The sequence below is a fragment of the Centroberyx gerrardi genome, chromosome 21, assembly GCF_048128805.1.
Source record: "Centroberyx gerrardi isolate f3 chromosome 21, fCenGer3.hap1.cur.20231027, whole genome shotgun sequence".
In the NCBI taxonomy this organism is placed as follows: Eukaryota; Metazoa; Chordata; class Actinopteri; order Beryciformes; family Berycidae; genus Centroberyx; species Centroberyx gerrardi.
The window spans coordinates 10,658,482-10,776,020 of record NC_136017.1 but is presented as its reverse complement, the minus strand read 5'-3'; the positions used below and the strand labels follow the sequence as shown (position 1 = coordinate 10,776,020).

Below are 117,539 nucleotides of genomic sequence, written 5' to 3'. Positions count from 1 at the left end.
CTACATGAGGGTTTAAAGGAATAGTTCACCCAAAAATGAAAATTCTGTCATCATCTACTCACCCTCATGCCAGTTGAAACACAGGTGAAGTTTGTCCATATAACACACAGGGAGGTTGCCAGCACAACTCCATAGCAGCCTTCTCCAAAACAACTGAAGTCAGTGGGGACCAGTTCTTCAGAGTTCCAAAAAGACCTATATTTACATATTTAGTGCAAATCTTAACTACAGCTGATTGATTTGCAACAAATAATGGTGTGTAGGTATTTCTATTCACAGTGTGATTGTTTGGCTGTTTTTGTTTTTGAACTCTAAAGAACTGGTCCCCATTGACTTCAGTTGTTTTGGAGAAGGCTGCTACGAAGTTGTGCTGGCAACCTCCCTGTGTGTTATATGGACTAACAAATTTCACATGTGTTTCATTTGGCATGAGGGTGAGTAGATGATGACAGAATTTTCATTTTTGGGTGAACTATTCCTTTAACTAAACCTTTCAACACCTATTGTGCTTAATGTCGTTACAATTTTCATCAATCAGCCTGCATCTATTCTGTATTGCTACTGCATGATTTTTTTAAACAAATACTTTTTGTGGTGGAACAAGTAGAATAGAGAGAGAGAGAGAGTAGAAGCAGTGCAGCAAATATGCAAAACTTTATGTAATATGTAAAAGGTTAACTTTGTAGTATAGCCTGAATACTGTAGTCATCCACTATTTCCAAATTTGATCAGTGTAAGGTGACTGTTTGCAGGGCGGGTAAAGTAAAGGCCTATGTATCCTCATATTTGTCCTTTGATGACAAGGAGATACTTTTTTTTAATGGTGTTTCCTACTTCATAAATGGGCTCTCAGTGCCATCTATTGGTGGGTCGTTGGACCTGCAAGTATAGTGTTCTTGAGTTTCATAGTTTTAAGACTAAAACAAGATTTAAAAACTTGGATCTCTGGGGCTTTTGAACATGACAAAAAGAGTTGTTTCCATTTGATAATATACTGTCTCAGCCTAAACTGACCTGAGTCTTGATAACAGCAGGTAGTTAAGGTGTCAGGTGTAGTTGGCCTTGTCAAGTGTTTTATATGATCCTGCAGCAAAACTCAGCAAGACCAGACTGTCCTAAAATACAGAGATTATGCTGCGTTGTTTACATCACATAATACAATGTTCATAGCTGCCAACTTTATTTACCATGAGTCTCCCATATTGTTGAGTTCAATCTGTTGGAGCCATTTTATTTAATGAGCATATTTTTGGCTGTAGTTGACTGGCTGAGACTGATACCAGCCAATGACGTAGCGTACGTGCGGTAATTGAACCAGGTGTGCGACGAAGGAAAGAGACGCCGCAGAGAAACAGTTTTTCAACCGCACGCTCCTAAGTTTGTTGATTATCTTTTATTACCGTTTGTTGTTTTGATACTTTGAACTCGTGTGAATACTTTTCTTTAACCTACGTTAAGCTACTTTGATTTGAACTTGACGTAAGGCCGCCATAGACATACATATTTACATAACATATTCAAACATTCATTCACCTCATCTGTACAACGAGACCTACAAGCAAATTCATCTCACGGTAAGAAGATAACCTGAATGTGCGTGTTGGAAGTCTCGTATGGCGTCTGACTGGCTTCATTTGAAAAGGAACATAGAAAGCCAGAACACAATCTAAACAGCATTTCCAAAAGGCTTCAATTGGACAAACTAGTCCAAATGAAAAGTCTGCCTCTTTTTTTTTTAACAACCCTGTGTTGACAAATATAAACTGTTCTTGCATCTAAGAATATTAAATATTCCAATTTAGCTGTACTTCACAGACATTTTCAGGTCTTGCAGCTAGATGGCAATGTTTACTCAAACTATATATTTATTCCAGCTATATATGTGGCTGCCCTGCTAGTTTATATGCCATGATACTACGGGTTGTAAGGACAGCTCTCCTTTTTTTCTTTTTTTTGAAAAGGGTGTATCAGACCATGTACTTTATAGTCAGTTTTTCAGTGAGCAGAATGAAGCTTGTCTTTAAATAGAAACTCGATCATAATGTTAAGACTGGACCCAGTCCTGGAGTTGATCTCACCAACAGAAAGCCCTCAGAGGAGTGAAGCCTCCTGGATCTGCTGATGTTATTAGATGAAGCAATTACAGTGGCTGAGAACTCTGTAGAGACTTTTGTTCTGTCGAAACAAATTCTTAAAATCTGGATAAAAGCTTATAAAAAACATCAAAAGTCCTCACTTACATCCATTCAATAAATCTCAATCATATCTCAGGATGTAGGATGGACTCCATCTGAATATTGAATCATAGAAAATGTGGTTGACCAGTAGATTTCACTAGAATACATTCCACAATCATTAGTTTGCTTCAGTATAAAAGTTGCAGAGTTGCAGATGACAATTTGAGTGTCATACACTGTATTTTCACTCAGCCTTGACAAGGACTTCTTTTATTTCCAGTCGAGTTCACAACTGTGGTGAGAGAAGGCCTGTCAGCCAAACCTGCGTTTCTCCAGTTCATGTTGGTTTACAATTGTGAACTGATGGTAAAATTTTAACTAAATGAAACACTTTTCTGCACTCTTTTCTTAGACATTTTTCTGTAGGCTAGTTGCTTTTTTCAAGGTAATTTTACAGGCTATTATTTTCACTATTTTCAGACGGAGGTGCCAGTGGCTGATGGGACATCTTGGCAAAGCGGCCTACTCACTGTAAATTATCAACTATGATATAACACTGCTGATTCATTCTTCCCACTGGCCTGAACTGACCTCTCTATGGCCAGGAATACAACTACTGCAGTGTTTCAGATCAAAGGACAGCCTTCTGTCCTTCACATATTCATCAGTATTTCACTAAAACATCTAAATGTTTTCCCCCCTGTGTAATATTAGCAGAGACCTGGTGTGCACTTTGAGCCCTCACACTGATGGCAGACCAACACAATTACAGTTCCCGGTCTGGATCAAAACTGAAGTCCAGATAATGACCTCTATTCATTTGGTTTCAGCCCGTTTGGCTCTGTGCTGTAAACTAGGCTCCATCTCTGTTGTCCAGCCTTGGCTCACTTCCACGTGCCTTTATTTGTGAACCTCGGCTATTCACGTGTCAGCATGTTTTCAGTTATGTGGCCAGCCAGGAAGGTAGGCGTGGAAGAAAACAAACAGTAACGTAGATGCAGCAGATGCTGCCTTCAAGTGCTCCTCGTAAGCGTACTCCCGAGTTTAGTATGTGTGGGACAAATACGACTTGTGGGTGAATTTAAGTGCATTTGGTCAGAAATAGCAGCTAAATGGACCCTACGACCGTGTAGCTGTTTTGGTGGCTGTTTTATTTTATAAATCAAGTGTCATGCAGTGTCAGAATAAATGGGAGAAAATGCGCCTCAGGTAGGTTTTTAATTGAATTGTAAACCCAAATTATTATGTAGGTGTACCCCCCGTCCCATTACGCCCCCTAAACACTCCACCTTCGTTTTGAGTGACAGTATTGTCTCTGAAGGGCCACTCACAGGAGGAACCGAGGCCAGATTGTGAAGGACTTGCAGCACCGGCTCTGGGACGCCCTTCCCTCTGTCATCGCTTCCTGTTGACATGGCACGTTTTCAGTTTTATTGGAGATAAGTAGACCCATAGACCATAAAAAGAAGACTCGTGCATGCGTTGCATCAGTGGTGCATTACACAGATTCAGCAACGCGTTTTCTCAATATTGTCAGTGTGTGTTTCAGAGCATGATGGGCATGCATGGGTAGGTCATGCACGCTCGTATCCTAGCTCCGACATTTCCGACAGCGTAGCTGAAGGCAGCGTAACCGCTCTTGTACGACTGTCTCAGTGTGTCGGTCTGTACAGAAAGTTCCCGCTGCGTCTGTATCGTAGCTAGTCACATGTGAGGCTGAAGTCCATCTCTCTGGACCGGTGCCGCTTCACCATGGAGCCGAAACACAGAGACGGCAGGCATAATCCGCTGACAACAGCCAAACTTCTGTCAAGGGTCTTTCTGTGGTAAGTGAATACCTGGAGGTACAGTAGGGGCACGGAGGGGTTGAATGAGCGGCGAGGTAATTGGCGGCGGGTACAAAATGATCCAGACAGTGATGTTCTGGTGTAATGGCTCTAATGTAAAGATATGAACTTTCCTGCATTAAATGGGTCTGCAGTGCATCACCTAAATGCCAATACTCTGGTTCCAACCCAGAAGAATCAAGTTCATCCTAACTTTTCTAGGAAATATAGCAGGAAAGATGTATTCGAGTTGGAAAGTCGCCTCATAGTTAAAGGGGCATTTCAGCCTACTATAGCTACCTGAACTCTGTTTTGTCTTTTGGTGCAGTTGATTCTGTTTTGATTACAATTCCTTAAAAAAAAAAAAAAAAAGCCACATTAGGTATTCCAATTAGGCTACATAAAACAGCTTAGTAAACTGCATCATATTTTCCTATAGGCTTGCCATATTGTTTTTAGGTGGGATCCACAGAAATACTGAGCTTTTCACATCTTCCACCACCCACTGCAACTCCAATGCAGGTCGGTTTAGCCTACTTAATTATTCACAAGCATTACAAAGAATGTAAACAAACTTTGGTTGGCTGCTGTTTTGAAACTCGCGCACACACAACAAAACGAACGAGGCTTCTCGTGTCAGGGTTTTAAATCAATATGCGTGCTGGTTTATTATTAAGCAGAGTTAAATAATATAGACTCAAAAGGAATTCCTCCTAGTATAAAATCAAAACGGACATTCTAAAAGGCTTAATGTGAACCGACTTAACGAGGCAAAACAAATATTTAACGTTGATGAACTTTTTAATTTTTTCCCCCAGGTATACAGCAACATAAGAACTAGCAATGGTGGAAATAAATTTTTTTTTTATGAATTAATATAGTGAAAAAAACTGCCAAAAAGGGGGCTTAACGTGGCTTAACATCTTTAATTCAGGCATCAGGGGGATACAAAGAGATACTGTGGTGAAAATTTCGAGTTAAAGGTAAATCAATAACATGGTCAAAAAAATATGACAAGATCCCCAGTTGAAAATGAATGAACTTAATGTGGCTTAATGTGGTTTATTTACCTAAAACTGATGAAGATAAATCTGAAATAAATAAGGGGGACTTATCCTAATTATTCACTACCATCAAAAGGAAAACGCTGGGTATATACCAGAATACTAGTAATTAAATAATAATGTGGTAAATTGCCAGAAAACCATTAAATATGACAGCTTAATGTGGCTTAATGACCGAAAAGTAAGGTGTAATGAAATAAAATTTATTCCAAGTGTTCTTGATCATAAGATCTTGCAATGAGACGAAGAACAAGTTTAGAAACTAACAATAAATATTTTTAATGAATCATCAAAGTCCAAATTTAGGCAAAGGCAAGGGCTTAGTGTGGCTTAATGACCTAAAGTCGAAATAGAAAAATTCACCTTTCATTTGTGCATCAGGGGGATACGCCTGTTTTGACCACATGAATACATCTTTGAACCTCAGCCAGCTTTTGCAGGTGGGCATGTCTCGTGCTGGGGGGGGGGGGGGGGGGCTACTTTTATTAAGTGATTATTATAATTTGATTACATAAAACTGGGACTAAGCATGGTTATAAGTACATGTCAAACAAAACAAAGGCAAATACTAAACCCAGTTATGCTTCACTTAACCTTTATATCTCACTCTTTACATCAAGCTCTCTTGTCCTCCTCTTCTTCATCACTCTGTTCTTCTCCTTTTGGGTTCAGGGTCATCTCCTGAATTCCTTCGGTGATTTGTTTGTCATCGTGAATAGAGGTGTCCTCCTCCTGTTTGTCTCGCTGCTCCCTCATCTTCTTTGAGGGAGCAGGGTTTTTCTTAATCACTGAAGTGGTAACGACGTCAACCCTTTGTTTGTAACCAACTGTTACATGCTGCCGGTGATATCTTCAGACAGTACGTTTTAGGCATTTTTACTCTCACTGCAACTTACAGTTAGTGCAAATCCACCCTAAAACACTAACTCTGTGGGGGGGGGAAAACAGCTATTGGCGATGTATGTTGCATTTCTGGGCTCATTTTGTTGCTTGGTGGAGTATTTTTCTTATTGCCATGCGTAACTGGCCAAACATAGAAGAAGTGACGTCGCATCGAGATATTTTCAGCGCAGCTACAATGGAGTTTAATAACAGAAAAAGTGTCAACCATCTAAAACATCAACAGTAGGCCTATAAATGTCAGGTCCAACGTTCAACAATCATACAGGGAGAAATCCATTGTAGAAGAGGCAGAGAGACCAATTTCTTCAAGGGTTAGGATGGGTAGGAAGGGTATTTATAATGAAGAATTTCCCCTAGACCTAGGCTAAATCGGATGTCAGCTGATAGGGCGTCCATAGACCATCTCAGTGTCACACTCTATTATTAGGTGCCTGAGAGGAGCCCCTCTATAAGAGCCAGGCTCTGTGTGTGCATTGGTGTGTTATGCTTTTTGCAATGTGAAGTCCTTAGGGGAGTTACGGTATGCAGTGTTTAAACAAGTTGAACTGTAGTCTATCAGTTCAATCAGGTCTATTGAACTGATAGACTACAGTAGGCTTGTCCTTCCCTCTTGGCTGAGGCTGTGGTTCTGGTTCAGCATTGAATTCTGGGAGGCAATGCATTGACAAAACCTAAACAATGATACAAGTGTGGCCTTGGGCGTGTGTGTGCTTCTCAATATTGTGCCTCACTTCAAATTTGATGCGTTTTTGTCCCCTGGAAAATGCGTTCCTCTGGGATTTTACTTTTTCCCTCTTTTTTTACATCAGTGCTCGGCCTTTGTTGTTGGCTGTCAGTCACAAGCACAGTGCAGTTTGTTGTGGTCTAACTAGTTCTGCCAGTTCAACAGTCAGCCCGAGCAGTTTATAAGATAAGACAATGTTTAGTTTTGTGCATCTTCACTATCAACTTAATTTGTGTGTCAAATATTTATGTGTATCAACCATGAGGCAGACAGTTGAAATAATGCTGTGTGCAAAATTTGGTGGAGATTGAGGTATTTTTGCACAAGCCTATGGGCCTAACACACTTTGTGTCCTATGCCAAACATTTATGTGAAGTATTTAAAATAGAATATGATGCCACTTGCTGTTTGATTGGATCAATTTTGTGGGAGAAATGGCAACAAGTTTTTTTGTGTAAAATTCCAAAACTATCAAGGCAGAATGAAACCAGTAAACCAATGGATTCATGTTGAGTGAAGGAATCTGAGGGGGAAACATGATTGTACGCTGTATGGTTCAGCAGTTATTGGATAAAATGTAAAGTTGCTTGTTATAGTACCACCATCTGGCTGGTAAGTGTCATTTTTTGGCTGAGTAGTGAGAGAGTTTTGAAACCTATCACCCGAATTTGACTTGCTGTCTCTGAGCTCCAGATCGATTTAAGGCAGAAAAAGGAGGGTGAAAACAACAAAAACAGTAGGCTTCCAGCACCTGCATTGCTTGTTCCCATAATAACAAGAAAGTTGATAGCAAGAGTGTAAGCGAGGGTTTTTCCAGGTGGTGTTTGTCCCACAGGATCAAGAGTTGATAGCCAGGAGTGACACTACAGGCGTTATCAGCTCTTATAACCACCATGCTGCTGATGTAAGTCTTATCTGACTGACACAAATCCTCCCTTCTTTCCCACTGCTTTATTCACCGTCCACGCCAGCTGGTTGACGCCCTTACTGCGCATCGGACACAGACGGCGGCTGGAGGAAGATGACATGTACAGAGTTCTTCCGGAGGATCGCTCCGAGAGGCTGGGAGAGGAGCTGCAGAGGTACGTCCAGCCCCCGGACCAACATCTCCTGCACCTCCAGCCCTGTGCTGCGTTAGGTCGCCTCCATCAGTCTAATATCACATCTGTTATTGTACAAATTGACTTTAAGCAGGTAACGACAAGCACACATGCATCTCTCTGTTGAGCAGAAACTGAGGCGTGTTCACCAAGCCACAAAGCTAGTTTTCAAATACTTAATTCACTACTGAACTGCTTGTAAACACCATAACTTGGCTTCAGGTTGAAATAACATCACAGCAGGCCCTTGAGTTATATGGGGTGAATGGCAATTCACTGTCAATCCAGGTATAATAAAATGTATGGAGGTCATTAAAAGAGACATCCATTGGTAATACTAACACCTCATTCTTTCTTATTACAAAGGAACATTACTAAAGGAGTTAAAGTTTAAAAGCTAGTTTGAATCCAGTATGAGTATGCAGTTGCATGTTCTTGCAGGTTTTGGGACCATGAGGTTAGAAAGGCTGCCAAGGATCTTCGGAAGCCAAAGCTCACCAAAGCTCTCTTGCGGTGCTATGGGAAATCCTACGCAGTGCTGGGAGTGTTCATATTTTTGGTGGTAGGTGGCAGCTATTTTAAATTTCCTTTTTGATTTTGTCAGAATTATTCATAGTGTTGACATGGAAAATAGTAGGTTGGTTTAACAAAAATGTATTGATCAGTGTCCCCACCAAAAATGATTTGGTGACGTTCTGGAAATTGCTGGGCACTTTGAAGAGTTTATTGTGCTTAAGATTGATCCAAATTTCAAGTCGCATAATTTCAATCATATACATGTCGCATACATGATGTAAAGTGATTTAAAGTGCGTGGATTACACCGTTCACTGTCCAGATACTGTAATTTCTTTGCCCGATTCCAGTGCCTTTACTCAGTGTTTCTGGAACTGCTCATATTTGTTATTAAGTCATAACAGTATTTCAGGGAGAACTCATTCATTTTACAGGACATCAACAAAAAAAAAAAAATCACAAACTTTTTGAATTTCATGCTGCTGCAGTATCTCAAGGCGTGCTCTCTGTCACTGTCTTTATCATAAAGGAGGCGATTAAAGTGATCCAGCCACTTCTATTGGGGAAACTAATCCAGTACTTTGAGAATTACGACCCGGAGGACATGAGGAGTCTTTACGGGGCCTATGGTTACGCCGCTGGGATTTCTCTCTCCACGCTCGGGCTGACTGTCCTCCAACATCTCTACTACTACTACGTCCAGAGGACAGGCATGAAGATCAGGGTGGCCATGTGCCACATGATCTACAGGAAGGTCAGTGAAGACACAAAACCAGCTGACATCTCAGAGTGAAGAGTTTTGGGCTGGGAAAATGCTCACCTGAAATGGATTTGTGTCAGACGCACATGCAAGCTCCTCTTCGCTCCTCTTCGCTCCTCTTCGCTCCTCTTCGCTCCTCTGTGGGTTGGGAAAGTTCTACAACCACTGGGTCTATGAAACCCTTTCAAAGCCCACTGGATAAACTGAAAAATGCCTGGTCATCAAGCTGAGAACAAGGCTGTTTTCCTTAGTTCTTCAAAAGTTGACATTTTGGAGATGCGAGGTTGTCACCCACCAATAGTGTTATGTTTCTCAGACTTATGTTGGAGGGGAAACGCAGCTAGTAGATGTAGATAAAGTAGAGGAGAGTTAAAGAAGGATTTTTAAGACTAAATAATTGAGACAACTCAGTATGAGAAAGTGTTCCTAATAGTTTGTACACTTGCTTTTAGTGAATATGAACACTAAGATAACTGATCAGTTTGCAAATCTGACATTCAAACCAATGAATTTCTACTGGTATTTTGTATTCTGGTAGACTATATGGTGCACAATAATGCACGTCAATCATTCCACAAACTAGACAGTTCTACTAAGATTCACCAGACTATTTTATTGAAATTTCTCTCGTCAGGCGCTTGGTCTTAGCAGTGAAGCCATGGGAAGAACGACCACCGGGCAAATTGTGAACCTCCTTTCAAATGATGTTAACCGCTTCGATGAGGTAAAGTCACTCACACATGCTCAGACAACACAAAACTGGAAGACCACAAAAAACTGACACAGTTCAGTAAAAAATGCATTAGTGCTTGAATCGTTGAACCGCTTTAACTTGCCAAGAGGAAATAGGTGCATAAGGAATTTGACCCCGTTAACAGCTGGTGACGCATTACGATACAGGTTTGACACACTTGGAGGACCTCACAGTGCAGACACGATGTACTGTCTGACAGTAGACTGAACACACTGTGAGCACACTACTGCTATACATTCAAAGCTCAAGAGTGGCAGCATTTGCATAGTTGGTAGCAGACTTGGCATCGTCACAGAGACACAAAGTACAAACCTGTTGATATATAACAAAAGATGCTTCAATTCTATGGTGTGTAAATACATCTAGGTTGATAGATAGCCGATCTAAGTGAAGGCCAAGGGTAAAGTAAGGATTTATTTTGTTGAACCCTGTGATCTTGTGCGCCATCCTGATCTGGAAATGAACAGAATAAGCCAGAGGAGCGTTGCTTGTGTAACACAACCTGCCTTATAGTGCTGATGATGCAGATGTCTCAGGACTAGAAACACATGTGGCTGGAATTATAGATGTACAGCACACAACACTTACCGTAGGACTTTTTTTAGAGATTGAAAATGGCACCCGAAGCTGCTGGTGCTCATATTATATGATATTGCTTCCCAAGGCCCTGATTCTCAGAGGTCCATGACATGATCAACACAGGCCGGATTAGTTTTGATTTTTAAATGTTGTCTCAAGCCTCCATTGTATTTAAATGAGACTGGCCAAATACCCACAATACCATTGAAAGAGTGGTATCAGGGCCAAAATTAACATTCGCCAAATGCCAAATAACCTTACCTTTTTGAGAATGCCTTGGTTATGCAGATTTTGGTCTTTCCTGTACTCAAACCTTGAAACTAGGCTTCAAAATGGTCTTTTGTGCCATTATTGATTGAATACAAGTTTCAACCTGCATGACCTTCAACACAAGGCATGATCCGTTTTGTTCAGCTTTGTCATCAAATTGGTCATTGAAAGAAGTCTTTGGTGTACATGCTGTGAAATATCAAAGACGTTAAAAAATAAACCGGAGGGAAAATGAAATGGAGAGCGGATAAAACTGGTCCAGTATTGTTTTTTGTGCATGTCTGAGCTCATGATTAACCAATGTCTCTGCAGGTTACAATCAATCTGCACTACCTGTGGGTGGGACCTCTGCAGGCTGCTGTGATTATTTTCTTCCTCTGGTACGAGATCGGCCCCTCCTGTCTGGCTGGTGTGACCGTCATCGTCCTCATGCTGCCTCTGCAGACCTGGTTTGGGAAGCTGTTTGGGATCTTCAGGTGAGGGACGAGGAAACTGAAGAAGTCAGAGATTGTCTCTGGTTCTCTGTGAGGCCAACCATGCACTCTCACTGCTGGAGGGGTTTTAGATAAAAGCAACCACCAGAGCATGTAATTGTCTCAGGGCCGTTTTCCCTCATTAGGTGACAGATTTGATTTACAGTCAGCATGTGATCCAGGGAACTGATAAGTCCAGCAGGTGCTGAAAGTAATTACTTAAAGTCACATTATCTTTTTAGTTGAATTCCACTTTAACTTAGAATCAGATGGAGAAAAACACTTGCTGTAGAAAGTTCCAGTGTAGAAACATGGCTTGTATGTTAGAGGAAGATTAGAGGAAAGTGTGTCTGGGATGTTGGGGTGGGGGAGGGGTCATGGAGGGGGGCATGTGGTGTTTTCACCCAGCTACCTAGATATTTCCATGTTCTTTCCAACAAATCTTCTGCCTCTCACTTTGCCTCTCCATCCACTGGTCTTGCTTAGCTTGTGAAACTGCTTTAGCACATCTTGTTTTAGCTGTTTTAGCTCCACTGCTATTTTCATGTTGTTGCTTTATACCATGAAGGTTTGCTTGTGCCTTGACCAAAACCTTCGTAACCCTGTTGCACTTGCCATACAGTATCCCTGTGTCTTAAGTCCCAGTTGTCCACATGTCATACTTCTGTGTCTGTAGACTCTGTTAACATCAACTCCAGTCTTACTTTTGTGCATTTAAATTCCTATTTTAAGGTAGATCGCTAATAATTAAAAGTTATTAATAACCTTTGTGATGGGCACCATATACACTGTCAGTCAATCATCAATCCAAACTGTAGACACCACAAATTTAGCTTGCCTGGTAACATTGAACTCATTATGAACTCAAAACCTCTTGTCCCATCCGGTCTTAACCCCTGAATCTGCTCTTTGTCTGTTAATCAAAATTTGCTGTCAAAATTAACACTGGTCTGTTCGAGGCTTCAGAGTTTCAATACGCTCATTTACTGTTTAGTCTTGGAATGACTTACTCTTGTTTTGGTATGCAAAAAATGTTCATCTTAACTAGTCATTTAGATGTATATTCTCTCAAAAATATTTCTTTTTCTTTAAACAAGTGAAACATTCTGCCAATCGGTGAGATTTTTCAGGAATATTGATAACCAAGGCTCTCTGACCAACAAATTGAAACAAAGCATCTTGAAATGAGGAAGAATAAATCACATCACTCCGCTAGTTTACAAAATTAATTCAAAATGACAAAGAAATTCAAGAAAATGCTTGAAAGAAGCTGATATGCATTGGAAATTAATGAAATTATCTCATCCCATTGTCAGATTTTAAGTAGTTGAGTAATTAGTTTGTAGTTGGGAGTCCGAGTGACAATAAAATGATCTGTGAACAGCAGTTAAATGAGCTTCATTGTTCCTTTTTCTTATAGGAGTAAAACAGCCGTCCTTACTGACAGCAGAATCCGCACCATGAACGAAGTTGTGTCTGGCATCAGGATCATCAAGATGTACGCCTGGGAGAAACTGTTCTCAGCTCTGGTTACTGAAGTCAGAAGGTGATGATGTAAACAGTGTCTTCTGTCATTATTTAGGCAGGGATGAAGCAGAGATTGTTATGAGGAACAGAAGTGAAGTGGTGTTAAGCTTTTAGGGCATTGTCATTCTTAGTGAGGAATTTAGATAATAAAACTAGATATATAGAATAATTAGAGCAGAGATCCAACAGAAACATCTAATGAAGAGGTAATAGATCAGGATGAATAATAACACTTCTCTGTTATTTGCTTTTTTGGTCATTCCTGAAATTAAGAGACCTATTTCCTAATTTCTATCTTCTTTTTTCTACATTATTCATTTTTTATTTACTACTTCTTTTAAAATTTTGTGTTTATGTTGAATGTGGAACCACCAAGTCAAATTCTTTGTATGTTCAAACTTACTTGGTCAATAAAACCAATACAGTTGCTCATCATAAGACTAACAGCAAAAAAAAAATCTTGCCAAATTGAAGGGAAATGTCTCCTATTGCAGAGCGAAAACCTAAAATTCAATGTTGGTGGAACTCCAAGCTCTTTATTCCCTGTGTCGTGTCTCCTGCTCCCAGGGAAGAGATCAGTCAGATCATGAAGAGCTCCTACCTGCGAGGCCTCAACATGGCCTCCTTCTTCGCCAGCAGCAAGATCATCGTCTTCGTCACCTTTACCGTCTACGCTCTGTTGGGCAACGCCATCTCTGCCAGTCGAGTGTTTGTCACGGTGTCGCTCTACGGAACAATTAAGCTCACCGTCACCCTCTTCTTCCCGCTGGCCGTCGAGAAACTGTCGGAGACGGTAGTAAGCGTCCGCAGGATTAAGGTAATTCTGTTTTGTGCTATAAAGTACGACATCTGCTCCTGAATTCACATATCAGCTTGCAGGAGAGGAAATGTTAATTTTAATGACCCGTTTCAAACGTGTTTCATCTTAGCTGAAATAGCAAATAACCAGCCCAGATATAATTTATGACACAGACTTGCTGAAGCATTTCTTCTTGTTGTGAAACAGTTGTTCCACTCCCGTTACGTAATCAAACGAGACCATCCCCCTGCATATTTTTTTAGGAATTTAGAGCACACAGAAGTTAATAATTTCTTTTCATAACCCTCTGGGTGAAACATACAGAGGTTTTCAGATCAGTGTCTGGCTCAGGGAGAGGGACCTTTGACAGGGATTGGCACATTGGCTGCAATGGTGCACAAAGTCACAGGGTGCACAACCTTATAATGTATGGCTTCTGCTGCCGCTGTAATTCTTGATGTCCCCAGGAAATCCTTCTATAATGAATTATTATTATTGTTGTTGAAGTCTAGAGCCGCTGGTTCATCAGCCACAGATCACGCATTGCTAGGGTGCAGAGGAACCCCAAAATCTCTGCAGTGCCATTCATCTTTTTTAGCCAGCGCAAGCACAGACGAGCAGGGAGGGAAAACTGTGAGTTATGAAGGAAAACTAAAAGCCAGGTGGAGTTGGCAGTAGCCATATTAGTGAGGGAAAGTCAGATCTGTGCCTGAACTTTTAAATAACTGCTACTAGCACAGCAGAGATAAGCTTTCCAATAATTTTGGGAGAAATGTCATTCTTGACAGTGATCATGTTTTTTCTCCCATTTCTACTGTACAGTATGGCTTTTGGTTATCAGGTTCACTGTGTAGAGTCATGTAAGCAGTTCAGTCTGTATTAACTCCCTCTCAGAATTTCCTTCTGCTGGACGAGATTGACAGACGAAACTTCGGACTGCCCCAGAAGGAGAAGAAGGAAAACTCCATTGAAGTCCATAATCTGACCTGCTACTGGGATAAGGTGATTATCCAGAAATATAGTATATACTGATGTTTATTTTTTATTTTTTTTAAATACCACACATATGTCCATATATGTATGTTCAAATATATTCCCAAAATATACTTGAGTGTTTGACTTCGGCCATTTTTAAATATTTTTGACACATGCACATATAAATATATCAATTCGAAGCTTGTCTTCAAAAAGTCCAACTGCAAACTCAGTGTCACCTTTTAGCACACACACCTGAAAGTACTCTACCCAAGTGAAATATTTAAGTTCTAACATGTGAAATCTGCTTTGAATGGAAAATTGCTACACGTTTTTGTATCTCTAAATCTTGTATGTGCTGTGCTTCCCCTCAGAGTCTGGACGCTCCGTCTCTGCAGAACATCTCTCTCACTGTGAAGTCGCATCAACTCCTGGCTGTAATCGGACCAGTGGGGGCTGGAAAGGTCAGAGAGCTTGTGTAAACTAGCTTAGCTGTCGGCTTATAGGTGAATGGTTATGACAGCAAAGCAAGAGGCCACCAACTCCACATCCTGCTATATAAGTACATAGTTTATAAAAAGTCTAAACGCTAACAAAGGAAAAAGTGTTGGACCAGCTCACATGTCCCTTACATCCATGTTCCCCTAGTCGTCCCTGCTGAGCTCCATCCTGGGAGAGCTGCCTCATGACAAGGGGGTGCTGAAGGTCAAAGGTCAGCTGACCTACGCCTCCCAGCAGCCCTGGGTTTTCCCTGGAACCATCCGCAGCAACATCCTGTTTGGCAAAGAGCTGAACCCCCAGAAGTACGAGAAGGTGCTCAGGGCCTGTGCCCTCAAGAGGGTGAGAGGCAACACAACCAATAGACACTAGGGCTAAAGACAGGACAGTTTCTTCCATAGTCCATAACCCCCAAGGCTGAAATTTGCCAATGGGAGCAGATTTGACTGGGAGTCTATGAGCTGCATAAAGATGGAGGCTTCCACGTCTTTTTCATATTTGTGCGACAGTCGAAACCATAGCCACAGAGATTTCTAATATAGTAATTAAAAACACATTAAAAAAAATACAACTGGCATATTAATATATATGTTTCATATAAATATAATTACACACTATGTTATATAATTACAGATGTAAATGCACACTGCATTGTGGGATGACCAGCAGGACAGAGTGACATCAATCCAGGATTATGATATTATTACATTTGATACCTATACATGTGTTCTCTTGGAGCATACGACATGGACACCCGATGGCAAATAATATCACAGATGACAGTGTTAACAAACATTTTTGAGACTAGAAGTGGTTGAAATTATTGTGAAGTCAGCAAGCCTCCACTGTCTATGTGCAGGACATGGAGCTGCTCCCAGACGGAGACCTGACGCTGATCGGGGACAGAGGAGCCACACTCAGCGGGGGGCAGAAAGCTCGTGTCAACCTGGCCAGGTAAGAAGTACTAGAGATAAGCAGTTTAACAACCACAAAGGGCTTTTGCTTTACAGTGATTTCACAACAGCTAACAAGCATTGTTAGGCCTAAATGCAAATGATGCACAACATGATGTCTGTGTGTGTGTGTGTGTGTTGTCAGAGCTGTGTACCAGGACGCCGACATCTACCTCCTGGACGACCCTTTAAGTGCCGTGGATGCTGAGGTTGGGAGACACCTCTTTGAACAGTGAGTGACTAAAGGTTACAGAACGAGCCTCAGGCGGCCTGCAAGGAAACTCAAAACTCGTGTGCCTCGAAAACAGAAACTCAACTGAATATATTTAAGCCCAAGGGAGTTTTCATAGAGGGGAAATGTGCAGCAGTGTTTTAAGTAGATTTTCTGCATAGCTTAAGAAAAGAGAGGAGAGGAAATTATAATCGGAAAGTAAATAAAAGAGTTGAACCATTCATTTTTAATTTCCGTCTGTGTGTTTGTACCCAGGTGTATCTGCGGCCTGCTGAAGAACAAGCCTCGCATCCTGGTCACCCACCAGCTGCAGTACCTGAAGGCAGCCGACCAGATTCTGGTCCTGAAGGAGGTTGGTGCCCCTACAGAGTGACACATTCCACATATGCAAATCATTTTTACCTTGTATCACGCTCTGCATTCTGCCTTTTGGAACCCTTGGTGTTCATTTTTTTTTAATTTTACAAATGCTTTAAACTGGAATAAGAGTTAGTGGTATGTACGTCTTTGGTTTTCCATGTTATTGCTATTTTAAAGTGATGAGGAAACAGCAAGACACGCAATGCCGGCAAGATTGAGATATTTATTGTAAACGATATAAACTAAATAAAACAAAAGATGCATGTGGCAGGGAAGTCAGTGGAATCAGTAATGTAGGTGAGAGCATGTGTGAAGGGTATGGTGATGTAAGTGTAAAAGCAAAAGAACAGGCCAAAGGGGGGGCCAGAGTGAGGCCAGAGTATTATAAGAGGTTTATAAGCCCTTGGGAAGCACCGGGCCCAGGTGTTCCCAATATAGCCAATGCAGGGGCCGTCACATTATACACACCAACACACACGTTGTTATATAAAGGTGCTGCATGTAGCATTTTTACATGTCAATATATCATCCTCAAACTAACTGATACCTTGGTTTAATTAATGTAAATGAATGAGGCCATGGTTGAGATGATTGGTAGCCTTTATCTTGTGTCAGTAGTGTTGTTAGTGCTTGTGTTTCTCAAAGTTAAGACCACATTTCCCATAAACCCTGTTGCTTCCTGTCGCAAAGAGGATGTTACTACTTGCCCCCCCCCCCCCCCCCCTGGTGTTTTTACTTTCACTTTACTGAAGAGCATAAACATGTTTGAAGTGATTTTTCCATCGGCCTTTCCACCATTTGTTCCTCCATGTGTCACTGCAACAAACTCTGAACGCTTTAGTTCTGTTTGTGCTGGAAGAACAGCGCCCTCTTCCTGTTTTGTGAATCCATCACAGCGACACACAATGCAATGCAGAGCATGCAGTGTAGAGTCCGGTAGAGGCTGCCAGTCTTCTTGGTGAAGGTGTTGTTTATTAAAAGTATTTATACTAATGTCTCATGTGGTACTGATTTCTTCATAAATGCTACACATAGCACCTTTTAAAAAGGAGAGAAGGCAGTTCACACTTATCCCCTCTATCCTTTTTCTTCTGTCTGTGTGTGTGTGTTAGGGCCACATCATGTCGCAGGGCAGCCACAGCGAGCTGCGGCGCTCTGGCCTCGACTTTGTGTCCCTGCTGAAGAGCGACGAGGAGCAGGAGCGACGGCCTCCGGCGGGCGAGCCGGACGAGCTGTCACTGCAGAGCCAGACGACGAGCCGCTCCTGCAGCTCAGTCCATTCTCACTGCAGCTTCCTGCCGCCGGAGAACAGCGGGGCCGACCAGCCTCCTGTGAGTAGACAATTATATTTACAGTACATGCATTTTGTTGATTAGTTTATTATGTTTAAATGGTTTCCTACACATTTTCCATTTTAGAATTCTTTAAGTTTTCATACGTTTTGACATTGCAGATTTATCACCTATCGTTTCACGTCTTTGACTATATGGAGTGACGTTGTGGCAAATAAAAAGTTGAGCAAACTGACCTCTAGTCAAGGCAAACAACCACCACTATAAACAAAATTCAGTCATATTTTCAGAATAGTATTAAGTTATGCTTTCCCCCCACATAAAGAGCCTATCCTCATATAACTCACTTAATCCGTTTGATGCTACTTACTCTGATTAATATTATTAATCTTACTAAACTGAGTTTTGATGAATTTACCCTGCACTACATCCCTGAATATAGGTTCATACTATTTCTAATATTCAGTAAAGAATTGAGTAAACAGTCTCTTTCTGGTAATTTACAGCATAGTGATGAATTTCCAGACTTTGTCCAAACTTTGTCAGGATCTTTATGTTTTTCCATACTTATAAAGACCAAAGTACTTTTCTATTCTTTCTATTCTAAGTAGTTTAAACCTTATTCAATCATATACCACAGTTTAAATTTTCACCATCATGTATTTCTTAATTTGAATAGGCCTCTATGTCTAGTTTCATTCAATACAGAGCTGATAACTTAAATTGTATGACTGTTTCCTTTTGAGTCCATGAAGTTTTCATTTTCATGATACTGATCTGTAATTACCTTTCCCTGCAGGAGGAAACTGTTCACGCCGTGGCAGAGGAGACTCGCTTTGAAGGAAATATTAGCAGTCACATTTATCTCAAGTACTTCACTGCAGGCTGTAACCTGCTGGTCTTACTGGTCATAATCCTTCTCAGTGTTGCAGCTGAGGTGAGCAATCGCCTACCAGCCCTTTTGTATTATACTGTAGTAATGACTTGATTATAAGGATGTGGAAGATGATATTACTTCAACAAGAAAAAATATAAAAGTGCAATTTTTGTCTCCTGTTTTCTATTTCTGATGTAAAGCAACAGAAATGTCCACAAAACATTTATTGAACTCTCTTTCCATTCAAAGGCTGCATATATTCTGCAGGACTGGTGGCTGGTATACTGGTGAGCATTTCATCTATGTTTTAATGTAAATGTTACTGTTTTTCTAAATTAAATGTTTGTCTTTTACTGTGTACTTGATCTGATATGTATTTATCTTGTTAATTGACAGGGCGAGAGAGCAGCTTTTCAACAGCACTGTTAATCATGTTGGCATTAAAAGTAATACTACTCACTCACATGAAGAGTTGAATCTCTCTTTTAACCTTGGCATATATGCAGGTAAGCCTTACATTTCAGCATGTTTTTCAGCACAAATATTACATTTTTATTTGCATTGAGCAACAACTTTATTGTTGTTGACACTGATATCTCTAAAATCTGTCATCCGTGTTTAGCTCCTTATCTCCCTATACATAACTGTTAACTACAACACGTCCTTCTATAAAACATATATGTGAGGTTATGATTACAAGGACTCTTGCTGACTGTTGGATTTGTGTTTTCAGGTTTGACAGCAGCGGCTGTGATCTTTGGCTATGCCAGGAGTTTAGTGATGTTTGCTGGCCTGGTGAGATCAGCTCAGACGCTGCACAACAGCATGTTCAGCGCCGTCCTCCGCACCCCAGTGCGCTTCTTTGACATCAACCCAATTGGTGAGCCATCAACAGAGTGGGAGTTTGGAAACTGTGTTCAGGTCCAGTGCTCCTGTCTCCAGCATTTACTTCCCGCTTTGTATGTCCCACAGCTCGTGCTTTAGGTCTTTACTTGTATTCATTCTGAGCTTCGGCTCTGGGCCGACTCGGCCCTGCGGGTAAAAACTGTCTAGTATCTGTCTGACTGGCTTTGCTCTTTCCTTTGGTGCAGGTCGAATTCTGAACAGATTCTCCAAAGACATCGGCCAACTGGACTCCTCGTTACCCATGACCTTTGTGGACTTCTATCAAGTGAGAGATTATTCTAATTAGATTAAGACTATATTTAGATAAGATTGCATTGATTTTTCTCACCTTTCTCATTATTCCTCAGTGTGTGATGATGATATTTTCTTTTCAGTTGATGTTGCAGAACATCGGTGTGGTAGCTGTGGCGGCGTCAGTCATCCCTCTCATCCTCGTCCCGGTCATCCCACTGCTCTTAATCTTCATGTACCTGCGGCGTTTCTACCTGCAGACGTCACGAGACGTCAAGCGCCTCGAGTCTACAAGTACGTTTACGGATTCTTGCCAACATTGAGTGGTGTGTGTGTGTAAATATAGAAGGCAAGGTGGAACTGAACAGATGAATGATACTGATAAATGACTGTGGCTATTAAAGATGGAGGCTTTTCGAGGCGTTTCACCCTCCTGTGTCCTCTCTCCTGTGTCCTCTCTCCTGCATCCTCTCTCCTGTGTCCTCTCTCCTGCGTCCTCTCTCCTGCGTCCTCTCTCCTGTGTCCTCTCTCCTGTGTCCTCTCTCCTGTGTCCTCTCTCCTGCGTCCTCTCTCCTGCGTCCTCTCTCCTGCGTCCTCTCTCCTGCGTCCTCTCTCCTGCGTCCTCTCTCCTGCGTCCTCTCTCCTGCGTCCTCTCTCCTGCGTCCTCTCTCCTGCGTCCTCTCTCCTGCGTCCTCTCTCCTGCGTCCTCTCTCCTGCGTCCTCTCTCCTGCAGCTCGGAGTCCAGTCTTCTCCCACCTGTCTTCGTCTCTTCAGGGCCTGTGGACGATCCGAGCCTTCAGAGCAGAGGAACGCTTCCAGAAAACCTTCGACGCCCATCAGGACCTGCACTCAGGTTCTCCTTTGCTGTACTGTTTTTACGGTTACCTTCCAAAAAGTTAGACTGAAACTGACTGAAAAATGTAATTATTCAAAAGGTTGTTTAAACTTCTCAAATACTGTAAGTGTAGAGCGGATGTCTAGTTTTTTTTACATATTCTCTTGTAGTCTTCTATGGCCACTAGTTTGGGAGTCAGTGCCTTGTTCAAGGGCATGTTGATGGTAGTTGTTGAGGGAGGGGAAAGCATTTATTTTTCTCTTTCCTCACCCAGGTTTTCCCCACTCTATTGAGTAAGCTTATTGTTGCATTGATGTCTTCTCCTTCTCTTGCTCTCTCATGCTCCTTTTTTCTCCTGTCTCAGAGGCTTGGTTTTTGTTCCTGGTGACTTCTCGCTGGTTTGCACTCTGCCTGGACAGCATCTGCTCCGTATTTATCGCCTCCACAACATTCGGCTGCCTGTTGCTCAGAGATGGTGAGGAAGGATACATAGATCATAGATCTTACCTAACTCAGACGGCACTTTCAGCTCTGTGTGCATACAGAAAGGCCTTTTATCCATTCTACAAGCCTTACATGTTTGCCTTTTCATGCGCACCCTAACCAACCCCGACCAACAAAACATCCTACAGTTGCTTCACAGTGTGTATGTGTGTGTGTAGGGCTGGAGGCTGGAGAGGTGGGCCTGGTACTGACCTATGCTGTGACACTGATAGGAAACTTCCAGTGGACTGTCAGGCAAAGTGCCGAGGTGGAGAACATGGTAAGCACCGACTGATCAACCGCACCGCTCAACTAAACTGGTTGCTCCACTTGAAAGTAACAACAACCTCAAAGGGTTATGAAGGCCTTTATTGGCAATGTATATGTGATTAATTATTTGTTTAATAATTTTTTTTTTTCATTAAGTGTTCGCCTTAACTATTGTGACATGGCATTGGGTGCTCATGCTCAGTCTTAAAGGACAATTCCAGCATGATTGGAGTTTTTGCTCATTTCCTGCATTCCCTTACTATTTTTAATGTTTTTTTATTTGCTTTTATCACATTATGAGATATTTGCCAAATATTTTCAAATAAGCACTGTCTAAATGGTAAAAGTAAAGGTACTCCCAGTGAAGAAGAGGGCGGCAATTTTTAAGACATAATCGTGTAAAACCAAGCTTTAACTTCAGTTTGATATTACAGACTACAGCCTCTAGTTCACAGTGATGGATTACCTTTAACAACCAAACTAGACGTCTCAGGAGTTGTTTTCTATGCCCTTTGGAACTTAATGGGAGTGAATGAGACTGAATGAGAGCAAAACTGATTTAAAAATATCTTGAATCGTGGCACATGCATGTAAAAACTGTCACAATTAACATTGAAGGGATGGAAAATGTAAAAAATAAAATGAAATCACGCTCAAAACTATAACTCCTTTAACTATAAATCAGATAGATGACTGAACAGCAGCCAACAGAACAGAGTTTACTCTGCGGTAGAGAGACAGTGTACAGATCTGGATTAACGCTTCATGATGCCTCGTAAACGCCCTCCTGCTTCTGATTTAGTTAAAGAACTACACTGTGAATGGTGGCAATCTGACAGATGACAGAAAGCATCTTGGTGTTCTTTTGTGGAGAGCCAAGTGGTGTGGAGAGAGAGAGCGATGACAGGAACGGGAAACGGTAGAGTGTATCATTCATGATACAATCCACTCTCATTCTGTGGCTCAAACCACACAGTATTGCTTGCACCGGCACCCATGCTGTTCTGTTTATCACAGAGGCTAGTGACGGGCTCTTAACAGTAGGAGGAGAGCGCCACCTGCTGCCTGCCAGTCCCACCTCCACCTGTCAGAATGGCAGTTTTGCACGCCTCATATGGGAGCTGCCTCATCTGTTCCAGCTCAGGACAGACATTTCATCACAGTGAGACGTAACCTGTGTGTTTTTGGAACATGCAGCCTGCGACTTGTCAGTGTTGAGTGTAAGAGCCGGCTCTGTGTGCACGTTCATTCGTTTGATCGTTCCTTTGTTTGTGTAGCGCTTTGGACTCCGCACTGCTTAGGGGAATTATGGTATTTTCATTCTGAAAATACCATTTTGTCATTTTGAAATGTCAGGAGGGCTCTCTAAAGACGCTACCTGGGGCGATTTCCTTATTAATTTTGAGTGTGTTTGCATGGTACACATGGTTTGACGTGTCAAGGTGCCAGCAGAATAGTCAAACAGTCAAAGTTAATCACTAGAGGTAGATGAGCTGTGGTAGATGGAACAGTTCCATAATGAAAGTTTTTTTATCAGTTTGTTAAATGTCACATCCTGTCTCTTCAGATGACGTCAGTGGAGAGAGTGGTGGAGTACACGGAGTTGGAGAGTGAAGCACCCTGGGAAACCCAGAAGCGTCCTCCTCCTGAATGGCCCAGCCAAGGCCTGGTGACCTTTGACCGGGTCAACTTCTCCTACAGCGCTGATGGGCCGCCGGTCTTGAAAGACATCAACGCCTCCTTCCGACCCAGCGAGAAGGTGCGACATGTTGGTTTGGAGAGAAACAAGATCTGTTATTTGAATGAACAATGCTGGATCACCTGTAATCCATACTGAGTTGACGGGACATAACCAGACGGTTTCTCTGTGTTTCTCTGTGTTTGTCAGGTCGGCATTGTGGGCAGGACGGGTGCTGGGAAAAGCTCCCTGGTCTCTGCTCTCTTCCGCCTGGCAGAGCCGCAGGGAAAGATCTACATCGACGGTGTTTTGACCTCAGAGATCGGCCTCCATGACCTGCGCCAGAAGATGTCCATCATTCCTCAGGTACTGATGAGGTGATCTCCAATCATGACACATTACTGACCACAGAAGATCAATGGTGCTTTGGTTTCTAGAAATGTTGTTCTGAAGATTTTTGAAATGTATGGAGATAGGCCTCAAATGCAAAGTTTTTTAATTATTGGAAATGTCATATAAATTAAGAGGGCAATTGTCTGCTTCCTGTTGCCCATTTCAACATTCTGTTTCTTCAGTACCTACATGATAAGTGAATTAGCAGTTTATTCCAGAGAGCAATAAACAATGATATCAATCTTCTCACTCAGCAACTAACACTAGCTATTTTATCATTGCTAGATTATTATTGTTATTTTTTTTTTATATTGTGACTATGTATAATTAGCAGGCTGTTAATCATGGTCATTGGCCCATAATGTGAATTGCCTTGCATACTATTGCACTTTTAATGAGTAATTACACATCTTATCTATTTAAAATGAACAACCAGATATCTAGTGCACAGATACACAGAGAGGCGGGGCTAAAAAGGAGAAATGTGCAAGCTGGCTACAGTCTTGTAGATTTCCATCCAAACCACATATTTGTCATGATGTTTGACTTGTCAGCTTTTACATGTTTGGCAGTTACCACACAAAGTCTCAAAGAATTAATAACTACAGACTACTAGCACCACTATCCAGTTAGCTGGAAGCTGGAAGTAAACAGATGTCTATTACAAGGAAGTTGTTCTGCTGCAGCTCTGGTTAACAGTTGGTCTATTACAGATGATTCTTGTTATTTTCTTGTCATGGCTGTGACAAACTACATACATATTGGACAGTTTCCCATCATAAATGGGGTCAGTTCACTTTCAACTCACTTTCAGTTCAACCAGTCAAGATGTAAAGTGAAAAATCTGTTCATTGGTTAAGGTGATAACATTCATTTTTACTTATTTCATTCAAGATGGGAAGTATGAAGTTTTTCCACTGTTTTTAAAGGAAATCCAGCTTGTGAATTAGCTGAACTCAGTCTGTTGACCCCAACCTGACCTCTCCCCCTCTGTTCCCAGGACCCGGTGCTGTTTACCGGCACCATGAGGAAGAACCTGGACCCTTTCAACCAACACACTGATGAAAACCTGTGGAACGCTCTGCAAGAGGCCAGTAACTAGCCCACATCCATACAGCACACACACACACACTCACCAGGGCTTGTAGATGAATATTATAAGAGTCTCTTGTTCCCCCGGTGCAGGTGCAGCTGAAGTCTGTGGTGGAGGAGCTGCCTGGTAAGATGGAGACGGTTCTGGCCGAGTCGGGCTCCAACTTCAGCGTGGGCCAGAGGCAGCTGGTGTGTCTGGCCAGAGCCATCCTGAGGAAGAACCGCATCCTCATCATCGATGAGGCCACGGCCAACGTGGACCCCAGGTACTGCAGAGACAAACCAGCCATATGCCTCTTCCTGGCTGCAGTTGTGATTGTGCCAGCAAGAGGGGAATTAGTCCTGGAGTCCAACATCTGTCTGTGGCACAGTTGAAGGATGTAATCCAGTAGTTTGTTTTTTTTATCAACTCGCATTTATTTCTAGTGGGAGATTACTGTTTTTTCTGTATTTTTCCTGCTTCAGTTTTATTCCTGAATACATCTCAGACAACCTTTTGTATTTGTGTGTTCTGTCCAATGTTGCGGCTCAATCTAGGACAGATGAGCTGATCCAGAAAACCATACGAGACAAGTTCAGAGAATGCACTGTGCTGACCATCGCTCACCGCCTCAACACCATCATAGACAGCGACCGTATCCTGGTGAGTCCTCTCCTCAGTCTCCTAGATGAAACAGACCCACAGCCTTATGGACATGTGACACACAGCCATGCTTGAGGCACACGACACACGTAACAGCTTCTCAAAAAGAAACGCTAACGCCGGTCACGAGGCGAACAATTCACCTCTGTGCACACATGATTTCTCACTTCTTATAGAAAATAAACAGAGTTGGCAATTAAAGTGATTGTGGCTCTTTATCCTGCGTTCAGGTGCTGGACAGCGGGACCATCCAGGAGTTGGACCGTCCCTACACGCTGCTCCAAAACAAAGAGAGCGCCCTCTTCAAGATGGCGCAGCAGACGGGCCAGGCCGAGGCAGCAGCCCTCCTACGGTCAGCCACACAGGTGAGCCGTTACCCGCTCCAGCCTTTGATTTTTGCATAAGCTTAACATGACAAGCAGCCAATAGTAAAGAGTGCAAAGGGTCAAAGCAACGAGTTTGACAAAAGAGATTCTGGATCCCGCCCCCTATCAGTCTAACATGAAAATGAATAGGGGTGTATTGACTATTTTTTTATTATGTATTTCTTTATTTGTTGGATAAAGAAGTGGATTCTGATGGGTTTTGAAACTACAATGGAGAAATAAACAAAATAAAATGCTAGCCATACTTAGCTTAGCATTCCAGCATTTTGTGGCTTTGTGAAACGAGGAACGCAACTTCCACACCATGGTTATCAAAATGTTTTTTTAAAAAGTGAGTGACACGTTAAATTGTGTAACAAACTTCGTCGTATGTCATTTCTTCTTATATTATTTCCCCCTTTTTAAGAAAAGAATGATTGGCAAATGGGATTTAAAAAATGAAAATTTCTATAACAAAATGGATCCACATATAGTCCGAAAGCCCTGAAATGACGACAACACTTGAGGACTATAGATATAACACATACTCCTCTGTCCTTAACATGTTCATATATAAAAGAGAAGTGCTAGGCCAGAGGTTAAGGAGTAATTGTTCTACTGTTATTTGGAATTGCTGTGTGTTATGTATTTGTACTGAAAAACCTTTCAGGCTGAACTGAGCAGATGATTGTTGACATTTTGACAGGCATACACAGGAAACCCAGCAGTCTGAACGCGTCAAACCACCTCGGGCCGGCGGAGTGGGTTTGTCAAAGGGCTGTTTGCTTGTCATTTAGACTGCTGTGGATCCACATGTAAGTAATATACAGTATTGCCTTAAAATACCCCCTGCATCGCCTTCTTGAAGGACTGGGAACACCTTCCATCATGTTTGGAAGGGAGCGATCTGTCCAGTGTTTGTTTGAATGACAGCACAGGCAGACAGTTGAAGCATTTCACAACATCTTTCCACTGGTCAGTGAAACTCAGGTTCAAGAGGAACGTGTGTATACTTTGTGTGCGGAGTCAGGCTAACAGACTAAAACCTATGTTTAGAACTGAGTCTTGTTAGCCTGTCAATGTGCAATACAAGCTTAGATGAAAGCAAGATTGTGAGAGAAAGACAGTCAGTCGCAATCCAGAACTTGTTGCAGACAGCTCAGAAGCTTTGTGGATCTGCACTGCTGAATAGATGCGTATTGATTTATGCTTACATGGGATCAGCAGTCAGCCCAAACTAGAATAATGAAATTAGTTTGTTAAGCCTGATGTGAAGCAGAGAGAGTCAAAACACTGATCATTTTAATGTGAAAGGTTTACCTCAATACAGGCTTCTTACACACAGAATTACAAAATTAACTTAAACCTCTGACAGCCGACAAGTGAATTCATCACTGGAAGCATCATTTCAGGGAGAGGGAGAAGTGGATGTTGCAAGGTAGAAAAAGTTTGTACTCAAAAATCAATAAGTCTTGGCATATTGATATTAGGAGAGGGGTCAAAACGTCCATGACAGCCATATGTTATCACAGATTAATACCACTGTAGATCAATAAAAAGAAATAGAAGACACAGCCCAAATTGCTGTATCGGTTTCTATAAAGCGAACACTGCTCATAGGGATTATTGATTATTAAGTCATACACTTGCAGTGCATCAATAGATTTGAATGGAATTATTTTCATTTCAGTCCTGAAGCTGCACAGGTGCTGAACTCTCTTGGGGGAGTGGGATTTATCCCATTCAAACAAAATCTTGCTCATGAATTCAAAGAAATCATATGTGAAAATGTGAAAATGTGAAATCACTTTATGGTGCTGGTGTGAATCACCGATCAATACCAAAGATATACCTGAGGAATACAGATGCACACAGTTGCATTGATTGATTTCAGCTGTGAAACGTAGCCTCTGCTGGTACCAGTCACTACTGTACTCATTTCAAAACAATACCTTTTTAAAGTTCTGTGAATCTGATACTTATCGATTTTATCTAACTATAAATATTCTGAGTTTTATCTGTGAAAATTAATGCACGCAAAATATGCTGCTTTTTCTTTTAATGTAATACCTCTAATACCTGTGTCAATAAGCATCATTTGTTTGTTGTTTCTGTCCAGTGTCCTCACTTTTCCCTGATAAAGTTTTATCTCATTTTTCACTGACTGATTTCTGTTATTTTGTGTATTATGTGGTCCTTAAATGTTGAATTTGACACTGCAAATTGTGGTGGCTACATTTAGTGATGAGACAAATAACATCACGCCTGGACTGTGACGTTCAGGTCACCTTCTCCCCGCTGAATCCCTTCTACCTAGCTCTTATGTTATTTATTTTCTTGCCATGTCTCTTATGTGATCATTTTATGGTCACAGGAATACTGTTATGGCTCCTACCTTTGCACTCAGTACCACTGGTTGCTTGTAATTTTAGTGGTCTAGGAATTGAAGCTTATTTTACTGTTGCACTCACTCTAAGTCACTTAAGAGTGTTGCCTGAATGTAAATTTAATGTCAGTCCTCTCAGAAACTCACCATTGGTCGTTGTAGAGAGGGGGGAGTGAAACTTTTTGGCTAAATACTCTGAATACCTACTTATTTAGGACACTTGCATCTGGTTTGGCTATTCTCTTATTTCGCCTAGATAAACTACATGCAATTACTTCCCCTTTTTAACCTTGCATTTCTCTGTATAAGTACATATATATCCAAGCCAAATAACATCACTGAAGAGAGATTTTAACTGTAGATGTTTATAAACTTGACAGAACAAAAATCTACACATTTTCCGTTGCAACAGCAGGAAAATAACATGGCATTTTTGATGCACAGTATACAGGAATCTTTTTTTATTACAGATTTCAGTGGTGCATGTTTCAGTTAAAGTGAAAAATAAAGACAGTATTGAAACGTCTGAACATTGCAACACTAAAAACAGCAAGTATCAAAAGGATTGAACACTAGTGAATAGGGATGGGCATTTCAAGCAAAAATGCTATTCGATTTGAACCCCCCCGCACGGACGGTGCGAACTAGGCTGGCCTTATTGACGCTAGCTAGCCAGGCTAACTAGCAAGCTAGGCGGACGTTACCATAGAGCTAGCTAGCTAAGCCAGCTACCTAGTCCGGCTAAATAGCTATGGCTTGATTAGCCCCGAACCGGTCGAATCGTTGAAACGAGAGAAGGACCGGTTCGGGGCTAATCAAGCCATAGCTATTTACTACTAGCAAGCTATATAGGCGGACGTTAGCATAGAGATAGCTAGCTAAACCAGCTACCTAGTCCGATTAGCCCCGATAGGTGCCGGTAAAAACAAGGGAAAATATACTTACTTATACAAGACGATAGTCGCATAAACTATTCGATTTTGTATAATTTAATGACTATTCGAAAATCATGACCCATCCCTACTAGTGAAACAGAAATGCATGTCATTCAAGTAAACCCACCTATGGAGTAGCTGTGTTCAGATTGCCACCTGTTTTCCCTCCCTTTAAACTCTCTTGGCGTCCCAAAGATCGTCCTTTAGTGAGATCACTGAAAGGCTTTTGGACAGTTTGATTGCAGCCAATTATTGGCAGTGAGAGTAAGGCGGAGTAAGTGTGTCGAGGCAAAAAAAAAGTAGTTCAAGCAGCAAAATCTCCCTTTTATACTGCTCCTAAAGGCTTGGAACAGACACAACTCAAGGCTGACTTTTGCACAGAGGATGGGCAGATTTCAAGGCAATCAAAACACAAGACAAAACAGAATTTTTGAGTTTGCAAAACCCTGTATTGCTATGTAGTTATATTTGGTAATAGTTTCTAACATGCAAAATGCCTCACTGAAAAACAAAGACTTTGTTCTGTACTCAACAAAGCAGAACAATCTGGTGTGTTTAAAACCAACATGAAGGCAACATCATGTTTTTCCAAAATAAACTTAAGGATAGTCAAACAGTAATTGTGGATAAAGATACAGTAAAGCACAAACAACACATATTGATTAAATTAACAGATTGTACAATTGGTGCAAAACTTGAAATAAGGCACTAGCATTACATAGTCTTACTTTCAATCAAAGATCAGGTGACAGCTGCATTTAGTATTCTATAGGTTGTGCTGGCCATTTAAAAATAAAAAGATACATGTCTAGACAATTCGGTCAAGGCATTTAACAATCAACTGTCAGCTCTCTGGTAATATTTCTATACTGTGCAACAACTTGCTATAAAAGGCTGCCTGCGTGATAAATATTAAGTATAGAAAATAAATAGAAATCTAGGTGAACACTTAGTTCTCACTACAGTGCTTTCCAAACTCTCTTAGCTCGGAGGAAATGACAACAGTGTCATGTGCGTACAAAATTTGGCCGAGCCACAGGGCCACGTCGGAGGCCAGATCCTGTCCTCAGTCTCCTGGCCGGGCGGAGTGGATGAAGGATTTCTATCAAGGCACTGCCTCTCTGTGCATTCGCCACAGGGGCTGGAGGGGCGCGGCACGAGCCCAGGCACTTACTGGAGCCTTTGTGGGAGAGCGGTCAGTCGGAGCATCCCCCGAGGTTACAGAGCCGTCTCGAAGATAACCAGGCTGCCCTCTGCGTGTCCGTTGGCCACGTTGGGACGACTTCTGCTCTCGTAAGCCTGAAAACAAGATGGAATCATTTGTCAGATCGCATTTGCTGGAGCTCAAAAGCATTTCACAGCCATCTGCGCAGGGGTGTGACCTGAGAGAGCTTCATCCCTGTCAACTCTCCACACAGGTAAGGACTTGTTTAATTGCATGGGGGATAGTTTACCCTAAAAACACATAATTAGTGGGCTAGCTGTAGCCACACACACACACACCATAGCAACCACCTAGAACTATGTCTTATCCGGTACTGTACAGCTAGCCCACGCAGTTTCTCCAGGAAATTCTAGTGTTCAAATGTTTTTGAGTCTGAGTTTTTACCCGTTTGGCTGCTTCCAGTAGAGCTGCTGCCTCCTGCTTGCCTGTCTGCTGCACCATCTTGTAAAAGATGCCATCTGGATCTTGAAGCAGAGTGTAAGGCTCATCATAGGCATGGATTTGCCCTGCATCTAGAACCTGGAAACAAAATCATAGAAACCGTATTCAGCGATAACCATCTGACTGTGAGACCGGACTTTGTGCACCACTTTATTGGCTAACAAATCAAAATGGCCATATTGTTTTCAAATCAAAACTTTGTTCCCTCCACATAGTGCACATTTCTTAATTGTCCCGCACCAAAGGGGGGACTATGGATCGGTCTCCGTTCGTTCGTTTGTTTGTTAGTCACACTGTAACGTTGACTTTGTGCCGCTAGGGGGCGGCATTGACAATGAATGGGACTGACCCAAGGGTGGAACTACATCACTGGTGGGGGACAACATGTTTACTATTTGCTTGTTTCCAATAATTCACAACTTCTAGGCTAAGCTGCTGACCTCACACAACAAAAACCAAGAGGTCAACCTGTTTAGGCCTCTCCATGATTTTAGTCACAGAGGAGATAGCGCCGTCTACTGACCACTAGAGATAACTTCCTGAGATATAAGTAAATGAATGGAAGTCTACGAACATTGTCCCCCAAAAAGGTCCTTCTTACAGACAAACCTAAATATAGAAGCTATCCACCTAACTGCTGCAACATGGTATGCATGCTGGTGATATCCTATGCTGCACACATATTATCAAACATCCATGTCTGACACATAAAAATATCTAAGCCAATATTAACCAAATGGTTATAAAGAGCTGATTTGCAAGGCTATGTTGTTGACTCACAAGATGTGAACAATTAAGGACTGGAATCACAGAATTTGGCAATGTGAAGGCTGTGCAGTCTAACTCGACCCGCTCTACCTTGCAAGTTGTAGCTTTCATTCTCCTTGTCTTGAGCTGCTCAGTGTCTGTGGCTTAACCCATATGGACTTTGAATACTGCCCTTACCAACTTAGCTGAGCAAAAATGTGTTAATAAAAGCTTACTAATCTTTCAGGGAACTGGATTTCAGTTGCAAAAGTAGGTCAACACTCCTCTAGCTTCAGCTTTCTCATTATGGAGTGGGGCTATCACAACAGTTTACCATGTTTTACTAAGTAGTAAAATGTCGTTGAAGATGGTACGATCCTTTGCAGTGACATACATGAATGTACAAGACAAACACTGGTGCGCACGCAGAGATCTATTAAAAGCAAAAGTGCAAACTTAATTTGCGCTCAAAGGAATTCAATAACTGGGCTCTCTGAGATCTGTCAGGAGGAGAGGACTCACCAGGATGCGGTCGCTGTCTACGATGGTGTTGAGGCGGTGAGCGATGGTCAGCACAGTGCATTCTCTGAACTTGTCTCGTATGGTTTTCTGGATCAGCTCATCTGTCCTGCAGGAGCCAGAGACATGGAAGAACACATTCAGGAAATGCATATTTGCAATCTTGTTCTTTGACCGTCCTAGTTTTACAGGCATAAGGTGGTTAAGTATAAGTGCATGCATAGGTCACTGTTTTATGTATGGAGTGTATGATTATGTTTTTTGTCTGCCAAGAAAACTGCCCTATGGGGATAAAAAAAAAAAAAAGGTTACAGAATTGAAGGCAGACTACTATAGTATTTCATTGCTCTCTGCCTCTACCCTAACTGCCACTGAGGTGGACCAAGTGGCTGGCGAGTGTGTAGGTGTGTGTGTGCAGTCTGTCTCTGCAGTACCTGGGGTCCACGTTGGCCGTGGCCTCATCGATGATGAGGATGCGGTTCTTCCTCAGGATGGCTCTGGCCAGACACACCAGCTGCCTCTGGCCCACGCTGAAGTTGGAGCCCGACTCGGCCAGAACCGTCTCCATCTTACCAGGCAGGTCCTCCACCACAGACTTCAGCTGCACCTGCACCGGGGGAAGAAAGACACATAACATTAATCTAGAAGCCCTGGTGAGTGTGATGTGTGCACTGTGCTTCTAACCAGCCTCACAGAGAGCGTCCACTTTGTAATGTGTGTGTGCTGTATGGATGTGGGCTAGTTACTGGCCTCTTGCAGAGCGTTCCACAAGTTTTCATCAGTGTGTTGGTTGAAAGGGTCCAAGTTCTTCCTCATGGTGCCGGTAAACAGCACCGGGTCCTGGGAACAGAGGGGGAGAGGTCAGTGGGAAACTACTCAAGAAGACCAACTGTTTACCAAAGGTGGATATTTAAACCAATTACTCTGCCGATTAATAGTCTAGTCTAAAAAGAACAAAGATTTCAAAGTGACAGCTTTTTTTTATGCGTATGCTAAAACACTCAGTCCCAGTAGAATCCTGGTGATGGCAGATGGCTTATATTTTTCCCCCAGTAAATTTAAGAATATGTAAATTGGCAATTTTCATTCATACTGATGAACCAGCACTTAATGCTAATGCAAATAATAAATGCTGAACTAGCATTTGTGAGGTGTAGAAATGCAATATTTTGACTTGTGGGTGCATCTATACACAAAGAAATAGAAAATCAATACAGCCTATTATACCTACTCACTATAAACTCACTGTAGTACCATAGACATGCCAAGCCCCTATAGCACTAAAGGAATCTCAGTGGTTTTTCGCTTGGATGTTTTTAGGCCTTTACCTTTATTTCTCTGGGTTAGCCTAGTTTGTTAACTGTCTTGTTAGCTCTGTGCCTATAAATGTATAGTAACCTTAGTAGGGCTGCAGCTATCGATTATTTTAGTAATCGAGTATTCTACCAATTATTCCATCGATTAATCGAGTAATCGGATAAGAAATACTTTTGCTTTATTAAAGAGCAATAGTAAATATACAAAAGAGAAAAGCTGTCCGCACGAAGCTGTCCATACGACACTGTGATTTACTGAAAACGAGGTGAAATAATTATTATTATTGATATTTATTACTAGGCCTAAATATCATACAAGTTCATAAGACTGGCTAATGTACATTTATTTACTATGTTGAAGGGTTGCCCTACACCTGCTGACCCTACTCACTGCAATCAAACTAAACTGAATATACCTGCTGTATTGGACTGGTGCATTTTAGGCTCCAATTGCTACTTACACCACCTGATATTTTGCTTTCTGGGGTATTTTATGCATCACTGTGAGGGGAGTAGGTGTGTGTGTGTGTGTGTGTGTGTGACTATCATAATAATAACATGAATGAAGCTCAGGCTTTCACAAATTGACTGCAGCATTTTATTTTCTGTGGTTATTTTCTTGAGCAAAACTTAGCTAACTTAGGGACATCATAACTAGCCACCATATTGATTTACGTTCTTAACTAGCCATTACATATAGCCATAATTAACGTGCATTCTTTACTAGCCTTCATCTCATCCCGTTTTAATATTAAGTGCTGACTCCGCCCACCCGGGCCAGTTTCGGCGTACGCCGGTAGTAATTACAAGTGCACCCTATCCTACAGTCCCTGCTCTCAGCGGAGGGAGGGAGCTACACTGTGTGGGAAGCGCTGTGACCGTCAGACCTCTCTGGATTAGACAAGCAAGTAGAGAAAACCGGCATCAGCCGAACCAATTTATTGCCAAATGCTTTGGGATTCAACACATTAACATTGCTTCCCATGGTCAGAAAAAGTCGGCAGATTTGTCGCTAGTCGCTTTTGAGAAATAAAGTCGCCAGGGGGGTCTGAAAAGTCGCTAAGTCTAGCGACAAAGTCGCCAAGTTGGCAACACTGGATCCGAAACTTTGGACACTTTCTGTCGTTTTCTCTGGCCTGTCTCTTCTCTTCGCCCCTCGCTATTTTCTCTCTCTTTCTCCAGCGCGTTGTGCAACAGTAATAATCATCCGTGCGAAACACTGAGTGTGTATATAGTTATATGGATTAAACGAAGCTTCGATGCAAAGAATTTGCATCGATGATTTTTAGTAATCGAGTTACTCGAGTTTCTCGAGGAATCGTTTCAGCCCTAAACCTTAGGAGTTCAGTTTCCTGATTGAAGCCACAGACTGAAGAATAAATGTGACTTGACCTCCACGCCTTCTCAAAGCTCCAAGTTGGTCGCAGCTTATCACAAATTACGTGCTTGTATTAATGAACAGTCTGTGCTGTTCTTTGTAGCCTGAAACGACAAAGGATCTTACTCCAACTCATAATCTCTTGTAAAGGATTAATTGTTTTGAAAGTACCCAGCGTGATATTCTGAGGGTGTGGGTGTTTATTTAGCTTCAGGACTAAGCAACAACACCACAGGACAAAACCCATTTGTGTGGAAAAGATCAAACTAACAATTTCTTTGGAGTCTACATATTCAGTCGTCCCCCCCCCCCCGCTGAGCATCGCCAGCCTGCAGATCGCTGATACAAGCTTTGGTTCTACTGGCTTGATGCTGCAGGAGAGTTGATCGTGTTCACAAATACTGAATTAACTGTCCTGGGTTGTCCTGGTGAATTAAAAAACTGATCGGTATTCCACTTAAAACATACAGCATTTGTAGAAGCCAAGGAACCACTGATCTTGTGCGATCAGTTATAATGTACACTGTAGGTCAGGTTATCAGTACCTGAGGAATGATGGACATCTTCTGGCGCAGGTCATGGAGGCCGATCTCTGAGGTCAAAACACCATCAATGTAGATCTTTCCCTGTGGCTCTGCCAGGCGGAAGAGAGCAGAGACCAGGGAGCTTTTCCCAGCACCCGTCCTGCCCACAATGCCGACCTGACAAACACAGAGAAACACACTGATTTGACTGTAAAAAGTCACAGTTTCTCTATTTTTGACATATTGTCAAATAAGAGAACTTGTCTCTCTGCAAACCAAGATGTCGGACCTTCTCTTTGGGTCGGAACATGGCTTTCATGTTGTGCAGGACCAGCGGCCCATCAGCGCTGTAGGAGAAGTTGACCCGGTCAAAGGTCACCAGGCCTTGGCTGGGCCATTCAGGAGGAGGACGCTTCTGGGTTTGCCAGGGTGCTTCACTCTCCAACTCTGTGTACTCCACCACTCTCTCCACTGACGTCATCTGAAGACAGAAGAAAATACAGCATGTCTTCTTTTATAGAGGCTTACCCAGCCACCTATGATCACAATCTTCATACTAGTATAGCTTCACATCCAAGCAAGTAACCAGGAAAATCATGACCAACATTTATCGTTGCAGTTTTCTGAAAGAAGACAGTGCCTTTGGCTGCACATTCCAGTTTAAAAAAAAGACTAACAATGCCAGACATGAATTTAAAACAAATATGAGAATAAAGGATATAAAAACAAATAAGTTTTGGGAAAACTTAAAAAAAGTTTTTTTTTTTTTTTTTTTTAGAAATTGTGATTTAAAAAGCTGTATTTCCCAGCCTAAACTCTTCAGGCAGAGCGTTCCAAAGGCTAGGGGCCTGGATGACAAAAATCTGAGATGATATGAATATCTTACCATGTTCTCCACCTCTGCACTCTGCCTAACGCCCCACTGGAACATGCCCATCAGTGTGATGGAGTAGGACAGAGCCAGGCCCACGGCTCCAGCATCCAGCTCTAACAGGACCAACAAGAAGCATTTAAGTGCTATTTTACTGTGGTAGACAACATTCACTTGCCCAATTCGACAAGAATTCACCAGCACTCCACTTCCAACATCCACTGCCCTTGGATTAGATTTTTTCCCCACTTCTCAATAGAGCAAATTATTATCCACAAGCAAAGAAATGTTCTATGGCACGCACATATAGTTCTTTGGTGGCAGGAGACATTAGTGCTTACAGTTATTGTTTAGGATCAAAACTTTGGTTGCTCTTGATGATTTCATATGACTGAACAAAGCCAATGTTTTAACTGGAAAAAAAGCATACAAAAAGTGTCCTTACGGTCTCTGAGCAGCAGGCAGCCAAATGCGGTGATGGTAACAAAGATGGAGCACATGCCATCGAGGCGGACAGCGAACCAGCGAGAGGTGGTCAGGAACAGGAACCAGGCCTCTGCAGGGGGGACAGGGGGAAACACGTCACCAAAACTAGTACCACAGCTCACACAGGCTTCATATCAACTATCTGGAAGAAGCTTCATCTTTCTTTCCCCTAGGTGTTTTCTAAATTCCTATATTTCTTAAGTCCAACCTAAATAATGGACTGAAAAGTGCTGCGACGGAAACTGAGCAGAACCTGAGTGCAGGTCCTGATGGGCGTCAAAGGTTTTCTGGAAGCGTTCCTCTGCTCTGAAGGCTCGGATTGTCCACAGGCCCTGAAGAGATGAAGACAGGTGGGAGAAGACTGGACTCCGAGCTGCAGGAGAGAGGACACAGGAGAGAGGACACAGGAGAGGACACAGGAGGGTGAAACACGTTGAAAAGCCTCCCATATTTTTAATGGCCATATAGTCTTTTATCATTCATCTCAATAGTTTTATATTGCCTTCCTAATTTACAGAGGCTTTTATCTTGCGGCTTTAAAAAAAAAAAAGATCCCCACATGCATACGAAAGCATGCACACACTCACTAGTGGACTCCAGGCGTTTGATGTCTCTGGAGGTCTGCAGGAAGTAGCGACGGAGGAAGAGGAAGACGAGGAGGAGGGGGAGCACGGGGATGAGGATCCAGGGGATCACCGACGTCGCCACAGCGATCACCCCAAGAATCTGCAGGAACACCTGCTCAGGGAAAAAAAAAAAATTATTAATAAGGGATTTCAGTTGACTGTGTTTCTAAATGTGCATCTTGGCTGTCTCAACAGAACTGAACAGACAGGGTTAATTTTTGTGCTGTTTTTGCCTGAGAACTGATCATTTTGCCACGTCTGATTGATTTTGTGTTCAGATAACATCAGCTTGTTAGCTAGAAAAAAAAAGGTATTGGTCTGAATGTGAGACTCTCATTGACTCACAGCCAAAACACAAGCAGTCTAGTCTGCCAAACGGTGTTTTCAGTTAAGACAGAAGTAATTGGAAGTGAGAACTGCCAATACATAACCACAGAGACTGCATCGGAAACAGCAGTGACGGTATCGGGCTGAGATCATTTGTGTTACTATTTCTAACATATATAGTAGTAGTAATATAGGCAGATTTTCAGATTTAATCGAAATATATTTGAGAAAATCGGGAGAAATGAGCCCCTGGGGCATGAAAATCGTGAGTGTCCTGGGGAAATCAGGAGGATTGGCAAGTTTGCTCCAAAGAGGTCAGGGGGTTTTTCTGTGTAGAACAGGGGTGGCCAGGGAAATGTAAAAGTAAGCGCAAATATGAAGACGAACACAGGATGTTTTTAGAAGAGTGGGAGAGTTTATATTTTTTTGTTGAACGTAATGGCATGCCATTCTGCCTGATATGCCAGACGTCATTAGCACATTTCAAGGCTTCAAATCTACAGCGCCATTTCAGCTCACTCCATGCTAACATCGATTCAGGAATCATTCAGGAATTCCCGAAAGGTACTGAACTTCGCAAGCACAAATTAAACACCTTGAAAAGTCAGGCAGAAAAACAGACTCAGTTGTTCCGAAAATTTGCCAAGCATTCGGAGACAGTAACGCTTGCATCATATGAAGTGGCGTGGAACATTGCCCGTGCTAAAAAGCCATACAATGAAGGCGAGTTTGTAAAAAAATGCCTCAGTGATGTTGTTGAAATCTTGTCTCCAGAAAATGACAAACTGAAACGAATGGTATCAGACGTCCAACTGTCACGCCACACTGTTGAACACAGAATATTGGACATAAACAATGCCATTGAATCACAATTACATTCTGATCTTCAAAAATGCGAGTATTTCAGGGTCGCATTGGATGAGTCTTGTGATATACAAGACAAGCCTCAGTTGGCAATATTTGCACGGTCTGTTTCAGAAGATTGTGTAATAAAAGAATAACTCCTTGATATCGTACCATTAAAGGACAGAGCCCATGGCATCGATGTGAAAGAAACAACGACAGATGTGTTTGTGAAAGCAAATCTGCCATTACCAAAACTAACGGCAATAGCCACGGATGGAGCGCCATCTATGGTCGGATCTGTGAACGGGCTTGTGGGGCTCTGTAAAGCTGACAACACATTTCCTGAGTTTTGGACTTTCCACTGCATCATTCATCGGGAGCAATTGGTGTCTAAAAAGCTGAATTTAGACCATGTCATGAAGCCCGTGATGGAAATCGACAATTATATTCGCACACATGCTCTTAACCACAGACAATTCAAGAATCTCATTGCTGAACTCGACCAAGGGCTTCCCGGAGACCTGCCGCTCCACTGTACTGTGAGGTGGCTTTCTAAAGGTAAAGTGCTTTCTCGCTTCTTTGATCTTTTGGACGCTGTGAAACTGTTCATGGAAGAGAAGCACAAGGAATATCCTGAGCTCTCGGACCCCCAGTGGATTTTGGATTTGGCCTTTTTGGTAGACATGCTGTGTCATCTGGACAGACTGAACCTGGATCTACAGGGGAAGTTAAAAATGCTGCCAGACCTGGTGCAAAGTGTATTCGCGTTTGTCAACAAACTCAAGCTGTTTAAGACACACAAAAAAAAAGGGGAGAATTAGCGCATTTTCCCTCTCTACTAAAAGCAAGCGGACAAGCAACCGCCCTGAAAATGGAAACAGCCCGATATGCAACACTGCTTGAAAACCTTCAGGAAAGTTTTGCGGCCCGATTCCATGATTTACAGCTGAAAAGGCCACAGATTACTTTCCTCATTGACCCTTTTACTGCGGAGACGGACTGTTTAAAAGCCCCGCTAGTCACAGACGAAGCAACGTCTCAGATGGAGATGATTGAACTTTCTGAGGATGACAGACTGAAATCTGTTCTGAGGGAAGGGACCCTTGAGTTCTGGAAAACTGTGCCAATGGAAAAATATCCCAATGTCAAACGGGCTGCGCTCAAGCTACTCTCAATGTTTGGGTCAACGTACGTTTGTGAGTCTGTGTTTTCTACCCTGAAACACGTGAAATCAAAGCATCGATCTGTTCTTACTGACACACGTGAAAGAATTGCTTCGAGTGGCCACAACTGAATACAAGCCAGATTTAAAGAGGATTGTTGAAGGCAAGGAATGCCAGAAGTCCCACTGAGTCAAAAGCAGCAACATGCATGGTAAGAGAAAAACTTTTGGCACATGAAAATATTCTGTTATTGGAAGGTATTGTAAATTGTTAGATTTTCATTCTGTGTGTGTGTGTGTGTTTGTGAGGGTAGGTGTGCTTGTGTGTGTGTGTGGGTAAGATAAAAGATGTTCTGTCTTTGCAAGGTATTGTAAATTGTTAGATTTTCATTCTGTGTGTGTGTGAGAGAGGGAGTGCGTTTGTGTGCCTGTGTATATACATGATGTGGCTCTTTGCAGTACCACAGCAATTTTTTGGCTCTTAGTCTCTGACTGGTTGGCCACCCCTGGTGTAGAAGCTCTTATTAGCTGCCATCCTAGCAGTGTGAGATCGGTCCCTCACCTGAATGAAGTCCACAAAGGTCCATGGCATGTTGGAGTCCAGCTGGCCGATGTCCTTCGAAAACCTGTTTAAAACTCTTCCTGGAGCACAACAGGAGAGAGAAACGGGGGTCAAGTTCTGAAAGATGTTCCACTTTATCTTAGATTGTGTGATTATTTCAAAGAATATGATTTAAAAAAAAAAAAAAAACATTAAAATTAAACCTATGGAACTGATAACTTGGGCAGTGCTAAAAAAATATATATATATTTCTTTCTGTGTAACAGAAAATTGGAGAATCTTCTGATTTCAGCATCAAAATTGTTTTTTCCCTCAAAAATCACAGCTTTCTTGGCACTGTAGACATACTGTAGTCACTGTTCACATGTAAACAAATGATTCTTTGATAAAGCCCATGACTGGAGCATTCATACTACTTTCACGAGTTCTCAGAAGTTGACAATTCCAACATTACTTCGCTGTGTTTACTTGTTTACAGCTACTGTCTTTGATAACGTCAAGCATTCATGCCTTTCAGCAATACTTACAGCGCAACGTCCAGAAAGCAACACAAGAGAAACAAAGATAACAGGAGAAGTAGAACTGCAGTTTCTGATTCAGTTTAAGTATTCAATAATTAACGATTGAATCAACGATTGAAATTGATGGAACATTCTTTTTTCCACTTACACATGTATAATTCTTCTTAATAGAATGACTCTCATAACAGAGGAGATCAATAATTTGATTAGGCTACTGCTTGCAAGTAAACAGAGTAAACATGATTTTTTTTTAGTAGCGTACCAAGAAACACCAAAGTCACTCACAACATGCTGTTGGAGCTTGTGCTTTAACTTTTTCTTACCGATTGGGTTGATGTCAAAGAAGCGTACAGGTGTGCGGAGTATGGAGTTGAACATGCGGTTGTGGAGAGACTGTGCACATTTCACCAGAATGTTGAACAGCAGAAAGTTCCTAACAAAGCCAAAAATGATGGTGGCTGCAGTCAAACCTGTAAAAACAACAACCAGCAGAATATTCTCCTATACGCTATTGAAATCACAGATATACAGTTGGCATGTTAACAGTTGCAGAGTAGATAATGTCACCGTCTATTTTCAGATTACCTGCATAAATGCCCAGGTAGAAATCTATGTCCAGCACTTTGGTGATGTTGTGGCCATCATTGATGATGGTGCTGTTCACACTCAGCTTATCTTGCTCTCCAGCCCTGATGATGATGATCAATATGTTAGTGTAAAAAAAAGTAGTTATCAATGCAAAAGTGGTGATCTGTGAACAAAGTAATAATACAGGAGATTAAAGTGAATCTGTAAAATTTAATTTAATTCTTACCAGTAAGCCAGCCACCAGTCCTGAAGAACGTATGCTGACTACATACAAAGAAACAGGCATGTAAGTGTATGCAATCCCTTCATGCGTAACATTGCATTTCTTTAAACTTCATAAACGTCAATAAAATATTTGCAGTTCTTGTAATCCCATTTTACAGTGATTACAAAATGACAAATACAATTCCATGAAGGGTGTGTGGGCTGAGAGTCCTGGCTCAAGTCCAGGCACATTTCTGTCTCCTCTGTCATTCCCCCCCCAACTTTTACTCAAGCCCTGAGGGTCGGTGGAGCAAGATAATATCAAGTTTCCATATTCTGAGGTTTCCTCCTGCTGCTTTTCCATAGGAAGTCATATCAGCTGAAACTCATCCTGCTGACAGAGGAATGAACAGGGCTCCGTGTGCCGGATGGCGCTTCCTCACCCAAAGCTCATTCCTAACTTCTTTATTGCACAAGAGCTGTTGCAATTGAATTATGTAACAGGCAGCTGCACATTGTGAGTGGCCAAGAACCAATTCTACAGCTTTGAATAAGGTCTAACACCATCTATCACAATACTGCACCATAATGCACATATTGCTTAATTCTGCCATAGCCTGGGACAATTTTTGATTCTGGAGGGGGCGACCATTATTTCGTTCAATTTACAGCATAACTGTACACCGATGATGCAACTGACAACTGCTCTAAATTAATGTGCTCACAACATCTGAGCATTCAGTTTCAGCCACATACTACTATTGAATCAATGGCTTGAACAAATGGGGTTTCAGGTTGCTAAAAATGTCCAGGTCAGCAGTGTTTAGCAATTATTCCAGTGAAAGTGGTAGTTTTAAAAATGACACTGTTCATCTCTGATGAAACACTCTCACCTCAGCGCTGTCCATGCAAATTGTTTAACACAGGGGCTCCATAACTTTTTCATGCCCATGACCCACAGGTAGACTCTCATTAAAACACAGACGTCCAACTGATTAGATTCGGTCCCAAAGATTTTTGCATTTACTCATGGTTTAATAATGAATTGCATACCTGTATACTGTAGGTGGGGAGAGGACAGTGAAACTTGTAATCAAAAAAACCATCCTTATACATTCTGCTAAAATGCAGCAGGTGAAATAATAGTGAAATTAAACTATTCCTCATTCTGCTGGGGACCCTTGAAACCCCCTCAAGGACCCGATAAGGCCCCCAGACCCCACTTTGGGAGCGACTGGTTAAACCAACACCTTATCCCTTTACTTAACCTTGTGCTATACTGTGCATTACCCATAAGAACAAGCACTTATTGGGACTGTCAGTGATGGTGAGTGGGGAAACGGTGCTGTGCCGTAAGCTTACCTGAGCCAGCAGGTTGACCAATATCACAAATAGCAGCATCATAACGCTGGCTCCAGCTCTCAGGTATTTGACGTACAGGCGCGGCCCGATGGTCCCCTCCGCTCGACTCTCTTCCACTACCGTCTGCACCGGCTCTGCCTGGATGGAGCAGACCAGGGTGAGTTAAGGTCAGGCACTGTGATCACTGTGCACAGCTTTCATTTATCACAAAAAACACTTAAAAGCCTCTTTTAGAAAGGAGAATACTGGTTTCATTTAGAGTTATTTAGATAGTTACAGCCCATTCATTACTGTTTATGTCTAGTTTTTCCTCCAATCATTTTGCAATGCATGCTGTTTGTAATAAGATAACAATTAACAAATAAAATGTACTCGTTTTCCATCATTAGAAAATACAAACTTCATGGTGTCAAACCTAGCCTGTGACAACAAAGTTTGTAAGGCAACATGTTTGGAGGGATTATTTCCTGGCAGAGACTTCCATTTCTTCCTGTGGGTGTCAGGTGACTGAGTAGTAGAGTAGCAGTAAGCAGTAATGTAATTTAATAACAAAGGATGTCAGCGATTGGTGAAACGTTTTGTCCACATGAAAACACTCAACTTGGGTACAACGAAATAACGATACAACAGAGAAACTTTTACAAAAACAATTTAAGGCCCAATTTGAATGGTAGGACACGGCTTCTTCTGAAGGAGGAAAACGAGCGCTGATATCTCCAACTACACTGACTGTACAGACAAACCAGGAAGAATGGAGACGACATGGCAAGCTAGACGATTGGCACAAACTTAAAAAAAACCCACTGGAATTATTAAAAAATTATCATAATATAGCATATTAGCATGCCATCAGTGTGATATTTCTCCAATAAGGTTGTTCCAAGACACTTTTACATAGTACCACTAGTGTTCATTACAGACTGGTAAGCACTGCCCACTTCTGGAGAAATGGAGGCAGCACAGTTTAATTCTAAACAAAGACCCTGCTAGTCAAAATGCATCTCAGCTGCAACAGGTCTCGGCTCTACAAGTATCTGTGACTCACTTCTGATATAGACCTGCAGTCTGAGGGGCAGAGGCAAAGACAGAGAGGGAGAGGACAGATGCTGTACACACCGGTAGCTGGTCGCCTCCGTCTTTGACCGAGTGCACAGAGGAAGTGTGGGAAAGCACAGAGTTCTCTGACAGAGTTCGGGTCCGAGCGGAGATGTCGTGAGGCGCCTGCTGCTCCTCCTCCTCCTGCAGCAGGGAGGTGAAGTCCACTCCAGAGCGCTGCAGCTCAGTATAGGTCCCGCGTGCCACCATGTGACCCTGACACACACACACACACATACACTTAAGATACCCTGCACATCTGCGTTTGTGTTTACATACCACTACTAACACCTAAACACTATCTGACCATGTATGCACGAGATTTTGAGATGTGTTTATGGTTTAGGAATATATATGAAACGTATACACGTTAACAGCAACTGCTGATATTGCTATCAAAATACATTGTGTTATAAAGTAAAACAACTATGTGCCAGACACATCCTTTTTAAGAGTGTACATACTGGACATACAGTAAGGTAAAAGGTAGCGTATGGAGGGGATGTTTCACTCTGTAGGGGCACCAACCTCCTTCAGCACCAGAATCTGGTCGGCTGCCTTCAGGTACTGCAGCTGGTGGGTGACCAGGATGCGAGGCTTGTTCTTCAGCAGGCCGCAGATACACCTGACACAAAGACATGCGATCAGGTCAAATTTCAGCACCAACACAAACCTAATTAAAAGAGATTACACAGTACATCTCCGTGCCAGAGCAGCCAATCCCTTGTATGTTTACATTAAATATTTACATTAAAATGTGCAGTGTATAAAGACAGAAACTAAATCCTAAATACCAAACCCAAAGCTTGTGCAAACAAGTTTTACTAAATCTATGTGTGCCTTCCCATTCCTTATCACTATTATTGCATAGAGATCTGGGAGTGTATTATGTAAGAGGAAGATTAGGACCCTGTTTCCATTGTCTGCCTGACAGTAGCAGCGCCACTCCTCTTCCTGTCTGACTTCTAGCCTTCCCAACATGGCTATAATTAAGTACAATAACACTTCATTTCCCTGTGACTTTTTCTTGATCTTGCTAGGTAAATGCCTTATTGAGGGTCTGGACTTGACCCGTCTGGTCTTGACATACTTGACACAGTTTATTTTCCCAGTGTTCTTACTGATATTTAATTTTGTTGCAGAGCAAATCTACTTACAAGCTGGCGCTGTTTGTTGTCTGGAAACAACTGATTGAAAATTCTATTACAACAATAATAAGATGAATTCATATATATATGAGGGAGACCAACAATAAGTTAAAATGGGAGGAGAAAGGTCACGTTATGAAACAATCCAGACACATTCCCAGTCCGCTTTTACAAGGCTTTTCTACTGCTTTGATCTGATGCCGAACACTTTCCGCTCCAGCTTTGAAGCAGACTTCCACTGGGTGGTGAGCAGAACACTCCAGTATTTTCCGGTTTGGTGGGTGAAATAAATCCCCCAACGTTGTGGTTTAGGAGTGTGTGAGACGGGAGACAAACCTGGTGCTCTCATATCTACATGCATTGTGTACACAAAAACATACATGCACAAGTTTGTGGCCTCCCATCTTAAAATGTGTCTCGGTCTGTATTTGTATAGTCCTTTGTTTCTCTGTAAAGCCCCTTGTGACTCACTAATTTTGATTGAAGTGCTTTATCAATCATTTTCACTTGACTGGCTTGATTTATGATCGCTCAGTGGGACAACAGTTAGGTAAATACAAGTTGGGATGGCGCCCAAGCAGGTGCTGTACTTTGAACACACAATCAAGAACTACAGAGGGAGACTGATCGAGTCATTGGAGTTCAAGTACAGGATCAAGCTTGGCAAACTGGATGGGCCACATATTGTGAAGAACAGTGTTTTTGCTGAAAAGGTCACCCAACTGTCTCATAAAAACACATGAACAAAAGCTTTAATTGAGTGCGAGTTGTTCTACAGTATTGAATATCTCTATGGCAGTGCCTGAGGCTCGTTCTGTAACCTTTAGTCACTCACTGTTCAAAGAGGTGTCTCCCAACCTCAGCATCCACGGCACTTAAAGGGTCGTCTAGGAGGTAGATATCGGCGTCCTGGTACACAGCTCTGATAACACACACACACACATTTTTTTCAGTGTCTACCAACAGTACTTAGACACTAATCAATGTGGAAGTTCTTAGCCAGAGTATATCTTACCAGACCAGTTATTCTTAAGTGTGTGTTTTGATAAGTAAGTTCTAGATGGGTGGGGTTAGCCATTTTCAACAATATAGTGTGTGGCATTGAGTCAAAACAAACCTAACAGCATCTGAAATGTCCCGAAGCAGTAAACCCCACCCATGTGTTACTGTGGATTAAAACAAATACAGGTCTAATTCTGACTGTTGTCTTACCTGGCCAGGTTGACACGAGCTTTCTGCCCCCCGCTGAGTGTGGCTCCTCTGTCCCCGATCAGCGTCAGGTCTCCGTCTGGGAGCAGCTCCATGTCCTACACACAGACAACTGAGTATAAATACTGTACAACTCACAACAAGAACCAACACAAGAGAGATCACAGTGAACATGCAAGACTGATAAAAGGTACACAAATCTTCCTAGTCAAATCTTCAGTCTTTACTCACTGCATTATACAGCTGCCCCAACAATCATGCACATGTTAATATTGGATAATGTACAGACACTGCTGCACTGCCCCAAAAGGAATTGTTTAGAAAATGTACTGTATTAAATGTATTGAATATGTAGTGTTCCCTTTTCAGTAGTCTGACGGTCAAAGAAATAGTCTGGCAGCCAGCAATTTGAGTGACACAAGTTTTGGACATGTCTGCATAATTCCTGCAAATTTCTGCAGTACCAACAGAAAAGAGAAGATAAAGATGTATTATATGACTTCAAAATAGGCTACCACTGTACAGAGCAACACCAGGTTCAGAATAATAAAGACATAGATGTGTGAACAAGTCTAAGGTGAGAATGTCTAGCAGAGGTGGAGAGTCAGACTGTCAGGTGTGATCGTCTTCCACCAAGAGAAGAAACGGCGGTGTGAATCCAACATGCCTGATCTAATTAGCTTTACAGTTTTTGCTAATAAGGAAGCATTCTGAAAATGTTCTATCACACTGAGTCAGCACATTTTGAACTCAAAGCTGCTAGTCATGTGACTGTCATCATCATGTGATTGCATTAAAAATGTGTACCTGGGTTATGGTGCAGAAATAAAAAAAAATGATTCAGGCAATAAAACTTGCTGAATCCAAATACAAGGATAAGTGTGTGTTGTATAACCTGTGTTGTAAACTCTGTGTGGAAGTCCAGCCAGTTTGAACTCCTCCACTCCTACGCCAATGACTACACCTTCAGTGACCCCTCGGTCAAGCTGCTCAAGTTCACAGACAACACCACCTTAAATGGGGCCCAATTAAAAGACAATGACAAGTCCAACTGAGAGGTGTGTCCAGATTGGTGGACTGCCATCAGGCTCACACTGCCAAATTACAAGTAAACCAGGGATTGTAAACAAAAGTCACTTGGAAGTAGCTTGTTCATTGGACAGAAGTTTTGGGAATCTGTCATCACGCCAGGTTAGAGATACTGCAGCGATTCTAGTCCCTATAACTTTAGCTAAGATGGACTTGTCTGCGCTCTTTGTCATAATTTACCTTCTCTAGTGTTAAGAACACATTAAGAAATGGCTCAATATGAGCATCAGTTGATGCTGCAGTTTGCCCTCAGTTCATTTGGTTATGCTAGTAACTGCTGGCTTTCCGATGTCAACATCCGTCTCCTTATGTTCACAAAATCACACATTTTGGGGTCGTTTCCTGTTGGTTCGATGAAGTTCTCACTTCTAACAAACCACACCGAGACACGGTGTTTCGTATTTTTAGAAGTGCGGTTATTTGGTGCCACCCCAGTTGGAATGGCATTGTTCTCACCTGCCCAAAGGAACCAAACTAAAGGAGTAAACATTCCAGAGTTCAAGGAAGCCGCTCCAAACATGCTTGGTGTGAATGCGCCCTTAGTGTGCCAACAACCTTGACTTGCAAGAACCCACAGATCCATTTCCTTTTGATAACCAAAGCCGCTACTGTGAACACAGCAAAGTAGATTAAACTCCTGGGGACCATCATCAACGTACCACCATTACTCAGACCAGCAATTCTGGTCCATTTCTACAAATCCATCACTTAAAGCATCTTCAGATTAGCCATCACAGTCTGGTATGACTCTGCCTCCTCCCACTTCAAGACAAGACTGCAGAGTGTCATTTGTGCGGCTGAGGTGGCAGCCTGCTGCCTGCTGCCCTCCATTAAAGATCCACAACGCCAGAGCAAGGAAACGGCAAAGAAGTGAAACCACCTAGTTTACTTATTGCTTATTAAAAACAGTTCTGGTGCATCAGTACCCCCCCAGCATGGTCTTACCATGCACATACACACTGCATACAAACCGTACTCACAAACACACACACACCACCCTGGACTGACAGACTCAATGATCCCGTTTTAATCTACACATCACATAAATGTCATTTATTCAGGCTATCTAGTAATCTAGTTGTACTTTCTACATCTGTGACTTTACAGCACTGGCAGATCCTTGCTACTTTACACCTTCAATACCACACAGCATTCTCCAGTTGGTTCGGTTCTGCTCAACCGCCTCATGATTAGGACCCTCTGGGACACCAGAATGCACTACTGGACACTCACTACCCTCCTCACTACTGTCACCAACTATGCCATTGGTGTTATACTGAAACAGTTCTTCAGCTTTGAATTTGCAATGCGTTAATGTTCAGACTCTTTTCATAAAGTACATCTTGTCTGCACATCTTAAGTCATGTTGATTTTTTTCCTACACCTAGCGTGTCAATCCTGTATTGTGTAACCATACTGTAATGTGTCAGCACCAATTGCCCGTGTCAAATTCCTTGTACACCAGTTGTACTTGTTGTACCCGTTATACTGCGAATAAAAGCAAATTCATTCTGATATGTCTCTCACCCTCTTGAGGGCACAGGCCCTGAGCACCTTCTCGTACTTCTGGGGGTTCAGCTCTTTGCCAAACAGGATGTTGCTGCGGATGGTTCCAGGGAAAACCCAGGGCTGCTGGGAGGCGTAGGTCAGCTGACCTTTGACCTTCAGCACCCCCTTGTCGTGAGGCAGCTCTCCCAGGACGGAGCTCAGCAAGGAGGACTGGTGGGACATGTAGACAAAGATAAAGATCTCACAAAAATGTTGACGTTCAATACTTTTCTCCTTTGTAAATATTCACACATCAGCCACTTAACCAGTGTCAGTCTCAATAATTCTCCTTCTTGTCTTCTGACAACGAACCAACAGGCCGGAAGACAAGACAAGTTACAAAGTGAGTGACCTCTGACCTTTCCAGCCCCCACTGGTCCGATTACAGCCACGAGTTGATGCGACTTCACAGTGAGAGAGATGTTCTGCAGAGACGGAGCGTCCAGACTCTGCAGGGGGCGTAAAAGAAATATTGAAGGCATATGATACACACATAATCCACAAATAATGCACCTATAGCCACACAGATTGAAAATTAACCCTGTATACTGCAGCAAGATGCAAGAAACAAGCAATAAAGTGAAGTTTATTTCACTGTGACAATAAACATGGTGTGTTCTGTTTAGTAGCGACATTCACCCTTTTTACAACGTTAACATGCAAAATTCAGTTAAAGTTCAGTGTAATAGTTTTGCATGATGCCACTATTCACATGCTGGGTTTGCCATGTATGGAAACCCATACTTTTGGGAGTCGTTTTTTTGCATACACACACACACACACACACACACACACACACACACACACACACACCACTGAAGAAGTTTACTGTCAGAAATGTCAGAACACCATGGTTAGACAAGGAGCTGAAGGAGTATATGGTGGAACGTGATCAAGCAAAATTAATAGCAAACATATCTGGTTATAAATCAGATTGGCAAATATATTGTAAATTAAGGAATTTTGTTACGAAGTTAAATAAGAAGAAAAAGAAACTGTATTATGAAAATAGGATTAATGATATTAAAAACGATAGTAAAAAATTATGGAATACACTGAATGATCTAATGGGCAAGAACACCAAACCCACTCCATCTTTCTTAGAGACGGAAGGAAATTTCCTCACCAAACCAGCAGATATCGCTAACCACTTTAATAATTATTTCATAGGTAAAGTAGATCATTTAAGGAATAACATGCCAAAAATAGATAATGAAATATCTTATTTATTAATAAAAAATCAAATCATGAAAAGTAAAAATTTTAATTTTAAATTTGACAGAGTAAGTATAAGTAAGGTAGAAAACATGCTAATAACTTGTAAAAATAAACCACCAGGTGTTGACGGCCTTGACGGGAAACTTCTTAAACTGGTTGCTGATTTAATTGCCCCTGCTATTTGTCATATTATTAACCAGAGTTTCATTGAAAGTTTATGTCCACAAGAATGGAAAACTGCCAAAATAATAGCACTGCCTAAAAACGGGAAATTACCATTCTCTGGATCAAATAGTCGTCCTATAAGTTTATTGCCTGTTTTAAGTAAAATGATGGAAAGAATAGTGTGTGAACAAATTAAATGCTATTTTTCTATTAATAATTTAACCACTGATTTTCAACATGCATACAGAGAAGGGCATTCAACAGCTACTGCTCTGACTCAAATGACTGATGATTGGCTGACAGAAATTGAAGAGAAGAAAATAGTGGGTGCTGTACTACTTGATTTTACAGCAGCATTTGATATTATTGATCATGAATTATTACTGAAAAAAATAGAATGTTATGGCTTTTCTCAGTCTGCATTATTATGGATGGAGAGTTATTTAACTAACAGGACACAAATCGTTTTTTGTAATGGGAGCTATTCAGATGTTAAAACTGTAAGGTGTGGAGTGCCCCAAGGAAGCTGTCTTGGGCCATTGCTGTACACCATTTTCACAAATGACTTACCACTTGTTTTACATAAGGCCAAAATTTCGATGTATGCGGATGATTCAACTATATATATGTCGGCATTCATAGCCAATGAGTTAAATATGGTTTTAAATTTAGAGTTGCGATCAGTGGTTGAATGGGTAAGGAAAAACAAATTGGTCCTAAATGTTTCTAAGACAAATAGCATTGTATTTGGTTGAAACCACGCTCTTAGTAGAAAACTAGATTTAAATCTTTGCATAAATGATGTGTCTATTGACCAAGTCCAGGAGACCAAGCTCCTGGGAATTATCTTAGATAGTAAAGTAGTAGTAGTATGGTCTAATGCAACAATGGATAAGATAAAGTAAAGTAGTAGTAGTATGGTCTAATGCAACAATGGATAAGATAAAGAAATTACAAATGGTACAAAACAGCAGCGCGTATAACGCTCCGTTGTGAATACAGAACGAATGTTGTTGCAATGCATAATTGTCTAGCTTGGTTATTTGTTAATAACAGATTACTCTATTCATTACTTGTATTTATCAGAAATATCTCTGTTACAAAAACTCTGTTTATTTTGTATAAGAATTTATCTCTCAGTTTAGATAGACATGACTATCAGACATGCTATAGGAGGAAATTTTACATTACCAAAAGCAAGGACAAAGGCAATCAAACGAACGGTCATGTACCGAGCTATGCATGAATGGAATTTACTCCCTAGACATATCACACAAGAAAACAGTAAAATTCGATTTAAAATTTTACTAAAACAGCATCTTTTGACTAGAGACGTTGAAAAGATGTAGAAACTAGTTTGGCTAAGTTTGAATAAAATACAAATATGAGTTTGATTGTGTTGATGTGTCTTGTGGCCGTGGAGGGTCTGAGGTTGTGGACCGGGAAACTGGAGTGAAACGGACTAATTTAATGTATTTTGATTATTGTATTGAATACTAGTGTGAAATGGACCGTATTATGATTTGAAATGTGTTGGGGACACTGGAGTGAAACAGACTATTTCATATATTCTGATTGTCAGGAGCTTGTCTTGTCTGTGTGTCTTAGTCTTTGTCCTGTCTATTTTGTAATGCTATGTGTTATGATGTAAGTGTAATGGTTGCATTGTCACCATGTAAAGTCTGTTTTGTGGACCCCAGGAAGAATAACTGCTGCAATGCTGTAGCTAATGGGGATCTTAATAAACTAAACTAAACTAAACTAAACACGACATCTTAGTAGATTCATCTGGCTTTCATGAAGACATTTTTAGATTCGTGCCATGTGTGTATTACGGCTAACGTGCTAGCAGTGCTACCAGTCTCAATGCTTGTTTTAACATTACAAGTTATTAACCGTTTTACAGTCCGCTGACAACAAAGACTGCAAAATATGTAAAAGTCAATATTGAAAACATCAAAGTAAGCTAACAAAAACAGAAAACAGATGTTTGGAGTGGGTTCACCGATGATCAAAAATTGTGCACGAGAGATGAGTGTGTACCCAGCCAGTATCTGACCTTGTCCCAGTAGCAGATCAGGTCTTGGATTTCCACAGAGGCCTCCATCCTCTCCTCCTGCGGCAGTACAGCACTGTTTTTCGTGATCTCATCCAGCAGCAAGAACTCCTGGGTTGTAAAGATGGAAAGAATAGAATAGAATAGAATAGAATAGAATAAGTACTGGGTTCAAAGGGTTATTATCCAAAAACATATGTATATAACCACCAACCACTTACCTTGTCACTAATCGGCATATCATTACGTAACTTATAGTGACATCATAAGATAAATCATCATCATCAATATAATAATGAGTCACATTCAAAATCCTCTCAACAACATTATGCAACAGGCACACAATATAAATCTAGCTACTTTTTAAATGAGTCATATGCTGACTGCACTGGTAGGGCGAGTGATCAGGCTGAGCGGTAACTTCACACCGTCATCCACACACAACTGCCAGGTCGGCAGGTCTAAAATTAAACTTGGAACAGCTTGTAAAGACATCACCTGCACTTTAGGAAAGTGACGTGCTACTAATGTAAAATTATTGCACAACCTTATGAGACAAAGACAAGGGGGGAAAAATATGGGAAGGTGGTGCCTTGGCAGAGCCATGCCATTCCTATCATTTCAACATGAAGCCATGTGAGCGCGGCAGCCATGGAAACTTGTTGAATGAACTGAGCAGAGCTTAGTGACTTGTACTCTGATCTCAGTGAGAGATCAGAGTACAGCCGAGCACGGAAGTCTTTCTTTTTTTCCTTTTAATGACCCTTTCATCCCCCTTATTGTCTTTACCATTTGATTGCATAGATAGATATGCATTTCAAACATGCGCATGTCCATAAGTGTCTAAAAAATATATACTGTTTATAACAAAAGTAATTTCTCAGACGCTGGTCTAATTAAAAGCTCTGAGCGCAGACATGCTTGTCTCAGGGGGCTAAGGCCACAGTCCTTGGTGCAGTAAAAAACAAAACACAACAACATCCACTTAAAGCATAAAGGTCAAGTGAGCAAGTTGTAGTGCTACAAAAGTGCACACACTAAAATGGAAACAAAGAGGCATAATCAATGCTCTCTTACTTAAATTGTCACTTGTAGAGTAATACGTGGATTTAGCTCTCCAATGTGATCACAGACACAGAAAGGATGTTTTCTGTTACCTCTACCTTTCACAAATGAGGAAACATGAGAAATGGAATTTGATGTTTAGAAACATGCAGGTTATATATCAATGTGTGTACACGTGTGTGTACACGTCTGTATACTCAAAAGGTTTTCTGTGACTATGTTTACACAAAGCCAAATAATTAATTAAGTTAGAATGACCAAACTAATCATAGTCCGATTGAAAATTCAACCCTGTTTAAAGAGCTGGGGAAAGCCTTTGACTAAAAACTAATAAATTGGTTGCCTTGAATCAGATAAAGGTTTTAATATGAAGCCCTGACGCATGCTTTTCATCCACACTCCAGGCGACAAGCTGCCTGAGTTTGGTAAAATCAGATGAGTGCTTGGTTATGAGTAAATATTTGGTTTACACGATGGAGGTTAGGTACTTGAAGCACTGCACGATTTAGACCTCATTAGTCGTCCTGTTGGATGCAACATTTGCCCTGTTTGCAGTCAGATGTCAGATGCTTCTGTGCAAAGGTAGTGACCGCAGACGAATTTATAGCGGTTTGCAGTGTTGAAGATATTGCTAAACTTTGTTTGATTGAAAAAGAATACTCTTCGTTTTTCCCTTGATTGCTTTTCCCTTTGGTTGATTTCCCTTGATCACACTGGTGACCTTTATTTTGGACTTCTAAGCCTTGTCTTTTCTCTCATGATGACTGTATCACCACCCTGCGTGTATAAAAAGACCTTGCTAAAGACAGTACAGGGAGAGAAACTATTCTCCTCTCCTGTGTGCACACATAACTGTAACAGGATCAGCAACAGCTTATGTGTTGTAATTTGCATTCCACTGTGATTTTTCACTTTGAATAAATGACTATAATTATAAGTGTCTTGTTGATTCAATTCCACAACAGCAGACTTGCAATACAAGAAAAAGATGAACAGAGCACTGTGCACAACATTTGCCCATGTGTCCATGTGCACGCTTGCGGATGTAAACAGTTAACACAATTTTTTTTCGGGTTAGGCAGATAATCCTATTAAGAGGCTGCATGCAAACGTAATCACTATCAGTCTCAAGCCAATGCTAGTGAATTTGAAAGCCTTGATAACATACATAAAATGTAGGAAACTCAGAGTTGGTCTTGTTTGATCGGATTCTCTGAGTAAATATTTGTCTCCATTTAGCAGATCATGTAAATCATGAATGTGTGTCAACAGCTAATTGTGTGAACATACAGTATGCAATTACACTCCTGATGACAGCAGTTTGAGACTTACAAAACAAAACCTCTGACAGTGACACCTCCGCCTTCGAAGCTTAAAAAACAAGGTACAAGTTAATGCTGGAAACTTCTGTGTTGAATTTTCCGAGTCACGAGCCGCCTCCGTACCTTAATCCTGCGGACGCTGACACGGCACTCGAACAGCTTCTCGATGGCGGCGGGGAAGAAGAGGGTGACGGTCAGTCGCACGGCGGTGTACAGCGACACCGTCACAAACACACGGCTGGCCGTCAGAGTGTTTCCCAGGAGCACGTAGAGGGTGAAGGTGATGAAGACGATGATCTTGCTGGCTGAGAAGAAGGAGGCCATGTTGAGGCCCCGCAGGTAGGAGCTCTTCATGATCATGGAGATCTCCTTCCTAATGAGACACAGAGCGCCAAAAGTTACATGCAGGCTCCAGAGATTAGGATTTATATTTCTCTTAAGTACTTTTATATCTCTTGCTTTCCAGCAGTGTATAACTGTATATTAACTGTATATCTCATGGCCCATTTCATCCTTAAACTTTTTAATCACTCTGAAGAACCTTGAATGATACGAAATGCGCTATATAAAAGACAGATGGTTTGATTAATTGAATGGCTGATATGACGCTATACAAAGAACCGCAGAAAAGCTCCAGACATTTCCATGTGTTCCACCACTAAACGTTTTGAGACATTATAATCTTGAACAAGCACTGTTCCACTCATGTTGGCTGTGTTTTTGCACCCATCTTATCCCACATGCCATTCCATCCTTAACCTGCCACATCTTCTCCACCAGAATTGCGTCTTTGCACAAGCTGCTTTGCCACTCTTATATCCTATTCAATTTTACCACAGTGAAGGCAGGGGAAATTTCCATGTGTGTATTTTGGCTTTTCTTTCTTTTCTTTTGTCAACTCTATCTTAGATAAAGCTCGAGGAAACACTTAAGGATTTTTGGTTTTGGGTTCTTATACTCCCTGTCTGTTTCCAGAGCAATGTATCGCTGTCAGACATTTGTGCCTCTGGATGACACCAAGCATGACAATAATATTGACAAAGTGTTAGGGGCTAAAACAAACACACAATGGTATTGAAAGTTTACCTAAGCCTGCACCTGTCTACTCATGAGCCTCTGCCTGCCCCTGTGTTTTCCATAGCTGTTGTAATGTCACAAACTACACTTTCTTCTACAGAAATCATATTGTAGGCCATACTGCACAAACGGACACAGCTATAGACTGCTGAATATATACATGTAGAGCGATATGTACAGCATACATCATACATGGTATGTCTTACATGGCCCCTTTGCACTGCATATAAGGTCCTGATGTCGACGTACCATGTGTATCAGTATGTACTATCAAAGTTGTCAATATGTCTCTGCACCAGTTTTACATTTGTGCTCAGTGATTTAAATGATTGTGGTTCTGATATTAATTCAGTAAATGAAACCAAAAAACAACCACAATCTTCTTCAGCAAGCCGTGTTTTGGTTGTGGTCATGTGTAGTGTTGTACCTCATAGTGCACTGTACGTGAGTAAGTAGTGATACCCAGTTGACACCTGGCCTGATGCGCCAAGTTTGACACCAACCATGAAGTGTGCAACTTGAACTGAAGACTAAAAGGTGTTCAACTGAACAGATCATGAATTTCTAAACAGAGAAGTAAGGATTTTCTCACTATGATTTCAGGATTTGCGTGTCGGGATAGCAGGATACTGATCCGACTCTACCAATTTTACTTTAGCACAGGTAACTAAGAATGGCTTGATTTTTGCGCTTGGTCATAGGCACAGCACCATAGATTACACTGGTGTTTAACATATTGCCACTTTCATAAGTGTGCATGCCTGGAGGCGTGGCCACAATTGCCAAACCATCACTAGAGACACCAGGCTTGTTTGAAGAAATAAAGGGAGTTACGTCTTTTTCCTTACTTTTGAGATGCTTTGCATGTGTATATGCACCGGATTGAGCTTTATATGAGAGGCATGGAGGTGAAATTGGTACCAATATTCTTGTCGCCAATGGGCAAAATAATGTATGCAATTTGTTGGAGGCTTTTATCTAAAGTGCCTTTATATGTGTTGTGTATATATTTTTAGCATGGGTAGGAATAAAACTCCTAGCACTTGCAGTTGTAGTACCATGCTCTACCCACTGAGCCACACAGGACCTAGCATGATCAAACAGCTTATTTTTCAGGGAACTTCGGTTGCCATACTTCATGCAGTAAAAGTAGGTTTTTGGAGCAGGCAGGAATTCAATGCCTTGCTCCAGGACAATCAAACCTGTGGCCACCAATGTTGATGTGTATGAGTGGCTGAGTGGATCACAAAGTTAATTCCCCACCCTGGTCTTTGGTTAGGACAGTCATCAGGAAGGGTAGTGGTGAGAAAGCTCTGATTCACAGTGATCATGCAGTGTTGTGAATTTGAGTCTTACCCTCCACCTTTGTTGCATGTCAACCACATCGTTGTCTCTCTTTTCTACACAGTTTAATATAGACGAAGTGGTGTAAAATCATGCAAATACTCAGGCATACATCATGGAACTCTTTAAATTCATATTCTTAATGAGGCATATTCTTGAAAGGCACCAAAATAAAAAAAGAACACTACTTGATTGAAATGGTACAAATTGGATTTGTGTAAACAGTGAAAAACAAGTGTATCATAACTACTTACAGCTCACAGCAACATGATGAGGAATATGAAAACACAGGAAACGAGCAGGAAACACTTACAATGACCCCAATACCTCTTTAATCACTTATTCGCCCTTGGGAAAACTACTCATACCATGAAGAAAATAGTTGACAATAGAAAGCCTTTGAATGTTTTTACCTTCTGACCTCAGAGACCAAAGCTGCGAATGGTTTCTCCCAGGCGTACATCTTGATGATCCTAATCCCAGACACCACTTCGTTCATTGTGCGAATTCTGCTGTCAGTGAGAACAGCCGTCTTACTCCTGCAAAGGAAGGGGGAAAATTAAGGTTGACTTACTAAAAGAGGCATCATTTACCATATAACAATCTTGTCAGAACTTCAAATGTGAATGAGATGTTAATTATAAGCACTTCAGTTATTCCATTACCACATGTGCTCTTGGAAGGGAATTGCGATACGAAAAAAGTCAGAATTATGACCACCAATGGTATATGTGCCATAAAAAAATCCAAGTCCAGGCACTTGTATGGATTTGAATAATAAAAAGCCTTTATTAGATAGGATAGAACATTAACAACTAGAACATTTGCAACGAAGGTCCTATTTTTATATCCACAAGGCCTAGTGATACACTGAAATCACACACATGGAGCTATAGAAAGTAACGTATCTGCAGGGTGGATATAAGTTTGTTTGTTGTTGTTTTTTATTTAAAGGCAGGCCTGGCCCGCAGTTCTTGCTTTCTCCTTAGAGGCCATATAATAAGCTTCAGATTGTTTTACAACCACATAACTTGACCCTTCTCCTGTGGTTTCTGCACTAGCAGCACCAAGTTCCTTGAGGTTACAAAAACACTAAAGGCTGAAGTTCAGAAATGGACAAATAAAGGAATAAAGGAAAATCTCTTTATGACTTCTCTATTGAGCAAGTTTGAGCTTTGCATGACACGACACTTCTGAAGGTCTGCGTTTGTGCCTTCAGATAGAGAAACATTCGGCCTTGAGACTGATTCATTTACAATCATCTCCCTGCTTGTTTCAAAAATCTAGACAGCATCTCTCTCTTTTTGCCATCATGTTTTGTGTATGTGTGATTGTGTGTGTGTGTGTGTGTGTATATATGATACCTGAACTTGGAAAAGAGCCTTCCGAACATGGTTTGCGTAGGCATCAGGAATATGAGCACCACCATGCCTGCCAAGCACGACGGCCCGATCTCCACCCACAGCAGCCCCACGACCGCCGCCGCCTGGAGAGGCCCCACCCACAGGAAGTGCAGGAAGATAGTCACCTGACCAAGACAAGACAACACGGCATGAATGAGCAGTGATGAGATCAATAACACAAGAAAAAACACAAGCAAAAGCAGGACAAAACCAGCTGTCAATGCTGAACTTCTGGAAATGGAAAAATCACATCCCAGTGAGTGACACAGTGAGTTTGAAAAGTAAACACAGCTCTAGGTAGGGAACACTCTGGAGGGGAACTTCAGTATAAACAGGACATAAACAACATAGAAGTGTTTATTAAGCAGATCCAAGTTTGTCAGGAGAGCAAAAAAAAAACCCAATACATATGCAGACGGGTACACTGACTTCTTACTCAAGTCTCAAACAAAACATCCAGTACACCTACTTGACCGGATGGGTAGAAAGTCTTTAATCCAAACCAGCAAGGGAATGTGACTATGACTCATGACCTTTATAAAATGGTGTATTTAACAGCCCATTGCCAGGAAATAAGATGCCTTCAAGAACTGTGGAGTTTTCGCCGCAGGCTCTGACCCACTGATTAAAACGAAACTGAATACTTGAAGCAGACAGCTGGGCTTGGTGCCAGCTGAGCACGGAGCATAATCAAGCCTAAACCTCAAGCTGGGACAGATCTGTTTGTGTTTCTCAAGTGACTTACAGTTGGGACAGAGCTGATATCAGACGCGGCCTTCACACCACCTCACAGTGAGATATGAATAAGTCATCTCACACGCGTAAAACCACCATGTCTTGTGACCCTTTCACACATTTTGGATGTACCCAACTCCAACTGGCAATCAATATTCAGCAAAGATTTTACGCATCATTTAATTTTCTGCTTTCCTTTTATTTACTTTTTATAATTGTTTTTTTAGCTTTTTTATTTACCATGTTTTGTTAAGTTGTAGATCTTGTATGCGTGTCAAGTTCCCTGAACTTTTGATTGAGCATTACTAAAAAAGAAGCAGTAGAGGTGAGGCTCTGTTGTTGGAGGGAAATATATCAAAAACTTGATATACAGTATTTGAAGCTTTTTTGTATTATCTGAAATGCAAATAAAAAGACCTTGAAAAAAAAGCATTCCTGTGTTTCTTTCTCTTCTGAATGCCTGAAATGTTGCTTTTTGCCCGGGCCAGCTGAGCTTCACATACCTCATCAAATTTGTTAACGTCGTTGGACAGGAGATTGACAATCTGGCCTGTGGTGGTTTTTCCCATCGCTTTACTGCTGAGACAGAGGGCCTAGAGGAAGACAGGAATCATTATCAGCAAAGCAACATCAATCAGAAACATCTATACTTCAAAAAGTAACAAGGTACTTACTGTCAAAGAATCATGGAAAGCAACCTTGACATTTACCTGATAATGCTTTAGATGACTATTCTTTTCTCAAATATCAGAACCACCGTCCATTTGACCACTGCTCAAATCTGAAGAACCTCTCATTCAGCTCCCCAGTGGGAATGCAAAGTAAGTAGTTGTGGTTGACTTGAAATTTAAAACATTTGTGTATCGCTGACTTAGGAAGGGTGTTGTGGATGGAATACAAAGGTAGGAACCAGGGAGTTTTTTTCAGGACTCTTTTTTTGAACGTACACATTTAAAGTCCTGTTCATTTTGATTTGTTCAAATGAGATACTATCATTCCCTCACTTTCGTCCTGCTACTGTGTCAAATCAAATTTATTCATACACAGCTCTTAAAGGAATACACCAAGAATTTGGGAGATTGCATGGAGCAGCAGACTGAATGATCTACCAGGGACACAAGGATGATTTTTCACTGCCTGTATTCACACATTAACCTAGTAAGTTGACCGGGTCAATCCCCAAAAACTCCAGGTTTCACCACAAAGTGCTTTACGGAGCGCAAAAGATATCAAACAGATAAAGACTACAGAGATAAAAAAGAAAGAACCTGCTGTTCTACTAACCTTCCTGTAGATCATGTGGCACATGGCCACTCTGATCTTCATGCCTGTTCTCTGGACGTAGAAGAAGTAGAGGTGATGCATCACCGCCAGGAAGAAGGTGGAGAAAGACATCCCAGCTGCGTAACCAAGGGCCTTATACAGACTCGTCATGTCCTCTGGGTCGTAATTCTCAAAGTACCGAATCAGCGCCCCCAGGAACACTGGCTGGATCACCTTGATGACCTCCTGATATCGACGAGGAGAAGACGTAATGAATAAATAATATGATGTAAAATGTAGTACTTTTTTAGATAGTCCTTGGTTGAAAAGATGATACTGCAAACAGGCCAGATCCTCTACATTTCTATTTTAATGATCAACTTCAGGCAATGATTTCCCCCCCCATTCTCTTAAGACCTCTTATCCTTCTCTTCTTATCCTTATGAATTTACAGCTGACCCACTGAACTCGTCTGGTCACTCCTGAGAGACGTTTTATTAAAACCAACCATGGCCCCACCGACTGCAAGTCTTATTCAGTTGTGAGAAAATATGGTAAAATATATTTTAAGTGCAGTCAGCTTAATCTTTCGGATTTTACATGGCATACAGCCATAGGCCCGGATCTACTAACATGTCGCAATTCCCGGATAAATCACGTCCACTGCCAATTTCTATAAATCCCTCCCTTTATTTTGCGCCCCAGCCTTGGAACACCCACAAATGCATATGCAATTAGACCAAACCGCAAAAAACGGCGCACACAGATCAACACATGATTTCAGGCACAAATACCCTGTGCGCCGTCTTAGTAGATCAGAAAACAAGGTTTTAGCACCCGCAATGCAATTTGCAGTGGCGCAAACCTTTAGTAGATCCGGGCCATAATATCCTTGCTATTAATAGAACATTAAACGGTAGTTTTGGTGACACGGACAAGGGTTACATAATATTGAAGAACAATAAATCATTGCAATTTTTATTACTGAATAGTGTGTTATCGCAATACACAGATTTTTTATAGATGGTTTATTTTTCAGTGCGTATAAAACTGACATGCCAATTCCAACAATTTGGTCAGTGTCAGTAAAATGAAAAATCTTCTCCCAACATGTAAAATCATTTGTGGGCCAGAGATAAACAGTATATCTGAAACACTTTTCATTCTAAAAAAAAAAAAACACTGCACAGAAATTGCAGTGGTCAATACTGCAATTTTGAATTTTGTAATTAATTCTACAGCCTTAACACAGACCTCGACGAGAGTAAAGACACCCAGCACTGCATACGGCTTCCAGTAGCACTTCATGATGACTTTGGCGAGTCTAGGTGGCCTCAGCTCTTTGGTAGCCTTCTGAACCTCATACTCCCAGTGTCTGTCAAAGAGAAAGATGCCATGTTACTTTTCTGCACACTCACTTGTGTGCTTTTTTGTCTTGAAAGACAGAATAATTGTGGAATTTGTCATGTAGATTTAAAAAAATATAATAAATGTCTCCCATTAACTTAATAACAGTGATAATAAGACCTTTAGTATGCAACAGGTAGCTTAAGCCAAGCCATCAGATTGGTCAAAGACACATTCCAACCTGTGCTGATTACTCCCATAAAGCACTGCTACTCATCCCTTATTGGTTGCTATGGCAACTCTTTGTGGTAACCAGGGAGCTAGTTAGTCATCTTTCTTGTGTTCTCCTGCTTTTTTTTTTTTGTCTTCCTAAAAACTAGAAAATGTCTTCCTTCCGGTTTTGTTTTGGGTTTTTTTTTTGGCTTAGAAAAGTTTTAAAGAGCTGAACAGTCTGGTTTCCACTACAGATGGACTTCCTATGGAGAAAAAAAAATGCTGAAAACTATCTAATGTACTGAATGTGAAACAATTTGGGTAAATACTTTCTGGCATGTTCCTGTAAAGTTACCCATTGGTGAAATTCCCTAATATTTCCTGACTTCCCCTGAGAATTTACTAGATTTACCTTTCTCCTTTGTGGATCAATACAGTATCACTAATAGAGTTTGGGTTGCCCTAAGGACAGAATTTCATGACTCATTCAGGCACTAATAAACTTAATTTTCATTAACCAGAAAAAGGCTGACAATAAGCAGTTACTAATTCATAGTTTATGGAAAACCTCCCCAGAACACATACCAATAACACACTTGTAGCTGTCCATGAAACAACCCAGTAACCAATGTCTTCCTTTAAAAACTACAATAAGGCTCCTCCATGACAGGAATGGATTTGGTGTGGCTTGGATGTGGAAAATGAACAATTTCACGCATCAATCCCAACAATTTGCTCATTTCAAGAGGATCCAGTATTATGACAAAGCATGTCATGAAGTCCCTAGTCAATAAAAAAGTTATTTAGTCATCTTTTTTGCCTCATTTCTAAGGCAAAAAGTGGAAAACAATGGGCAAGGCACTCAGGGGTGAAATTGCAATCAAAACAGGAGGAGGGAGCCACCAATAATGAAGTCCCAGTATTTCAAAAAGCAGAAAATATAAGGCTGTGGAGAGCTACATGGAGACACTATTTCTAGCCATACCTTCTCTCTTCATACTCATGTAGACTTTCATGTAGCATAAAACCATAAACTTTTTGCACACCAATTTTTGTCTCTTTTGACAGAGCATTTTTTTGTATTTTTTATTGTGACATGCAGGGCCACAAATGCCCCAAAGAAAAGACTTCCAGACAATGCAAATCTCCCGATAAAATGTATTTCCATAACAGACTTGAAACTTTAATCTTTTTCACATATAATAACTAGTTGTTTTAAGCAACTATTTTTCACCCAATTAGGCAACTTTTCCAACCAAAATCTATCTACATAATCACTTTAATTCAAATGAGACCGGTTGCAAGGCAGCATGCTGTAGCCTGCGGCTTGGACAAACAAGATGAAACCGCTATGCTGCTCTTTTGCACTGTAATCTACATGGAGGCAGCAGCCGTAAGACAGTATTACTATTACAACTTTGTTATTTTGATGTATCTGATTTATTGGAAGACAGTTGTAAACCACACAATAAGCTCTTCTGGATTTTCTTGGTCTTCCCTGCACATTTGTAAGCTATTAATGTTTCTCCTATTCTCTTATAATTTGTGATTGCTTAGGCTACACAAGTACATTTCAAAAGGTCCAGTCCCACCTAAGTTTTGGTTCCTCTTCAGTTATTTACTGACTGTATCGTTCGTGGGCAACAAGATGTTAACTGTTTCCCAGCGGAAGTCAAAGGACTAACTGCAAGACAACACTTCAAGAACAGTGGTGTGATGTTGGTCCTTTTGGGCTTGGCTGATTCCTACTATTGTGGTAACTATGGGCAGCAGTGACATACTGCACATGATTTTTAAAGCCACCATACCTCTGCAGCTCCTGTCCCAGTCTCTCGGACCGGTCCTCCGCCAGCACTTCGTACATGTCATCTTCCTCCAGCTTGCGTTTGTATCCAATGCGGAATAAAGGACTTAGCCAGCTAAATGAGACACAATCACAGGAGGAGGAGGAGTACAGAGAGAAAGAGAGAGAGAGGGAGGGAGTACAGTGCATCAATTCATGATTTTATTCAGATGATCACTAGTTCTGTTTGGTGTTGTGAGGAAACATTATTGAATACCACCGGCTATATCACTAGCAATGAATACCATCCATTCATTCATAACAGTTGCTGAATGCATTGATGTGAGTAAACTGACCATGTGCTGTCGTTTAAGGCCTTTTAAGGAGCAAGAGTGAAAAATGTGGCTAATCAACACTTCATGACCTGGTGTGATGTGGGCTTTTGGGGTATCACTGCTAGGACAGTTGACAATAAAAATGTGACACTTTGATTACTACTAATTTGATGCATGCAGTAGCCAATCTTTATGTGTGCGTGTGAGTGAGCTGGCACAGACGTCTAAATTTCCCCCATCAAACTTGGATCATTAACGTTATGCCAGATGATTCAGCAGTAAACTATCACTCAAAAAAAGACAACGGGAAACGGGAAGGTCTCTCCTCAACTTGACCGTGACCAAGCTAATCTATGAGTCTATGAGGTTCATTTCAGGAGCGTTAGCTAGCTGACCTAAGGCTTTCAACAGCGTGGAGAAACTTTTTGAACCGAATGTGGAATTTGGTCTGTTGAATATTTGTGTCATTTGACGGCCGAGAAAGTAGGTTAGTCTTTACCGCAGCCGTTGTACTCATGTTTGCCAAGTTCTGTCAAAACAGAACAGTTTTGTTCCGGATAGCTTTCAGTTGATATTGGTGCATTTCATTACGAAGTCAAAACATGAACACAGATGGAAAATTTCGTTTTAATTCAATCGTTACCAACCGGCGGTTAGTTGACTTACCAGAAGAATACCTGGGAGAAAAGACTCGCCGTCGCTGCCGGGTTGGTCTTGGCATCTTTTGTCACTTTTTCCATGTTGCTCTGAACTCATCCGGTACCTTTCCCCGTACTTCGTGTCCTCCAAAAAACACGGATACTCCTGGCTATGTTGTGTAACTTCGTAGCTGGCACATGTTGCTCGGCAGTTCGTAGGACCCCTAGTGATTTTACATTGACGTTACGTTTCTGTGGCACTACCAGCGAAGAAAGCCCCCTGCGTGACGTGTAACCCGATCTCCGCCCTCGACACACGCGATTGGCTGACAATAATGGTCGCCGCATGCCATTGGCTGCGTGCCTCCGTTCCGCTGCGCGTTTAGCATTGAATATTCATAGCGGGGAATCAAGAAGGTACTTGTTACATTTTGACTCATATTTACCTCCATTCCTTTGGTAAAGGTGGGAAGGGCGTGAGCTACATTTACTGCCACAGTGGGCTATGTCTACATTTTGGGAAAAATATTATATGAAGTCCTTGTGAAAAATAACTAGAAGCATACTAGACAGCAAAACTTCAAAATTCACCTCCATAAAATTAAATAAAGGAGATTAAAATATACCTGAATATACCATAAGCTCACCATGAAATCATCACCACAGGCACATTATGAGTCCCTATAGGAATGACAGAAATGAATCATACAAATATTATATAGGAATTACAGGAATATTATAACGATGCCATAGGTGATAGGAACACCACATTATAGGGATGATATAGTGATTTTCCATTAGGTGTATTCAATACTTCTAAATAAAAGGGAACCAGTCTGTAAATATGCTGTTTTGTCAACCATGCACTTGAGTCATCTACTGTCCATAAAAATTTAATTTTTTCCCACATGTCATGTTGTAAGAAGTGTCACTCTGTTGAAATGGTGGTTATCACGCGCGTGTGTGTGTGTGTGTGTGTGTGTGTGTGTGTGTGTGTGTGTGTGTGTGAGAGTGCGTGAGGTTCCTTGTTTTGGAGGTAATTTGACTTGCAAACATTGGTATTAGCAAACATGGCTGTCCTGTGGTTTCAGCCTCCGGCCTGACCATCACTGCTAGCACGCTGCAGAATTAGCATGAGGCAAACTCACTGACAGACTCATATTAACATGCAGAAAGCAGCATTTTCATCAATCTGATACTGGCTGACTGGGCACAACAACAATTTACTATCTGGATTACTGGGAAATTCCTGGGAATTTCTCTCTCTCTCTTTCTCTCTCTCTCTCTCTCTCTCTCTCTCTCTCTCTCTCTCTCTCTCCCAACCCAATTGAATTTAATTATGCTTCACTGGCATGATAGAACATGAAAACTAAAACAGTATCGTACATCAACTGATGCAATAGAGACATCTCTCTCTCTCTCTCTCTCTCTCACACACACACACACACACACAGACGCACACATACAATAAACGGAAGTCTTAAAGTCATACAGTCATTCTGACGTCACTCCATGATAACAAAGTAAACATGTCACCTGCCATTACTGCTGACAAAAGGAAATTGCTCATGCGTGCAATTCTCCGAATGTTTTTGACTTGAAGCGACTTCTGAAAGCCATATAGTTTTACAGAAATCACTTGTTTGTGGAGGAAAAAGGAAAAGTGTTGCATGCTGGGCATTAGGCAAAATAGAATTCAATCAACAGAATTTATTCAATCTTTTTTTTCCGCTTGTAATATTGGCTCAACACAGCCTCTCTGTCTATATACTGTATGTTTGTCTTTCTCTCTTGTTCCTCACACAAAAGGCACAAAGCGATCTGCACACACACACGCACACATGTGAGAGGATATCCCATAAATAAAAAGCGGGCTAGATGACAGATGCCCTCTGACACACTCCAGGTGGTTCCTGCACTGACATAAAAGACCAGAGAGAGAGAAAACAACACAACCCTCGTCTCCTCCCAGCATCCCCCCCCCTCTCTCATTTCAGTGTACAAGGAAAGTGTTAAGGACGCCCAGTCACGTGTACTCCAGGTAACCTATTGTCCTGACAGCAACAATCCAATGATAACAGGCTAACGGCCCTCGTACTCTGAATGTTTAGCTAGCAGCCAGTGGGAGGGAGAGCAGCCAGTGGGAGATTACCAGCTCAACTCAGCCCAATAACATTCATCTGGGGGGATCAAGGCCCCATTCCCACGCTATCAGAGCCTTGTAATAGTCCTAATCTTTTTGCATAAGTCTGTCCTGCACTCACCCCTTTCTGTATTTCCAGGTTATATGCTCCCCTAAATGAACACATCATGGGAAGATAAACACTACAGGGAGATACTGTGATCTCAGTTCATGGATGCATCATTTATAATGTTGTTAGCAGTAAAACCGTGCAATGGAGATCATGCGGATGACCAGTTTTCAATTCAATATAACTTTATGTATCCCACTTGGGGCAATTTAAAGGATGCAGTTAAAAGGTACAAAGAAGCATTAAAAACAAGACATAAGACAGGGCAGATTACCAGAGAAACACTTGTCTGTTTGCATATTTGAGCTATTAAAGTGCAGAGTGCAGGTGAAGGTCAGCAGTCATATGCATATAGCTGAAATTATAGCTTATACTTGTCCAGGGTTAGAAACCTCACGATTCTTCTTTAAAATTGGTATTGCTCCTGGCACAAAGGTGTTATCCTATCTTACAGAAAGCGACCACCTGATGGGAAGAGGTGGAATTCATGGTGTGTGATTTGTTATCTAATATTGCCTGGGTCTTTCTCAGGACCTGCTGAGAGTAAAACTCTGAGGCATCCTGTAGGTAATCCAATGATTTTGCAGCTTGTGCTGATAATACATGCTGCCAGAAAGCATACTTCTGTCCTTCTGATTCATTACTGCAAACCAGGCAATAGAAGAAAAATACACATTCTCAAATGAAACAATGTAAAAAGGGGCTTTTTGCTCACTCCAGCTGCATTAAGCTGCCTCATACAGTGCAGTCTTTGTTGTCTATTTTTAATTATGCTGACTGTGTTTATTGGGTTAGAACACAATGCATGTCTAAACATTATGCAAGTGCAAGAAACAAATGATACTCGCCATGTTTAACAGAATATCCAAAGACTGTAAAGTATTGAGTGTAGGGATTGAACTGGATATTCATTTTCATGATGGTTATCATGATTTTCATATTTAGCCAGAAATTGACCTGTGATTCACCTAAGACACTATCTCTAACTTGTCCAAACAAGAAGAAGGAAAGGTTTCTGGAAGCAAATGAAATGCATGCTGGGAAGTATCCAAATAAAGTAACAATGTTTCTTTCTATAATTTAATATGATAATTTAATCTCCACGCCGTTGCTGTTGTTGATACAGATATTTTATTATGTACAGCATATAAGTTCTTGATCAATATAAAGGTTAATAAAATATTAGTGAAGAACACAGGCAGCAACCTGTTTCAGCTGTTTCACTTTGATTTGGAAGGGGAGTTGTTGAGCTAGTTCACAGGATTAGGCTCCCCTATGGGATGACATTATCATGGTGCCATCCAATCCAGGTCAAGCATTAGAGGCCTGGATCGCTCGGCAACGGCGGCCATGGAAACGCACCCATCTAGGCTGCAACTACCAAGAGGTTTAACCACGCTCACGACACTTCTCTGCGAGTAAAACTCCTGGGTGTAGCTGACTAGGGAACAGCTTTCCCTGCTCCCACTTATGACTCTAACCACTAGCTGAGAAGTTGTGAAACTGACCCAAGATCAGTGCCAAGGGGGGCAGCTGCACCGTGCTCAGTAGGGCTCTGTGCGCTCAGGTGTCTGGAAATGTTTTAGGTAATTATTTGCCCCGGAAACAACCCCTCTCTTTCTCCACAAACAGTGATTAGATCTAATGCTTGTGTTGAAAAGCCCTGCAGTAAAGCGAGTGGCCCACAACTGGAGCTGGTTTTATAGGGCAAGATTAGGTATTGAATTAATTAGTACCTGGCACACTGCCCCAGACAGTCTGGAGTTCGTTCTTCACAGATTCGGTTATTCCTCCACCCTCCCCTTGTAATTTCTCTCTCTCTCTCTCTCTCTGTTCTTTCACTCACTTTTTGACTGGGGGCTACTTTCAAATTCAAACAGGCTTTATTGGCAGCATGTGTTGATGCCAAAGCATTTGCGAGGAATGTGGTAACAATTGCACGAACAATATTGAACACGCATACACTGAGAACATGAACCAGTCGACTCTAAATAAAATGACAGGAACATTCAAAAGCAATTAATGAATCGTAACTGCTCATATTCTTTCTTATAGCTCCAAAAATGTTATATCTGCCTATATTTACATATTGTACAACATAACTTATTAGCATGGCTTATAGCCTCTCTTTGAGGTTATGGCAAGCCATGACATGTTTAGCAGCCAACGTCACTGACCTTTCATCCTCACCCAATACTATTGATAACTTTTGTTTTTCTGACAGGGTGATAAAAATATGAAATATTACTTGAAATGCATGGTAGATAGTGTCTCTTATGTGGTTATAGAAAGTGTGTTTCTGTCTCTAATTCCACAAGATTATAATGCTGCCCAAATCTCTGCTCTTTATCCATGTTTTTGAGTGTCTTTCTTTTTCTATTGCAAGATTACAGCCTCCAAGTCTGTATTTTGTCAGATATTTTCTTTCCTTCATATCGTTAATAATCTTGCAGACTCAACAATGTTTGGTAACATTGAAGGTTGTTCTGCTTTGTTTCTCTGTCCCTCCCTCCCTCTTTCTCACTCTTCTCTCTCTCTCTCTCTCTAACATACTCTCTCTCTCTGTCTCTCCCTTTAAACTCATTGCTCAAAGATGAATCTTGTTATATTGGCAGCCCTTGGGGAACTGAGAGAGGGCACGCAGGAAGCCACTCAGTCTGTAATTAGTTTCTTTCTCGACTAAATGGTGTCATGTAGGGTGAAGTAATCGCAGAGCCTGGGGGACAACTTGCCGGTCTCTTCACTTGTTTGCTTGTGGTCAGCTTAACTACAGCGCTAACTAATTACGGTAATCATGAGTAACAGTCGAGTCACGTCAAGTCAGATTATTAACGAGGCGTTTTTAACAAACAGGTTCATCACAAAGTGCTGTAGGGAGAACAAAGAGCACCGATACAGAACAGAACACGAGATTAAAAAATAGAGAGAGCAAGAACATTGCAAACTCAGTGTGTGTGTGTGTGTGTGTGTGTGTGTGTGTGTGACTGGATATGAGAACACAAATGCAGCTTGTTATAATTACATGCTTTGATAATATATTCATCATGGATTATAAATCAGGGAGATGAGGAAAAGCCATCTGAATTTTACAGTCTTGTTATTTAGAAACATTTACTTCCTTTCTGCCACTTGATGGGGCTATAATGCTATAAAACCTGAGGGTAACACCAGGAAAAGTTTGTATTGCAACTAGTTGTTCATTGGAAATGCATTCATTGTGCACTGCTCCTGTAATAAGGACCTGAAATAAGTTTGTTTCATTGGATCGCTCACTTATGTCATTTTGTGATACGTAGATGCAGCTATGAGAGAAGGTGCCAGTTTGCAGTTAACTGTTTCCCAAAGGTTTTACATGAGATTAAACTAATCACACATCAGTAAAATCACCATTCATTCATTCATTCATTCTTGCACGTTTCCTATCTCCATTCCTCATCTTTTGCTCCTTCTCTGTCAGAGACATTTCAGATCCTTTCAATTACTTCTCCTCCTCCTGCAGATCCCCTTGCAGACCCCAAATGCATATTGTGTGGAGTGATGGGAATTGAGTTGTGCACCCACCCACCCACACAATGCACACACCCACACACTCAGAGTATGACAGAAAGTGATTGTGTGTGTGCGAGTGTGCGTCACTGAATTAACTAAGGGTATTGGCCGACAGGTGTGGGAACCTGGACGCGGACAGAAGCAAAGTCTGCCTGCCATCACAGCAGAACTGCCAAGACTGACGCACCTGGCCTGCACCAACCCTCCCACCTCCTCTTCTCCTCTGGTCTCTGGATCCTTAACATCTCTGACCATAGAGAGAGACAGAGAAAGAGAGAGAGAGAGAGAGAGAGAGGGAGAGAGAGCACATCCAAAGTCTCTACCCTGCCAAACCGGAGTCACCAGGCCAGAGGAGACCGAGGGAAAAATGGGCAACATGGCGACTGAGATCGTTGCCTTTCTCCTGACCATCTCAGGCTGGATCCTGGTGTCCTCCACCCTGCCGACGGACTACTGGAAGGTGTCCTCTGTGGACGGGACGGTCATCACCACAGCCACCTTCTGGTCCAACCTGTGGAAAACCTGTGTGACCGACTCCACTGGCGTCTCCAACTGCAAGGACTTCCCCTCCATGCTGGCTCTGGACGGTGAGTTCAATGACTGTTGTTGTTGTGTTTGCAGGGGTCAGACAGCAGAGAGAGAAAGAGCAACGCAGCATTTGCGTGTGTTATGCATGTATTTATGTGTGTGTTTCTGCGCAACTGTGTCTCTGTCTGACCTAAGCACTGATGCCCCCAAAATCTTGAACACCTGTTTTCTTTGGATGAATGACTGCCATTGTAAACAAATGCATTTGGAACTTGATATTCCCTCTTGCGACTCTGGCCACGGGCCACAAACCACCACATTTACAACTAAAGGCCACCAGAGGCATGTTTCAGCGAACAAGCCGAGCTGGGTGGATACAATTCTCCTAATGTGTCCGATTGAGGCAATTTGAGAAAGTCATGCAGTCTTGCGGAGGTCACCTGTTGATGACAAAGAAAACATGTCACCTGCCGTTACTTGGCGGTGACAAAAGGAAACGTATTGCGTGTGGATTCAGTTCTCTCAGTGTGTCTGACTTGAAGCAATTCGAGGAGTCTTGCAGTTGTTGTTGAAAAAAGAAAATGTCACCTGCTGGTGATAAAAGAAAATGTATTTCATGTAGGTGTTGCACTGTAGGGCGTGTCAATAGAGAATTTAAATTATTTCCTTTCCCTCCAAGCTATGTTCTTTTGGTTTAAAATCTCTCTCGCTCTCTCTCTCTCTGTCTCTCTGTCTCTCTCTCTCTCTCTCTCATGAAGCCTATATCCAGGTCTGCCGGGGTCTGATGATAGCGGCAGTGTGTCTGGGTTTCTTCGGTGCCATCCTCGCCCTAGTAGGGATGAAGTGTACGAAAATAGGAGGCTCAGAAACCACCAAAGCTCGTCTGACTGTCCTCTCTGGCTTCCACTTCATTCTCAGTGGTAAAAATCCGCCCCGCTAACATTGTTTACCTTTCTCTGTGACTGGATTTAGTGGAAATGCATCATTTGAGTTGCAATCAATCGATGCTGTGTGACTTGATTTCACTCTGTCTTTTGGATAATCAGCAGGAAACGTTTCTCTCTACAGGACTATGCTGCATGACTGCATGCTCCATATACGCTCACAGGATCACAACTGACTTCTTTGACCCCCTCTTTGTTGCTCAGAAGTAAGTATTCAGGATGAAAAGAAGGATTTGTTTCATGAGAGGGCAAAAAAAGCAAACAATATGAGCAATAGTGTCTGCTTGTTATGTCAAATTCAGATGAAATAACCAAATAGGTAGGGATGGGACAATATATCTAAATTCAATATTAGCTGCATTTTATTCTGCTGCAGTAATCACAAATGAGACGGCTTGATCAATCGTTTCACAAGCTCTCCATTGAAATTATATTATTTGCACTTTGTAATTAGATTTTTAAATTGATGTTTACATTCTAGCAAGCCAATGCCATCGCTAGAAAGATCTGTGGCTCAGAAATAAACATAATTCTGCACAGTCAGGCTCCAGATCGTGGTTTTATCAAATTGTGAACCCCAAATCACGCATCGAATTGTATCGTGCGATAAGCAGATCGTCCCATTCCTACAAATAAGTGATACGTTTTACTTTCATTTGCTTCAACCCTCTAGATTTGAGCTGGGAGCGGCTCTCTTTATTGGCTGGGCTGGATCTGTGCTGTGCATGCTGGGAGGACTTGTCTTCTGCCTCTCCCTGTCGGAAGGCTTCAGCATCAGGCAAGTTGGTTTGTGTAGTTTTACGGATGTTCTGGATGCTGACTATGTGCTCTGTACCCGCATCTGTCACCAACAGCAAGGGCAGACCGATTTGAAGAAATCTGGTTCGGACTGTAAAGCGCTTGGAGTTACCATCTTCAGCTCAATCAGGCAATTTAAATAATTACTTCAACTGTGATGGAGACATTTAAAGTAATCTCTCTCAACATCTTGTCTCATAATCACAAGACTTAAGGGAAAATTGTATGATGGTTATTTGGATTAGTTACTTGAATGATGATGGCTGAATGTTTCCTTTGTTGCAGTCAGGTTACGAGGACCTTTTGTAAGGGAAAGTCACCTTGGCTGAGGCGCCTATAGGGAGGCAAACCTTCTCTGTGGATTTTTTTTGTTGTTGACATCCTGGATCATCATTTTTGATCTGGTTTCAACTGCCTTTATTTCTTTTTGTGGGTGGTGCAACCCTCCTTAGTCCATTTTCTTTAGAGAAAGCTGACAGGAACAGAGAGCCGAGAAGATACAGGAGAAAAGTCTGAGGCAGGATTTGATCATGTGGTTCCAGAGATCAAGTCTTTAGGGAGTTTTTGGACAAAGTGAATGAAGGACTGCACATTTTCTCTTGTCTTATTATCCTGCTTTCCATAAATGGAGTCCATAAATGTATTCTCTCAATCAAGATGTTGTGAGAGAAGTAGAAAGTAATTGGAACCACTCAGAAGGCTGTTTCACCTACTAGATATTGCTGGGCATGTTTTATTCATATACTACAGAGATCATTTTAGCATTGCAACCCTGCATCAAAAGACCTTTTGATCAAGAATACAGAGTGGCTCTTCAATTCTTCGTTCTATTTAAGTCAAATCCCAAAGGGCGCTTGACTGAAGTGCAGAGAGAAGCGTGTGTTTTTATTGTTTAGGACTCAAAACCAGACATTTTTTTCCTTTTCTTTCTCGTCCTGTTTCCCCTTGCAGAGCTGAGTACTCTTACAGTGGAGCGGCGTCACTTGTGACCGCACGCAACAAGCACAGCAAGACGGCCAGCAGCCTCCACAAAGAGCCGCGGCAGGCGTCCAGACAGTTTGGGAGGAATGCCTATGTGTGACGTCGGACTCTTGTCTCCTTGTCACATGAGCTGGTTGTGAACTTTGTCACGATGTGATCACCACAAACTATTTCACCAGTAAAAAAGCCAAAGAAGGAGGCTGATCAAGACAGCACGCAACAACCTCACCACAAATCACTTTCATGAACTGAATCCTATGAGATTCATGGCTGGAAAGTGTAATTCATGCGACCGTTTACATATTTTATGGCTTTCAAGCACTGGCCATAATCACTGTGCTTATCTATTGCTGTCTTTACATCTGATTTGCAACAGGACACATTGTGATATAGGCTAATAATAAACCACCAATGTAATTTTAAAAATACCACAAAAAGACCTTGAAACTGATAAGAGACAGGGCAAAAGTAGATTCCCCCTTTAACAAGTTTAGTCACTGGGTCACTTCTGTCAATAGGCTATAAACAAAATACATCAGATAAGCTTGTTTTTCTCTTGGAGCAGGAAATTCAACTTGGCACAAAACACCATTCAAACTCTCCGGTCACCTTCAACATGTTGGCCTTTACTGAAGGTCTCGCATGAAGTGGAGCGACGCTAAAACCGTCTCCAGATTTATGGAGCAATGGCATCAACTTTTCAAGACCAGCATGGTCTGAGAAGGATGTGAGAACAAATGTCTTCTAAAATTAGTGTGGGATTGCCAAATTGGGGCCAATATGGCTAAGATTGTACACCAGTTACACCTTAACATTTTAGAATCAGGATAATAATAATCATACTACCATTTTCTCATCAACTTTCTCCTAACCTGATCTGAAATCTTGCCTAGTACAGCAGCTTTGGGTCAATAACTCAAGAAATCTGCAAGAAATCTCATAGGAATCGAATTTTTCCAGCATTGCTTAAGAGAGGATTCTAGTATTAGCTCTCTGAAACAGTTTTTCTTTCCTGAAAATAGAGGATGTTACACAAGTAGCAAAAATTTATGTTGTGAAAGCATATTCCATGTTTCCTTTGCCTGTGCTCATCTTTTATGTGAGTGAGACAACATACAGTGTGCCAATCATTTGTTGAAAAAAGAAAATGGAAATTCAATGGTTATGTATTTTTGTATTTTTTCCCAAATATTTTTTGTTTTTTGGAACATCTTCTAAAGCAGTTTCTTCTTTAATCTAATGGAAATTTGCAATATGTTTTGTATTATTAGTAATACAGGCATGCAGTGTTGGAGCATTTCAGTACGTTAGTAACTAAGAAATGGATTACTTTTTAAAAACTGGGTAGCTGTGATGTCACTCCAGTTAATCTTTTCCTTGAGGAAATGAGCACGTTGCATTGAGGTGATGGGGGTTGGTGGGTGGGGTGTGTGTGTGTGTGTGTGTGTGTGTGTGTGAGAGAGAGAGAGAGAGAGAGCGAGAGAGAGAGAGGGGTGGGGTTTCATTTGGTTAATATTTCTCAAACAGAAAGATGGATCCCTGGTCCATGGTCCAGACTGATCTGACCTCCAAGGGTCACTGGGGCGCACCTGACCCCAGAGATGGCTATCCAGATTTGGAGACCAGACCGGAGGTTTCCCCTCCTATCAGCCATCCATCTCCACCTCCTGATCAATAGGAACCCAAGCCTATGTTACGCAAAACCTCTTGGCCCAGAGGTTGGATACTTGAACCAGCTGGCAGAGAGCAGCACCCTGTGCTTTCCGGCGCCTCGCATCCGTAAACAAGTGTCAGGTGTCCGAGGCTCCAGAGAATGTCTCTGATATAATGGTTGTATTGTATTGTCTTGTGTTTGGGTTATATATAGGGATGATAAAAGCACAGACATGCGTTGCATCACCAGTGCCTAAATTATTTTTTGTTGAAAGAAATTTGCAGGATGGAAATTGCTGAATATATGGTTCTCATTGGCTACACCTTAATATCTCATAATATCTCATGGGAACAATTAGAAATCACTGCGGCTGCACAATTTGAAAACACATTTCTTCCCAATGTTTTAGATATCCAGCCAATTCTTTTCTAAGATGTCCTGAATGTATATCTCTTTACTGTGAGATTACTCTTACAGTATATGAATTTCTTAAAGATCCTACTGCTAAAATAAAAAATAGACTGTTGTGTGATGCTCAGTCCAATGCCCACATATCTTCTTCTTATAGAGAAGATACGATTTAACTTTATTGATCTTTATTGGGAAATTGGGTCAATACAGTGGCAAAAAAACAATACAATAAATGAAACATATTGAAGATTAAAGATTGAGTGTCTTTATTATGCTTACACAACGTTAACGAATTATCACTATGATGACTACTGACAGATTTACAGATGGTTGCAGAAAGGCTACAGACTTTGAACCATGATCTGCAGAAAACCATCTTGGATGCTGTCACCTTTTCTTGATTTTGCAGTTCATTCTGCATGGAGCTGTACATCAGAATGACATAGGATTAACCTTTTTTTTCTTGTTTCTGGCTTTGGGAGGCAGCAGTGAATGATCATTAATTAAAACAAATGAGCTAAACTGAAACTTTTACATAGCATATTCATAGCAAATTTCTAAATCTGCCATTAAATTCCCCCAAAATTCCCATTCAAAAGTCCTCCCATTAGTGTTTGTGTGCATTACTGCAATCACACCACCAGAGAGCAGTATTTACGCATTTATATTTATGCTTTTAATATTTGATAGACCTAAACAAATGTAACATTCCACAGCCTCCAAGTCAAACCTCAAATTGTGGCCTGAATCTCTGAGAGACCGCACCAGCCAAACATTAGAGCAAATTTTTCTCCTGATTTTGACATATTTATTGCTATTGCTAAAGCTATTTTAAGCTGTCGATCCTTTAATGAAGAGAGGCCCGGTCAGTTTAGGTCACATAAGCTTTCCTTTGTTCTTTTTTCAGATTCTTTCGCTAATTAAAGCTGTTAACACAGCAGCCAGCCTCACCAAGCAGACGAGGGCCACACAGCATTCCATCATTTCCAATATCTCCCCACTACGACCCATAACTTTGTCATAAGCCGAGAGGACTTTAAAACAAAGAGGACTTCTTTCAAGCTCACCATGAACATTCATCACTCCCCATGACTCTAATAACCTCAGAGTCACGGATTTAAGTCTAATTATAACAGCACAAAGACGATATGCTGTAATTATGAGACCCGCAGCACAGTAAGGTCTCAGTGAAATTGTTAATAACCAGCGTATAGCCTGGGGCAAAGTCAAGGGATGATGCTTTAAGGCTTAGGCCACAGCACCAATGTTATTACATTGTTTTATGGAACATAATGAAGGTTATTAATGCGCTAATGTATATTATGAAGTGCTATCTGGATTTAAAGAGCCAGGTTTCTCGAAGTGAAATCATTGAAAGCTTATTATATCTTAATAGACTATCCAGTGTAGAAGAAGCATGGAGGAGAGCTATGGATTGTGATAAAATTGATTAATACTGTATACAGATCTCCCTTCTGTTGTTTCCTTTCCGCTGTGCCTGCACATAACAACCCAAACAGTCCATTGGGGACAGAGTGAGGACATGAAGCCAGTTGTTTTGGTAATCCGAGATAAATGCTAAGGTGAGCACTTTCAGTCCAGATCCTAACATGACATCTCTTCATCGTGGTCCTGGGAACCTGAGCGACTGTTGTCTCTCACCCGCATGGAGGGCCTGGGAAACAACACGGCAACATGAGAAAGCCAGGATTTCCAGGTTTGCCTCTGCCTCGTCCCTCTGAGCCACTTGCTCCCTCTATTTCTGAGAGTGGCAGTTGAGAAACAGGACGCACCGACATCCATTTGCTGTTTGGTGCAACAGTAATTCAACTCAGAATGAGCATGGGCCTTGCATGAGCGAAGGATCTGCAATCCGACAGCACAAAAAAAAAAAAAAAAGGAAAAGAAAAAACATCTAAATTGGATTGTGGATTTGAGTGATCAAAGTGCTTCAGAAGAGGATAGAAATAGAAGAGCAAGAAAAGAACCCACCACAAGATCTTCCTTGGATCCAAGAAGCAGACGAGATAGATCAGATCTCCGCTCAGCGATGAAGATCCGTGTGGTCCAGATCTGGGCCTTCCTGATGACGGTGCTGGGCTGGATCTTCGTGGCCTGCACCATGGCCATGGAGGGCTGGAAGATCACCTCCATCGGCGGCATGGGGGGCTCCTCCATCATCAAGGTGGCCTGGTACTGGTCCAGCCTGTGGAGGGCCTGTTTTACAGACTCCACCGCCGTCACCAACTGCTACGACTTCCCTGTGCTCTGGTCTGTGGAGGGTGGGTGAGACAAAATCAAAATCAAAATATGGCATATAAGGGTCACACATGGAGGTTTGGGCTATTGTAATGTACTCATAACCTTCTACCAGAGGTGGGGACTCACACTTTTAATTGCTTGAGACTTGACTTGATGCATGAAGAGAATATTTGAGACTTGACTTGGGTTCTGGTGACTTGGGACTTGACTTTGACTTGTACTTTGATGACTTGAAAAGGTTTCTAAAGTCTTGACAAAAGATCTTGTGTTTGTGTAAATGACTTAGATTGAAAGTGATGAGATTTGTTCCACCAGACGACTGAATTTAAATTCTGTTTTCTGAATTTGTATGAAATGATTGAATTTATTGAAGTTGAAACTGATTATAGAAATCAAACTCATGATGCTCTTACCAAGTTTTTATCCTATTAAAACCATATTGCATTGAAAAGTCCTAGATATTTAGTTTTCTTTAAGATATTAAATTGATACTGGACTCTTGATTTGTTCTGACTTGACTTGCTGTTCTACATTTAGACTTGAGACTTGACACTAGTGACATGGACTTGACTTGGACTTGACTTGGTAATCTACATTTAGACTTGGGACTTGACTTGAGACTTGTGCCTCAAGACTTGGGACTCGAGCAAAGTTGACTTGGTCACACCTCTGCCTTCTACTCTAATTGTGTCTGCCTTTTGGACCACAGGCCACATCCAGATCGTGCGAGGCCTGCTGATGTCAGCTCTGTCCCTCGGCATGCTGGGGTTTGTGCTGAGTCTCATGGGGATGGAGTGCACCTTCATCGGGGGTAAAGACAAGCCAAAGTACAGGAAGATCTACAGCGGGGGATGGTGCCACATAATCAGCGGTAAATGTCTCATTTCAGTCAGCAGGAAAGAGCTGATGCATGTATAAACTAACTGTGTGCAGGTAAAGTATCTGCACTGTACATCTGCCCTGCTAGGCGCAATCTGATCTGTGTTTATGCAAATGACCGGCACATATTGCTGTACATATCTCTGCATGAGCCAGCATATACTGTATTTCTGAACACATTCCTGCACATCTATTACTTCCATCTGTAAATCTGATAATGAGAATATGTTTGAATTGTGTGTGATTCAATTTGTTCTTTTTGTTGCATTCATCATCTTTGCTATGCTCTATTTCTTTGTTGCATTCTTGTCTGTATCCTATTGTTTGCAGCTGAAATGAACTCATTTCCATACAGGGATTATTAAAGCTGCACTGATTTTAACGCGGCTTTAAATTTTCATGTCTCTTTCAATATGATTTTCACATTGACTTCAGGTTTGCTGTCCACATCTGGGTATGCTGTTTATGCGCAGTATGTCTCAGGAGAATACTTCAACCCCAACTTTGATGGACTGAAGTAAGTTAGTGTGGTTAGATGCCGTTTACATCAAAACCAGTGTCAGTAAAATAAATGTTTTTATATAACAGCAATCTATAAACCTCCATCTCATGCTCTCTCTCTCTCTCTCTGCACCAACAGGTTTGACCTTGGCACCCCTCTGTTCCTGGGCTGGGTGGGTTCTGCCTTTCACATGACCGGCGGTTTCTTCTACCTGTGGTCAGTGTGTAAGCCGCTTTGTGGAGGGGAAGACACGTGAGTACAGCCTTTGGCAACATTAGTATGTTGTTGTTGCAGGTGGGTGGTTCGGGTGGAGGGAGTGAATGAGTAACAGTCCCCACTTCCTAGGTAAATACCACTGAACTGCCCTGAAGCCAGACACTGCACCACTAAGCGGAGCTCCCAGGTGTGGGTGTGCAAATGTGCATTGTGGGAAACCTCCCACACCCCCATGCAACTTACCCCCGAGGCCGTTGCTGTAAACAAATCACAGTGTGTTCTTTCACAGCTCGCCTGGTTAAATAAGGGTTAGAAGTGTATAGAGAAGGAAAGAAAGAGAAAGCCTGCAGACTGTGGCTGCAGGCCATTTTAACACCAGAAAACAATCGGAGAGCGCAAACAGACGCTGACAAATTCTCCAACTTGCTGTTACACCGACATCATTCCTGTGACTTTCATTTTAAATTAAATTGATTCCTTGACCCTGTAAACATACCTGTAGGATTTGGAATCAAGTCTGTATCTCTGCTGGTTTCATAGTTATAGCTAAAAAACAATAATGGTTTAATGGGGGAAATCTCAGATCCAGATCACCGCCAAAATCGAATCAATTGTTCCTTTGCCCAAGGCCTATCAGTCTGCCAAATTTCATGAAAAACCTTTCATAAGTTTCTGAGATATCCTGCTGACAGACAGACAAACAACCAAACTAATAGGGGTGAAAACATAACCTCCTGGGCAGAGGAAATGATGCAACAATGCAATAAATAACAAATTGATCTCCCTTAGGTCAAACGCATAGTTTGATTGACAACTGTGTTGGCAACTTCACTTTACACTTCATCTGTCAGCAGCATCTGTCAGCTGTCTTGGCATCCAAGTGATACTTCAGCTAATCATTGTGCAACTAACTCTGTGAAGCTTGACGACCGTCTGGGTGTATTGTTGTTTTTTTTTTTGGTGGATACATTCTACTTGGATCTGCAGCGCTATTGAATGTAACTACAACAGTTTTGGTGTAGGCCTCCCCATGGTTGGAGCTAAATCATGGAATTATCAAGCCTATAACTGATTGAGAATTGATTGAGAACTGATTGCTGCCATTTTAAATAAAGGGGGGTTAATGTTTCTTTTTATATGACCGCTTCTATGGCCCCCACCCCCAGCACCAGGGGCCCAGGTACCTCCTACCCTGGGCCCCCCACCCCACAGCATCTCAGCAGCCTATCCCCATTTGGATAATAATGTGTGTCTCTCCCCAGGACAATTGTCATTGCTGCGCTCCCTGACACGGAGCAGGCCAAGTCCACCACAGCTCTATCCACTGTGTCAGGGATCACCTCCAAGACCAAAGTGTCATCCGTCTCCGAGCTGTCGTCCAAGTCCGCACCCTCGGAAGTGTCCGGCATCTCCTCGAGGTCCGAACGCTCGTCCAGATCCGGACGCTCGGCCAAGTCGGAGCGGTCATCAAAGTCGGGGCGAAGCTCCAAGTCTGGTCTGTCTGCAGGGTCGGGGTCGGGGTCAGGGGGGTCGCGGTCGGGGTCGGGGTCGGAGTCTGGCCGCTCGTCCAGGTCGAGCAGGTCAAGTCGCTCTGAGTCGAGGAGCAGCGGCAGCAGTCGGACGCTCTCCTCTCTGTCAAGCAGGTCGAGGAGTGAGACTGAACCGTTCATCAAAAACTCCTATATATGATATAAATCTGACTGATTCTATGGGGCACAAATGCTAATGGATGTGATGGACAAGTGGGCTGATGCTTCTGTTCAAGTTATGAAACTGTGGCAAAAGCAAATATAGTGGTGTGTATTTTTATTAATAAAAATTGTCTGACAAACCCCTCTGTTTTGTTTTAAAAAATCTTTTTCACTGAATCCATTTGCTTCCATTTTCTGTTGCTTGTTGTGCATGTTGTGTATCATCAATAGCGCACTCACACTATAAGACAATCAAAATACATATTCATGCCCATTTAACAAAATAATATAGAATTTCAATATATATCAAAGCTTTCTATTAGGATTGTCAGGCTTTATGTGGGGTTTTAGACAACAAAAAACAAAAACCTCACAGGCTAATCAGGTCTGGTTGACAGTAAACAGCGTCTGTTTTGCTGCTATCATTCAAACCTTTATACAAAACCACATGAGCAGCAGCAGTAAGAAGACTGGCACTCCACAGCTTTCTATTGAAGCAAAATCCTTGCAGATTTTATCACTTTAATTACGTGTGGAATACTTCCTTTGCAAGGTAGGGTGGCATTAGTGACCTTCATATCTGACATTAGTGGCTTTGCTTTTCCAGCTGAATTCAGGCTATCTCACTGTTACGACAGCTAAAAAGACATGGACAAAAGTATAATTAAATATGCTTTCAAATACATAATATATGAAATATTGTTTCATATAGCTTTGAGGTTGTTTATATATTATATAAAACACAGTTTTTTTAATATCTATTCCAGACACTGATACAGCCTGAAAAGTAAACACACTTTTTGCCTGATAAAATAAATTACTCCAGTGTTTTTCAAGTATTCAAAATGTATTCAGCTATTATTTTCCCTTGGTCTGGCAAGCTTAGTAACTTGTACTTCACAAGTTAACTAACATTAACATTACTCAATAGTAGCTTGCAGTAAAGGCTGTGGTGGGATGTGGAGGAGACTGGCTCAGATCCTGGGCCTGCTGGTGTCCATACTGGGCTGGGGCTTGGTGGCCAGCACCCTCGCCATGGACCACTGGAGGTAGGCAAATAAGAGTAAGGGAGACCAAATTATAACTGGAGCAATGAACACAGACTGTGGGAGACACATTTTTGGTTGGTGGAATCTAATTGTACTTTCTAATTGATCTAATTGTACTTTCTATATCAAGGTTATTATTAAACTAAAGCAAAAACTAAGATGAAAACTAGGTGTTAAAAAACATTGTCGTAAACTGAAATACAAATGTTTTTAGTTTTTGTTTTTTAGTCTTTGTGCAGGGTAAAAAAGCACATTTTAGGTGGAGCATTTTGAAGGGGTCCCAACGTGGTCCCATTTTTCCAAACAAATTTGGAAAAAGGTAAATCCATTTTTAAAAGAATTTCTGATTTATTGTTTTTATTACACAATATTCTTCTATCATTACACCTTTATTGTTTATTGTGGATCCCCATTAGTCGACGCACAAGCGACAGACTAGTCTTCCTGGGGTCCATTTTAAAATATCAATACAAAACAGTCAAAGTTAAACATGTAAAATTAGAATTACCAATTACAACAAGACAACTGTTACTACCATAATTACAACAAACTGTACAACAAAAAGATACCACTCCTATCAACTATACTAAAACTAGAGCTGAAACTAAATTAAAGCTAAACTAAAACTATCACACCCACACTGAAAACTAACTAAACATAAACTGAAATTTAAATAAAAATGGAAAACAATATAAAAACAAAAACCAATGAAAAATCCCAAACTATAATATGTATGTATGTACGTATTATGTGTTGATGGTAGTAGGCAAAGAGGGCCCAGAAAACAAAATGATAGAAGGGTTTGGCTTGGTGCAAATCAATAAAGACAAAAGGAGGTGAATATGTAAATGACAATAGAATATGGGAGCCAAAAGAGTATCTGATAAGATTAAACAATACTTAAGCCTCTCACACTGTCTATATCGTGTTCATTTGCCTTTCAGGGAGCATCCAGTCCCTGTGAGCTCTGTGATTTACAGTTTTCATTCATGTTATGTATTTGTCTATTGGAGGGTGGCCCAGCTGGGGGGAGAAGGGGGCTCCTCTGTGGTAACGGCGGCCTGGTACTGGTCCAACCTGTGGAAGGACTGCTATGAAGACTCCACCGCTGTGGTCAACTGTGTAGACTTTGGGGTGCTGTGGGTGGTGAAATGTGGGTACACCGACCAACAATCTCTAGTTCTTGTTGATTCTGTCTATAAATTGCTCCTTAAGAATAAGAATTTTAATAAGAACAGAATGCACTATTGTCTTAGAGATGATTTAATTTATAAATGAATGAAGTTATGACCGAAGGCACATTTTTGGATGGATTTATCAGTTGTGTGTGTGTGTACGTTATCCAGCATACATCCAGGCCGTACGGGGGCTCCTGATGATCGGCCTAGGCCTTGGGTTGGTAGGCACAGTGCTCACATTTTTTGGGATGGAGTGCACATACATCGGTGGAGGCCAGAGAACCAACGACAAGATGCTAATTACAGCGTCTGCTTTGCATTTGGTTGGCTGTGAGTATGATTTGTTAGCGTTTACGAACCCTCAACTTTTGTGAAAGCAGTTTCAAGTTGGTTTGTCTCGTTTCTCATCTGTCACTGGCTTTCCCTCATGCAGGTGTTTCAGACATGGCTGGTTATTGTTTATACATAAACAGAGTCGCTGCAGCCATTTTACATGGCAAAGCAGACCCATCGAAACTGAGGTAATATTTGATCTCTGAAAACCCCTCATTAATAGGTAAATGTGAATGAACGCAAGACAGTAGCCCATTTTAACTGTTATTATCTCTGTAGATATGATATTGGAACACCCCTCTACCTTGGGCTGGTGGGGAGTTTCCTCATTTTACTTGGTTGTACACTTCAGTGTGCCACTGCATGCAGAGTAACCCATCCAAAAAGGTTTGTTACTTAACTTTAAATGTCTCAACTATTATTTCAACATACTCTGATGTGCCTGGAGATTTGAAAATTAAACTAGTATTCAGTATTTGCAAAGAAAGTAGAAGTAGACTTACCAAAGACTCAAAAATACATTATATGTGTTATTTGCAGGAGAGAGTACTCTACCTGCTCCAGAAATCCCATGGTTCCCTTCATCAGAGACAAAGGAGCTTCCAGAGGAAAGAACAGCCTCTATGGACAATGTTCACAGTCAATAAGGGCAAATGGCGCCAACAACTTCTCTCCCTACAAGATGGCTATCAGCAATATTGTGATTGTGTAACACGGCAATATTACATCATATAGTTTCAGTTCATGCTGCCACATATAATAGCAAGTATGTGTCTACTGGTTTGCATATTTAAAACGTATTATAGTCTCTTGTCCAAAATAGGGTCCCCTCAGGGATGAATAGTAAATAATAAATAATGATGAAACTGTTAATGTCACTCTTTACTTTTCCATCCTCTCTGTCATTATATTTCTAACTCTACCAAAAACAAAGAGGAACTGACATGACTGTATGGTGTAGTTGTTTGTGTGTTTTTACTACAACAGAAGCAAAAACCAGCAAGACTCCATCCGTGGCAGCGTTTCCCCTGAGTCCTGGGAAAACAAGAGATGCTTACGTGGCAAAACTGTCTAAAAGATAAGCTCTGATGTAATCCTAACATCCACACCTATGCATCAGCGATGTGGTAGATAGAGCTTTGTTCAGTTTTCCACAGTCAGAAGTTCTCAAAGCTGCAAGTTTACACACTTTCTGTGCAGCAGATCTTTTTAGTTCTTCATTTCCAAAAGATTTCAGAGGGTTTGGTTGTTTTGGAGTGAGATAGGGCACCAGACACCATGAAGTACAGGACAGTGATGATGTACATCGAGATCGGCTGTTTTGTGTCCTGTGTGGGCGGCTGGATCCTGGTGTGTTCCACTCTGCCCACAGAGTACTGGACCTTCTCTGAGGTGGGCAGCATTGTCCTGACCACCTCCAACTACTATTCCAACCTGTGGAAGGACTGCATTTCAGATACAACGGGGGTCTCTGACTGCAAGGACTATCCCTCCATGCTGGCCCTGCCTGGTAGGATATTCTGGTTTGGGTTTACCCTCAGCATCTTAGTGCTAACATCGCCTTAAACTTTATCTGAAAGAGTGAGGCTGTAATGATAGCAACACTTTTCCCAGATCTCACAAGTAAAAGTTGCTGTGGTATTTAAGTAAGTTCCACAGTGAGAAAGGTAACTTGTTTGGATAATATAATCATCTGTCTTCCAGCCTTCCTACATGCCTGCAGAGCCCTGGCAGTCTGTGCCGTCATCACCGGCTTCTTTGCAGGCGTCCTCACACTGGTAGGGATGAAATGCACTAAAATAGGCGGTTCAGAGATTGCCAATGCAAGGGTAACCTTTGCAGGTGGTGTAACCTACCTCGTTTCAGGTAAGAATGTTTTTTTTAATGTTTTTCAAAAATATTATATTATGTGTGAAATATACACTACACTGAGGATTCTTACAGTATCATATATTCTCCTCTAGGATTATGTGGTATGATCACCTACTCCTGGTGGGGCGGCAGAGTCATAACAGAATTTTTGGATCCAAATTTCAGGGCACAGAAGTGAGTACTTTTGCTTTTGAAATGAGTGAATTTTGAACACTATGAATATAATGACAAGGTCTCTGTAAATAAAATTGATGAATGTATAAATGGAGAGGGTCACATCTGACCATGTCTGAGGGATAAAACAGTAAGAAAATAATTGCAGAAAATCAAAATGCTCCAACTCACTTATATACATCAATAATTTCCTGTTCAGATTTGAACTGGGAGCTGCAGTTTTCATTGGCTGGGGAGGCTCTATCCTTCTCATCGCTGGAGGGTCGGTGCTGAGCTACTTCTCTGGAAGAGAGGGTCTCCACTCAACGTAAATCTATCCAAAACCTCCCACATCACTCACACCTGTGCTATACCTTATATAATATTACCTATATCTATGGCCCTAACTATTCTGCCCTACAAAGCCAAAGAGCAGTAACTGCATGAATAGTGAAACTGAGAAAAAATACTTAAAAATGTATCTCCTGTCCCATCTAAAGTGTTGTTGGTACAGATGTGGACCGTACATAGTTAATAGCATTCTTGGGTATTTTTGCTGATATGAAATCCAAACCTTACTCATTGTCTTTGATTCTGAAAACACAAAAAGCAGTTACGGCTGTTCGTTTTTTGTAGGGCAGCATTTATTAATTGGGATAAATGTTGAATATTTCCCTCAGAATCTCATGAATTCCTTCTACTTCTCATATCAGTTCCCAGAAAAAGCCACGCAGGCCAGCATCCTATGCCACGGCCCGGACCAGACGAACCTACATGCTGCCAGCTTCCTCATCCAGAGTGACGCTGGTGCCACCGCTGTTCTACGAAGGCAGAAACAGCAGGAAGAGCAGGACAACTAGAGCTACATCAAAGACCAGCAGGACCTTCAGCAGGGACGACTTCGTCTGAGCCAAAGGGGAACTCAGAGCTGAGGAAGTGAATTGGTTACAAAGGCAAAGAAAGTCGTGCATGGCTGGAAATGTGAATCCTGTTATTAAAGCAGAGCTTGGAGGTGTGTACAAAGGAAGAACTTGACATGTGAAAGAAAATCTTTCTTTGGTTGCCCTACTTGTAAATAAGAAATTTGTGTTGAGAGGAAACTTCTGTCTGCAAACTTTTTAATGTGTTTTGATTGTAATTTGTGTTTTCTGTGAAACATTTCAACTTCATAAAATGAACAATTAGTATGTTTTCCACAAAAAAAATCTGTTATTGGCTGCATCTCAAAAATACATCTCATTGCTACTGTCACAGCCCAGGCTCAATAGACTTGACAAAAAGGGGAGACCACACATGTCACAAAATATTTATTATAACCTAAATAAATAAATTATCAAAAATGAGAATAAGGGTGTAAGTCTGTAACATCAGTAGTGAATGCAATGCCTGGGTGAGTGTGAAGTGTGGTGTGGGGGTGTTGTATGGTGAAAGAAAAGAACCAAAAAGGGGAGCATAAGCTCAAACCATCCAAAAGGGTGGAGAGGAGAAAGAAAGAGTGAGGGAGAGAGAGCAGCCGTCTTAAATAACCTGGGATCCACCCATCCCAGGTGCCCCACATTATCAGGGACACTCCCACTCTGCCTGTCAATCACCTGCAACAGAAACACAACCAGGAAGCACACAGAGTGGGAGGGCTGTCACACTACTTTCAACACATGAAGGCTTTACAAATTGCAGGTACAAAATTTGACACAAACAAACTACATACAGTACCTCATACAGTATCTCAATTGGAGTACATGCTTGATTCCCCACTTGCCACTACGTAACCTCAATGATTGCTCAATGATTGCTTGTTGGCTGGAGTGAGGTGACAGCATAGGGTAATAGGCTTATGGCCCAAACAGCCCCGGAGGTATATCCTCCACCTGTGTGAAAGTAGGATGGCTCTGCCATCAAGTGGTCATTACTGGAAACCGTGGACATGTGTTATCAACGGTATGCATTTACTTGTTCCCTTTTAGATTTGCCAGCTGTTTACCCCGGTTTTAGACTTTGTTTAGTATTTTGCCTATTCTAAACTGTTATTCACCTGCTGTTTAACTGTCTGCCATTTAGATTCATTGTACTTTTATCCCTGTAGTTATTAAACAGTTGCACCAAACCAACTGCCAGTAGTAATTCTATTTGTGTGTGTCTGTGGCTGCAGACCGGGCGTGGCCAGGAGCAAGGGGGGCAGTTGTTGTGTTAGGGGGGCGGTTCCCTTCCCAGTCACCTCCATGCTTGTGTCCTATGAATACTACACTTTACCTTTTGCCGTGCGTGCGTTTTGGTTTTGACCTTCATGTGTGGCCTTAAGGAATTCACTCCCTGGGATATCCCCTTAATCGCCCCTTCAGGCAACCAAACACTCCTCTTGACTGGTATTTCCCCTCTGTAGCAGCTACCTCTTTTCTTATATCTAAAGCTTGTTGAACTTTTAACATTGTTAAATAAATTGTTTACTTTTTGTACCTGGGCTCCCTTTTCTTGCAGCCACAGCCATTAAATTCACTCTTTTTAAATAAATCCTTTTATTCTTGCACTTTGAAAACCATGCCTCTGCTCCTCCTTTCAGGAAAGAGCCTATGTTATAATATGTATAGTGGTTTAGAATTCTTGGGTGAAACTCCCAGGCTGGTGTTTTCAGATATACCTGCCTTGTGGCCCTCCTGGTCACATTCTCACAATTACAATTTCCCATTTGGCAGACACTTTTATCCAAAGCGACGTACACATGAGATTTTAATACAACACAAGCAAGGATCTAGTCAGGAGAGAATGAGAGTAAGTGCCATAAAGCTAAGTTCTAGTCCGACAGGACATAGGTACCAAGAGGCAGTGCATAGAGGCAGATGAACAGAATCAAATTCTCGATAACAGAATCTACAGAAGGACCACACCTCAATATGTCATCTCCTTTATATGCCCACTTGTCCAGCATTCCTGTTTGTGCGAGTTCTCTGTGTGTGGTCCTAGGTCCACAATAACCTCCAGTCAGCCATCAATGATCCCGAGAGCGTTGACTCACTACCGTCCAAAGAAGTTGAAAAGGCATTCATGATTGGCCCCTTCAAACATCCACCATTCACAATATTCCTTATCGGTGTTCTCGGTATTGCAACAAGAAAATGAGCCAGTAAGAAACAGATTATGTCTTTTAGCTCCTCATGGCAGTCACATACAAGTGAAGACATCTTAAAGAGTAACTAAACCCCACCCAAATCTGTGGTGAAGCCTGACACCTAATGGTGAAAAGTAGGGTACTGAACTGGCCAAATGCTATTGGCTGGTCTTTGTGCTGGGTGATGTCACATTCTATAGAGTACAACAGGTGGTGGGGTTTAAATTACTCAAGTTACGTATTTCGGACAATTTCCCTCATTATACTTGCTAGCAAACATATATGGCTATCCAAGGCAGACATAACTAGTGCATTTAAGGTCCTACAAATTCATCCAGATTTCTGGCGCTACTGCAGATTCTCGTAAAAGGGCCTATTGAAAACTACTTTGCTGTAAGGCTCAAATTCAGCTGCAAAAGTTCCAGTTCAGCTCCAAGCTTTTTGCCACGCTCTCTGAGGCATTATGTTGGATTCTCATTAACAACCACACAATTCCATATTTCATTCATCTCCTTGATGACTTCCTCATATCTCCTTCCTCTTCTCCCCCAGCACACAGACTCACAACAAAACTTTCATTTTCTCAGATCTCTGTGTCACTTTGTCTACGGAGAAAACCAAAGGCTCCTCTACCTCCCTGGAGTTCCTCTGCGTAACTCTCAACACAGTCTCCTTCCAAACTTCGGTTCCAGTTGAAAAGCTCAGCTAAATTAACCTACTCCTGCCAAATTTTCTCCTTGCTCCACACTGCACCAAGTGCCAACCGCTCTCGCTGCTGGGCCACCTCAACTATGCGTTACAAATCATTCAGAACTCCGTCTCTGGCAACACCTCACCAACTAGAACAGCATTACGTTTTTCATCAATGACCATCTCACACATCCAGACGACATCCAGCTCTACACAGATGCTGTCCCTCTGCCGGTTTTGGGGACTTATCGACGCACATGGTTCTCAGCCAAATGGCCACCTGAGTTCTCACTGCTCTCTCAAGGTGCTCGTTGCCCCTCTTCAGCACTTCATGAAATATAGCCAATCATCATTGCCACCCTCTTGTGGGGACATGAATGGTCAAAGAAATCAAATCATTCCTACAATCTCACAACCATAGATATCATCAACAAAGGCTGCTCTAACTCAGCTGAGATCATGCCCTTCATCCGCCATCTTACCTGGTTATCAGTTACGCATCAGTTCAACCTCCACGCTGCATACGTCCCCGGACATTCTAATTACATCGTTGACTCTCTGTCTGGTTTCATGTTTCAGAAATTCAGTTCAATTTGTTTGAAACCTATGCGATATAATAAATAACATCGCTCCTGACACTCTTTCTTCCTGCTGGACAGCTTGCGAATGCTACCGCCCCTTACACAATCATTTCAACCTCAGTTTCCCATCTTTTGACCTCATTACTTTGACCAGCTTCATCTCCCATGCTCACTCTTCATTGTCTATTAGAGTTCCAATCACAAAAGTGTACCTCAACGGAATTCATTTCTTCTCCAAATTACTGACCAGCTCATCATGCTCCTCTACTCTCTCACTCTCAGTTATACCTTCATCAAAGGCCTCTAAGGTCAAGAAAGCATCCTTACAACCCACCGTCTCACCCTCACTATGTTCTTGTGTAGCGGGTCAGATATGAATAGCCAATGGAACATGACTTATGTAAGGTTGTAACCCATGACTGTTTAGATGGGAGGCCTAATTAAGCAAAGAGCTGGCAGCTGTGGCCTATTACAAGGAGGGCTGGTGTGTCTTGGCCTTTTTTCTCTTTTTTAAAGGTGTAGTTCGAGGAAGGGGCAACACCGACCAAGACTCAGAGAGGAGATGGAGCTTCGGAGTGGGAAAGCATGTGGCAGCGGTGTACCCTAGCCAGCCTCTGACTGCATCGCCTGGAGGGCCATGGATCTTCCAACCGGGCGGCTGAGCCACACCACACGAACTAAGCTTGTTGAACTGGTGCTGTGAGAGAGGAGGCCTCGCTGGATTGCCAGAGAGGGGTGAGGTTGTGACTCACCCCTTTCAGTTAAGTACCCTCTCTACAAACACCCTCTCTACATTCATAGAGACACTTTGGCAGCGTTACACTTGGAATTGCTTGATGGGCCCGAGCGAAGGAACCATAGACACTGTTTTTGAGTAACCTGCCTCGTCATTTTAGAATTTGGATTTTATCTTTGTATGTGTTTATTATGTCTAATAATTGAGCAAGCCGAACTCACCCAACTTCCCCCTCGTTTCACGCCAACAAGCCCTTACTACCAGTTTATCCCACTGCAATCAAAATTTTGATATACTTTGAGCGTGCCACATGAATTTTAAAAGCTTTGTATAAATTGGTGTGAGAATCCCCTTTGAACAATAAGGTTCTGATTCACTTTGTTGGGTTGCAGCGATGCACTAGAGTGATGTTTGCCATGTAACTGTCCCTTTTTTCTTGAGTAATATTTTGCTAATAAGTCAGATTGATTGGCTAACTAGTATTGATAGAACTATCGTATTCTGGGACTTGTGAGCCACTATTCAGTACCATCTTGTGTAGAGGGAAATCTCTGGCATAGAGAGGTGACTGCTACTGCTCAGCCTGTGCATCATCGGGTGTATGTTTTGGGGTGGTGAAGTCTGCCATCTGAGATACAGAGTGTATTGACAAGTGTAATGGTGCATTTATCAATACACAGGATATTATGTTAATATCCCTTGTGCAATAATTCATGGTGAGCATTCATATGGAGGCCCAATTCAGAGTTTAACAGAATGATACACTACCATACCAATGAGTACCATAGAAAACATCAGGCTACATCGTCATAAATCTACAGCACCATAAGACAGGCAGCAACATTCACCAGCTACCTACTCTAGTTTCAGGGTGAGTGTAAGCAAATCATTGGGGTTATCAAGTGGGCACCCTCCTTCACTGATGTTTCGTTGAATTAGGCCCACGACACCTCAAGAAGATTCAACAGTGTATTCCAGCGTCCCAGAAACACCCCCCTCTTTGCCCAGACTCAGCAGACCCAAGTCTACTACACTACTGTCGCTGTCACCTGTACCTAGTTATCAACAACACTAGTTTACATCACACTCTACCATCAATGTCCCTTTCTATTCAGAACATTAAGTTACACACTACATCTAAACACTACCAAGTCACACATACTATGAAGTTTATATCCTACACTGCCCACGCAGAGAGCAGATACCCGACCAGCTCAGCAGTTTGCATATCCACATTGTATCTGCTTAGGCAAAGCTAAGTCTGACTGGCCCTGCTGGCTTGTCTGGCAGCTTCTCATTGAATGCCAGGGCCCGCTCAGTTGTCCAGCCACCCTCAATGTTTATATAAGTCACACGATTAATCATAGGCCCCATTTGTGCGGGCTACAAAGTACAAAGAGATAAGGTTGAAAATTGGTCAAGTGGTCCTTAAAATGACTGAAATGCTATTTCAATATACCGTTGTGCCTGGAGATTTCAAAATGAAACTAGTATTCAGTATTTGCAAACAAAGTTTTAAGTAGACTTAGGTAAATTTTACAGTATGAAGGCAACGACCGAATATTTCACACTGAAATGATACTGAAATGACTGTCTAGTGTAGTTGTTTGTGTCTTACTGCAATGGTAGCAAAAACCAGCAACACGTCATCCTTGACACAGTTTCCTATCCTCCTGACTCCTTGAAAATAAGATGCTTACTTGGCAAAACTGTTCAAGGGTGCAGTGCAAGGATGACCTAGTTTCAGGTAAGAACATTTTTTTTCATATTTTTCAACAATATTAAACATTATTGTTTTCTTTTCCATGTGTGAAATATACACTACACTGAAGATGCTTACAGTATGCCATATTTTCTTCTAGGATTCTGTGGTATGATCACCTACTCCTGGTGGGGCAACAGAGTTGTAACAGAATTTTTGGATCCAAATTTGAGGGCACAGAAGCGAGTAATTTTGCTTTTGAAATGAGTGCATTGAGTGCAACACTGAATAGAATTACAAGGTCCCTGTAAATCAAATTTACATTTTTTAATTATTGCAATAAATGATGGAGACGGATGCAACTGCATCTGAGGGATAAAATGATAATAAAACAATTGCAGAAAATCATATCGCCACAACTCATTTATATACATCAATAATTACTGTTCAGATTTGAACTGGGAGCTGCAGTTTTCATTGAAAATCTCCCACTTCACTCAAACCTGTGCAATACCTTATGTGATATTATCTATATCTTTGTCCCTGACTATTTTGCCCTACAAAGCAAAAGAACAGTAACTGCAGTAAAACTAGGTCAACAGTAGAAGTAGGTCATCATTTATCTCCAACTAAAGTAATGTTGGTACAGAAGTGGAAGGTACATTGTTTAGTAGCATTCATGGGTATCATTTTTGCTGATAAGAGATGCTTACTTCGCAAAAGTCTAAATGATAAGCTCAGATATAAAACTAACATCCACACCACTGGCCTGACACCTGCACATCAGTAATGTGTTAGAGAGATCATCAGAAATTCTCAAAGCTGGAACTCTTTCTGTACAGATCTTTTTAGCTTTTAATCTCCACCTCCAAGGTTTGGTTGTTTTGGAGTGAGATAGGGCACCAGACACCATGAAGTACAGGACAGTGGTGATGTACATCGAGATCGGCTGCTTTGTGTCCTGTCTGTGCGGCTGGTTCCTGGTGTGTTCCACTCTTCCCACAGAGTACTGGACCTTCTCTGAGATGAGCAGCATCGCCCTCACCACCCCTGTCTCCTACTCCAACCTGTGGAAGGACTGCATCATGGACAGCACGGGCGTCTCCGACTGCAAGAACTACCCCTCCATGCTGGCCCTGCCTGGTAGGATATTCTGGGTTGGGTTTACCCCTTAGCATTTAGCACTAACATCAACTTCATTCAGCTACCGTCTTAAAATGGAACAAATGATCTGTGGACTGTGTGCTTTGAGGAAAACCAGTACCTGGTTGTCTGAGATTGTCTGAGGTTTTATTTTCTGAAAAAACCCAGATGCCACTAGTAAAAGCTGCTGTGCTATTTTAATTTACAGATCAGATAAGAGTTCCACGGTGAGGAAGATAATTTATTTGGATAATATAAAGACTGTGTGAGGCACTAGTTACTGGAGACTCATATAACTGCTTAGGCATTGAATTTAATATCTTTAATTTAATCGCATATTTCATGGGATGTCTTTTGTCTCAAACCTTTTTAACTTTTACCTTTTCTGTAAAAATAATCATCTCAACAGGACTTTGTCAAACAAAGCAATCAGTAGGTAGCATCTCCAGCCAATCCATAGTTTCATCTCTCTTCCAGCCTTCCTACATGCCTGCAGAGCCCTGGCAATCTGTGCCGTCATCACCGGCTTCTTTGCAGCAGTCCTCACACTGATAGGGATGAAATGCACTAAAATAGGCGGTTCAGAGATTGCCAATGCAAGGGTGACCTTTGCAGGTGGTGTAACCTACCTCGTTTCAGGCAAGAATGTTTTTTGATATTTTCCAAGAATATTAAACAGTGTTTTCTTGTCCATGTGTGAAATATACACTACACTGAAGATGCTTACAGTATCATATATTCTCTCCTAGGATTCTGTGGTATGATCACCTACTCCTGGTGGGGCAACAAAATCATAACAGAATTTATGGATCCAAATTTCATGGCACTGAAGTGAGTACTTTTGAAATTAGTATATTTTGCTAACACTATGAATATAATGACAAGGTCTCTGAAAATTAAGTTGAGATTATAAATGGAGGTCAAATTTGACCATGTCTGAGGGATAAAACGCTAACAAAACAATTGCAGAAAATCAAAATGCTCCAACTCACTTATATACAGTAATTCAATAATTTCCTGTTCAGATTTGAACTGGGAGCTGCAGTTTTCATTGGCTGGGGAGGCTCTATCCTTCTCATCGGTGGAGGGTCGGTGCTGTGCTACTTCTCTGGGAGAGAGGGTCTCCACTCAACGTAAATCTATCCAAAACCTCCCACATCACTCACACCTTATATAATATTATCTATGGCCCTAACTATTCTGCCCTACAAAGCCAAAGAGCAGTAACTGCATGAATAGTGAAACTGAGAAAAAATACTTCATTTATCTCCTTTCCCACCTAAAGTGATGTTGGTACAGAAGTGGACCGTACATTGTTAATAGCATTCTTGGGTATTTTTGCTGATATGAAATCCAAACCTTACTCATTATCTTTGATTTTGAAAACACTCAAAAAGCAGTTACTGCTGTTCGTTTTTGTAGGGCAGCATTTATTAATTGGGATAAATGTTTAATACTTCCCTGATGAATTCCTACTATTCTCATATCAGTTCCCAGAAAAAGCCACGCAGGCCAGCATCCTATGCCACGGCCCGGACCAGACGAACCTACATGCTGCCAGCTTCCTCATCCAGAGTGATGCTGGTGCCACCGCTGTTCTACGAAGGCAGAAACAGCAGGAAGAGCAGGACAACTAGAGCTACATCAAAGACCAGCAGGACCTTCAGCAGGGACGACTTCGTCTGAACCAAAGGGGAACTCAGAGCTGAGAAAGTGACTCAGTTACAAAGGAAAAGACTTAAACAAGTCGTGCATGGCTGGAAATTTGAATCCTGTATTAAAGCAGAGCTTGGAGGTGTGCACAAAGGAAGAAAGGGTAACTTGACATGTGAAAAAAAATAGTTCTTTAGTTGTCTTGCTTGTTGTAAATAAGAAATTTGTATGGAGAGGAAACCTGTGACTGCGCAAACTTTTTAAAATGCGTAATTTTGTTTTATGTGAAAATTTGTGTTTTATGTGAAACATTTCAACTTCATAAAATGAACTAGTACTTATTCCACAAAAAAATCTTTTATTGCTTGTATAAATATGTTCTGTACAAAATTACATCTCATTGCTCCTTTCAACACATGTACAAATTTCATGTACAAAATTTGACACAAACTAAATACAGTACCTCAAAATGTTTTATTGCCGTAGTACTCCTCACTTGGAGCACAATATTGTATTTCATTGAATGTAAAATGATTCTAACAGATTCTGTATAAAAAATGAACACAGAAAAGTTCCAAAAGGCCTAGGAGAAGGTGAGGATGGATGGTTGGCACAAGGCATAAGGTGAAACTGAAAAATAAAAAAATAGGCTATTTCAGTCTAAATATTCAACCTATGGTCATATTTTCTGTACACTAAACAATTTCTATTGAATCTTGAACAGAGAAAATCCCTTTGACGAGCACCTCTCATCTTCCAAATAATGAAATATTTGTCTCTGAAAGTGACTTGGCTATTTGGCATGTTGATGTTAGAGCAATAGATTGAGGTCTTTGTCTACGTCTCTGCTGGGTGTAGCGCTACACCACCTCACCAGCTGCAGAGTGTCGATTATTAGGGACCTAAGAGTAAAAAGGGTGCATGCAATCTTTCTCCCCGGAGCCAAAGTGCGAAACATTGCAGATATAGTGCCAGACATGATGAAATCCCATCCTGACATTGACAGGATTATCAACCATTTGGAACAAATGACACTCCCAAACAACAGTCTGAATTGCTAAAAACCTGTGCTTGTCTGCTCTAGATTCCATTGCTCCGCTTACAAAACTGGTCCAATCATGCTTCTTTCATCTCAGGAATATTGCTAAAATCACTGCCAAGATCATTTCAAGACACGTAGAAAGTTATTCATGCCTTTGTCAAATCCCGTTTAGATTACTGTAATGCATTTTTTATTTGCATGACTCATTGTGGAGGGTGTGTGTGGTTTAACAGTCTGCAGAGGAGAGGTAGTGGGGCGTGGGGCCTGTGCTGTGTAGGACCCCACAGTAGCTTAGTCATTGCTATACTCGTCCTTAAATCGACTACAGCTAAGACTAGACGGTCTGCTCATTTTACTGCTGTCTCTTTATACTGCCTCCCAGTATGTTTTAGAATCGATTTTAAAATTCTTTCTACTTTCTACTCGGCCTTGTATGGCTGAGTTCCGATATGTATTGTTGATCTTTTAAAGCCCTACCATACTTCAAGGTGTCTTCGATCGTCAGACCAAGGCCTTTTAGCTGTCTCTCCAACTAAGCTCAGACAAGCATTTGCAGCTTTGGCCCCCAAACTATGGAACAGTTCACCATATAATGTCAGAATGGCTCATCATTCTAAACCTTTCATGTTTCTTTCATCTTTTTAAACCTGTTTTATTGTATTTTATTGTATTGTTTATTTTATATTGTTTATTTGTATTTCATTTTATTTCTTTCTGATCAGTACTTTGAAAAACCTGAAAAACTGTTTTTGAAAACTTACTTTACAAATAAAGCCTTTATTATAATATATAGAGTTTTTATTGCTAGATGTCCTCAGAGTCACTGATGTCGCTGAGGGAGATCAGGCTGCTCTTCAGTGTGCTGCCTGTTCCAGCTTCAGTTAGACCTGGGAGGCACAAGACAACACAGCAGTGTTTCCTTTACATTCATTTAACTGCGGTGGCCCACATAGCTAGCAAACTGCCCCCACAGCTAGAAAAATCTAAATACAATGAAGATTATCATCATCTGGCCGTATTGCTAAGCATACCCAAAAAGAATACAGTTGCACTTACAGAACAATTGTCCATATATCATGGCATAACTATCCAAATAAGAGCCATTCACAAAGGGGTAGTAGGTAATCTATGACTTTTATCAAATTCAATAACTTCTTCAAATTGCATTTTTCTGGTATTTTAATTTTCGTGAACAATTCTAGATTTAAAGTCTGTTATTCCCAATTCTACTTCAACCTATCTAACAGTAAGTCTGTTTCCTATAATGTTTAGTATAGAATGTACTGCATGGTGAACTACAATGCCTACTATCTCTAGCTACTTACTAGTTGCAAAATAAATGGCGGATGTCTGCTGCCCTCCTCTTACTTGGCATGTCGCTGTAAAGCATAGACTGAAAATCTCCTACACTACGATGATGGAAAGAAGAACAAATTGTACAACACTCAAGGAGAAAGTTAGACAAACTGACAGAGATGCTCACGGACCGGAGTCTGTCTCTCTCACTGTCGCGGTCTGTGAGAGCAAGGCAAGGGTGAGTAGGAAAATGCGGTGCGGACTTCGGGAAGGCAGAGCCATTTTACATAAAGGGACATGGAGTGGATTCTGGGAGTGGACAGGGCTTTGGAATAGGGTGCAGGACTAGGCTTAGCGCTACGCTGCCTGCATAATCAAATTGAAAATGAACCTGATCAATTCTACACTGTTGGTAGAGGTGTAGTAGAGGTGTTGATATTGGTCTATCAGCTGAACTAATGAGCAGTGAGCAAGGCTGCAGTAAGGACTATGGCACTGACCTGATTTGTGTCCCTTGCCTGTGGAGGTTCCCCAGACGCTGGTGCTGGGTGAGTCCAGGCTCTTCCTCAGCGGTCCGGAGCCCTGGCCCGGTTTAGACATTTCCTGTCCAGCAGCGTCCTCCAGGGAGGAGACAATCCACTCACTGCTCTCCTCTAGGTCTGTGTACTGAGACCACATACAGTACAGGAACAGTGGTTAGATTAGATGGGTTAAGGAAGAGCACAGAGAGGTGCATTGAAATGCCCGAGCACCGCACATTGTATAAAACAGATATTTCCGGTCCTCACTTCTGATTGGCTGTAACCTTCAAAGTTGTTGTAAAATAGTCAATAAATGCACACCTATGACTGCACAACAGTTAATGCTAAGCACCAATTATGCCGGGACTCATTTTGTTGAGTTGCTCTTAAAGGACTTTATTGCTAGGCAGAAAACTAGCACTTCATTATAAATGATAAAAAAATAAGAGATTCCCTGAATATAGGCATCTTTTTAAAAACAATGGTGTCTTACCACGGTTTTATAAAAGCAATAAACCATTTAATGCTGATTTACAGGGATTTTAGGACATCTAAGAGGGTTTTGCGTCATGCCTAACAGTGTCTCTCTCGTGGCTTATTAATTTATTTTATCCTGCTTTTCTGCGTTGTAACCACAGTTTTATTTTTCAGGTCAGGAAGGAACAACTCTAAACCCAATAATTAGAGATGTAGTGTTAACAAAAATAGATGTGTAAACTAAAGGTTTCAGTCTGTAGTCAGGTAGAAACGCACTAGAACAACAACATTTTGAGAGCAGCTTTATCTGTCATCATACTTACTTTACTGTATACTATGAATTCATAAAAAAGACTAAAATTAGCTTGAAAAATTAGATTGAAAAGGTGGGTGTACTGGCAATGATGTATACCAAAGCCAGGTCATGTGAAAACCTCACCGTGAGGTCCTGAACCTCATCCTTCCTCTCTGGTAAGATGCTCACGCCCCCTGCTGGTTTCTTTGCCACTCTCTCTACAAACTGCTTCTCCACCCTCCTGGCCATGTCATTTATTTTGTTCTCTAAAGGGAAAAGATAATAAATAAAATACATAAATGTGGCTTAAATGAATACTGTCTCCATGGTAGGTCTCAAATTGGTCTAAGGTCAGTGATTTAAATATACAAGTGATGAAATGAATGACATTTCCAAGCCTGAAATAAGTGTAACAAAACAAATAATTTTACTTTGTTATGACGATTATTCATTATTATCAATCATTCTTATTTTCAGTTTACTTTTAATTACTTTGAAGCATGCTATGAGCTGGCAATTTTGAAGAGGGACAACTAAATTAATTTATGAGATTATTGCACCTAAGCTAAAGGCTATTAAACTCACCTTTACCATAGTTTCTCTTGTCCACGTTGCCGTTCTGGTCTCTGTAGCTCGGGAGCTGCCTGGGGTCGATCTCCTCCATCTCGCTGACTTCTGACCACTCCTCATTGCTCTCCATCGTAGTGACTGCTGTCTTGGCCACAACACTCACTGGTCCCCTGGACAGCTGGGGGTTGGAGGGCGGTGAGTGCTTGGCTACAGTCTGCCTCGCCTGGACCGGACTGGCCCTGATCTGGACCAGGGTGGCCTGGTGTGGTTTGGGCTGGGATGATTTGCCCCACTGCTCCTGACGATGCTTTTGAGGTTGTTCCTCCTCCATGTCTGTGTCCTCTTCTTCAGACTCTTCATCTGAACTGAAAGGAGGTGTCCTGAAGAAACACAGGACTTTATTTCATGATACAACACACCAAACCTTCTTGTTTGTTTGTTTTTTTTAAAATCATATATAGCTATGCACTTTACAATGCCCTTTACACCTGGCATTAACATGTGTTGTATCTGGATTTGTACCTAGATAAGACTGACATTTTACATTTACTCCTGATATTAATACATTTCTTTTCCTGATATTACTCCCATGCCCACATTGAAATCTGTTCTTTCCCAAAATGCACTTTGTTCTCTCAAAATGCTCTTCACTTCCCCTTGTAAAATTTAAATCCTTTAAACATATAATGAGCACTGGTACAATCATGTTGTCAGAAGCATAAAACATAGGAAAAGTCGTCTTAGACAACAGGTATACCGCAGACAAAGTCTGACTGAAGAGAAGGTAGTTTTATGCAGCTGAGGTCATACAATTAAAAGTTTTGTAAGGCCAAATTCACAGCAGGAACCTGGTCACACCTGTTCTCTATCCACTAGTATCATGACTATCCATTTTTATTAAAGTTACTATCTGTGTTGCCTTATCTGTTTGCTTTGCCTGCACTTCCTCGTTGGATCAGCTAGAAAACATTTATTTCTGTTAACACAGTTGAATGTGGACAGGTGAATGAATCTCTGACCACCTTTGGAAGGGGTTTGGGTGATAAGCTCTTCAATGTGTCTTGGATTCATTTACACCTGGATTATATATCTATGAAGAATGACAAGAAACAAAAATCAAAGGTCTGGAAATAGTTTTACTCAGAGATTAGACCCTTGAGTTTTCCATACTTGGGTGTGGAGGTCAGGACGGTCTTGGTCCTTGGTGCCGGCTGGGGGGTCTTGGGCTGTTTGCCTGGAGGTCCAGACATCACCTGGGTCACTCTAGAGGGCAGGCTGCTGGACCGAGGTCTATTCTGAGTCACTACAAACAGACAAAAAAACAGACACACACACATAATATAAACAACACAATTAGTGGATCAGCCACTGAGTGTGTGTCAATAGAGATCTCAAACCCTAAGTCGGCTTATGTGGGCTCATGTAGCAAGCAGATTAGGGTTTACAGTTAAAGGTTTACATAGATTAGACTGACATGTTTGATGTAACCACAGTCACAAACAATTAATACAATTAGACTGGTGAAACAACATAGACTCTGTCAATGTGCAACAGCAAAACTTTTAAGGCCAAGCCGTCACCCATAAACATAAATGTAAGGAGCCACTAAGGCAAATTCATTAGCGCTACAGCTCACAATAAGCAAGCTCAAATTCACTAAAGCATAGTAGCACCACAGTGTGGTTACTAGCGGCCTGAGGACAGGTAAGGATTTCGAAAGATGCTGTCAGCTGCCAAGAGGCTTTTGGATAACCCAGCCCTGGAAAGTACCTTGAACTAAGTGCTTGGCTTTGGCCTGTAGCTCCGGGTCGCTGCCTCTCCTCCGACCCCTCAGCTTCCGCTCCACGATGTTGGCTAGCTCCTCCCGGTGGCGCCAGTAGTCTGGCATCTCCCTCGCAATTCTCTCCCGCTCTGAACGCACCTTGGCCATGATGGAACTGCACTCCTTGTTCTTCAGACCACGCTGATCCTGAGGATAGGTAGGGAGATTGGAAATGAAATGGAAATGTCTCTTGGTTGTCTGTTCCAATTAAATAGCAGTGCAACCCCACCGCTTAATCGATGTAACCAGACATGAGTCAAATTGCAAATGGAAAGAATTCTAAGCATTTGTCTTTAAATTCTTTGAGTACCAGATAGATGGGGTCAATACATTAAGATCATAGATTCAACTGTATTTGTAATGTGTTTGTATTATATTTGTAAAGTAACAAGTATTTGCAAATACTATTTCAGTATTTTGGGTTTGAGTTTGACTCAGGTCTGGATTTAAAAACTGATCTGTTGAAGCCTTTAGGTTTGCCACAATGTAGAAAAGATGTAGAATCTCAGTCACTGGTGACCAAATGAGTTGTATTAATGTGTTTAATCAAAAGAACATTGTAGGGTATTTTTTTTTTTAGATCTAATGTAAATAAATGTCATAACGTCACTGATCCCTCCTTAAAGTTATCTATGTTTAAGAACTTTAAGAGGGAGAGAGAGAGAGAGAGAGAGAGAGAGAGAGAGAGAGAAGTATGTTGCGTACAGCCTTGACCCCCAGGTCCTCCAGCTTCTCAGTAAGTGCTTGCTCCAGCGCTGGGCGCAGCTCTTTCTTGATGTTGGGGTTCCTCCTCAGAGCGCTGGTGGTCACCCTCTGTTTCCTCTCCGGTGTGGGCTCTGGCTTCTTATCCACTGGCCTCCTCTCAGAGATGCTGCTTGAGTCTGTAAAAGAAAACTTGTCACTTAATCAGCCACTTATCATGAATCAGGGTTCAATCATAGGTGGAAAGGGCAAATATGAGAAAGATGAAAATGAGGAGGACATCAACATGCATATTTGCCAATTTTCTTAGCAAGCTCCATGCTGCAGGCTCCGTCAATAGCTCAGTACAGCTAGAAGGGGGTGATTTGACTGCGGTGGGGCAGGCAGAAGAGGAGAATGTCTATGTGTTTATTTGCCACAGAGATGGCAACAAGATGGCGGATGGACTCCACATAATGATTATTTGACGCTGACATGGCAGGCATCACAGACGGTCACAGACCAGGGCCTGGTTTCCCACAAAGCTTCATAGTACTAAGGTCATCTTAATTCCTTTCCATGTCAGTGGTGACTAAGATGATCTTAGTCCCAAGATGCTTGAGGAAAAACCCGACCAGAACAGACTGATGAATCCATGCAGAAAGCATACAGTCAACAGGCTCTGCTGGTTTGAGCATCTGTTTTACCTTTCTCCTCTTCTGACAGCTCCTGTATAGGATCCAGCTTAAGAGCAGAGGGGGGCTCCTCTAATCGAACAGCACAGGAGGTCAAATGTGAGGTGAAGGAGTTAGATGAAATAGGAGTTCAGAGATGGGGACAAAAATACTGTGCTGTGGACTGTAGTGCTGGTTTACATTTCTTATGAATTTGTTGTTGAGAACAGCATTAATGAGTGGGTGTGGAAATCCTCCATGCAAGTAAGCGCATGGGGGGGCGAGAAGATTTTGTTTTTTATTATTACTCTTATCTATACCGATTACAACTGGTAACTTACCAAGTACAACTCTCTTTGGTTTAGGCTCTGGTGCTGGTGCAGTGAAAATCGCTGAAAACAGAGTAAGATCAATACGTTAAGATCAGAGATGCAGTTGCCTAAAGTGAAAAAGAGATGCAATCTGATCAAAACTAATTGAAGATGAATCCATACCTGGTACCTCAACTATTTTGGTGGGTGGATTTGAGGAAATGGTTTTTATCTGCAAGATGAAAGAAAAATCATCACACTGTACACGACATGTTTCACAAAATGTAGCTTTACATGTAGTGCATGTCAACCAATATCAGTTTTCAATCACTGAAATGTACGGTGAATTGTATGTTCAGAGAAAAAGTGGAGCTATTTCAGAGAAATGCAACCTTGGCTTCCTATGCAGCATGGCCATCACAATTGTACAGTATCACCATGTCACTATAAACACAATCTCAGCCTGTGGTGCAAATACAGGATATCCTGAACAAGGGCTGACCATCCGCCTTACTTCCTTTCCACAAAACTGCACTGGGCGGTGATGAGTGATTGAGTGTGTGTGTGTGTATGAATCTGTGCTAACCTGCTCCCTCAGAGTCACGATGGTGTGCTCCCTCTCCTGCAGCCTCCTTCCCATCTCCTCCCTCAGTCTCTGGTCCTCAGACACAGACGACTGCATTTTGCTCAGCTCATTCAACAACTGGAAGAAAATGGGAGGAGGATTCATTGTCAGGTGGCTCATTTGTAACAAACGCATGTTGGGGCAGTGGTGCTCTGTGTGAATGGATACTTGCTTGACTTACAGATGCTATAATGAAATGATAATGACAAATATCCATAGATACCTGATTCTTTTCAGAGTCGTGCTGAGTCTTGATTTTTTGCATTCTGGATTCCCATTTTCTATCCTAGAAGAGAATATTGTAAGCATGTTAGGCTGCAGTTAAAATCTCTTGCCATTCAGTTCTAGCTATTACAATATTGCTTCCCTACTGAACTGACCTGTTTGTTGACTTGCTGTTCCAGCTTTTGGATGGCTTGCGTGTGCATCTCTTTGAAGTTGTCCAGGTCTCTCTCTGCCTGCCGGTGTACAGGGCTGGCTGCTCTATCGCTCTTGGTCGTCTGACACTGATTTGCTTCCTGTGAATTGTTTATTGGTTATATTAGGATCCCCATTAGCTGTGCACAATGTAACAGCTACGCTTCCTGGGGTCCACACAAAACATAAAACAGGACATAAAACGTAACATTTGCTTTCATTGCACTTCACTATTTCAGTACAGTACATTTTCATTACATTGCTTAGACTTTGTGCTATTCTACAACAGTCTGTTCAGTCCACAGAGAAAGGAGAGAGGGGACAAAAGAAAAATTAAAATATCACAAATCGACAAAAAAGTTAAATCAAAAAGAAAAAAGACAGAAAATGAAAAAAAAATGCTTCTGATATGATTCTAGTTCTGTCTCATATTATTTTGTATCATCATGATTTATTATTAATTTTCAGTTTTTGGAGAGGCGTTTCGCTGTAAGATAATTCCTTAGCTGTTTTTTTAAAGTTAGTTTGCCTGAGTAATATGTGAGTTCCATGCAGCCATGGCTCTGAATTCTACTGTTGGTTTCATGGAGTTGGTTCTAGCTTTGGGGATGAAGAAGCGGCCCTGAGTGGCATGTCTAGTGGGGTATGTATGTATACTAGAGCTATATGTGAATTGATTGTAAAGGTACGTTGGGGTATTTGACATAATGAGTGAATGAATGAAAATAAATACATTAAATAGTAAAAAAGGTATGAATAAAGGACACATACCCTGAAGGATCAAAATAAAATTCATGTCAATAAACAATAAGTTCCCTAATAAGTGCTCCAGCATTTATTAAGAAGTTACTAAACGTGTTATCCAAGAATCCATTTCATACATTACGAGCCTGAAGATTTCGGCTGTAGAGAAATTCCATCTCCCTGCGGATGCCGTCCCTGCTGTCTTCTATCTTTCTGTCCATGCGGGCCAACTCCTCGGCCTTAAAGCGGTCCAGTTCTCTCTGAAGGTCCTTGTACATGGACTGCTGCTCTTTTTCCTGGAATCAGAAGAAAAATCAAGCTTCATCACTAACTATGAGCCATACTACTGGCTGGCATGAAGGCAGTGATTAAATATGCAGTTTTTTTTTTTTTATATGGCGAAGTCATTGTTGTTGGTTTTTAGGATTACTCAAAAGCAAATTTCAAAATGTAAGTCATCTGATCAATTGCATTAAACTTTAGGTTATATGGTCTTACTAGGGTTAATGATAACACATCAATGTAGCAGGTGCGCTCTGGTCTTGTTTTCCTACCTGAACTGTTTTGGCTTGCAGGGCCTGTTGCTGCTGAACAAGCTGCTCCTTCAGACTATGGATCTCCGCCTTGAGGCTCTCGTTGTGAGATTTCTTCTCGCTGTCTGACCGTAAATCTGGAAGACAGGATGATCAATGATGGAAAAACAAGAAAAAAACAAACAGAGATAAGGTGCGTGACAATGTAATGTAGAATCAGTTTCACAGGTGAATATGAAGGGTTTCATTCCATCATGTCATATCCATTATGAAAAATGATTCTTGAAATTCATCACTCAGTAGTGGAAATATTGAAGAGTCCATCATCCAAAATGCTCTTGGTAGTATTTGGTAAGAAAAGCTTTTTAAAAAGCTAATAATCTAAATAGCTCCAAAGATAAGTTTTGCTTTCATGTCGGCAGGAAATTTGCAAGACTGTTCACATGGTGGATATTTTATGTCATTTTGGAACAAGGTACTCTCTCTATCTACTTTCTTCCTTATGGCACGTTCAAACCAAGCATGTTGGGAGCAGTTTACTCTCCTTTAGTTTGGTTTGTTTGGGCAGGTGAGAACAATGCCATTCAATCTCTGTTGGCACCAAATCACCACATCTTGACTGCCTGACAATGTGGGTCTCAGTCCTCTTCCAGGAGAACTGCAGCGCAGTTTGTTAGGAGTAAGAACTTAATCTGAACCAACTACAGGAAACAGCCCAAAACATGTGCTTTAATGGGTATAAGGAGATGGATGTTGACATCTAATAGCCATCGGTTATCTCTAACCTTGTGGGATGATGACACATTACTAAAACTCCAATAAACGAGCTACAGTATTTGTGAGTTCATGTGACTTTTATGTGCAAGCCCTGGTTTACTTGTTATTGGGCAGTGTGAACCTACACAAACCTAATAGAAAAATGCAACTATTAAGTAAACTTTTCCCTTATTGTTTGGACCAAAGGATATAAACTGTAGGTGTGATCATACCCATAAACTCTATAATGCATCTTTCTCCTTGAACATTTTATCGATGTGCAAGTGACTTATCTGACTCCCACATTTTCTTATGCAATCTCACTCTCTCTCCCTCTCTCTCCTAAAATCTTTAAGACTGGTTGACTTACGGATCTCATATTCATCAGGGTGGCGGCGTTGCATGTGACTCTGGAGAAAGGAGGAATTGAGGAAGGATTTATCACAATGTGGACACTAAAGGAAAAATAAAAAAGATAGGTATTAATATATCACCGTGTACATTTTTCACAAAGAAAGCAATCCCAGCAATCACAATTCACTATATCAATACTAATACTCTTAGATATTTTCTTTCTCACTGTATTAAATATGATGATTCTCATTCTTCAAAGAGACACAAATTCAGGTGAACATATATCAGTGAGTTCTGTCAATATTTGATAAAATTTCATACTAAATTAGGCATCCTCTTCTCCTCTATATTTTTTACATTGCAATCTTAATAATGGTAACAACTGGCCACAAATCATTGAGCAAGCATTCAAATCAGGTCAACAACAGAGAGGCTGATTACGCTTCACACAGGAGCATCCACTGAGTTCAGGCATGTGTTTCCAAGCAGACAGATAGCGTGAGTGATGTTGATTTGCTCCCTGCGGCAGGCGTCACCTCACTCCAGCTCACTGACACAGTCAAGAGCTGGAATAGACGCGGTCTCTGCCATACAGACACACTCACATCACACGCTACATTTAACACTGCCGCTCACTGCGCTTGTGACTTCATTCAATGTTAAACTGGTTGCTACTGATATCATGTAGCAACATATGGTAGCAAAGACTGGAAAGTCAACCATGTCGCATGGAGAGGTGTGACGCTACAATAAGTAGGTCTTTGAGTGGTACAATCACATTACTGGTTTGGAATAACTTTGGAAATTGGGAGTGAAATTAAATTAGCATGGGTCTAGTCACTCAAAGAAAGGGATTCTGTGTATATTACACTCTCTAACAAACATCTATTTTGTAGAAACAAATGGGGTGATTTGGTTAAGATATGGAAACGTTAACATAACCTACAACAAATGCCAAAGGTCGTAGAAGGACACACATGGCTTCTCTATCAATTATTGAGCTGCTGAGAGCTCGGCTATCAACGCTTCTGTTAGCTGAGCTGCTAGTGCACACCTAGCAACCGCGCTCTGTCATGACACACTACAGCTGTTGCCTTGGCAACCGCTTGGCCAGGTCAGCAGCAGCCGCACACTTCAAGAACATGGGGCACATCTCCGTCTTGAATTTGTGCTATAAATAACCTATTGGCTGGTAAGCTATGCTACCTAACAAAGACTATATTTACAGGCAAAGGGCTCCAAATGATAAAACCACGACTATCCTACATGTAACTATTTACAAAAAAAATGTCTTCAACAATGCTGAGTACTAAATTCACTGAGAGGACACGCATACATATGAGGGTGGGGGAGGTGTGAGTCAGCCAGTCATCTTGATGACTGCTCTTGTCACCCTTTTGTAAGTGGATTAAAAAAACACTAATTGCCACCACATGACACCATCTGGTCTGCAGCTCTAAATCCTTTTCTTTGAGTGTGAAAACAACGCTTATTATTATATTATAACTGTACCAAATTATTGGGCCATTACAGGTTTTACAATACAAAACAACCATTTCCAAAACAAAAATTTTGATTATGGCTGTGATTAAGGCTTAGACCTTCAGCTATATCCTTTTTTTCCTTCCAAATCCTGATGACAAATGCACAAAGCCGGAGCTGTGAATAACGCTTGGGAACAATGACAGAGAGGGGGGCCCTGAGGAGGGGTGAGGGGGTGGGGGTACTGGGGGCCGACTGTCTGCTTGCCATACGTGCAATGCAAATGGTAACCGATACCCCCTAGAGAGTGAGCGCTTAGCGTGTCAACAGTACCTTATGGCTGCTCATGATCCGTGGAGCGAGCATGGACTGCTGGGTGCGAATGAACTTCTTCCTCTGCTTAAGCTCCGCGGTCAGCGCCTTCTCCTTCTCCTCCTGCTTCTTCTGCCGGGCCAGGAGCTGCTCGCGCTCCCTGCCGGCGGCCGCCAGCCCCTCCTCGGCCGCACGCAGGTTGAGGGACAGAAATTCCTGGCAGTAGAGGAGCCACTCCACCGTGAGCTGGGCCAGCCGGAAGAGTTTGACCACAACCGGGTCCACGGGGCTCTGGCAGCGCTGGCAGCGCTCGCCCTCCAAGCTGCAGAAGGTCACTGTGTTGATGTACTCCTGGAGGGCGTTCACATCCAGCTGGCTGACCACCAGGTCCACATCCACCGCACTGATGCGCCGCCAGTCCACGCTCTCCCTCCGCGGGCGGAACTTGAAGGGCGCCATGGCGGAGGAGCTGCTGGGGGGAGTCATGCCGGTCTGAGGCACAGAATGTCCGTTGGAGGAGGGATGGCTGAGTGGGGAATTCAGGAGGGACGGGATCCCTGCTGACGAGTGGGTCCCCTGGCTCTCACTGGTATAGGGGTAGTATACTCCGTCGTGAAATGGCTGAAACAGATGAGAGACATTTTAACTCTTCAACTAGAAAGCTACATTTCCTGGAGAAAATGTGTGGGCTAGCTGTACACAGTAGTAGTGGTACTACTACTCTCTCTCTCAATCATTTTAAAATTGATGTTTGTAGTGCTGTAAAATATGTTTATGGTGGGGCCAGAGTGTCAGTTGGTGACATCACCTGCTCTGCTCCCATCTGAACATTCCATCATTAGTGTGTGTTGGCTTTGTTGGAAAACAGTTGGTTAAATATTTTAAAAAGTAAAAATTGGATCAAAAAGAGTTGAATACAAGCAAACAGAATTCCAAACATATGCTACAAGATGAAACTTGAACGAGTTTCTAGCATAAAGTATGTGGGAGGAGATAACGCAGATGTTTTTGGCATAAAAGGAAGAAGCTGAATAATAACAAAAAATCATAAGTGAAGAAATAAGAAGCTACAATAAGAAGACATAATGACAAATTTCATGGCTAGCCTACAGCTAGCCCACTAATTAGGACACAGATTCTGCAAGCCTGCATGCTTCACACTAGCGTCAAACGCCTCACACACACCACACAATCACGGTAAGAGAGAAAGAAAAATTCAACGAACAGCATTCACACAGGAGCAATCATTCCATCACTTTCAGTCAACCAAAGCACACAGGCTCGATCATCTACCTAATTCTGCTGCTGTCCTGATGAAGCCGTGCTCTCCTTACCATCTTCGATTGATTTCGCCTCTATGGGAAGAAACCGCAGGACCAGTCGTTCCTTAACGGTTCCGCCTCTTTCAGCTCAACGCGACAACACCGAGGGAAGGGCGTCCTGCACGTTACCATGGAGACAGAGACGAGCGTCCCAGTTCAGCGAAAGAGAGGAGGGGGGGCTCCCTGGGGAGAGAAATGTTATCAAAACACTGCAGGCAATCAGCAAATGTTTCCCTACAAAGTGAGGAAGTGCTGTATCTTGATAGATAGATAGAAGATAACCCGTACAATGCATTTCACAGCTTGTTATGGATAAAAAAAAAACGTACGCACACGCTCTGGACGGTATGTAAAACTGAATGAAAGGCAACCTAACTTGCATGCAAGTCAGTCAGCAAGCGTTCAGTGTTGGTATAGCTATAGTTGCCTTGCTAACAGTAAATACACATAGTTAATCTCACGGCACCACGTTTCCTAAACAATCGTTTCAAGTTGGGACAGGCTTTTCTCCCCTTGCTTGACCTCAACCCCAACAATAGGACGCATGCTTGAACTTGTTTGGGAAGACGAAATCTTGATGTCCCATCACGTCCACTGTAAAGACAAGTTTCAGTGGACTAACTTCGCATCAGAAAACGTTAGAGTTACCATTTCTTGTAAACTCTGTATGTAAAGCGCCAGCTAGCTTGTAATGCCATGGCTCGCAACGACTCTTTCAACATCCCTCTTGCCTGGCTAGCTAACGGACATTTTTTTGTCAACGTGTTGAGCTAAAATTTGACTGCGAGTTAAATTAAAACAGCATGCACATCACCAACAATGTGGAGTATTGCTGCATTTTTAGTTTTACGTCTCCCGGCAGTGTTATAACAACTTACCACAGTGTTGAAGTTAGAAATTCATAGCTTTAGGTAGTTTTCCGACGACGGGACCCCAAGCATATTGAGGGTGACGTAGCTGCTGGTTCCACATTCCTAAATCCCTGCTCACGAACAGACCAGTGTCAAACTTGCTAGAATAAAAATATAACTTCCGGTAGTAACTTTCAAAGTAAAACCCTAATTGGCAAACGTCTGAACGGTTTTCGAGTAATAAAAAGTACCACTTAGAAAATAATAATAAAAATGCATTTAAGGAGGAATCTTTAGTAAATTAAAATATTGTTTTTGTTTTTTTGCAAAATGTCCTTTTCAAATTTATAGTCATATGCCTGTAAATCTGTTAGCATGAACACAGGCACGTTTTGCACAGCCTGTAAATATGCCGTTGTTCCGTAAATGCACGTTTTGTTTCTTCATATTCTCATATTTTTATAATTTGTAATATAAAGCATATATCATATATTCATATTTCGGTTATATTTCCATGTTGCACATATTTTTCTTTTGTTCTGCTTTTATTTTGCATGCCCCCATGCTGTAGTTCATTATGTTTAAACATCCACTATTTTGACATATTCTCATTTCTCTACTTTTCTTCCTTTTATTTTTATTGCTGTATCCTATCATTAGGTTACTATTTGCTGCTTACCCGTCCCAATTTCAGATCAGTACAGTTTCATCGTATCCTGTACAAGAGTCGGTATATATAGCCGCTAAAAATGACTCAAGCACAAAATGTATAACACAACTTGGAATGATATCTATCAAGGCAAAATTAGAGTCTTAAAGTCTGATATTGAAAACGTCCATTTCAATCAAGCATCAAGCCGACCTTTTACTTTGAAGGCAGAAAACGCCTCATTTCCGGTCTTATTATGGCTATCTCTGGCTAGCTTGACGCGGCTCATGAAGAGAAGGGGGGAAGGGAGAAGACGACCGCTGGGCTTTGAAATAGGGTGCTTGAAAACAGGGATGAGGGAGAGGGTGATGGCGGCGGTCTCTGGTTGAACGAAACAGAATAAAACACGAATAGAACACACGAAGCGGAGAACTAATTGTTATAGCGAAATAACGGCCTCTGATATTAACGACGCCCCAGGGTGCAAGCAAAGATTTCTAAAAACTTTGCGGCAAAATTACAGCGCTTGCTCAGTGGTGCATGGCCTTGTGAAGAGCTCCCCCTTGTGGCTGAATTTATTATTGTCGTCAGTCCTGATTTTGCACATGTAGTGTGTTAAAAGCCGTGTTTGCTGTCTACAATCCAAGGAAAGGACTGATGCCACAAAGGGTTTCTGCAGGTCCTGAAAAAGTCTTTAAATGTTTGATATTATCTAAACTCAAGGTCATAAAGGATCTTGAAGCTAAACGGAACATTCAAGTCTTGCAGTCTTGAAAATGTTGCTGTTTTCCCCTCAGCAGGCATCGAAATTGGTCTTATATTTAAATCTCACTGGCGTTAAAAAGGTCTTAACTTGAAGAAACGTGATGGATATGTGCAGTGATTCTCCAGTAGGGGGCAGCAGAGCTCTTACTACAGCGCTACTGTCATGGTGCCTTTACTGTCCCTTTTCCCTTTTTCCCTGTCAGAGGAAATGCTGCCTACCGCTGCTGTGATGGAGAGCAGCTGCAGGAGGCGGCACAGTCCTATTTTAATGGGGAGCAAAGCTCAGCGGGGTGCACGCACACACACGCACACACATACACACTGCTTGTATTCAAGGATAAGTCTTAAACTGTTCTTTGGGTATGTGTGTGTGTGTTTTTTTTAGTCCTTTAGAAGTAGAAGATTAAAGAATGATTTGCATGCAGCACACTGCTGGCGCTGGCACAGCACTAAAACAAAGTGAAACAAAGTGTGAGGAGGGGTGGTGGGAGTTTGAGGAGAGGGGGCGGGGGGGGTGTAGCTATACTCTGACAGCATCTCTCTCTCTATCTCTCTCTCTTAACATCGCGCGCCCTGTCTGGAAACAACCTGGGAACATCCGGGCGCGCTGAACTCCCGCTCGGAGTCCCTCTGCTTCTTGGAGGGAGTGCCGGCTGCGTGCCATCTTCCCCGGCCGGTCCCCCGACAGCCCGGCTCGGCCTGATAAATAGAGATTTTAATTCCTCCGGACAGGGCCTGCGACTGTCAGGGTAGCCTGAGGCGGACAGGGGGAGCCTCTCCTCGCGGTGCTGTTGTCCGGGTATAAAGACAGGCAACTCTCACCAGTGTGGCATCCCAATGAGGCGCTGAAGTTCAGCTGTAGGACAAGACGGGATGCTGATGCGACCATATCTGACCCTCTTCCCTCTTCCCTCCCCTCCCCTTCCCTCCCTTCAGCTGACTTTCCTCCTGCAACTTCTGCCGGAGTTAACTCTTCTAGATGTTCCTACACGGTATAGCCTCCGGGCCAAAGTTACAACATTTACTTGAGAATAAATAAAAATTACAAAAAAAAATAAATAAAAATAAAAAAATATATATATATATATATCATCCACCCATTTTGACAAGAGTTACGAGAGCGAGGAACACTTGGGCAGGAGAGCGCGGCGTTGCATTAGTCATGCGGCAGAAAGGAGCGCGGGGTGTGTGGAGGAAGAGGAGCGGACCTCTGGAGATGAGTAAGCACGGCCCTACACTCAATTTGCTGCTTGATTTATGAGTTCATTTCCTGCGTGAAGTTCTCAGCGGGGGTGAGGCGGTGCTATATCTCTCCCACACTATAGGTAGCACTCCCAATCCCCCTCTCCCACCCACCCCATGAGACCCACTCCACACCACTCTGGGCCATGGAGGGACTATAAATAATGACCGGCTGTAACAAGTATACACATTGAACACAGCAGCAGCAGCAGCAGCAGAGGAGGGAGGGGATGCCGAAAACATCTTTATTCATGAAGGAGAGGGGGTCTTATCTTCCGCTGCAGAGGACAAGACGGATTTCAGACCATCCTGCATGTTGAATGCTGTGTATACAGTTCATGCCTATTATCTTGTCTTTCCTCAGATAAGCATCTTGAGTGCAAAACTCCAACAAGAAGACATATTGAAGAATTGGATGATAGAGAGGCTGTGAAGTGTGTGTGTGTGTGTGTGTGTGTGTGTGTGTGTGTGTGTGTGCATGCAATTTCTAAATCAGGGAAAGATGCATTCAAAGATAGTGACTTTCATCTTTCAGAACAGTTTAGGGAGATGCAGCTGAAGTGGGGAGGGAGAGTGAAAGGTTGCCACAGTGCCTCGCATCACAGGGAAACACAACAACAACAACTTTCTCAAAGAGTTGGAGTGCTTCTGTAACACAAAAAAAAAGAAAGAAAAAAAAAGGTCTGTCAGGCTCGTGTTATGTTGATGCTCGCAGATGCATCAATGCCAGCCCCGCTCCCTTTACACGACTCGAATACAGACAAATGGAAGTGTCAGCTCAGCGAGAGCAACCGGCTCGCCGCTCGGCCCAACTCGAAGCTGAGCAGCAAATCCACAACTGCCCAGCGGTTTTCATCTCAGACACTTTGTTGTCTATTTTCAACGAGCCAGCCACAGGGGTCAGGAGCGGTGAATCAGCCTTGTGGGAAGGAGAGATGAAAGAGAGAAGCATCCCACCGTTTCCTTTCATTGTACCCCCTCTGTGAATGTTGCTCAGGTCAGATGAGGTACCAGCACTAAAGAATATGTATATATATATATAGAGAGAGAGCGGACAAATGACGAGTTTTGCACAAATGTTTATCCTCCCACTGAGCGAGGAGGCGCAGGCTCTGGGGAAGCTCAGCCACAGCGGAATCACAGCCTTTGGAGGGGATTGAGATAATGGAGATCAAATATATGGAAAGTGTAATGTTTGCCGTTGTACTTATGGGGCTGAGAATATGCTCAGCCTATGATGCAATTCAACCCTGCTGGGTTAATGATAAAACATTTTCCCAATGTGAGTCCTGGAAAGAATCGTAGCTATCCAACGAACTCACTATCTCTCCAGAAATAGTCCTTTTGAACCGTCTCAATCTGGCTTCAGGTCTTTCCATAGCACTGAAACCGCTCTCGCAAAGGTTTCTCCTTGCCTTAGATTCCGACTCTTCCTCAGTTTTACTCCTACTTTTTGAGTAAGACCCACAGTTGATCACAATATACTTCTAAATCGCCTAGCAGACTGGGCTTTCATGGTTTAAGTCCCATTCGTCTGACAGAACGCATAGAGTTTCACACAACATCATCTCTGAATGCTCCAAAATCAACTTCGGTGTACCACAAGGTTCAGTGCTAGGCCCGTTGCTATTCTCTATTCACATGCTAATGGTGCCTTCAAATGGGGTCGTGTTTACAGTGTTCACGAGAAGAGTCCATATGAACGCCCCCCTCCTGTGGTATTCACGACTTCGGAAGTGGAAATTTTCTGAAAGCTCCAAGTTCACGAGTTGTGACGTATTTGTTGACGTTTTCAGAAATGGCGGAGGCCATGGAAGTTCATTTTTCGGTGGATGTTAATTGTAATTTTAGTCGTATAGAGTTTTTCTTAGTAATTACCTCCGCCAAGGAGGTTATGTTTTCAGTGCCGTTTATTTGTTTGTTTGTTTGTCTGTTAGCAGGATTACGGAAAAACTACTGGCCTGATTTTCATGAAACTTCGTGGAAGGGTGTAGCATGGGCCAAGGAAGAACCCATTAAATTTTGGAGCGGATCCGGATCCGACTCACGAACAAGCAATAATAGCACGAACCTTGGCAGAGGTCTGCCCTTCTAGTTTTATAATATGTCTGAGGAAAATGTTGATATTCCCAACGGCCTCATCTTTTTCCTCTGTCATTATGCCTTTGCATTTCCTGCATTACGCTACCCGCTCGCTAGCTAGCTAAATTGTTAGCCTTGGTGGCTTCTAGACGCAGCGTTGCAGCGTTGCCTAGCAGCGGTGCTCTCACGACTTAACCACTTGAACGTCAAGCATATCGTGTACACGACTTCCCATGTCGTAACCACGAGCTCACGAGTTCCATTTGAAAGCAGCAGAACTCTTGGCGAAATTATCTGTAGTTGTGGCGTCAATTTTCACTGCTATGCCGACGATACACAGATCTACCAAGCCATTAAGCCTAATGACAACTCGCAAATTTCGAAGTGTGCTCATCTGCTGTCGAAAAGTGTACGGCAACAAACTGAGATGTTAGTTTTCGGTCCTAAAACACAACGGTCTCGTGTTGCGGACATGACTTTAAATTTCGGGGACTGCCTAATTACCCAGAGCTCCACAGTTAAAAACCCCATGAAATGGCATCTTTACTTCCTTGATTTAACGTATTTCCTGTTGAAACAGGATGTTGGGGCGGGACATAACGGGACATGACTTTTTGAGGTCATGATACAGTTTTGTGCTTGATGCCTACAGCATTAGGCCTACCTACCCCTGCCCATTTTAAGATGCAGGAATAGCATTACTGCTCAGGTTCCTCTGGATCACAGTTTGAAAGACAGAAATATTTCCAAACCAGGAAACAGATTATGGTCGAAACATGTTGGTGTCTTTAATACCTCTATGATTTAATAAAGTATTTCGTTTTTTGATACTTCAAAGAGGAGTTGCCATGGTTTTTTCTTTTTTTCATGTCATGACACTAGTGTTTGAAGGGGTCATCATTTCTAGGCCATCGCTCTCCTGATTGCTTACCTGGAAGATCTAATTCTATTTTTTACTCTGTGTTAAATTACAGGATTGGCTCACTGCTTGTGCTGTTGCTGCCTCTTGATAGACTTGTACAACAGAATGAGAGAGAGTGAGAGAGTCTTAATACCTATACCTTCCAAACAGGAATGGATTGTTTTGCACGAACGCAGTGCAGCGCTCAAATTTAGAGAGGGGAAAGTGAAGTGAAAGTCTTTGGCGTCCTCTGGATAGGCCTATTAGTGACTAAATCTTATTTTTGACAGTTTGAACAAATGAGGGAAGGGAGCAGGAAGGAGGAGAGGAGATAACCGTCGCTCTCTCTCCGGCGCTCTGGCAGCCATCCAGCTCGGGCCTTTTTTAAATTCAGAGCGCACCTCGTTTTTGTGTCAGCGCAGGACAAGAGAAGCACTTAACGTGACATTTAGAGATGCTCTGAGATTCTCCACGGAGGCCAGGAAGAGGGAGAAAAGAACCAATGATGTTATCACAGACATGTGTTTTAAATGCCAGGAGGGGTGCTTCGCCTGAGAGCTTTGGCCGTAAAGATAAGAGTATAACTCGGCCTCTGGTCTTACACCCTTTGCACCGGTTCTGGGGCTCACGTTAAGCTTTGTCTGAAACGGTTTCATCTCTTTTTCTATCAGATATGATCTTTTGAGGCTTACAGAACAATCTTCTTAGATTGCACATTAGGGCTGCCGTTATCCTTTGAAGAAATCCACACATACACGATGCATTTTAAATAGGCGGCCACAGGACAGGACAGGACACACCGAGCATTATGAGTGGGCGACACAAGCTTTCCGGGAATCTGAATTTCAACCAGATGGCCATAATTAAAATTTTGACTGCGGATTACAGCCATTATTTAAAGAACCTCGGCCGCTTCAATAATGTAAAAAATCTCCTATCCATTAATACTTTCAGAACTTAGACTAAATATCTCTTATTTATGTGCGCCTTTTCCTGAAGGGACCTCCCCAAAGCTAGGAGCGCGACGAGATGGCATGAATATTTCACAGGTAAAAGGAGGTCAGTCCTCTGGTATGGATATTCAGATGGGACTAATCAATGACTTTCGCTCCCCTTAAACTTTGCATTAGTATGTGATGGGTGTTGGAATCAAAGGGACAGCGCTGCATGTAGCCGGGGCCGCAGCCGAGGACGCAGTGACTCATGCAGATTCACGCAGAGAGACTCCAGCACTGTCAACACAGTTCTTTGTACAGAGACATGCGTTACGGTTAGGGATGAAATGAGCACCAGAATGCTTTGCAATTCAAATGGGTGCCATC

The 117,539-nt window shown here is 41.8% G+C and overlaps 8 protein-coding genes across 12 annotated transcripts; 6 read left to right on the top strand and 2 right to left on the bottom strand.

The window, feature by feature from the left end:
• The first annotated feature begins 3,864 nt into the window (after window positions 1-3,864).
• On the top strand, window positions 3,865-27,684 carry LOC139914679 (ATP-binding cassette sub-family C member 4-like). Its single transcript, XM_078290994.1, has 31 exons — window positions 3,865-4,003; window positions 7,666-7,776; window positions 8,236-8,356; window positions 8,839-9,063; window positions 9,704-9,793; window positions 10,985-11,148; window positions 12,566-12,691; window positions 13,240-13,489; window positions 14,366-14,473; window positions 14,821-14,910; window positions 15,095-15,286; window positions 15,804-15,898; window positions 16,043-16,129; window positions 16,385-16,481; window positions 17,602-17,820; window positions 18,584-18,718; window positions 18,908-18,945; window positions 19,055-19,164; window positions 19,392-19,538; window positions 19,750-19,829; window positions 19,939-20,089; window positions 20,529-20,648; window positions 20,995-21,105; window positions 21,293-21,393; window positions 22,951-23,142; window positions 23,272-23,427; window positions 24,455-24,544; window positions 24,640-24,812; window positions 25,084-25,189; window positions 25,420-25,554; window positions 26,261-27,684. The coding sequence occupies exons 1-31, from the start codon at window positions 3,930-3,932 to the stop codon at window positions 26,285-26,287; spliced, it is 3,921 nt and encodes a 1,306-aa protein (XP_078147120.1). The 5' UTR covers window positions 3,865-3,929; the 3' UTR covers window positions 26,288-27,684.
• Window positions 27,685-28,730: 1,046 nt separating this feature from the next.
• On the bottom strand, window positions 28,731-64,865 carry LOC139914660 (ATP-binding cassette sub-family C member 4-like). Of its 2 annotated transcripts, XR_013507590.1 has the most exons (32): window positions 64,662-64,865; window positions 63,686-63,796; window positions 61,572-61,692; window positions 60,339-60,563; window positions 59,558-59,647; window positions 58,281-58,444; window positions 57,330-57,455; window positions 54,619-54,868; window positions 52,112-52,219; window positions 49,029-49,118; window positions 48,649-48,840; window positions 46,036-46,130; window positions 45,659-45,745; window positions 44,204-44,300; window positions 43,697-43,891; window positions 42,581-42,718; window positions 41,241-41,278; window positions 41,012-41,115; window positions 40,750-40,896; window positions 39,906-39,985; window positions 36,970-37,120; window positions 36,636-36,755; window positions 36,342-36,452; window positions 35,912-36,012; window positions 35,315-35,506; window positions 35,047-35,202; window positions 32,558-32,647; window positions 32,242-32,414; window positions 31,811-31,916; window positions 30,485-30,619; window positions 29,990-30,174; window positions 28,731-29,946 (listed from the first exon to the last, which is right to left on the bottom strand). XR_013507590.1 is itself a non-coding variant. In XM_078291038.1 (31 exons), the coding sequence occupies exons 1-31, from the start codon at window positions 64,733-64,735 to the stop codon at window positions 30,094-30,096; spliced, it is 3,948 nt and encodes a 1,315-aa protein (XP_078147164.1). In that variant the 5' UTR covers window positions 64,736-64,865; the 3' UTR covers window positions 28,731-30,093. The 2 variants fall into 2 exon arrangements, 1 of the variants encoding a protein (XP_078147164.1); XM_078291038.1 differs by having other exon boundaries at window positions 28,731-30,174.
• A 5,936-nt stretch (window positions 64,866-70,801) lies between these two features.
• On the top strand, window positions 70,802-73,785 carry cldn10a (claudin 10a). Its single transcript, XM_071903040.1, has 5 exons — window positions 70,802-71,021; window positions 71,721-71,882; window positions 72,031-72,112; window positions 72,580-72,688; window positions 73,663-73,785. Exons 1-5 carry the CDS (start codon window positions 70,802-70,804, stop codon window positions 73,783-73,785), a joined length of 696 nt encoding a protein of 231 aa, XP_071759141.1.
• Window positions 73,786-77,434: 3,649 nt separating this feature from the next.
• Window positions 77,435-81,440, top strand: cldn10e (claudin 10e). The gene is made up of 5 exons (XM_071903028.2): window positions 77,435-78,032; window positions 78,722-78,883; window positions 79,327-79,408; window positions 79,532-79,645; window positions 80,872-81,440. The coding sequence occupies exons 1-5, from the start codon at window positions 77,801-77,803 to the stop codon at window positions 81,296-81,298; spliced, it is 1,017 nt and encodes a 338-aa protein (XP_071759129.1). The 5' UTR covers window positions 77,435-77,800; the 3' UTR covers window positions 81,299-81,440.
• Window positions 81,441-81,760: 320 nt separating this feature from the next.
• Window positions 81,761-84,910, top strand: LOC139914678 (claudin-10-like). 3 transcript variants are annotated; one of them, XR_011784785.2, is made up of 8 exons: window positions 81,761-81,853; window positions 82,232-82,349; window positions 83,363-83,502; window positions 83,696-83,857; window positions 83,961-84,048; window positions 84,140-84,247; window positions 84,401-84,626; window positions 84,848-84,910. XR_011784785.2 is itself a non-coding variant. In XM_071903047.2 (7 exons), the coding sequence occupies exons 2-7, from the start codon at window positions 82,258-82,260 to the stop codon at window positions 84,570-84,572; spliced, it is 762 nt and encodes a 253-aa protein (XP_071759148.2). In that variant the 5' UTR covers window positions 81,761-81,853; window positions 82,232-82,257; the 3' UTR covers window positions 84,573-84,833. The 3 variants fall into 3 exon arrangements, 2 of the variants coding, with proteins under 2 accessions (XP_071759148.2, XP_078147251.1); XM_071903047.2 differs by lacking the exon at window positions 84,848-84,910 and having other exon boundaries at window positions 84,401-84,833; XM_078291125.1 differs by lacking the exon at window positions 84,848-84,910 and having other exon boundaries at window positions 81,764-81,853; window positions 82,235-82,349; window positions 84,401-84,833.
• A 105-nt stretch (window positions 84,911-85,015) lies between these two features.
• On the top strand, window positions 85,016-87,993 carry LOC139914661 (claudin-10-like). The gene is made up of 5 exons (XM_071903022.2): window positions 85,016-85,370; window positions 85,565-85,726; window positions 85,825-85,906; window positions 86,106-86,213; window positions 86,599-87,993. Exons 1-5 carry the CDS (start codon window positions 85,139-85,141, stop codon window positions 86,792-86,794), a joined length of 780 nt encoding a protein of 259 aa, XP_071759123.1. The 5' UTR covers window positions 85,016-85,138; the 3' UTR covers window positions 86,795-87,993.
• A 5,615-nt stretch (window positions 87,994-93,608) lies between these two features.
• LOC139914662 (claudin-10-like) lies at window positions 93,609-95,690 on the top strand. The gene is made up of 5 exons (XM_071903023.2): window positions 93,609-93,840; window positions 94,318-94,479; window positions 94,590-94,671; window positions 94,866-94,973; window positions 95,331-95,690. Exons 1-5 carry the CDS (start codon window positions 93,609-93,611, stop codon window positions 95,524-95,526), a joined length of 780 nt encoding a protein of 259 aa, XP_071759124.1. The 3' UTR covers window positions 95,527-95,690.
• A 154-nt stretch (window positions 95,691-95,844) lies between these two features.
• Window positions 95,845-110,666, bottom strand: dzip1 (DAZ interacting zinc finger protein 1). Of its 2 annotated transcripts, none has more exons than XM_071903044.2 (18): window positions 110,606-110,666; window positions 109,740-109,910; window positions 108,427-109,026; window positions 106,628-106,712; window positions 105,523-105,638; window positions 105,106-105,264; window positions 104,188-104,325; window positions 104,031-104,093; window positions 103,769-103,885; window positions 103,366-103,414; window positions 103,213-103,263; window positions 102,222-102,397; window positions 101,465-101,663; window positions 100,865-100,997; window positions 99,710-100,074; window positions 99,269-99,390; window positions 98,332-98,497; window positions 95,845-97,422 (listed from the first exon to the last, which is right to left on the bottom strand). In XM_071903044.2, the coding sequence occupies exons 2-18, from the start codon at window positions 109,740-109,742 to the stop codon at window positions 97,340-97,342; spliced, it is 2,625 nt and encodes an 874-aa protein (XP_071759145.2). In that variant the 5' UTR covers window positions 109,743-109,910; window positions 110,606-110,666; the 3' UTR covers window positions 95,845-97,339. The 2 variants fall into 2 exon arrangements, with proteins under 2 accessions (XP_071759145.2, XP_078147219.1); XM_078291093.1 differs by having other exon boundaries at window positions 109,740-109,845; window positions 110,606-110,633.
• Window positions 110,667-117,539: the final 6,873 nt, after the last annotated feature.

What these genes read in the sequence shown, in the direction of transcription:
- cldn10a (XM_071903040.1), top strand. Translation starts at nt 70,802, where the DNA reads ATGGGCAACATGGCGACTGAGATCGTTGCCTTTCTCCTGACCATCTCA. An exon ending in CTTCCACTTCATTCTCAGTG is followed by an intron (nt 71,883 to 72,030) that starts GTAAAAATCCGC and finishes TTCTCTCTACAG; the next exon opens with GACTATGCTGCATGACTGCA. An exon ending in CCCCTCTTTGTTGCTCAGAA is followed by an intron (nt 72,113 to 72,579) that starts GTAAGTATTCAG and finishes TCAACCCTCTAG; the next exon opens with ATTTGAGCTGGGAGCGGCTC.
- dzip1 (XM_071903044.2), bottom strand. An exon ending in CCCTGATGAATATGAGATCC is followed by an intron (nt 105,639 to 106,627) that starts GTAAGTCAACCA and finishes CCTGTCTTCCAG; the next exon opens with ATTTACGGTCAGACAGCGAG. An exon ending in GAAATCTTCAGGCTCGTAAT is followed by an intron (nt 104,326 to 105,105) that starts GTATGAAATGGA and finishes AACAATTCACAG; the next exon opens with GAAGCAAATCAGTGTCAGAC.
- cldn10e (XM_071903028.2), top strand. Translation starts at nt 77,801, where the DNA reads ATGAAGATCCGTGTGGTCCAGATCTGGGCCTTCCTGATGACGGTGCTG. An exon ending in ATGGTGCCACATAATCAGCG is followed by an intron (nt 78,884 to 79,326) that starts GTAAATGTCTCA and finishes CATTGACTTCAG; the next exon opens with GTTTGCTGTCCACATCTGGG. An exon ending in CCCAACTTTGATGGACTGAA is followed by an intron (nt 79,409 to 79,531) that starts GTAAGTTAGTGT and finishes CTGCACCAACAG; the next exon opens with GTTTGACCTTGGCACCCCTC.
- LOC139914678 (XM_071903047.2), top strand. Translation starts at nt 82,258, where the DNA reads ATGTGGAGGAGACTGGCTCAGATCCTGGGCCTGCTGGTGTCCATACTG. An exon ending in TGCTTTGCATTTGGTTGGCT is followed by an intron (nt 83,858 to 83,960) that starts GTGAGTATGATT and finishes TCCCTCATGCAG; the next exon opens with GTGTTTCAGACATGGCTGGT. An exon ending in AGAGTAACCCATCCAAAAAG is followed by an intron (nt 84,248 to 84,400) that starts GTTTGTTACTTA and finishes TGTTATTTGCAG; the next exon opens with GAGAGAGTACTCTACCTGCT.
- LOC139914661 (XM_071903022.2), top strand. Translation starts at nt 85,139, where the DNA reads ATGAAGTACAGGACAGTGATGATGTACATCGAGATCGGCTGTTTTGTG. An exon ending in CCAAATTTCAGGGCACAGAA is followed by an intron (nt 85,907 to 86,105) that starts GTGAGTACTTTT and finishes TTTCCTGTTCAG; the next exon opens with ATTTGAACTGGGAGCTGCAG. An exon ending in AGAGAGGGTCTCCACTCAAC is followed by an intron (nt 86,214 to 86,598) that starts GTAAATCTATCC and finishes TTCTCATATCAG; the next exon opens with TTCCCAGAAAAAGCCACGCA.
- LOC139914660 (XM_078291038.1), bottom strand. Translation starts at nt 64,735, where the DNA reads ATGGAAAAAGTGACAAAAGATGCCAAGACCAACCCGGCAGCGACGGCG. An exon ending in GACCAGTGGGGGCTGGAAAG is followed by an intron (nt 48,841 to 49,028) that starts GTCAGAGGTCAC and finishes ATGTCCCACCAG; the next exon opens with TCCTCCTTGCTGAGCTCCGT. An exon ending in GGGCCTGTGCCCTCAAGAGG is followed by an intron (nt 46,131 to 48,648) that starts GTGAGAGACATA and finishes GTCTGTGTGTAG; the next exon opens with GACATGGAGCTGCTCCCAGA.
- LOC139914662 (XM_071903023.2), top strand. Translation starts at nt 93,609, where the DNA reads ATGAAGTACAGGACAGTGGTGATGTACATCGAGATCGGCTGCTTTGTG. An exon ending in CTCCATGCTGGCCCTGCCTG is followed by an intron (nt 93,841 to 94,317) that starts GTAGGATATTCT and finishes TCTCTCTTCCAG; the next exon opens with CCTTCCTACATGCCTGCAGA. An exon ending in TGTAACCTACCTCGTTTCAG is followed by an intron (nt 94,480 to 94,589) that starts GCAAGAATGTTT and finishes ATTCTCTCCTAG; the next exon opens with GATTCTGTGGTATGATCACC.
- LOC139914679 (XM_078290994.1), top strand. Translation starts at nt 3,930, where the DNA reads ATGGAGCCGAAACACAGAGACGGCAGGCATAATCCGCTGACAACAGCC. An exon ending in TGACCTGCTACTGGGATAAG is followed by an intron (nt 14,474 to 14,820) that starts GTGATTATCCAG and finishes GCTTCCCCTCAG; the next exon opens with AGTCTGGACGCTCCGTCTCT. An exon ending in GGGCCTGTGCCCTCAAGAGG is followed by an intron (nt 15,287 to 15,803) that starts GTGAGAGGCAAC and finishes GTCTATGTGCAG; the next exon opens with GACATGGAGCTGCTCCCAGA.